General features: G+C 48.4%; 9 protein-coding genes, 1 long non-coding RNA gene and 11 other non-coding genes across 36 annotated transcripts in view; 18 read left to right on the forward strand and 3 right to left on the reverse strand.

The window, feature by feature from the left end:
- Znf205 (zinc finger protein 205) overlaps positions 1-3329 on the forward strand; it is a 10699-nt gene extending 7370 nt beyond the window's left edge. For all 4 annotated transcript variants that reach the window (XM_021632438.2, XM_021632439.2, XM_060364053.1 and 1 more), the window contains one exon: positions 1-3329. This exon is cut by the window's left edge and continues 1628 nt beyond it. The gene's annotated coding sequence lies outside the window, so the exon portion shown is untranslated.
- Positions 3330-12423: 9094 nt separating this feature from the next.
- On the forward strand, positions 12424-19372 carry Znf213 (zinc finger protein 213). Of its 6 annotated transcripts, XM_060364055.1 has the most exons (7): positions 12424-12673; positions 13320-13505; positions 14837-15353; positions 15902-16097; positions 16301-16371; positions 16454-16619; positions 17850-19372. In XM_060364055.1, the coding sequence occupies exons 3-7, from the start codon at positions 14952-14954 to the stop codon at positions 18512-18514; spliced, it is 1500 nt and encodes a 499-aa protein (XP_060220038.1). In that variant the 5' UTR covers positions 12424-12673; positions 13320-13505; positions 14837-14951; the 3' UTR covers positions 18515-19372. The 6 variants fall into 6 exon arrangements, with proteins under 6 accessions (XP_060220038.1, XP_021488116.1, XP_021488118.1 ...); XM_021632441.2 differs by lacking the exon at positions 13320-13505; XM_021632443.2 differs by lacking the exon at positions 13320-13505 and having other exon boundaries at positions 15941-16097.
- A 999-nt stretch (positions 19373-20371) lies between these two features.
- LOC110545929 (caspase-14-like) lies at positions 20372-26103 on the forward strand. Of its 4 annotated transcripts, none has more exons than XM_060364059.1 (11): positions 20372-20522; positions 20607-20747; positions 20827-21025; positions 21140-21228; positions 21992-22102; positions 22235-22402; positions 22664-22886; positions 23158-23274; positions 23640-23708; positions 24168-24271; positions 24809-26103. In XM_060364059.1, the coding sequence occupies exons 1-11, from the start codon at positions 20448-20450 to the stop codon at positions 24920-24922; spliced, it is 1410 nt and encodes a 469-aa protein (XP_060220042.1). In that variant the 5' UTR covers positions 20372-20447; the 3' UTR covers positions 24923-26103. The 4 variants fall into 4 exon arrangements, with proteins under 4 accessions (XP_060220042.1, XP_060220043.1, XP_060220044.1 ...); XM_060364060.1 differs by having other exon boundaries at positions 21143-21228; XM_060364062.1 differs by having other exon boundaries at positions 20373-20522; positions 20677-20747.
- Trnar-ccg (transfer RNA arginine (anticodon CCG)) lies at positions 25325-25397 on the forward strand. Its single transcript has one exon. It is a non-coding gene; the product is annotated as a tRNA-Arg (tRNA).
- Positions 25840-25912, forward strand: Trnar-ccu (transfer RNA arginine (anticodon CCU)). The gene has a single exon. It is a non-coding gene; the product is annotated as a tRNA-Arg (tRNA).
- Positions 26104-27728: 1625 nt separating the features above from the next.
- Positions 27729-27801, reverse strand: Trnak-cuu (transfer RNA lysine (anticodon CUU)). Its single transcript has one exon. It is a non-coding gene; the product is annotated as a tRNA-Lys (tRNA).
- Positions 27802-27924: 123 nt separating this feature from the next.
- On the forward strand, positions 27925-30564 carry LOC132646340 (uncharacterized). The gene is made up of 2 exons (XR_009584518.1): positions 27925-28136; positions 28227-30564. It is a non-coding gene; the product is annotated as an uncharacterized LOC132646340 (long non-coding RNA).
- On the forward strand, positions 28120-28191 carry Trnap-ugg (transfer RNA proline (anticodon UGG)). The gene has a single exon. It is a non-coding gene; the product is annotated as a tRNA-Pro (tRNA).
- Positions 30565-35552: 4988 nt separating the features above from the next.
- On the forward strand, positions 35553-35625 carry Trnak-cuu (transfer RNA lysine (anticodon CUU)). Its single transcript has one exon. It is a non-coding gene; the product is annotated as a tRNA-Lys (tRNA).
- A 104-nt stretch (positions 35626-35729) lies between these two features.
- Positions 35730-35801, reverse strand: Trnap-cgg (transfer RNA proline (anticodon CGG)). Its single transcript has one exon. It is a non-coding gene; the product is annotated as a tRNA-Pro (tRNA).
- A 2023-nt stretch (positions 35802-37824) lies between these two features.
- On the forward strand, positions 37825-37896 carry Trnap-ugg (transfer RNA proline (anticodon UGG)). Its single transcript has one exon. It is a non-coding gene; the product is annotated as a tRNA-Pro (tRNA).
- Positions 37897-38473: 577 nt separating this feature from the next.
- Trnap-agg (transfer RNA proline (anticodon AGG)) lies at positions 38474-38545 on the forward strand. The gene has a single exon. It is a non-coding gene; the product is annotated as a tRNA-Pro (tRNA).
- A 2644-nt stretch (positions 38546-41189) lies between these two features.
- On the forward strand, positions 41190-41262 carry Trnak-cuu (transfer RNA lysine (anticodon CUU)). The gene has a single exon. It is a non-coding gene; the product is annotated as a tRNA-Lys (tRNA).
- Positions 41263-42103: 841 nt separating this feature from the next.
- Trnap-agg (transfer RNA proline (anticodon AGG)) lies at positions 42104-42175 on the forward strand. Its single transcript has one exon. It is a non-coding gene; the product is annotated as a tRNA-Pro (tRNA).
- Positions 42176-43858: 1683 nt separating this feature from the next.
- Positions 43859-43931, forward strand: Trnar-ccu (transfer RNA arginine (anticodon CCU)). Its single transcript has one exon. It is a non-coding gene; the product is annotated as a tRNA-Arg (tRNA).
- A 9132-nt stretch (positions 43932-53063) lies between these two features.
- Positions 53064-54002, forward strand: LOC110545963 (olfactory receptor 1361-like). The gene has a single exon (XM_021632454.1). The coding sequence runs from the start codon at positions 53064-53066 to the stop codon at positions 54000-54002; it is 939 nt and encodes a 312-aa protein (XP_021488129.1).
- An 11092-nt stretch (positions 54003-65094) lies between these two features.
- Positions 65095-66036, forward strand: LOC110545970 (olfactory receptor 1361-like). Its single transcript, XM_021632463.1, has one exon. The coding sequence runs from the start codon at positions 65098-65100 to the stop codon at positions 66034-66036; it is 939 nt and encodes a 312-aa protein (XP_021488138.1). The 5' UTR covers positions 65095-65097.
- Positions 66037-86666: 20630 nt separating this feature from the next.
- On the forward strand, positions 86667-87611 carry LOC110545969 (olfactory receptor 1361-like). Its single transcript, XM_021632461.1, has one exon. The coding sequence runs from the start codon at positions 86670-86672 to the stop codon at positions 87609-87611; it is 942 nt and encodes a 313-aa protein (XP_021488136.1). The 5' UTR covers positions 86667-86669.
- A 9577-nt stretch (positions 87612-97188) lies between these two features.
- On the forward strand, positions 97189-98133 carry LOC110545968 (olfactory receptor 1361-like). The gene has a single exon (XM_021632460.1). It carries the CDS (start codon positions 97192-97194, stop codon positions 98131-98133), a length of 942 nt encoding a protein of 313 aa, XP_021488135.1. The 5' UTR covers positions 97189-97191.
- Positions 98134-111455: 13322 nt separating this feature from the next.
- On the reverse strand, positions 111456-124093 carry Mefv (MEFV innate immunity regulator, pyrin). Of its 4 annotated transcripts, none has more exons than XM_021632430.2 (11): positions 123761-124093; positions 121339-122190; positions 119256-119602; positions 118749-118844; positions 118602-118658; positions 116690-116920; positions 116246-116268; positions 114616-114731; positions 114170-114291; positions 113776-113808; positions 111456-113601 (listed from the first exon to the last, which is right to left on the reverse strand). In XM_021632430.2, the coding sequence occupies exons 1-10, from the start codon at positions 124035-124037 to the stop codon at positions 113797-113799; spliced, it is 2133 nt and encodes a 710-aa protein (XP_021488105.1). In that variant the 5' UTR covers positions 124038-124093; the 3' UTR covers positions 111456-113601; positions 113776-113796. The 4 variants fall into 4 exon arrangements, with proteins under 4 accessions (XP_021488105.1, XP_021488101.1, XP_021488103.1 ...); XM_021632426.2 differs by having other exon boundaries at positions 114170-114441; XM_021632428.2 differs by having other exon boundaries at positions 113767-113808; positions 114170-114441.
- Positions 124094-135004: 10911 nt separating this feature from the next.
- Znf263 (zinc finger protein 263) overlaps positions 135005-137586 on the forward strand; it is a 5804-nt gene continuing 3222 nt past the window's right edge. The window contains exons 1-3 of one of the 2 annotated variants that reach the window (XM_021632435.2): positions 135005-135639; positions 136673-136853; positions 137318-137391. In XM_021632435.2, the coding sequence (XP_021488110.1) occupies positions 135247-135639; positions 136673-136853; positions 137318-137391 (648 nt within the window). In that variant the 5' untranslated portion in view covers positions 135005-135246. The remainder of the gene's footprint in view (positions 135640-136672; positions 136854-137317; positions 137392-137586) is intronic. The other variant, XM_021632434.2, reaches the window with a different exon arrangement.

Here is a 137586-nt window from a genome sequence, read left to right on the forward strand (position 1 = left end):
AGATCATAGGCGTAAACCACCCAGCCCAAACTCGGGGCCAGAAGTCTGTCCACAAAGGCTTCTGACTCAGGTTTCCCAGCCGAAAGACAGCCGGGCAGGGGTCCCTTCAGCTCCGTCATGTCCCACAGGCCCTTGGCACACGCTGAGCCCTGGCCTCTCCTGCCTCCTGCTGTGGGAACCGGGAACAGGGCCTCCTGGGCACTCGCACGCGGGGTGTCTGTCCAAGCACTGCCCAGGCCCCTGCCTCCTGGCTACCTCCTTTCAGCCCCGCCAGGGAAAAATTCCTCATGCCCAGGGGCCGCCGCCTCCTCTCAGGCGTTCTGCAGCTGGCCAGCTCGGTTGCTTCTCAGCCTCCTCCGTATCCGCCGTTTGTAGGTGCTGTATCCTCCTGCTCGGTTTTGAACAAAAGTTCTGGCTTTTAACCTCTATAGCGTTTATTCCCATTTGCTCCTTTTTTGTTTGTTTGTTTTTGGAGGGGGGTTCAAAACATGATTTCTCTCTATAGCTTTGACTACACAGAGACTTGATTTGTAGACCAGGCTGGCCTCAAATTCACAGAGATCTGCCTGCCTCTGCTTCCCAGAGATTGTAGACATGTACATCCTGTCTGGTTCATTTGCTTCCCTCCCGCCTTTTTTTCCTCTAATTTATTTAACTTTTATTTTATGTGCATTAGTGTGAAGGTATCAGATCCCTTAGAATGGGCATTACAGACAGTTGTGAGCTGCCATGTGGGTCCTGAGAATTGAACCCTGGTCCTTTAGGAAGAGCAGACAGTGCTCTTAACCACTGAGCCATCTCTCCAGCCCCCATTTGCTCCTTTATTAAAGGCACTATGGCCAGGTCTCTAACCTGTAAGGCTTCTGTTCCCATGCGTGTCTAAGAAATGTGTTCTGCATTTTATTTTATTTTATTTTATTTTATTTATTTATTTTATTTTTATTTATTTTATTTTTATTTATTTATTTTATTTATTTTATTTTTTTTAAAGATTTTATTTATTATTTTTACAACATTCTACCTGCACACCAGATCTTACTGTAAATGGTTATGAGCCACCATGTGGTCACTGGGAATTGAACTCAGGACCTTTGGAAGAACAGAGAGTGTTCTTAACCTCTGAGCCATCTCTCCAGCCCTTCAGGGCCATTTTAAAAGAGTAAGACACGCTCAGCTTTCTGCAGGGCTTGAAGCCTGGCCATGTGCGCCCCTGGAGGTGGATGTGCTGCCTGGGGCGGAGGCAGGCCTCGGAGGGCTCTGCACGGGCTAGCCGGAAGGACTGGCTGATTGAGATGGTCATTTAGGGCTGGAGAGATGGCTCAGCAGTAAAAGCTGCTCTTCCCCAACCCCCAGGCAGGGGTCTGCCGCTGCCTTCAGGACTCTGCAGGCGCCTGCACACGTAATTACCACACAGCTCACACATAATTAAAAATGTTAAAGCTTCTTTTAAAAAGATGTTCTATTTAGCCAGTGGTGGTAGCACACACCTTTCATCCCAGCACCTGGGAGGCTGAGGCAATGGACCCTTGAGTTCAAGGCCAGCCTGGTCTACAGAGAGTACAGCCAGGGCTACACAGAGAAATCCTGCCTCGGAAGAGGAGCTATTTCGTTTAGACAGGATCTCAGGTAGCTGAAGTTGGCCTGGAACTCAGGGTAGCCAAAGCTGACCCCGAACTACTGCTCATCCTGCCTCTGCCCCACGAACGCATGCGATGTGCTCTACCACACCTGGCTGACTGGTTATTTCTAAGGGGCCAGGAAGCCAGACTGCTACCCCCAGCTTGTCTGAGTGCCGGCTTCAGCCAGCAGAGGCGTTTCTCTGTGTGCTCTCAGGGCTTCTCACTGGAGGCAGGGACTGCTTGCAAAGACTTGTTAAAATTCACGCGAACCCAGCATGCTGACTCGATGGCACAGTGGGTATTGTCTGACTTCCGATCCTCAGGCTGTGAGCTGGGTGCATTTTGGGTGTGTGGCCGGCCACCCACGGGGATGGATTGCACAGGAGTACTTCGCAAGAAAGCGGCACCTTTGCAAAACATTTAACAAGGAAAAAAACGAGACCAAGTGCCTCGAATGTTGGGGTGAAGGTAACTGATGGATGATGGATGGTGGATGATGGAGTTCCGGGAAAGGAGGGGAAGCCTGAGTAGGGTCCTGATGTCCGAGCGCCTGGTTTGCTAGTGTGCTTTTGGGAGCAGAGCGGTCCAGCGGAGGTGGAGGCGTGGACACAGCTCTGCGCTAGGAACAGGAGTCCGACTCTGCTTTCCACACTGGAGGCCCAGCCCCGTCGGTTGCCAGGGAGGTGGGCGCAGAAACACCAGCCGATCACCGCCGGAGCTATTCCCCCTCCCACACTGAGCCGCGCGGTTCAGGCTACGGGCTACTGTTCACAAATGAGGCTTGGTCCGCCCAGGACCCGCGGTCTGTGTTCGCTGGCTCCCTCTAGCCGCCTCGCCTAGCTGGGGCTCTGAGGGCTGTAGCCCTGGCTGGCTTGGACCGCGCAGACCAGGCTGAACTAGAACTTCAGTGATCTCCAGCCCCTGCCTGTCACGCCCTGGGATTCCCGCTGTGTGCCACTAGACCCAGTTAAACATTTTTGATTCATATATATTTTAAATTTTGTCTTCTCACGGCTTGTGCATTTTAATGCAGGATGTGTATATTTATATTAGAGTGTGACATAGTTAAAAACAAACCGGCTGATTATAGAAATATACATTTATTTCCTAGGAAGTGGTAGCACACACCTTTAATCCCAGCACTAGGGAGGCAGAGTCAGGCGGATCTCGGAGTTTGAGGCCAGCCTATCCAACAGAGCAAGTTCTAGGACTGCCAGGGCTATACAGAGAAACCCCGTCTTGGAAAAAAAAATTATATTTTTATAAAATATATAAAATTTATAAAAATATTTATTCCAAGGTGGCTTTTCCCTTCATTTATTTATTTACTTACTTACTTACTTATGTTTTTCGAGAAAAGGTTTCTCTGTGTAGCCTTGATTGTTCTTGAATTCACTCTGTAGAACAGACTGACCTTGGACTCAGAGATCTACCTGCCTCTGCCTTCCAGGTGCTGGGATTAAAGGTATGCACCACTGCCACCACCTGGCTCCTCCTCTTTCTTTTTTCTTTCATTATTATTATTATTATTATTATTATTATTATTGACAGGGTATCTCTACATAGTCCTGACTGTACTGGAACTCACTATGTAAACCAGACTGGCCTTGAACTCACAGAGATCTGCCTGCCTCTGCCTACTAAATGTTGGGATTAAAGGCAGCATTTTCCGTTATTGATTATTAAAGTTTAATATGGATTTCTCTTTTAGTTAATCTGTGGTTATTCCTAATCCAGCTGTATACCCAAATCACCACACAGAGACCTACATTACAATGCTAACCTACATTACAATGCTGGGCATTGATTACTGCATCCTAAGCCTCCAAGCCCACATAGCTTCCTCCCATTCAGACTTTCCAACATTGTACTTGCTTTTAATCATATCTTAGATCCAGTTCATCTCTCCTCATGGTTCTAAGTCCTCCTGCCCATATCTTTTTCCTACTCCTCCACTTGCGTCCTTCTCCCCCCTCCAGGCCAGGGTGTCCCACCAGCACTGGCTGGTGGTTTTGTTGAATATACAGAGAACAAAGGGTGGCCTGTTCACACAGACTTGAGATAGATGGTGCTTACAACGCAATGTCTAGATTGAAACCAGATAGTGGGGTAGAGAAATCAGCATTTGAATGAACAAGGCTAAATTGTATACATTCCACAAGAACATTATACCAACAATTTTCTTTTATATATGTATGAATATTTGTCTCTATGTATGTATGCACCACAGGCATGCCTGGTACTGATGGAGGCCGGAAGAGGGCGCCAGAGCCCTGGAACTGGCATTTCAGACAGTTTTAAACCACTTCGTAGGTGCTGAGAATTGAACCGAGATCCTCAGGAAAAGCAGCTGGTGCTCTTAACAGCTGAGCCGTCTATGTAGCCCTGAAAGCACTTTCTCTGTGCTGTACAGGCATACACAGCAACACAAATTGGAATAGAATGAAGCCTGTGTACCCTTGGCAGAGTCAGCAACAAGGAAGGGAAAATCATGCTAGCTGGTATACTACTCAATGGGTTGCTTCAAAACGAACTCACAGGTGATGCCAAGTAAAATGAGCGTGCACACATTAAAACATAGCTTATGGGAAAAGTAATAAAGTGGCTGGCCATGTTGCACACACTTCCAGCACTCGGGGCTGAAGCAGCTGGATCTCTGTGAGTTCCAGGCCAGCCTGGCTTACATAGTAAGTTCTAGGCCACCCAGGACTCCAAAGGAGTTCCTGTCTAAAAGAGAGAAAAGAACTTTGAAACCTTAAAACAAACAATCACAACAACAAATCCAGAACACCATCACCAGAACCAAACACAGGTTGGCTTGGCCTTGTCCCTCCAGCTGTAGTTTGTGGATCGATGTTTACCTGAGCCAGTGTGATTAAATACATCAGAAAAGCATCCAATGGATGTTCCAATTTCTTCTGATTTCATCTGCATGGTACAAATAAGGGGTTCTTGAAGTGGTTGCTGTTGCATTTTTGCTGTGTGTGTGTGTGTGTGTATGTGGTGTGTCCATGTGTCCATGCTAGAGGTCAGCCTCAGGTGGCACTGTTTTGTCTGTGTTGTGTCCATGCATTTGTGCTGGGGGCCAGCCTCAGTGTCAGTTTTTGGGATGGGGTTTCTCACTGGGACTGAAGCTTGCTCATGTCCAGCCTTCTGGCCTGAGCCGTCTCTACAACGCTGAATTGGGTATTTTAAAAACCTCAGGCATTGGGATCTCTCTGTTAATGTGGCTCACATTCTTGTGAACCACCAAAAGCTCCTTAAGGCAGAGCCAATTTTATCCTTAGTTGCCAAGTTGTGCTTGTTCAGGCGAATGTTTCCAGTGAATAGGTCATTAAAGTGTTGACATGACCTTTCATGGCCCCGGACCCTTATTCATTTGAACAGTATTCACTTAGGTGGACGGTCAATGAAAGGCAAAGTTATGGACCTACAAAATGATCTGAATGCAGAAGAAGCTGGGACCTTGGAAATGAAGGAGTCCAGGAGAGGTGGGTACCAGGGCCCCACCTGCCTCCAGGAGCCTCCTATAGATCTGCTAATCACCCTGACCTGTCCAGGGTTTCAGTTGTTGTTTTGTGCTGTTACCTTAGGGTTTCTCTGTGTAGCCATGGCTGTCTTAGAACTCTCTCTATATATAGACCAGGTTAACTTCAAACTCTCAGAGATCTGCCTGCCTCTGCCTCCAAGAGCTGGGATCAAAAGCGTGCGCCACCACCACCTGCCCGAACATGTTTCTATGGTTTTACCCCGTGTGTCTCTCTGTGTGGTTCTGAGGATGACTTACAGGCATAATCTCTTTCCTTGGATCCCAAGGATGAAACCAAGGCCAGTTGTCTTTACCTGGCGAGCCATCTCACAGGTCCCTTTTGGGAAGTTTTACAGTCCCAGGCCCTCCTTCACGGCAGGCAAGGAAGGACCCGTCTGGCGGCTTTGTACTTTTCTCCACACATCCACATTTGGTGTAGACAGACTTTCCTCATCACAGTGTCTTAGTTTCCCAGCCCTGGCTGTTCCACCACCAGTAGTGCAGGGCTGGGCATGTGCTCCGACAGGTGCTCTGGCTGTGTGAGGAATAAAAAAGAGATTCTGTCTGTGCCTGCCAGTGGGTAAACAGTCGATAAAGGTTATCAAGTTGTGGTTTTGCAACAGACTTTGAAAAGTAGCCAGACGGAGATCCAAGGTCAGTGCCAGCTTCTTCCGGTCCTCCGCCTCTGGGCTAGCTCAGGTCAGGTTCTGTCCAGCTCATTTTTGGGTCTAAGCAAACTTGGATTATTCTGAATTCCGAAAGGGCTGACCTGCCACTGTCAGTGTTTAGCCAGACCACAGCACTGTGTGACTGCGTCTATTTTCTTCTCAGAACTCTGTTTTAAAACAAACAAACAAAAATGTCTTTCAAAATCTAACAGGTCCAACGACACAAGGTCACTCAAGGACTAACCTCACCACCTACTCAGCCAGGTAGTCAGCCCCGGGCTGCGGGACAGCGTGGCGGACACTGCCACCTGGCGGCCGAGACCGGCGGCACCAACCCGACCAGCTCCCTCCAACATGACTTATTGGAGTTGGAGGGACTTCCAGGCGGTGGTGGCCCCTCAGTAGCCGCTTGATTTCAGTGCCTCCTGCTGCCCTACTGCACGCTACCCCACCCCCGCCTTTTACTCAGCTACTTTGGAAGGTGTGGCCTCACCCAGGGGCGGTGTGTGTGTGTGTGTGTGTGTGTTCACTTTCATTAGAATGAGTTCTATTGTTTGCATTTTTTGCTTTTCACTGATGGAAAAGAAAGACAATACTTTTTGAACAGCCAAAGTTTTATGTGTCCTCTACAAAAAGTCCTGAGAGATGGGCCTTGGCTGTTCAAATTGAGACAGGGAAGACGAAAGGTGTGTGGATCCAACAGCTGGCAAGAGGGAGGGAGCTTTGTGCCGGGTTTGGACTTTCATGAACGCTTTGAAGGATGGTGTGGAAGGGACCAGTGGGAGGGTTTGCATGAGACCCAAATCCCTGAAGTCCTGTAACACTGCGTTGCAGAACAACAAATCCTGCTGGGAGCCTGTGGGAGTTCTGGAGTCACGGCAGCAAGAAAGACCTCTGGATGTGGAGGGAGTGGGGGATTCAGAGCTCCCCTCAGCTGCTTGGACAAGGAAGAGCTTCTCCAAGACCATTAGGCTTCTGGCTGCAGTACATGCAGTACTGAGCTGGAACCCAGGACACTTAGGACAAGATGGGTGTTGCACATTTGCTGGACAAGCTAGTTTGAGATGCTGAGTGGTGAGCAAAGCTGGAGGGTCTTTGAACTCTTGAGATGGTTTTGAGGACATGAGTCTGTGGACCTCCTAGACCCCAACTGCCAGGGTTGTGCAGGGACTCCAAAGCCAGCAGCCGCGCTGCAGTTTGTTTCCTGGCATCTTGGGCCTGCCTGGGATTTAAAAGTGGCCCTGTTCTTCCAGGCCTGTGCATCGCCCCTTCCTTCCCGCTAGGATTGTCCACTCCCTGGAATTCTAAGGTTCTGGATTTGGAGGATTCAGTCCTTTCTGGGCTTGGTGCCTTCCTGAAGAGCCCTAGAAGGCCTTGGTCATCAGACTTAGAGGGAATTGGCCCTGGCACATCATCCTGTCTTTGGGGAAGGGATGCATGGCACTCATCAAAGCCACAACGGAGGACCAGAATGACCTGATGACAGTTTGTGCATGGCAAGCCTCATGGAGGAGGCTGAGGAGCTGCTGGCTGTCTCCCTATCCAGTCTTGTAGCCTATGTGTGTGTCAGGCAACACACAAGAGGCTTGGGGGCGGCGCTTGGGCCCCGCTTATGAGTTGGGTATTATTTACTTGGATATCTGCTTTGTGGAATAAACAAATATTCCCTTTTCTCAACTTAGTTTCTGTTGTCATTGAAACTGAGTTCACACAATGAGTGTGAACTGGTGATAGGGGGGTAGGAGTGGGAGCCATCTGGAAGTCCTTCCTGGAATCAGTGAGGAGAAGCGAAGGCAGAGGGTGTGGAAACCTGGGTACCTGTATCTTCTTTCAAGCTGACATTGGGCGGTTCAGATCATAGGAAGCAACTGTAGACTCAACTGCTAATGGAGAGCCAGAGGGCTGCAGCTCCACACAAATGACAGTGACAAGGACCCAGGATCTTGAACCCCCTGAGGACGGTGGCCAAACTTCAAGTCAGACAAGTCATATGGATCTCAAGCATCGCTGTGGCCAGGCTTGGAGGACATGAATGAATAAAGGACTTCTCCACAGCACACACGAGAAGCCCAGGTCCTTCAAACCTTGCCGGGTCTGTTCCCATCCTGATGGACAACAAGGGGCATTTTCAGTTCTAACCTTACTTGACTTTATTTATTTTGGCACGGGTATGCCTGCACTCATATATGTATAACACACGCACACACACACACAAACAGTAATTAAAACAAATCCTAAAAGTCACAGGACAGAGCAAAAAAGGATTCACTTAAACTTTTGTGGTATGTAACATGTCTCTGCAGTGGATGGTGCTGTTTGTTTCTAGAAAGGAGAAGCAGGCAAGGGGAGAGTAAACAGAAGATGTCATTGTAAGCACTTTACATTTGGGAGCTTTACCCACTCAAAGGAAAAAATTCAAGAGATGGGCTGGTGAGGGAGCTTAGCAGGTAAGGACACTTGCTGTCAAGCCGAAGGACCTGAGTTCTATCCCCAGAACCCACATAATGAACACGGAGAACTGACCCCCTCAAAGGATTGTTCTCTGCTCACCATGCACATTTCCCAAATAGACATAAAATATAAAAGACAAACAACAAACAAACAAATACTCCACCAAAAACCCCAAAACTAGCTTTTGAGGCTCCAGCTGGGGCTGAGGAAAGGGCTCATTGGCTGAGAGTCCTTCCAGAGGACCTCTGAGGCTTCAAAAGCTACATCAATCCCGGTTGGCTGCCCCCTCCTCTCTCCGTCTCCTCCTGCTGGACCAGAACGTGAGCTCTCACCTACTGCTCCGACACCATGCCTGCTTGTCTGTTGCCGTGCTCCCTGCCATGATGGCTACGGATTCTAACCCTCTGGAACTGTGAGCCCTCAACTTAAATGCTTTCCTTTATAAGCTGCCATGATGTTTTGTCATAGCAATAGATAAGTGACCAAGACACTTGGTTATGTAACAAATGTTAGGCCAGCCTGGGCTACATGAGACCCTGCCAAAGATTCTCACCAAGCATCCGGGGCTGGAGAATCGGCTAATCAGTTATGAGTTCTTCCAGAGGACCCAAGTTCGGTTCCCAGCATCCATGCTGGGCAGCTGACAATCCCCATAACTCCAGCATCAGGGATTCATTGCTTCCTGGGCATCACATACAATATAGCAGACATACATTGATATCAATAAATCTTTAAACACAAAAACAAAAATTCCAACCAATCTCAAAAAGTATGGTGGTTGTTGGAGGGTTAGGGGAGGCTCATGGAGACTGGTATTTGACCATGGTTAATTCTATGTCAACCTGACACTAACTTGAGTTATTTTGGAAGTGTGAAGCTGAGAAGAGAAAATGTCCCCCACCAGACTGGCCTGTGGGCAAGCCTGTGACACACTTTTTGGACTGATATTTGATATGGAAGGGCACAGCTCACTGTGGATGGCCCCACCCCTGGGCTGGTGGTCATGTGTGTTACCAGAAAGCAGGCTGAGCAAGCCATGTGGAGCACGTCAAGAAGCAGCACCCTCCATGGCCTCTGCATCAGCTCCTGCCTCCAGCTTCCCGCACTGTTACTGTTACAGAGTCCTGCCCTGGCTTCCCTCAGCAATGAAATGTGACCTGAGAATTCTAAGCTGAAATAAACTCTTTCCTCCCAAAATTGTTTATGGTCATAGCGTTCTATCACAGAAAACTTAACCAAGAACCAGGACAGTGTTTAATGAGGATAGTTTAGATTTGCCAAGTTGAAAAAAGTGTTCTGGAGATGGTAGATAAGGTAATAGTCTCACACCAATGCAAAGACTTATTGATTGATTGTTGAGACAGGGTTCACTTTGTAGCCATAGCTGTCCCGGAACTCATTCTGTAGACCAGGCTGGTCTTGAACTCAGGAATCATTCTGCCTCTGCCTCCCAAGTGCTGGGATTAAAGGCACGTGCTACCACATCTTAGGGCTAACACATTTCATTTTAATGAGCTAGTCATTTAAAGACGGTCAAGGTGGAGGAGAGATGGTTCAGCAGTGAAGAGAACTTGCTAGTCTTGTTAGAAGACCCAAGTTTAGTTCCAGGCACCCACATCCGGCAGCTCACAACCACCTGTGACTCCAGTCCAGGGGATCCCACAACCCCCTCTGGCTTCGGAGGATGCCCACACACATGCCTTACATTCACATGTACATTAAGAAAGTCAAGGCAGTAAAATGTATGTGTTTCTCACCACGGTCAAAACCACTAAGACAGAGACAGCAGGTTGGCCTGCCAGCCCCGCTGCATGTTAGCAGGGTACCCAACGGTCTTGGGGTCCCATGCTTTACCTCTCTGCTACGACTTTCTTCAGTATAGACAGCATCATACTATTGTCTACGTGTCTGGCTCTGAGTAAAAACTATACATAAAACAGCTGAAGCGAGGGTAGGCACTGAGAGCATGCTTAGTGTGTGTGGGCTTGTTGTATTTGCTTTTCTCCACCTTAAAAGTGTAGGAAAGAAAAAAACGTGTAGAAAGACCGTGTAACTTGAGGTTCCTTGCTCAAGACTGCATGTATGAGCCATGGAAGCCGTGGATTCTGGGTAACTGGTACTGCCCCATCCATGGGCTCAGGCCACTAGGATGGCTTTTCTGTTTCTGTATCCAATAGATGTAACTGTGGGTTTAGCTGACATCCAGCTGCTTCTGAGTAAGATTATTACAGGAAAGAGTTCTCCTGAGGCACTTCCACAAAACGCTTTGTAAACAGCATTCTTATTTCCATTTTTTTTTTTGAGTCTAAGAGTGAAATTGTCTTTATGTGTCTCTCTGTCCTGAAACCAGGGTGTTCAATGGGTGAACCCTCCTGAATTTATGACATGGCCACTTAATGATACAACCAGTGGCTGCTCTGGCAAGAGATCACATCCAAAGACCTTCTATGTCTGTGTGATTCGGCTGGGTTACAAACAGAACCATGATCTGAATTAAAATTCCTCTACAGGCCATACCAGGCACCCAGTCTTATTTTGTTTGGGGAAAGACTCACTGTGTAGCCAGAACTGGCCTGATAGTCACCACATAACTTAGGCTGAATCTCGATTATCTTCCTGCCTCAGCCTCCTGAGTGCAAGGATCACAGGCTTGTGCCAATGAATCGACTCCAATCTTTCTTAATGTTCTTGCACAGAGTTACAGTTCTTGCCGCTGCATTGCCAGCTCAGCCTTCACTACTCCCAGTGGGCAAGACCACTCAGGAGTTTCACTGGGACTAATAAAACGACACCAGGAGAGGCAACACACCTATTTCCCAGCCTGCTGAGCCGGGTGGATGGGCCTGCTAATCTACCCTGGGGAGGAGTGTTTGGACAATCACAGCCTCGCCATTTAGCAATCAATCTCTGTAGCAAGTGGACACCGCTGCAGAGTGACTAAAACCCAGAGGCTTGTCACCGCAGGAACTGACACCTGTCTCAAAACAGCCCTGGCTGAGGCTGTGCCCTCAGGTGCAGGGACAATGAGCTTCCATCGAGCTGTAGTTTTCTCGAGGTGTCCACTGAGTGTTTAAGAGAGCTAGTGCTGACATGAGGTCAGTCCGGCGGCTGTTTCACTAACAGTCATTTCGCTCGAGGTGACAGGGGCAGCAGGGGAAGGGTCCAACAGTTGCCATATGGAGTCAAATTGCCCCATTTTGGTTTTTGTCTGTTTATAGAAAAATAAGCTTTAAGGATGTTGGCTATTTCACAGGCTTTACTCCTTTTGTAAACCCTCAAGGCAGGCAAATTGCCAGGCCCCGCCCCCAGACCGCCCTAAGAGGAAGAAAGAAAAAGAGAAAGAAAGCGAGAGAGAAAAAGAAAAGAGAGAGGAAGGAAGGAAAGAAGAAAGGAAGGAAGGAAGGAAGGAAGGAAGGAAGGAAGGAAGGAAGGAAGGAAGGAAGGAAGGACGGGAAACCCACCAATCCCCGAGCCCCCTTGAAATCCTATCAATCCTCACCCTGACAAGCTCTGCCCTCCCAAGAAATCCGGTGCCTGCTCAATTCTCTGCTGTTCCTCACTCGAGCAGAGGCGGCCATCCTCCTAGGTTTTTCCCTCCCAATTACTCTCTCATGTGAGGTTTGTAGGGCGGTGTGTCTTTCAAGTATTCCTTGGTTCCTGATTTGCAGGGATACCTTACTTCCCTCTTTTGAGCTGCAACACTTACTAAGGATGTTTACTAAACAGAGTTAATTTACCATTAACACCAACAGTGACTTTAACAGATAGCAACAATGTTTAACAGGCAGAGGTGGGTCTCTGCTCCTTGCCTCCAGGCATCAGGATTCCTGCCCTGAAGCTCCCTACAGGTGGACCTGCCTGCAGGAGAGCAGGAGACAGCGCCCGGGGTGGAGACTCCGCTCTAACAAGATTGCATTTTTCAGGACGCTCCGAGAACTTCCAAGGACCTGCCTCGGGCGAAGAAGGCGAAAATGAGACTTCCCCCAAATCTCTAGCTGGAGGGTTTCCCAGATTGGCCAGCCGCGGGGATTCTCCGTATTTATTGGCCATCCATCCCGGACAGACGGCGTTCCGGAGAGTAAAATGTCCATGCGCTTGCTCCGCGCATGCGCCACCAGTTTTCCCGGCGACCCCCGCGCGAACTTCCGGCGCCGGGAGCTGGCAGGGAGGCTCTGCGCCTGGGCGGCCCTGGGCTGTGTGTGCTGGGGGCGGGACCGGCGCTTCGCGCAGCCGGGCTCCTGCGGACTCGGCGCCCGCGGCGCGGGCCGGAGGGGACACGCTCCTCTGGGCAGGGGCCCGCCGGTGGCTTCTGGCTCTCCGGGTCCGCGGGCAGCGGCGCTGAGCCTGCCGCCCTCGCCGGGCTGCTGGGGACCGTCCCCTTTCCCACGTCCTGCCGAGCGACCCTGGTGAGTCCGGGCCCTCCCTGAGGACACCTCCGCGGTCACTGGAGGATGAGGCAGATGGCTCGTGAAGAGAAGCCTAAATAAAGTGCTTGTGGTAGTGGAGAAGCGTTGGCAACCGTCCGAATGCATCACTCGGGCTGGTTGAGAAACTGGAGCACCCCCATGCCGCGGAAGCTTATAGGTTCACTAATGAAGAAACGTTGCTAGGTGAAAAAAAAAAACCGCAGAATCCAAAGCGTTTGCTTGTAAGATCTCATTTATGTAAAACACACATCAAGCACTTGTCGATTCTGAAGATAACAATTTTCAGTAAAAACACAGGAAAAATTATGACACCTTCATGCATCAGATTATCAGTGAATCAAAAGAAACATTGATATAGTAACATTTCCCTCCTGTTTTAAAGGTTATGTTCATGCTAATTAGACCGTTGAAACAAAAAAGGAGAAAATTTCAAATCCCAGGAGAATATTGTGAGGTAGTAACAACATAAAATACAAATACATGCCATACAGTCAATATAGTTGTGAATAAATGCATAGAATGGTGTCCATAAGGCCTCTAATGCCTGGAGTAAGAGGTTATCTGGAATTTGCAAGCTTTTTTTTGTTGTTGTTTTAACAAAGGTTTTTATTTTGTGTGTTTTGAGTATTTGCCTTCGTGTGTGTAAGTGTATGCAGTGTTCAGGAAGGCAGTAGAAGCCATTGGATACCCTGGAACTGGAATTAGAGATGGCTGTGAGCCTCCGTGGGGATGCTGGAAATTGAATCTGGTGCCTCTGCAAGAGAAATGCATACTCTTAACCACGGAGCCATTTCTCCAGCCCCATAAATTTGTAAGTTTAAATTTGAGAAAAGTGACAGTAGAGGGACTTGAGACAACGTTTTTAATTATACACAATAATTATATATATTTTTGGAGACAGTTCTGCTCCATAGCCCAGACCGATCGACTCTGGGCAGTCCCGCCTTGGTCCCTGCAGATCTGGAGTTACAGACGCACTGCCGTGCCTATACCACTCTACCCTGTGAAAATCTCCAGCATACATACTGGAAAACAGGCCTGAAGAACAGCTGACTAGCCAGGCGTGGTGGCGCACACCTGTAATCCCAGCACTCAGAAGGCAGAGGCAGGCAGGTCTCTGTGAGTTCGAGGCCAGCCTGTCCTACAAAGCAAGTCCAAAAGCAAAGCTATACAGAGAAACCCTGTCTAGAAAACAAGAACAAACAAACAAAAAGAATAGCTGATCATTGGTGGCACATGCCCCCCAGCATTTAGGAGGCAGAGGCAAGAGGATCTCTTGAGTTGGAGGCCAGCCTGGTCTACAGAATGAGTTCCAGCACAGCCAGGGCTACACAAAGCAATCCTGTCTTGGAAAAACAAAGTAAGACAATGGTTTAAAATGTTTTCTCTAGATGCGGTTGTTTTCTTGAATGTGTCTCAGTGTTTCAGCTACACAGAATTCTGTGCATCATCCGCAGAACTGTAGCCTGAGGGAGTCAGAAGATGGGGTTGGGTCCCCTGGAACTAGAGAACTAGAGTTACAGATAGTTGTGAGCCACCATGTGGGTGCAGCAAACCACACCCAGCCTTCAGTGATTCACACACACCCTCCCCACACACACACCAGGGTCTCTTGTATCCTAGGCTGGCTTCAGACTTTCCATGTAGCTGAAGATGACCTCGAATTTCTAATTCTTCTTCCTTCAACCTCTGAGTGCTGGGATTACAAATATGTGCCACCCCCACCCAGTTTAAGCTAGTGCTAGAGGTCACTTAGGCTAGGCCAACAACTGAGCTACACTCACAGCTGCCCAGGGGATCTGTACAGACTGAATAAACATGCTTATTTCTGCTGTTCAGCTTAGAAAGATGCTGTACATGAAGATAAAAATGTGCTCATTTCAGTAGATGCAGTGGTGCTTCCAAATGAGCGAGAGGTTTTGCTGTCAAATGGACCATGAAAAACCCAGCTTCAGGAAGTCAGATGTGGCGATAAAGGATGGTGGGTGTGTATTACTAGTTACACAGTTACACAGAGCACCCATTTCGGTAAAGCCTGAGGAGGCTTTAGAGGCATAGAGTAGGTGCCAGAGCTCCTAGCCTTTCCTCCAGACCAGTGTATTCCACTCTTCCCCAAATACTGTTCTTTTGGTCTTTCCATAGGTGCTTGTGTCCTGATGCCAGCCCAGCTGTCACAGAGGATGCCTCTGGGAATCTGAGGGGTCAGCTCTGGAGCCTCAAGCTAAGGCTGACCAGCCCTGAGCCTTAGGCCAGGGGAATGGCCTCCCCCCAGGAGCTCCACGGCCATGCTCCTGGGGAGGAGGACGAAGGACTTCTGATTGTGAAGGTGGAGGACTGCTCATGGGAACAGGAGCCTGCCCAGCAGGTGGACAGCAGGGACTCAGAAGCCTGCCGCCAGCGCTTCCGTCAGTTCTGCTATAGCGATGTGGGCGGACCACACGAAGCCTTCAGCCAGCTCTGGGAGCTGTGCCACCGCTGGCTGCGGCCCGAGCTGCACAGCAAGGAGCAGATCCTGGAACTGCTGGTGCTGGAGCAGTTCCTGGCCGTGCTGCCCCGGGAGATCCAAGCCCGGGTGCAGACGCAGCACCTCGGGAGCGGCGAGGAAGCCGTCGCTTTGGTGGAGGACATACAGAACCAGTCACTGAAAGCCTGGCCACAGGTGAGGGAGCCGTCCCTTCTCCGGCTAAGAGCCAGAAGAGTAGAGGCCATCTTCATGAAGATGAGTCTCTGGAGGCTCAGCCAGCAGGGGAAATACACAGGATCCCAGTGTACATGAGTCTTAAGTAAATGTAGTCAGTTTTTCATGACTTCATTGGATTTAAAGTGGTTATGGTGCAGAAAGGTTGTATTGTGTTTTTTTTTTGTCTTTTTGTTTTGTTTTGGTTTGGTTTGATTTGGTTTGGTTTTGGTTTCTTAAGACAGAGTTTCTGAATGTAGCCCTGGCTGTCCTGGAACTGGCTCTGTAGACCAGGCTGGCCTTGAACTCACAGAGATCCACCTGCCTCTGCCTCCCTGGCGAGCCCAGAAAGGTTTTACCTCCACACAGCTATTATTGCTGTAGTCAGCGTACAGGGGACAGTAATGAGCGGCAGAGGGGCATGAGAAAGTAGAGCCACCTAAGGGAACCCTGCTCCCGGGAGAACACTTCCTGGTGTCTCATTCTTTTCTGGGCCTCCATTTAATCCCTTCTCCCTATCCAACCCTCAGCCTTCTAAAGGATTAAGCTGTGCCGCCCCACTCTTCCAGCCCGGCCTTTGTGCTGATAGGCATGCTATGGTTCCTGCCCAGGATGAGCCCTCGGAGGTGGGGCCAAAGGCAGCAGTCCAGGGACTCCAAGCCACAGGGCCTCCGCAGAAGGCAGGAGTGCAGCGGCTCCCTTCACCCCCGGAGCAGCCCGGCCACGGTGAGTAGGACTCCAGTCAGCAGTGTGGCTACGGGCTGCAGTTCTTCTCCAGGACTGCCTGAGGGTGACAGGCCCAGGGAGGCCCGTTCTCATGAGCACATGTGTGCATGCATTTGGCATGTATACATGTTGCAAGTGCAGAGGGGGCCGTGCATCCCAGCCCTTGACCCTGGCCTCTGTGAAGCTCTGTTCTTCTCCTTCAGCCCGGCTTCCCACTCTTAAAGAGGGGTGCACAGGAGAGATGCTGGATGTCTGCTCCGCCCCTGCAGTTGATGTGAGTTGGCGGTCCCTTTGTCCTCGAGGAGGGCTTGGTGCGATTGAATGTATACTTTGACCCTTCCTGTCCCCACTCACAGCTGCCTGGGAGACCCGAGCTGGCTCATCTCTCCTCATTCCAAAAACCCGCGGCACTGGGAGACATCCCTTTCTATTTCTCCCGAGAAGAATGGGGCTCCCTGGACCCTGCTCAGCGGGACCTCTTCTGGGACATAAAGAGAGAGAACTCCCGGAATGCTGCCCTCGGTAAGCAGATCTGTTGGCCCCTGTTCTGCTATAATTCTGCTTTTTCTCCCAGGCTTTCCCTGAGTCTCCTCAGCAGCACCTGTGATGTTCAGGTTTCCGGGTCGCTGTGAGTCATGTGACCAACTGACCAGTACGCTCCGTGTGCCAGCTCTGTAGCTCTATGACGAGGGCTTGAAAGGGCATTTTCTCAGTCAGTTCTCAATCTGAAGCTTAGGAGCATCTGCCCCAGACAAAATTCTGAGATTCACTGGGGTTGATGGATCACATCAGCCGCAGAAATGGTCAAAAACAAGAGCCGTAGTTGCACCCTCGTATTTGAAGCCACACCAGGTCAGGCCCTTTCTTGGCATAGATGAGGCCCTGCTCTCATCTTACTTAGCTGACAGCACTCGGTGGGTGGGCTTGGAGTTCCTCCCTGCCCACACCACTGTGTGTTGGCTCTGCAGAGCTGGAGTTTAAGGAATGAGTGACCACAGTAGCTGCACACAGTGGTGCCTTCAGTTCACAGTTAGGCCCACTGTGCTCAGTGGACTGGGAGGGGCCATTGACTTCGGTGGTGGAGAGGGGGCATTGGCACAGGCTAGGGAACAGGTCTTCATGATAGCAAGTGCCTCTGCAGAAAGATGAGCTCGGTTGGTCTCCCTGAGGCCAGCTCAAACTATTGCTCATTTGCTGGCCTTTTATCCTCTTCCCACTTTCTTTTAGAATAAATTTGCATTTTAATATTTTTCTTTTGTGTGCAATGCAGAGAGGGGCATGTGTAGAAGACCAGCTCTCTGGAGTTGTTTTTTTTTTAATAATTTTTAAAAATTTTATTTCTTAATTATGTATACAATGTTCTGGCTGCATGTAGACCTGCACGTTAGAAGAGGACATCAGATCCCATTATAGATGGTTGTGAGCCACTGCGTGGTTGCTGGGAATTGAACTCAGGACCTCTTGAAGAACAGACAGTACCCTTAACCATCTCTCTGGGCCTGGAGTTGGTTTTTCCTTCCACCGTGCATGTTGAGGGGGAGGTGGCAGACGCAGGCTTAGTTATCAGGGTTGGGGGCAAGTGGCTTTACCCACTGACATTGCTCGCCTGTCATCCAGTCACTGTAGATGAGAAGACCTAGACTTGATCTGTCTGAACCTCAAAGCCAAGGAGGTTTCCTTGAGTGCCTTTCTCCAAATCCCCTCCTGGGCCGGAATCAAGGGGGCTAAAGGAGGCTTCTCCCCTTCTTGCAGGTTTGGGACCCAAAAGCCAGGTGGAGAGCGCTCCTGCAGTGGGGACGGTGACAGCGCTGTTGGGACAGGCCGGCTGTGAGAGGACCGTGTCCTGGAAACCCGAGGAAGCCGAGACGGAGGTCTGGGACAGTGAGAACCCGCGGAGGGCGGCGCTGGGCCGGCTGGTGGTGGCTCGGCGGGGGAGGCCGCCCACTCGCAGGCGCCCGTGTCGGGACCTGGCGACGGAGAAGCCGCACAGCTGTGGGCAGTGCGGAAAGCGCTTCCGCTGGGGCTCGGACTTAGCCCGGCACCAGCGCACGCACACGGGCGAGAAGCCACACAAGTGCCCCGAATGTGACAAGAGCTTCCGCAGCTCTTCCGACCTGGCGCGCCACCAGGGCGTGCACACGGGCGAGAAGCCCTTCTCGTGTTCCGAGTGCGGCAAGAGCTTCAGCCGCAGCGCCTACCTGGCCGACCACCAGCGCATCCACACCGGCGAGAAGCCCTTCGGCTGCGGCGAGTGCGGCAAGAGCTTCTCGCTGCGCGCCTACCTGCTGGACCACCGGCGCGTGCACACGGGCGAGCGGCCCTTCGGCTGCGGAGAGTGCGACAAGAGCTTCAAGCAGCGCGCACACCTCATCGCGCACCAGAGCCTGCACGCCAAAATGGCTCAACCCGTGGGGTGAGCCCCCCAGGGGGCCCTGAGCCCCAGGGAAGCGGGTGCTTCCTGTAGCTCTCACGGAACCCCTGCCTTCCCTCCGGGAAGTCTCGGCTCCCCGGGGGCCACTGCCAGCCTGTGGAAGGGACCCAAGCCCCCTCGACTCCGCACTGCCTGCGCCCAGCGTCCTGCCGCCTTGTCTCTCCCCTTCCTGCTCTGGATTTCTCTTCCATTTGATCTCTGGAGCGTCACAGTTTGCTGTTGAGTATCAGGTGGTGTGATGCCTCTGCAGGACCTGGAGTTCCTTCCCAGGACCCTCCAGCCGTGCTCGGCCAGCCCCTCTGTTTCCTACTGCCTCGTGGGTCCATCAGTCCGGCCAAGCCCTCCGCCTTGTCTGCTTGTGCCTTCTAGTGAGAACTGGCCTCCATCCGCAGGCCTGCTGGGTTTCGGCCTTGGGAAGGACCATGGCCTACACCAATGGGGATCTAGGTCCTGGGTTCCATCTCAGCAGCTTCCTGGCCATCACTGCCCCACCCGCTCCAGCCCATGACCACTCTGTCATGCGCTGACCCCAGGGAGCTAGCTGCCTAGTTGTCCTGCTCTGACCCCCAGACACACACTTGCAGGTCTGGAGGTTGGTGGAGGTGGTGGCTGTGGCTGAGGGCTGACGTGGGAGCATGCTCCACGCTCCCTCAGGGGTGTGGCTCTGTACTTAACACTAGCACTCCAGTGGCACTTTGTAGCTGGCCCCTCAAGCACTGTATCTCCATGTTCTTAATCTGTACTGTGTGCAGATTCACATGAACAGGGATGACCATGGACCCTCCAAAAGGGCTCAGCTCAGTGGCTTCAGAGGAGTTTGAATAAACATGGAGTGTTTCCTTTAGGCTGTCATTCGCTAGTGGCTTTTCTAAGGGATGGAAGGTATCTCTGCCTTTTGGCTTGGTCACACTGATGGTTCATGGCGTATGCAGTCACCGGGGGAGGTGCATTCTGGACCTGCAGTCCATAGTCTCACTCTCCTGGGTCAGTCATGCAGCTGTGGTTTGGAAGACGGGGAGCAAGACATGACTTGGAGTCCTTGTCAGGTCCTCCTCCTCTCTCAGTGGTGAAATGAGCAAGAGGCTAAAGTAAGACTGCCTGATGGGATGAGGGGACAGGCCTGCCCGGCGGGGAGCAGATCTCAGCATTGCCCTGTGTGTGCTGTCAGAAAGGCCGGTCAGCCAAAATGAGTCCAGCTGTGATTCCCAGCCAGCCCCCAACATCCCACCTCCCCTGTCCTGGCACAGGCTGGGGCCTGCACCACACTGGCTGTGCTTCTCTAACTCTTGCTGACCCTCTTGGGGCTCGCCTGAGGATGGAGAGAGACAAGATGTCCCTGTCCCTTATTAACTGCTCCATTTGTGCCAGCTTTGTCCCCAGGTGTCTTCCTCGGCTAGGCCCCAGGTTAGCACATCTCTCTTGTGGTCTCAACTATCCCCATTCTCCACAGGAAGCAACCAAGGTCATACTGTTGATCAAGCAGGTCCCAGTCAGCTAGCTATTCCTGCCTTGTGAGCTCTGCACTGTTGTGTCCCAGGCTTTGTGCACAGGCACGTGAAGGAGGAAAGGGTGAAAGGGATGCTGGGGACAGCACGAGGGCTTTTTTAGTGCTGGCAGCTGCCTCCTGAGGGAGACGCTCAGGTGTAACAAGATCAGATGGGAGCATGGGCCAAGGGCTAAGAATAGAATTGAGCTCAGGCCATGGCTCAGGTGGGGATGTACCACTGCCAGCTGTGAAGCAGTCAGCCAGAGCCAGGGAAGGGAGCTGGGCCGGGGAAGCAGAGCCTAGTGTTCTAAGGGCAGAGTCCAGATTGGATCATAAGCAGTTGATAGGAGAGGGCAAGGCTCAGGCCTCAAGGTCCTGGGAACCAGAGCCAGGCAAGAAGCTCTGGGCTTGGAGGAAGCCCCACCTGGTTCTCATGGCCTTCCTTGTGTCTGGGACCCTGTGGGCATCTGCACAGCTGGCGGATGCTTGGGACAGCCTGGGGAGAAAGGTAGCGAGAACTCTACTTGGCCCAGCCCGATCCCAACACTCAGCTGGGTCCCAGCCCAGCCCAGCTCTGATTTTCCTTCCCCAGGGGAAATACAGTGTGCAGGGATCAAGGGTAGCCTTGGTACTCAGCAGCCCTGGGGTGTCTGCCACTGCAGCTGCTGCCCTGGATGGTGTGTCCCAGGCCCTGGGCTTTGAAACCTGTGAGAAGAGGGTGGTCCCGGTACAGGTGAGCGTTTGTAACCAGCCCTCAGCGACAGCAGTCACTTTCAGCCGGGGCCGCACCAGACTTTGCCTCTTTCTCCTAGAGCTTCCTTGAGGAGCTGAGAGTGTTCCGGGAGCAGCTGGATGTCCGGAGGGCTGCTGTGGGCTGTGCCCTCGTGGTCTTGATGGCCCCCAGTGGGCAGCTGAGGCAGCCACAGCTGCTGGTCAAGGAGCTGAGTCACTGTGGGGCCCTGCAGGGCCGCCCCAAAATCTTCCTGTTACTACTCTCTAGTGGCCTCAAGTGTGAGTGGTGGGGCAGTGACCCCGGTTCTGGGAGGAAGAAGTGGGGCGGTGTATGAACAGGGAAGCTGGGAGCTTCTGTCCTACCTACACAGTCCTGTGGCGCTTCCCCACCAGCAGCCCGGGAGCCTGCTGCTTTCCTCGCGGCTCTGGGGGAAATCTGCAGCCAACACCCTCACTGGTCACTGCTGCAGCTGCTGACGGAGGTGGGTGACCCAGAGGAAGGGAAGGCTGGCCCTTTGTCTCCCCGGTTCCCCAGAGCCACTCACACGGAAATGTATTCACGCTCTGTTGCAAACCTGGATAAGCTACACGCATACACGGGCTCTGCAGGTCATGCCGTCTTCCCAGCTTCCTTTCCACACCATGTCTCTGCCCAGAGTGTTCCCTCGGTGTGCCATGCCCTCCCCACTGGCTTGGCCAGTCTCACTGCCAGCAGTGGTACCCTTCCTTGTCTTCCTCGTGCTGCTGGTACCTACAGTGAGACGTCCAGCCTCGCCCTTTGACACTCATGTGGGCAGTGGCTGCTGCCCTGGTTCTACTGAAGAGCCCTGCTGGCTGATAGGCTCAGGTTCCGTCCTGAGGTTTGAGCGTCTTGCCGGTAGTTCAGTGGTGACTGAGTGGCCTCAAAGTGAGAGCCACGGGCCCCAGCTCAGCTCCGTGGCTCTCAGCCTAGCACCTCTCCAGGTAATGCCACCTTGGGAGCCCTTCTCCACAGAGTTACTCCCCTCCAGGGAGGTCCTGCCTCTGTGTGGTTAATCCCTAGGGTGAGATAGTGAACTTGAGGATCAGTCAGAACTAGGTCTTGCTTAAGTCCATCCAGACCTTGCTGTTCTCTTCCTCCCTGGCATGTGAGCTCCAAAGTTTCCCCTGGAGCCAAGATCCTGACCCTCTGCTTGGGTTGCTGTCCCTCCCCCTGACCCCTAACAGGGCCCTTCTCTGAGGGGTCCTTGGGCCCTGCCTTCCTAGCTCTTTTGCAGAGTGGCGGAAGAGGCTGCTGGGAACACCCACTGCCCAGTCTTTAGGACCTCCCTTCGGGGGAGCCTGTGTTTGGGAGCTATGGATCCCTGGAGGCCAGAGGTGAGGGGCAGGGAGGGAGTCCAGTCCTGTGTCTGCAGGCTGGGTGAAGGCGGAGGGAGATACAAACGGAGGAGAGGAAAAACTGGGCCCCCCCCCCCCCCGGCCCACTGTGTGTCCTAACCTCCTGTACAGTCCGACCCCGGACCAAGAGCACAGTATGACCTGTCTGGAACCAGGGCCGCCCTCCTTCTGGCTGTGACTCAAGACCGGCCAGGGGCACAGCATGACGTGGCAGCACTCAGGGACCTGTGCCAGGCCTTGGGCTTCAAGGTCACCCTGAGGACAGACCCTTCAGCTCAGGTTGGAGGAAGCCCCAAGCGAGGTGTTTAGAAGGAAGGGTACCCCGCCCCCAGGAGCCTGGAGCTTCCTGGGTTTCTCTCACATCCCAGGCAGGAAGTACATCTATACGTCTAGCCTCTGACTTCCTGCTGTCACTGGGAAATGAGACAGTCATTTCCCTGCCTTGGGAAGGGTGCTCTCCAAGGCAGAGGCCGGAGAAGTTCCCCCAGCCCCATGGATGGAAGCCAGGGGCTGGTTCAGACCTTGACCTTACCACTCCAGGCCTTCTGGGAGGAGCTGGTTCAGTTCCGGGAAAAGCTAGACACTCACAAGGAGCCTGTGAGCTGTGCCCTGGTGGCCCTGATGGCCCATGGGGGGCCACAGGGGCAGCTGCTGGGGGCTGATGGTCGAGAAGTGCAGCCAGAGCTGTTGGTCGGGGAGCTGAGCTGCTGCCGTGCACTGCGGGGCTGCCCCAAGATCTTCCTGCTGCAGGCCTGCCGTGGGGGTAAGAGGCCCCGCCTCCAGCCTCCACACCCACCCTGGCACTTCTCTGCCAGCCTTGGCCTCCCACCTTTCCCACCCACCTCCTCCAAGAAGCCTGCACACTGGCCTTTCCCCCTGCCCTTCTCCAGCCTCCCCTTGAGTCAACCCCACAAACTTGAGCCCGTATGAATATTGGCAGCCCTGCAAGCCTGCCCCACTGTTTCCATGGAGTCTGGATCACCCAGAGCTATCCTGAGGCTCCCATGAGTAAAAGCATTTGCCTCCTCCTCCAGAGAACAGGGACCCTGGTGTGGGGCCAAGAGCTCTCCCATGGTACTGGCGCTGGCTGAGAGCACCCCCAGTGCTCCCTACCCACGCAGATGTCCTCCAGGTCCATGCTGATTTTTCAGGTGGGTCCGCCTGTCCACTAGAGCCCGGCATGCTAGTGGTGGGGATCATTCAAGGCATACTTCCAGGACTGTGAGCTTGGGTTCTGCTGTCACCTCTGCTCCCTCTTCACTAAGACTCAGGGAGGAAATGTCTCCTTAAGCTGGGAGCGACTCAGAGGCTTCTCTGCTCCTCCCTGAGCCTGGCAATTTGGAGTTAGCAAGGGGAACTAGCTAATTCAGAGGCTCCAGCCTGAATGCTGTAAGGCTTGCGGTTTTCCTGCCTTGAGCTCTTTCCACTGCCCACTGCTGCCTCTGAACCAGAGATGACAAGACCCTCGGGCAGGTGGAGTCGGGATGCTGGTAACGGGAACCAACTCTTTTTGCAGGCAGCTCTAGCTCCACTCCAGGGAGCTCTGGCCAAGCAGACATCCTTACAGTCTATGCAGCTGCGGAGGGTAAGGGGCTTGTGGTTGTTGCCTGCCTAGTTTCCTGCCCTAAGACCTGAGTGACGCACCAGCCCAGCTGTAGTTAGGACACCTTCCTCCTATAGTTTAGTCTTTACAGTCAGAGTAACAACAGGAGGCTCCTGTCAAGTGCTCCCTGTGCCCAGCACTTGCATAAGCTCTTCCAGGACAGGCCTCAGACCCCTGTCCACTGCTTGGTACCTAGCAATTCCACAGAAAATGTCTGTTCTACATTGATTCTTCCCACACATAGCTCTACAAATACCAGCAACTTCTTCCTGATGCAAGGAGCCCCTGACCCTGCTCTGGTCAGAAGCCAGATACCCAGAATGCTCTCTGCTTTTCCTCCTCTCTCCTTCCACCCACATTCCTCCTCCACCCCACCTCCCGGGTTGGGATGCAGAGCACAACAGCTCAAGACTGACCCTCTGGCCCCATCCCCTGACCTAGGCTGTGTGGCCTATCGGGATGAAAAGGGCTCGGACTTTGTCCAGACGCTGGTGGAGGTCATCAGAGCCAACGCTGGAGGAGATCTCCTCGAGCTGCTGACTGAGGTGTGAGGAGTGGGGACAGGGAACCCAGAAAGAAGGGCTGAACTGGTGGTAGGGTGCCTGTTACCTCCCATTTAACCCAGGGAAAGGAGAAGGCTCTCCCTCCGTTCCTCCATCCCTCCCTCCCTCGCCATCCCTCACAATAAACACCTTTATTATGGGGGGGGGGGGGTGAGCCCTTGCCCTCACAGTATGAGGTGATCAAACACACAGCACACTGGTCAGAGGAACTCAGCAGCAGTCATTCCTCGAATACACTAAAGCTCAGAAGAGAGGAACCGGAAGCCCACAGGGGTAGGGGGCGATGTAGGGCGGAGCAGAAAGGCCCAGCAGGGTGAGAAGCAAGGAACACAGGTTAGATCTTTGGGTCCCAAGAGCCAGGCAGTCATGGCGGGGCAGGATCCCACAGTTCGAGGCCAGCCTGGGGACACATAGTGAGGAGACTTTCAGAAAGCAACCAGCTCCCCACAAGGAAACCACCAGCAAAGACGGGTGTGCCAGCCCGAGCCCGGCCGGGCCTAGCCGAGTGTCGCCCCTCAGGTCAACAGGCGGGTGTGCGAGCTGGACGTGCTGGGGCCGGACAGTGAGGAGCTGCGCAAGGCTTGCCTGGAAATCCGCAGCTCGCTCCGGCGCGGGCTGCGTTTGAAGGACTGACCGCGCTCCCGCCTCCCCCACAGCCTCTCCTCAGGCCCTGCGGGAGTCCAGCGCGCGCCATAAACACGCGTTCCCGGTCGCGGCGCCCCGGAAAGGGCTCCTCCTGACATCCGAGACGCCGAGGGGAGCCACGGGGGCTGCAGACCGGACGGGGCGGGACGCGCGCACGGGCTGCCCTGGAGGCTGCGGGGAGGCCGAGCACGCGGAGGGGAGACCGGGAGGCCAGCCGCTAGGTCCGGAGGGCCGCCCACTGCCCAGCAGGCCTACGCTGGCCCACACTCCTGCTGCCTCCCCAGCAGCTCACTCCAGTCAGCTCGGCGGGCAGAACCTCTCCAGCTGAAGCATGCGCAGTGGGCGCTTGAGCTGGCCTTATGGAGAGAGCTAAGCACAAAGCTGGCGTGGGGCCGCGTGGCCTAATGGATAAGGCGTCTGATTCCGGATCAGAAGATTGGGGGTTCGAGTCCCTTCGTGGTCGCTGCACGTGTTTGTTTTTCTGAACCGCGTTTCAAAATTTTCCCGTTTTCGGGTTTACTTTCCTCCCCACCCGCCTTTCCTTTTCCCACTGCCGACTCCCGGACGACAAGAAAGGGAGTCCCTCCACGCTCGTATCGCTGCGTCTAGCTCACGCCAGGCTCGTGTGTACACGAGCCGAGGAAAGGGAAGGAACGGAGACGCCGGAGTGGAGCTCCACTGAGGGGATTCCGCCCAGGGAAACCTCCTTCACCCGCAGCTCCCAGGGGGCCAGCTCTCGGGACGGGCGTGGCGCAGTCGGTGCCCCTTAGTGTGACAGCCGCGCCTTTCCAGACCTCCGGGGCGGGCGCTGGCTGCGGGGCGCGAGGCCGGAACCACGCGCGAGCAGCTCGAGGGCACCCCCGGAAGAGGCAGACGGGCGGGACGTCCGTCTCGTTCCGTCGTCCGCCCCGGTGGCCTAATGGATAAGGCATTGGCCTCCTAAGCCAGGGATTGTGGGTTCGAGTCCCACCCGGGGTAAAAAGCCAGCGTTTTGGGACCCTTTAAATACCTGGAAAGTAGAAGCTAAAATGGAGAAGCAGCTGTTGGGAATGAGAAGGGGTTTTATATAATAGACAATCGTGTCTTGACCTCAAATAAGTTTAAAATTATCATTTCAAGGCAACATTTTGTTTCCAAATAAATAACGTTTTCGTATGATTTCACTTCAACTATTATGTCATTTTACTTTTATTTACTTATTTATTTTGGTTATTAAGACAGGGTTTCTCTGTGTAGCCTTGGCTGTCCTGGAACTCACTCTGCAGACTAGGCTGACCTCTAACTCTGAAATCCGCCTGCCTCTGCCTGAGGCTTAAAGTGGAGAGCTGGGATCAAAGTCAGGTGCCACTACTGCCCGCAACTGTTACGAACCGCCAATTATTAGTTGATACTAAAAACAGTATCTGTTCAGCTCGAGGTGTTCAATTTTATCGCGGTTCCTTTTAAAAAATATATATATATTTATGAGAGTCTTGTTACGTAGACCAGATTGGCCTCCAACTCACCTGCCCTCTGCCTCTTCTTCCTGAACACACTGGGATTACAGATGCACACCTCGTGTGTGTGTGTGTGTGTGTATGTATGTGTGTGTGTATACATACATACATACACATATACACACATACATGTATTCACATGTAACTCAGTTATTTATAGATTAACTTCCAAGACAACAGATTAGTTTTAAATTATAGGTTGGGGCCTGGGGCCGTGGAGAGATGGCTCAGATGCTCTTCCAAAGGTCCTGGGTTCAGTTCCCAGCACCCACATGGTGGCTACGACCATCTAGAGTGAGATCTGGTGCCCTCTTCTGGGGTGCAGGTGTACATGCAGGCAGAACACTGTATACACAATACATAGATCTTTTAAAAATACATAGATGGGGCTGGGGGTACAGCTCAGTGGCAGACACAGAACCACAGAATCTATTTTCCTAGCGTTAGTACATGTTTGGAATAGATAATAATACTGTGCTTTTAAAGTGCATATAATGCATGGCTTCATCTTTGGGTAAATTTTTTTTCCCAAAATACGAGCCTTGATGCAGTGTAAATTTGGAAGCTTCTGATGCGTCGTTCCAGGGAGGAAGGCCGCCCCGGGGCTGGTGGTTCACCTTACACTGTGATTCTACAACATGTAGGGTGCAATTACATTTTCTTCTTTTATCTGTTCTAGCAAGGACAGGCCTGTGGCCGAAAAATGATTGTATGGGGGTCTTTGCGGCCTCGACCCTGTCTTTCTCGAGGTTTAACCTGCAACAAGAAACACCGCTGTTGTTTTGGAACGATTCGTATTTTTTGTTACTTTAAAAAGCTGCAGAGCAAGGGCGATGTCAGCGTCAGGGAGGCCGAGGCAGGTTGGTCTTCCGAGGCCAGCCTGGACCTCGCCTGGAGCTGCAGGACGATCAGGCCTATACAGAGACCCTGCTTTTCAAAAAGGGCGCGCGGGGATCGGGTGGGGCGCTTCATGTTTATTTCCTTCTCTGACCTTCAACACTTTCACAGCGATCTCTGCTCCCTGTCACAGCCTGGTGAGGCGGGGTGGCAGGAAGGCCTGCCCCGGCCCCATCCTTAGGCACGGGAGGAGGCAGAGAAGCAGCCTGCTGGGCTTGGGGAGTCTCAAGGGAGCACCGAGAAGTGAGCTCCCTCTTGAACCGTGGACGGGGAACGGCCTTTGTACCGTACCTGGAGTTTCTGTGTACATTTGATACTTTATAAGGTGTCAGGTTAAAGCTATAAAATATTCTGCCTCTTTAAACCTCGCTGTCGAGCGCATCCCGGCGAACAAAACTGCTCGCCCAACGTGGGGCTCGAACCCACGACCCTGAGATTAAGAGTCTCATGCTCTACCGACTGAGCTAGCCGGGCAGCGGTGACGGCGGCGTTCCCAGCGGTCCTCTTGGTGCTCCGGGCCCCGGCGTGGGCTCCGCCTAACCCGGTCGGGCCGGCGTGCGGCTGCGCGGCTCACGCATGCGCGCTGCCCTCCTCCCCAGAGGCCGTCCGCGCGAGCCGGGCCGCAGCCTCTGTCGCCGGGTTCCCGCGGTGCCGCACCTCCCTCGGCCTCCGGGGCCCAGGAGGAAGGAGCTGGTGCGGTCTTTGCGGCGGGACCACAGGAGAGACTCCATCCGGATTGCGTCGCTCGCACGGAGACGTCCAGAGACCGGCCTCGGGCGCGCTTTCCCCGGCGGCTCGTTGGTCTAGGGGTATGATTCTCGCTTTGGGTGCGAGAGGTCCCGGGTTCAAATCCCGGACGAGCCCGTGCGTTAACTTTGCTGTTCTTTTGTTTTGTGCAGCAATGTCTGGTCTGAGGTAGCTGACTTCTGAATCCCTGAGTTGTGCAGCTGGAGAACAAATGGCCTGCGACCGAGTCTCAGGATCCGAGCAGAGGATGTGGATAAGTCCCCGCCAGCCATCAAGTCCCCGCAGCAGCCGCATGGGCGGCGCGTGCCAGGTCTCACAGGAGCCAGAGAGGGCCCTGGCTCTGAGCTGATAGTGTTCCGTTGTGTGACGTAAGATCTCGAAGTTCCGATTCTGGCCAAGTGGGTGTCCAGGAACTGGAGATGCGATGCTGACCCCTGTGCCTTCCACAACCACGGAGAGAGAGCAGCTGCAGCAGGACTGTGAATCCTCAGCGTTGGGGCCGCCATGATGATGCCGGGCACTGGGCTCTGAGTCTTTCTTTCTTTCTTTCTTTCTTTCTTTCTTTCTTTCTTTCTTTCTTTCTTTCTTTTTTTCTTTCTTTCTTTCTTTCCTTTCTTTTTTCTTCTTTCTCTCCTCCCTCCCTCCCTCCCTCCCTCACTGGAGTTTTACTACATTTTCTTATTTGAGTATTCAGGTAAAGCAAACCGTTAGAGATGGCTGCCAGTGAGGACATGGTTTGTTGCTCATAGGGGAGGGAGCATGACATCCTAAGTGACCATAACTGCGTTTGCCTTCTTAGCAAGACCCTACCTGCATTGTGATTTTCACGGAAGGAAGAGACAAGAAGAGTTAACAGCTGTGTGCTCAGCTAGTCTTAATGATTTCAGGAGACTCCGGGTGGTTGGGGCAGTGAACACTGACCTAGAGTGAGATCTGGAGGAAGAGGTGGCTGTAGGTGTGGGCTCTGCAGGTGTGTTTATGTGTGAAGCCCTCATTCCAGAGACTCTAGAAACTGGCTAACCTGGGAGGGACAGTGCTAGCCAGGCCCAGATATCACAGCATCAGAATGAAGAAAATAGTCCTATTTGAAACTTAGAGTCATACAAGTGCCTCTTCAAGGAAAGCTGCGCTCAGGCTGGGAGCTCCGAGCAGTGGGCCTTGCCTCTAAACTACCCGTATTTCCCTTCTTAACCCAGGGTCCTGCGCTCTGGGGCTCCTTTCCTAGTTCCCAGCTTCCCAACCCTTAAACACAGTTTCCACATTTCAGCTCGACAGTTGCCAGCTGGTGGTGGTGCACGCCTTTGACCCCACGCAGGGAGGCAGAGGCAGGCTGATCTCTGTGTGTTTGAGGCCAGTTCGGACTACAGTGTGAGTCCAGGACAGCCAAGGCTATACAGAGAAACCCTGTCTCAAAACAAACAGACCAAAAAACAAAATGAACTTGATGATTATCAACCCTAGAGTCATTCCTTCTTCCCCCTTTCACTTTAGGGGACAGAATCAAATCTTGCCCTGACAAATGATGGAAGAGGGGGAAATTCATGAAAACGAAAGACAATTGCAGATGGACTGGTTAACACCTAGAGTTTACATGTTACGTGCCTTGTTGGCTTAGGGGTATGGTTGCTGGTTAGGGTGTGAGAGGTCCTGGCTTCCAACCTCTCTTTAAGAGAGACCAGAGGGCTATATCTGGTTTGGAATGGTGACTGAGGCTTGGGAATTGTAGGCCCCTGCCCCCGACCAGAGTTGTCTTTGTGACTGTAGGTAGGCTGTTCTGCTAGCAGCCACTCACTGTGCCACCAAAACCAAAGGCTCAGGATCATGATGGACACGGTGGGTCAGTGGGCTCAGGGTAAGGGGAGCTTTGGTGAGCTGGCTAGAGGCTGCACCGCTCACAGGAGAGGCTGGCCACCCCTCTGCCCTCGGGGTCTGGTTCCCATGTCGGCAGATGGACAGCAAACACCAGCAATCGTTCAGCACAGCATCAGGCCCCAGACAGGCCTCGGCAGTGGCAGTGGGGTTCTCTAGTGCCGTGGCCTCTTTCTAGGGTGCACAGCTCCTGTGTGAAGGAAGTAGGCTTTGCTGGGAGCAGCTTTTGGACAGGTCTAGACATCAGGATTCCTCCGCTCTCAGCTGAAGTGATCCACAGGAGATAGTGATTGACAACCACACTGATTAAGCCAACTAAAAGTTTTAAACTGAGCTCACACCTTTAATCCTGGCACTCAGGAGGCAGAGCAGGCAGATCTCTGTGAGTTCATAGGCCCGCCCTTGTTAGGGATTTTACTCAGGGAAATTGTCGCAACAAAGGAGAGTTTCAGGACAGCCAGAGTTCTACAGAGAAACCCTGTCTCTAAAAACCTCAAACAATAAAAACAAATAAAAGTTTTAAGTCCTTTCTGTTGACTGGTTCTCAACCTTCCTAATGCTGTGACCCTTCCATACAGTTCATGTTGTGGTGACCCCAACAATAAAATCATTTTGTTGCTACTTTGTAACTGTAATTTTGCTCGTTATGACTCATAAAGTAAATATCTGATATGTTCAAGCTTAGGGATACAGAGTTTTTAGAGTCAAACCCCACAAAAACCATAATTTACATCAAAATTAGATAAGGGTCAGAGTAACCTTGAAACCTTCATTCTTGGCAGAGCATAGTAGTTATTTTAGACATAACTTGACAATTATTTTTTACTTGTATATTTTCTGGTTATTTTAGTATAATTATTTTGGCTAATGCATCCAGATCATGATCAATGCCGTGGAAATCTCAAATGTGCTACCCAAGGCAGGTGTGACCATGGAGGGGAGGAGGGTAGAAGGCAGGGATTTAGGCGAGCAGGTAACAGTCAGAACAAGGTGATGCCTTGGCCATTTCATCAACAGTGATGGTGGTGGTTGGGGGAATTCTCGTGTCTTAGCTTGCTGGCTTTGGGGTGACAAAGTAGAGACTGCAGGGCCATGCCATCGAGGGCGCGGGACACCACGCTGATCTAGGGACCAGACTCAACCTCGAGCTGGAACCTTCCCTGTGGGCGAGTCTTCCGATGGGCTGAGCCTGCCAGGCAATGGGGGAGGGCCCCACACACAGGATTAAACAGACCCTTAAACTTAAATGCACCAGATGATACCTCTTGACTTGGGGGTGCCTCGTGCAGCACTTGCTGACCTGGGAAAAGCCTCTTCTCTGCCCACAGTCTGCGTGGCTACCACACTGAAGCAGCGTAGGAGCCGGGGGAAGTCTGGGGAGAGTGCTGTACCCCGAGTGGAGGTCCGCCCAGGAACTACCCAATCTGGGGCTCCAACTCAGACACAGACTTAGGGGCATTCCTAAGAACGGGCGGGGTCTCCTCTGGGTTATTACATATTGTATGAAATATCAATATTCAGGCCATGTCTAGCCTCGAAGAACTCCCTTTCCTAAAGCGACATCTTCGACCTGAGTTAATCCGTTTTGAACATAAATGTTACGAAGAATAACTCTATCATCTTGTTTATACAAGTAAACACTGGCCAAGTGACCAAGGCTCAGAGCAGTTTCTGCTGCCTGCTCTGCTCAGTCTCAAGCTATCTTTCCAAATGGCCGGGCGCCTGCACCTGATGTCTTTCCCCGGACAGCCCTGGACTGCAGTCCACAGTGGCTGTGCAGCTCTGGGTCCAGGGCTCCATCGGGCCTCCCCAAGCCAATGTTCCAGTGTGCTCAAGCTGCACTCGGGAGGAGCTGTGGGTCCTTTCCTGCTGCCAGAGACCCTGGGAGGACAGGAGAGTCCTGGCTCTCTGGGTCTTGGGTCCCCAAGTAGCGTGTTGTAGCTGTCGCTCTGTCTGGTGGCCAATTTGAAGTTCCTGGGTGGTTGTGAGGCTTGGGGGTCAGACAACCTGCATTGCCAGGGAGATGCGGAGGCCTTCCCGGACCCTCCTTCAGGAGCCTGCTTCACCAGCACAGGGGTTGGCAGAAGCCCCAGCTTTTCTGCCCAGGAAACCTGGGTGCCCTCTCCGCATTCTGGAGCAATGCCCCGCTCTCTCTCCCCCAGCGAATTCCAGTCCACGCCGGGGAATGTTGAGAAAGTTGAAGGCTAAAAAAAAAAAAAAAAAGCCTGATAACCGAATTAAGTTCACTGCCCTTGACAGAATCACACGGCAGGGGTCCTTTTGCTCTTTTTAGAATTGTGGGTAGGCGAGGACAGCTATTCAGGTTTCAACTTTTGGTAGCTTTTGCATCCTTCTATCGGCAGCTGAGACCTGTAACAGCATTAGGGAGCAGCCGCCAGCGTTCCAGCCTCCGGTACCGGGACCCCTCCCTCACAGAAACCTCCGCTCTGTGCCATCCACCCTGCCATTCCTCCCTCGCTCCACACTGCAGTCAGCTTCCTTTTTGGAAGGCTGTTACTGTAACTCCCTTACTGCTGTTTTTGCCACTCTTTCTTTGTCCTACCAGCTCAACCTGCTCTACCAAAAACTGCCAAAACCTTGCCTTGCATGAAAGTCTTTCAGGAGTAAGATCTCCACGTACATAGCCAAAGGAAGGGGTCTGATATGCAAATAGAGGTTTGTTCCCACCAATCACGGCTTTCCCTCTATAGCACCAATCAGCATCTCTCATCCAGGCTGTCAGGGTGCAGCTCCTCTGGCCCTGGTGGACATGCTTGCAGGGTCCTGAAGGGTTCACCTAGGCTAGAGCTAGCAGAAAGTCTGATGCAAGCTGCTTGGAACAACTCTGGCTGAGGCAGCTCCTTTCCCCAAAGTGTACATGGAGGGCTCCTGATGATTGTGCTGCCTGAAGTGACAAGCCATTTGACCAAGGCAGCCAGGGCAGTAAGAGAGCTGCTAATCCAGGGCTCACGCTGCCTCCTCTCCAGTGTCTTTGCTTACAGTAAGAACCTGAGGAGCCATCGTCTACATTAATAATGATTTGAGCAGGGGCATGATGACAACACCTTTAATCCCAGCACTCAGAGGCAGGCATGTTTCTGAGGTCAGCCTGGTCTACAGAATCAGTTCCAGAATAGCCAGGGCTACACAGAGAAATCCTGTCTGGAGAAACCAAACCAACCAAACAACCAATCAACCAACCAACAGAACAACAACAACAAAAACCCCAAACATTAATAGACTTTACCAGGGCTCTAAAATTAGGTTAAGGGAACACTCATTCAAACTCCAAAACCTCTCACTGTATGGCACACATATACTGGCTGAGCCAGAAAAAACAGGCGTGGAGCTAGAGTAAGGCCAGAGAAGTGTCTAAATCCTGAGACCCGCAGGAGGAGAACCAGTTCCTCCCTGCTTCCATGCCTGCATGCCCTGGGGCGCATAGCCTGGAGACCCCAACCTGGCAATTCTCAGGGTAGTCCCGGGTAGTCAGGTAGCCTGGCACCTGGAGGCAAACAGAGCAACACCAGCATTCCAGTCCCAACCGCCCTGGCATTGCTTCCCACTCCCCAAGGTTTATATAGTCCTTGTCCACCTCGAATAAACGGGCACAAGCCATTTCACTAAAGATCATCTGAGAGCTGCTGTTTCGCTGGGAGAGCTCTGAGCTAAGAAGGCCGAGACACTGAAATCCTTGGAGAAAGTCTCCTCCCTGAGGTACTCCCAGCTGGGCCGGAATCCTGCAGACCCCACCCATTCTCCACGCCTGGCCTGGTGTCCGGCAGCACCAGACACCCCGAGGAACCAGGGACACAGCGGAACTCAGGACCGCACTGCTGTACACCGATTAGCTTCCTACAGCTGCTCTTCCAAACCGCTGGATGCCGGATGGCTTGAAAGGGTAGAGAGGCCTTCTTGCCCCTCTGCAGCCTTTCCTTGAGGTCTCTGCAAGGCACACGTCCTCTCAAGACTCCAAGGAGGACCCTTGCCTGTCTCTCCCAGACTCTGGAAGCTGCCTACAGTCTGTGCTCTGTCCTGCTAGCGACTCTTCCCACTGTGTTCTCGTCTATCTCAGATTAGCTTGCTCACTTTACTGTGACCCCGTCTCACCTTTACTAATTATGCTTGCGATCGGTCTCTCAGGTGCAACAGACACCTGGACTTTTGCTGTTTGTTTTGAGACAGAGTTTCACTGAGTAGCCCTGGCTGGCCTCTAACTCACAGAGAGCCACCTTCCTCTGCCTCTTCAGTGTTGGGGCTAAATGTGAGCACCCCCATACCTGGCCCATACATGCATTTTGTGCAAACATTATGGAACCTCATCCAGATGTTTTGTTGTTGCTGTTTGATTTTTGTTTTGTTTTGAGACAGTCTCCTGTATTCTGTCCGGGCCTTGAACGGAGGTAACTGAAGAAGAGTTTGCACTTTTTTTAATTTTTTTTGACAGGTTTCACTGTGGCTTAGGCTGGCCTGGAACTCACTGTGTAGCCCACACTGTCCTTGAATTTGTCCTTATCTTTCTGGTTCCTAAGTACCGCGGTTGCTAATGTGAAACAGCATGTCCAGCAGAGCTGGGGATTTTCAAACATCATGAAGATCCATCTCTGCGCAGTTAGCGAACCGCAGGACTGTCTTCTGACGTGGGAGCTAGACCCTTCCTGCCTGAACGGAGGAACAGAATAGATGCAGATGACTCATGCTGTCATGTTCTGGGGACAACGCTCTCAAAGCAGCTGCAGCCTGAGGCCAGGACGATCCTGTCCCGTGGCTTATGAGTGACAGACACCCTGGACGAAGCCTGAGTTCCCGCTCCTGCCTGATCGCTTTGTTGGATGGTAAAACTGAGACAGAAAAATGAGCTGTAATCTTCCCTGGGACAGTGGGCAGCTGTTAGGTACTGTTAAAGCCCTGTTTCAAAAACCACAATTAGTGAATGATGGGTTTTTAAAATTTATTTAATTTTTATTGTTATTTTTTTAATGTGCATTAGGGTAAAGGTATCAGATCTGTTACAGCTGTGCGCTGCCATGTGGGTGCTGGGGTCCTTTAGGAAGAGCGGACAGCGCTCTTAAACACTGAGCCGTCTCTCCAGCCCCGAATGACGGTTTTTTTATGTTTTTATTTTTCTAAGAATAAGCAAAGACACTGGTGGTCGGGCAGTTTGCATTCCTAATGGGCGGCGCTCGGTCCTCCCTTGCGGTCCCAGCTGCCTGGGCAATCGGGCCGTGAGGGTCAGCTCGGCCCCCAGACTGCCCCACGCCTGCCGGGGGTCTGCAGCGCGGGCTTGTTTCAGCCCGCGAGGGCGCAGCGTGGGCCAGGGCCGTGGTCGTCGCCCCGGCCCCCTTCACGCGGGACAGAAAGCGAGCGCGCGGCCTCGTGACTGACTGGGGCGGGTCCAGGCCTCGGGTGTCCGCGCGCCCGGGCGGGCGTTCGCGCAGCTGCGGCCCGGAGCCGCGGCCTGGCGGGGCCAGCAGCGCCGTCAGCGGGCACCGGCGGGCGGAGCAGCGAGCGTCCAGGCAGAGGCGCCCGCGGGACAGGGCGGGGGTCACGGCCGAGATGATCCGCTCCAATGGCCGCTCTACAACCCTCCGTAGACCTTCCGCCAAGCAGCCCGGCTAGCTCAGTCGGTAGAGCATGAGACTCTTAATCTCAGGGTCGTGGGTTCGAGCCCCACGTTGGGCGCGGTTGTTTTTGTCACTGTCTTCTCTGTAAAATCCTCCCGCTTCATTAAGTTCCAGTAAAAAAAAAAAAAAGGAGGAAAACATTGGGAAACTGGACCCCCTCCAGGGCTCGTCCGGGATTTGAACCCGGGACCTCTCGCACCCGAAGCGAGAATCATACCCCTAGACCAACGAGCCACACAGACTGGGTTTTCCAATACTCCCTTATAGGCCTGTGTTCGTCTCCAGACGGGCCGAGCTCTGCAGTAGGCCTGGACTGTGGGATAGGGATAGAAGTTTTAGCAAACCACGACGGAGGCCGCTCGGAAGAAGCCTCGGAGAACAGCTGCGCTTTGGGGAAGGCCTTGCCCGGCGGCTGGACTCCTGGTCTGTGGCGGGAGGGCCGGGAGGAGGCGAGGAATTGCCGTGAAATGAGCCTCGCCCCAAACTGCCCAAACCCAGGGCCAAACAGTCTCCCCTGACGCCCGAGGCTGGGGGCGCCTCCGCAGCTCAGCCGGCGGCGGGTAAGAGTCCGGCCTCGCCCTCCTGGAGCCTGGTTCCCTCTGTCACGGCCTGTCTGCGTCTGGGAGGTCAGCCCCAGGAGGCCTCCGCAGGGGAGGTCAGCCCCAGGAGGCCTCCGCAGGGGAGGTCAGCCCCAGGAGGCCTCCGCAGGGGCAGGATGCTGGGAGCCGCTCAACTTCCGAGCCAGAAAACAGCCGCCCGACCAGCTCCTGTGGCGGCCAAGCCAGCTCCGCGGCTGGACCTGGGCCTGGCCCTCAGTAGACTGCGGTGGCCCGCTCCTGCGGCCCAAGAAGCCGTCTACCTGCGGAGAGAGACCTGATGCCCTGTCCCCGTAAGAGGGAGCGAACGCTGAGAACCCAACTTTCTCCAGCATTTGACCCGTTCGCGTTCTGAGCAAGGCCCGTAGATGGGGCCAAGGAGCTCACGCACACCCTTGTTTCTCGGCTGTTCTGAGCGGCAGCCGGGGTGGGGTGTGGGGGGTGTGGTAGAAGGCTCCTTCCAAAGACAGCCAGCGCAGCCGAGGGAGCAGGACCCCAGGAGCCCAGGCGCCGACCTCCGAATTGCCAGGCTTTTCCCTACACTGAACGGCCTTGTGCGTATTTCACAAGACTCTGCCTGTGTGGTCAGCTGGATGCTCCCAGAACCTTAGTTCAGAGCTCGGAGACCAGCAGCGGTGGCGGGAGATGACCCTCGCTAAGGGCAGACAGTTGGCTGTGGTGCCCCGGAAGAGAACACAGTGTTGCTTAGAGGCGGGCTCTCACCGCAACCCAGACTGACCTCCAGCCTCAGCCCCCCAGTGCTGGGACCCAGATGTGCAGTTCCCAGCCCTCAGGGAAGGTCCTCTTGTCTAACCACCTCAGAGCTGAGTTATTTGCCACCCAATCCGCCTAGGCGCAGTCCAGGACTGCACCCCTGCAGCAGGATGACTTCTTTGGGGCTAGCCTCGGCAACGAGACAAGAACCTGTCCCAGAGACGAAGGAAATAGAGCTGTCGATTTCTAGGATTCCATTTTCCCCGTTACATACAAGACCCAAACCAAAACAAGCAAACGAACAAACAAACAAAACCCCATGTATTTTTGAGGGTCTCACGTAGTCCAGGCTGGCCTCAAACTCAGTGTAGCCAAGATGACCTTGGCCTCCTCATCCACCTCACTCACCTCTCAAGAGGAGTTGAGGCATTCGTCACCACGGCTGGTTGAGGTGTATACTCTTAGGGACTTTAAATCCAGGCGGTCAGGTCTTTGGCCTGTCAGTGTCGTGTTCTGTTTTGCTTGACATCTGTTAAAAAATGGACGGTGCCTGCTCTGTGAGTTTGTGAGGAGCTCTAACGTCCGTGTTCTGTCCGGAACGTCCTCCGCGGTAGCGACGGGCAGGCCTGTCTGTAGTCCACGTTAGCTACGCTTTCCGCGAGGGGAAAATTGGCCGGCATCAGCTCGTTTACGTCGTGGAACCAGCGCTCGCCCTGGCACTCCCGCGGCGGCTGTGAGCCGGGGGACCCTGAGGGTTCCTGTGTGAGGGTGCAGGGCAGCGTAAGAACTGAAAAAACGAGTGAGTGAGTGAATGAGTGAATAAGTAAATAAATGAATGAATGAATGGATGAATAAATGACTAGATAAAGGCATAAATAAGCAAGCAAATAGACAGCAGCAGCTTCACCTCGTTTGGAGAGAGGGGAGGGGGGAAGGCCTGGTGTCCTGGCTCGTTGGTCTAGGGGTATGATTCTCGCTTTGGGTGCGAGAGGTCCCGGGTTCAAATCCCGGACGAGCCCAGAGCGCCTCCGCGCTTCCTTTTCTCGGCGGCAGGAGGCGGAGAGCCGAGAAGCAAGCGCGAGCCGCGGCGGGGCGGGGAGGACGCGGGCAGCGGAGGCGAGGTGACGGGCGAGGCCGCGGGCGTCGGCGTCCCGGGTCGAGGTCTCTTCTCTTTTCTCCTCCTCCTCTTCCTCCCCGCTCCCTCAGGGTAACCCTTCTTCCGCGCGCCTCGCCCTGCGGGCCGGGATGGGCCGGGACGGACCGGGATGGACCGGGATGGACTCGGGGACAGCGCGGGCCGCGCGCCGGGCCTCCCTCCCGCTCTGGGCGCGGGCGGGCGGGCGAGGGCCCGGGGAAGTGACCTTACTGACCGGCGGGCGGTCGGGGCCTCCGTGCAGCTCCCCCGCCCCCTAGGAGCGGCCATGGCGTCTAGACCGCGAGCTGCCGCGTGGGCAGCGGCCGAGCCCAGGGCCAGTGCAGGACGGAGGGACCCCGGGTTATTTGGAATCCTTCGGAGTCCTGACTCTCCTCTCCGCGCCGCAGGGTCGGCCCCTTCCAACCACCACCATAAAGCCGAACTGTTGCCATAATCGACGTGGCTCGTTGGTCTAGGGGTATGATTCTCGCTTAGGGTGCGAGAGGTCCCGGGTTCAAATCCCGGACGAGCCCTGGATGTCTTTTTGCACACACTGAATTTTCATTTCCTCCTCCTTCTTTCCTAGACACTGGTCAAGAGACCCGGACTCAACCCTGAGACATCGGCTCAGGATAGGGAAGCCTGACTTTTGTAGAAGGAAGGGCGCTTTCTGAGCGTCTTGAGTCCAATCTGTGGTCAGAAAGCCCACTAAAACCTGTGCCTGCAGCTCCAGACCCTGCCCTGTCTCAGGTCGGAGAGAACGGAGGAGCAGCCCTTCAGGCAGACAGAGGCACGGGTGGGAAATGAAAACCTCATCTGCAAAACCGGCTTGTTCCGGTGCCCTCATCATGGAAGTGTTGATGTAGGTTTCCCGGCTACTGCGGTCCGTAGAGCAAAGGACGCTTTTGTTTTGCTTTGTTTGTTTCTAGAGAGGCCGGGCAGTCGTGGGGTTCGCTGTGCAGCCCAGTCTGGCGTAGAAGCCACATGGAGGCCCCTGGCTCTGCCTTCCAAGTGGCGATCGCGAGGCCGTCAATGTTTGGGCTCTAGCCCCGTGTTGGGCATGATGTCTTAGCGTGGACAGCAGGTCCTGAGACACTTGGCTGGTCGCCGCTTACCTGTCTTACGGAAATTCCAGCTCTGAGTGCACAACTGGCTACGGGAGAGATGGTTCCGGGCTAAGAGTGCCCGCTGTGAAGCTCCGTCACCCGCGGGAGCCCCAGGGCCACACTCGGAAGGAAAGAACCCCCTCTAGCACAGCCGTCCTCCACCCACACAAGGAAATGCAGTAGGAATAAGAAATAAATCAGTTAATCAGCCGGGTGTAGCCGTGCACGCCACTAACGCCGGCACAGGGGAGGGAGAGGCCGGCGCCTCCCACACATCCCCGACTAGCCTGGTTCACGTGGTGAGTTCCAGGCCAGCCACGGCCAGAGTGAGGCCTCATCTATGAATAGATAAGATGAAATAACTAAGGACCGTATCGTGTCCTTTTCTTCTCTAGATGCTATTCAGCGATCTCTCAGGTCACACAGGAGGACTCAGCTCTGGGCACCAAGGTCGTTTCCGCACCTAGTCCCAGGGATTGAACGAAGGTGCTCTAACTGCCCAGCCACGTCCCGGTTATGGAAAGATGCTGTCTCATAGGGCCGCTGGCTCTCTGCTCGCCTCTGTCGCCTATCACAGCTGAGTCCCAGCCCTGAACTCTTCAGTACTGTCTGTGTTAGTTGGAGACACCTCCTATGTGCCTTAGAGCCCAAATCATCTTTACAGGTTAACTCTGGGCTCCCCCCAACAGCCCCACCCCCAGCCCAGCAGCCCCTGGCTTCCGTGGAGCTCCTATAAAGGGAGGCAGGCGCCTGAGCAGGGGGTGCAAGGCTAATGATGTTTGTAGGTGGTAACCAAAGGCCCCTCTTGCTGGTACCCTCCCCTAAACTCTGCACCTGCACTGCCGTTTCCTCCCTCCCTCCCTCCCTCCCTTCCTTCCTCCCTTTTCCTTCCTTCCTTCCGTGGTTGGCCCGCCTCTGCCTCTCGAGAGCTGGGATTAAAGGTGTGGCCCACCGCCCAGGGGGAAGCTGCCTGGCCTGCCTCTTCCCTTCTCTAATTTCTAATCACTAGGTCAGCACCGGGGGTCAGGCTGGGGTCCCGTCCACTCTGTTCTGCGGACAGGCGAGCGGCAGGCCTAGTCTTCGCTTTTATTTGGGATGTGCGGCTGGCCATGAGTCCTGGGCAGTGTAAATTTGTGTGTATGAGAAAACGAAGCTGGAGCAGATTTAGTTGTAACGACGCTGACTTGTTGCGTCTCTTTCAGCCCTGGCAGAGGCGAACGACCAAGCTTTGGTGGGGCGACGCGCCTTTATGGTGTATTTACAGAGGCACCGGTTGGAGGAAATGCAGGAGCAGGATTTGCTCTGCAGAGCTGGCTCCGCAGTTACGACTGCACGGGGCCCAGTCCCCAGTGCCTGCACGTTGCTGGCAACCGCCCGGGATCCCGGTGCTCAAGGGTTTGGTTCCCTCACCGTGGCGACCCTCGGAGCACAGGAACTCAGCCTCACACACACAGATAAATACAGAGAGATTACAGGTGGGCGCGGAGAGATGGCTCAGCAACTAAGAACACCGGCTGCTCTTCCAGACGCCCTGGGCGCATTCCCAGCGCCCACACGACCACTCACAACCGTCCTAGCTCAGGTTCTTCTCTGACCTCTGTGGGCGCTGTACACCCACGCAAAACACCCTTACACTAAGAATAAAGCGAATCATTCCGGGAGAGAGAGAGAGACATAGAGGGGGCCACACCTGCTTGAGGACCCGAGCTTGATGCCTAGAGCTCACAGGGCTGAAGAAGAAAACTGACTCCTGCACGCTGTCCTCTGACCCACACGTGTGTGTGCCCACGTGCACGCACACACACAAACACACGAATAAATTCAGAGTAACCTTTAACGACATCAAAACCCAGCAAGTCCTGTGAGCAAAGCCGTGCTTTCTGTACTAAAGAAGGACGATGGTGGAAATGTCCGCGAAACAGAACGGCCCTTCCGTCCCAGAGGCGGGAAGAGAAGCAAGCGCTCCTCCGAGGAAGAGCGCCCGGCGGCGAGGCCGAGGTGTGGCCCGGGGGCGGTGGGGACTCGCCCAGCCGGTGTGAACTCAGACCTCGCCTCTGCGATGACCACAGTTGCCCGGCTAGCTCAGTCGGTAGAGCATGAGACTCTTAATCTCAGGGTCGTGGGTTCGAGCCCCACGTTGGGCGGCTCCGTGTTTTAGCTTGGAGAGAGGAAGCTTCACCACGGATGTCTCCGCATGGCCGACACCTTTCCCGGTGGCTTCGAAAGGGAAACTCCTGGGTGCCCTCAGACCCTGACCCTCCGCCCCAGCTGGGGCTCGGACCCTGCAGTTTTGGGTCTCCTTCCCCACCCTGCAGGTGGCTAACCCGCAGTTCGGTTTTGCCTGGTTCAGAAGGCTGGGGACCCGCCACAAGCCAAACGGCCGAAGCCATGCGCCTGGGTGTGTCCGAGGGCCGGCTTGGGCCCTGGCGCGTGGTTCAGGCCTCGGTGGTCGTGGAGCTCTTCCACAGCGGGATCGTCCCGGCTGGCGCGGCCGCGGGAGGGCGAGGCTCTGCGCTTCAGCGCCGCGGGTTCGAGCCGCGGGGTGCTGTTTTCCACCCGCGCCGTGGGGACCCCAGCCCTCGAGAAGACCCGCGACGCGGGGCCCGGCCCTTGCGACCCTTTCTACTCTATGTAGTCAGGCCGTCCTGCTGCGACCGCCCGGCTAGCTCAGTCGGTAGAGCATGAGACTCTTAATCTCAGGGTCGGGAGCCCCACGTTGGGCGGGATGGCATTTTTGGCTCGACGGTAGGATGGGAAACTTTTGGGTAGGCCCCGGGGGGTAGAGCGGGTTTGGAGTGGTGCGAGCGGGGCCTGCTCTGCTTTTGAGGCCCTGGGGGGGGGTGGGGCACCGGGCGGCCCCTGCGCCTCCCGCCCCCAGACGCAGCCCTTTCGGGCGGGCCCCACATCCCGGTCTCCTTTCCCTCCTACAGGCCTACCACAGGCCCCAGCCACCCCTTAAACACAGCCGGCGACCTCAGACCCCACGGCTCGTTGGTCTAGGGGTATGATTCTCGCTTAGGGTGCGAGAGGTCCCGGGTTCAAATCCCGGACGAGCCCTGCCGTTTTGACCCAGCCGTCGAGGCGGGGATTCTCAGAACCAAGGTCACCTTCGCCGCTCGGAAGGAAGGACCGAACAAACCCAAGTCCCCAGGGTCCTGGGGGTGTCTGTTCTGGCGCCCTCTTCCCTGGAGCTCCCACAGGCCACACTCCATGCAGAAGCGCGAGGTAGTTTTTATTCCAGCCGCGACGGGGTCGGCCACGTTGGCCCCTACGTCGACTGGTCAGCAGGAACAGCAGGAAGGTGTTTACGGCTGGCTGTCGGCAGTTCCGGCCGTTTGTGGGCTGGAGAGCTATGAGCCTCTGGCTTCAAGGATGGGAGCGGCCACAGCCGCTTTTCTTTCACGGGTGTTTGCGTTCCCGGGGGCCCCACCGCCCCCACTTCTCGGTGCTGGAAACACAGGCGTCTGCGTCCACCTGGGGCTGGGGCTGGGGCCACAGCTCAGTGTCCATCAGCGGGATCGGCTGGGGTCGTCAGAGCTGATCCGGGGGCAGAAACGATGGAAATCACACACACGCACACGCACACACACGCACACACACACACACACACCCCAACCCAGTGTGGGGCCGCAAGCACACCAGAGAAGGAGTTCTTAGACCTCCGTGGACACAGAAGAGGCGGCCTCGGGCTCCGGCTCTCAGAAGGCGGCCCGGCGGCCGGGGATGCGGGGAGCCGCGGCCGGCGCGCAGACAGGCCGGGCCGCCCACCCCGCTGCGGCCTCCGGAGTCCGTGCCCTGGCAGAGGAGGGGCTGTGCGACGCTGCGACCCCAGGTCTCCGCAGGGCTGGGAGAGCAGGACCTCGTCTCCTGGGCTCGGCGGCCTTCCAGCACGCCGTGGCGGGGCCCTGGCCAGCGTGCCACGCGAAAGGGCGGACAGGCTCAACAAGCGCGTGGGGCGCGAGGCAGGAGGGTCGCAAGTTCAAGGCCGTCCTCGGCTACACGTGAGCCTGAGGCAGCCCGGGCTACGTAACCACTTAGAGAAACCCGGGGTGTGGGTCTCTGTGCGGCCCCTGACTGCTGAGGACACCAGCCGGAAGTCTGCCGGGGTTCCCGCTCCGGAGACCCGCGTCTCCCAGGCCCCGAGGCCTAGACCCCAGCGAGGGCCAGCCCGAGCCCCAGCCCGGGGTCCGAACCCGAGCCTCGGTACGGAGGCGGGGTGAGGAGCAGGGGTAGGATGGGGAGGAGGAGGAGGAGGGGGAGGATGGAGAGGAAGAGGAGAGGGAGGATGGGGAGGAGGAGAGGGGGAGGATGGGGTGGAGGAGGAGGGGGAGGAAGAGGAGAGAGGAGCAGGGGGAGGAGGAGGAGAGGAGGAGGAGGGAGAGGAGGAGCAGGAGGATGCAGTCCCTCGAGGCCCCGGAGCTGTCGGGCGGGACGGGGACCTGTAGGAACAACTGCAGCTCCCGCTGAGTTCTCACACCGGGAGGAGGCTCTGGCGTCTGTCCCAGCAGGGGCTGCCTGCGCCCCTCTCCGCGGCCTGAGCCAGGGCGGACGCACGGAGGACCTGCGAGGAGCCGGGGAGCCCCGGAAGGAGCAGGTCCCCACGGAGCGGTGGGCGGAGGCTGCGGGAGCCCAGCCAGGGCGCAGGGGCCAGAGGGCTGTGGAGGCTCGGTCAAGGCGGCCTGGGGAAACACACCCGTCACGAGTCCTTTTAACCGTCCTCAAGGAGGGGGCACGGCGTCAGCCCCAGTGGCCTAATGGATAAGGCACTGGCCTCCTAAGCCAGGGATTGTGGGTTCGAGTCCCACCTGGGGTAGTGTAAACCTGCTTGGCTAGCAGCCGACATTTTGAGTCATACGATCGCCAGTTTAGACATGTAATATCTGTACTTGCGACGGAAAAAATCAATACTGGAGGGAAGAAAAAAAAAAAAAAAGACATCTTCATTAGAAAATGTGAATTCATGTGAGGTCTTTTCTCCTTCCGCTTTTTTCTATTTCTCTCCATCTTCTCACTCCCCTCCTCTTTCCCTCCCTTGGACTGAAGAGTGCAGAGCGGCTATTGGTCCGAGGTGGCGAGAACTGCCTGCAAAAGAACAGTTGCAGGTGCCTAATTCTATACCTTAAGCTCCGTCTTCAACCCCTTTGCCCAGCTGTGCTCAACAAGCCAGGAGATCATGGGAGGGGGGCTCTGTTTGGCTCGTGGGCGCTCTTCCCTAGACTTGTGTGGGAGCTCGTCTCTTCCGCCATTCAGTGGGGGTGATGACGTGTGCGCGTGTGTTCTCGTGGTGTGTGTGCGCGCGTGTGTGTTCATCAGCTGCCCAGCACCGCAGAAAAACTGGTGGTAATTAGTGAGGAAGTCCTGTTGAGGGGTGTAGTTTGGGACTGAGTAAGCACGTTCACTGTATAGTGGGGAGGAGGGAGCTGCCACCTCACCAGCCTTTTGGGGGAATGCCTCCAACAGCCCAGCTCACCAGATCCCATCTCTCCGAGGCTGGATCCGCGTCTCCCGCGGAGCCTTGCGGGGACCTAAGCTGGGATCCGTGGACTTTCGAGGGACACCTGCGATCTGTGTTAGTGACAGGACACTTGTCAGAAGTAACCTAAGGAAGGGCTTACTGTGGTCCATGGAGACAAGAAATCCTGGCGGCAGGAGCCTGAGGCAGCGGGTCACACAGTTAGGAAGCTGAGGCAAAGGAATGTGTGTGCTCAGCTTACACCTCCTATTCTTCCTCTTTTTCCTTTCCTTTCCTTTCCTTTCCTTTTCTTTCTTTTTCTTTCTTTCTTTCTTTCTTTCTTTCTTTCTTTCTTTTCTTTTCTTTTCTTTTCTTTTTTCCTTCCTTCCTTCCTTCCTTCCTTCCTTCCTTCCTTCCTTTTCTTTCTTTTTTGACACAGGTTTCTCTGTGTAGCCCTGGCTATTTGGTACTTGCTATATAGACCAGGCCGGCCTCAACGTAGCAGAGACCCACTTACTTATGCCTCCCTGAGTGATGGGGTTAAAGGTGTGTGCCGCCATGCCTGCACCTTTCCTCTTTCTACAGTCCAGTCAATGGTAGCACCCACAGTAGGTGAGGCTTCCTTCCTCGGCTACCCTAACCAAGACCCCAATCCTCCACAGTTGTGTTGGAAAAAAAAAAATAATAATCTTAGTGTTCCACAAAGGAGCACACGGACAACTTGAAAGCAGCTCTGCAAGGCAGTTTCTTTTTAAAAAGGGGTGCTCCAGAGCCCAAACTGGGGTACCAAGCGTGCTCCGCTAAGATGGCCTGTCTTCTACCCGTGATGTAGATGATGGTGGCGTCCGTTGGTGCTGCCTGACTGTGAATCTGCTGTAACTGGCTAGTGGGCCCAAGGGGCATGGGGACAGAACAAACAAAAAGCCACCATGGAGGTCCAGTTCCTCTGTGGTCTAATGAAAATGCCCTGAGCTTATCATTCGGCAGCCCAGCCGTGCTGGCGCCTCCTCTGCGCTTGCCATTTCCTTGGTTCCATTAGGCACCAGGCAAGGTGAAAGCCAGGAAGGAGAACAAAGTCGGGAGGAGAGAACCGGGACTCGTGAAATTCTGGAGGTCTGGGAATTCCCCTGGGAGCTCAGCTAGTTTTATGGGTGCCACCGTGTTGGTCCACACCATAGGGTGCATCAACCAAGATGGCAGTGAAGTCACATGGTTATGGGCATCATGATGACATCACTAACCAAGGCGATGACCTGCTTGTCTCCATGCTGATGAGGTGAAGATGGTGAGAACACGATATAGCTCTTTTTGCTAATTGTGAGCTCAGCCCCGGGTTAAAATTAGCCCCACGAGGATACAGATCTCTCCCGGATCCCTGTGTCTCACAGATTAAGTGTGGACAGTTATTCCTTTTCTTCAGAAAGCACAGAATTAGGTCAGCATGGAATTGGAAGATAGTACACATAGCCTAGGAATGCAGATATAGAGGGGAAAAAAAGGCAAAACAAGGAGACAGAGAATAACGTCCATGGTCTCAGCCCCAGAAAAGGGAGTCCACGTGTCTTGCCACAGATTGTAGCTGTGAACTCCAAGCAGGGTCGTGGAGAGCCCTTTGACCTCCCTTTTCTGGGGAGAACCCATGAGAGCCGCAGCGGGAAGAGCCAGGTGTGCCCAGGGCCCATAGGTGGCGCTGCTGTCCCGGAAGCAGAGGGGCTAGCTGGGGAGGAGAAAGCGACCCTAGCACCTTTCTCTCAGCGGACCCGAGAGAAAGCTAGCCATGGCTTGGGCTGGGATCAGACAGATTTGTGAATAGGGAATGGAGCAGGGCAGCCCCCGGGTCAGCCACAAGACTTGGATTTCCTGTCTAGGGGAATTTATTTCTTCAGAAAAAAAAATTTTTTTAAAAAAACCCAAATGTTTCCCATCCAGGGTTTTTGAGAGTTAAGCTACAAGACTTGCCTCCCTCCACAATAGAGGTTCCTTGCACGTTGATAACCAATCAGAATCTAAGCATGCAGCAATGGAGGTTTCTGGTATTCTAATTTTAAGCGCCTCATACATCTCCAACCAATTCCCTCATGGGGCAGTGCTGTGACAGGCACTTTTTCGCTTCCAGAAGTCACCAAGGCCACCTTCGGAATTATGGGTCAGGACTCCACTCCATGTCAGCGATAGGTCTCACTCTCTTATCTAACCGCTAGGGGTGCTTTGCCTTTCTGTGATTCCCTGCCTTCGTCTTTCCTGCAAGAGTTTTCTGGTCTCTAGGGCATTCTTTAGCTGCCTCTGGGATTGCTGATCAACTTTTTTATGGATACAAAGATATGTCGTTCACCTGACACACTCACCTGAGGGCGGGGCACTCTTCCCCTAAAGGAGGGAACCTAAACACTGGGTCAGATGGATCTGAAACCCTGGATGAGTTCCACAGCAAAGCCGTTTTTTTTTTTTTTTTTTTTGTAAAAAGCCCCAAATAGGGCCATTGAGCTTACTCCCCAGGTTGCCCTTGTCTCTCACCCCTGATGTGGTGATCATCCCCTTGGCTGGAGCGTAACTCTACAATCTAATGCAGTTGGCTAATTGGGACAAAGCGGAAGGGGGGTGTTATCTATTCACCCTCCCCCAAGCTTTCCCTGCCTTGGACTCTCTTTGTAAACTTTGCATACTTGATTAACTTTGTAAACCCTCAAGGCAGGATAGTAGCCAGTCACCCCAACTGGAAGGAGCTCCAGCAGACAGACCTCTCCCACCCCTCAGACTTCCCTAACGGCTGTAACTGTCATTTCCTGCCTGGAGAAGGGAGAGGGCACGGACCCCTACAAGAAAAATTCCACCAATCTCTGAGCTCTGCCAAGCTCAGGACTTGAAATCCCGCCAATCCCCACGATGGACATCTTCATCCTGGACATCCTCACCCTGGACATCTTCACCCTGGACATTGTTCTGCCCAGTTCACGAACCCCAAAAGACCAGGAATAAACAGACTCCGCTGTAAATACATGAGGTTCTTTTTATTGTAAATTACAAGCTGCAGCTTGGGCCCACACACACCCACCGCCAAAGCAGTGGGAGCCGAGCGCGCTGCACCCAGGTTAGTTGGGTGATATATAGATTCTGGTCCCTCCCAGCATGCCAAAGGCAGGGCTGATTTCTGCCTGGCAAGCATCTATTGGTCAAAATGTTACATTTTGAATCGATTGGCTATAGGAAGGTCCCCAGACCGTTAGTGAGCTGGTGTCCCTCCCTAGGGGGATGGTCCAGTTTCCTAGCAACTGTATCTCTAGTGGGTGGGGAAAGAATGCAGTGAGGTGGTCCTTCCCCTCAGGGCACTACTGGACTTCTCCACCCACATAGTTCAGGCCTTAATAATAGCTGCTAATTTATCTTTTGGTCTCTCAACATCTTCACCGCGGACCACTCTGCCCAAGAAATCCTATGTAAGTCCTGCCCGCTGTTCGGTTTCCTGCTGTCTTCTCCCAGGGGCAGAGGCATCCAGCCCTGGATTCATTCCTTCCAATAAATCTCTTTTATGAGATTTTCTTTCTGGTGTGACTCATTGGAAGAAGCAAAAAAAAAAAAAAAAAAAAAAAAAAAAAGCAATAAACCGAAGAAGTGGAGCGGGATTGAGGCTCCTGAGCTCAGCTGGGGTGCCTGGGGGCTACAGTACTTCTGCTGAGGAGGCTTCCTCTCAGAGCTGTGTGGCTCCGGGGCTCCTGAACCCCAGGATACCTTTCTATCTGAGCAGAAACCCTAACAGGGAGGTTCAGGAAACATGGACTTTTGTTGGATTAAATACCTTTGATAGAAAAAAAAAAATCATTCTCTCAGGCATGTCCAAGAGGCTTGTCTCCCAAGTGATCTCATCAGGTTGATGCTGAGATGGAGAGCCATAAGATCAAGACTGCAGTAGGACACATTTGGTCCATGACCCAAGATGGCCAGAGTGTGTTATACTGTCATCCAGAATGGTTGGTTCATGTTTGCCCATGCGCCCCAGGAAGGGCGGATGTCAGCCTTACCTTGGCTGACAAATCATCATGGCGGAGAGAAGCGAGGCTGTCTGTGTGTCATCACTATTAGCGTGTGTTTGGGGGGGGGGGAGTTATCCATAGCTATGCTATATGGCAAGAGAAAGTCTATAGAATGAGGTTGAATAGAGGCTGCTGTAACGAAGCTGATTCTTCTGCGCCTGACAAGAATTTTGGCCGTCTTACTTAGGACAGATTGCCAAGGAGACCTACAGAAGACTTTGGCCCTGCAGTCATGGCAACCAAACAGCAAAACTGCAGTGATAGGCAGGTATATCACAACGAGAATGGGGCTGTCAACACCCCCCCCCCCCCGTGGAAAAATGATATCTGGCTCTTGTCTGAGCTTTTATCACCTTGTCCTGTCCTAACCGCCACCGTCCCGACACATACGTTACAGGAAGTAGGAAGTTGCGCGTGAGTAGGGAATGTTACCATGCTGGGGGGGGACTTGTCAGCGATGGAGCTGCTGTAGAGTCGTCCAGGCTCCTGCAAGTCCTCACTGGTGCCCCTGTGAGTGACCTCGCACCCAGGTTCCCGTGAACCGCCCTCAGCAGCCATCCTATGAAATGACCCGGTGAGGTCACTGGCTCACCAAGGTGCCTCGGATGGAATGCTTCCTTTGCCGATGCCCTGTCTGTGTTGAGTAGACATTTCCGTACTTCTCCCCAGAAGTCGCATGACAGAAACAAGGCGGAGAGGAAGTTCGGGGTGGTGATGACATCATCCAGGGTCCCGGATTTAGGCGTATCTGGAAGCACAAACTGTCTAAAAAGATAGTTTAAACTTTGCAGTTATGTCCGTCAGAAGATTCTGTTTCTCTTCAGGCTGATTAAAGTTCATTTTCTACCACTTTCAAGTATCAGCTCTACTAATTCATGACTGTTTCCTTCTGGATTTTGCTTTGTAATTAACTTTGTGGGTTATTTGTTTTCTTTTCATTTGGGGGGACTGTTTTTGGAGATAGGACAGGAAGAACTTCTCTGCCAGTGAGTGTCTGCTGAGGATGGAAGAACTCATTATGACCCTGGGATTTCAGTTTTATCTGTAGCAGATGAATGTTATTGAGTAAGGTGCCATGAATGAAAAAATTTGGTCTATAAAATCTGAAGGCAAATTAGTTAGAGAAGCACATGTATTTTTCATTAGTTACTTTTGTGTTCCTAGAATGGGGCTGTCTAACAGAAAAACTTAAATTAGGGAGGGTTTATTCTTGGCTCATAGTTTCAGAGAGGCAGGCTGGTGGCTGCCTGGCCCCGTGTGCTTGGGTGGAGCATGTTGGTGGAAGTATGGGTGAAGAATGCCTTTTTACCTCATGACAGACAGGCCACAGAGCAAGGAGCAGACGGGATCCTCAGTCAAGGCACAGCCCCTAAGAGCACAGCAATGTGCCAGACCTAAAGTGTCCAGAGACAAAGCTTCAAAAAAACATACATTTCTTGGGGACAGCTGTATTCTAACTTTGTGTTTCCAAAAGACATAATTTCAAGGATGCAGGTGTCACTTCTGACTCAAAGTGTGTGGTTTTTAATTTTTTTTTAATGGACAGTTAATATTAATGCAGGAAAGGGAACTTCACAGTATGTAAGATCAAATGCTTTATGACTAGCTTACAATGAGACCTTTCCTTTAAAACATCTATAGGTTAAAAAAGTGTGTGTGTATGTGTGTGTGTGAGAGAGAGAGAGAGAGAAAGGGGGGAGCCTCATGTGGCTAAGCCTGGCCCCACTATGCAGCTGAGGCTGGCTTTGAACTCCTGATTCTCCTGCCTCTATCTCCCAAGTGTTGAGCTTACAGGAATGTGCCACCATGTCTGAAAAAAAAAATCTTTTATTAAATTAAAAAACGTATGTGTGGTGTAGCGCCTACGTGCACATCCATACACCGCTTAGTGATTGCAGAAGCCGAAGAGGGCGTTGGCGCCCTTGGAACTAGAGTTATGGGTGGGTGTGGGGTACTGTGTGGGGGCTGGGAGTTGGACCCAGGCCTCTGTAAGAGCAGAAAGTGTACTTTTTGTTTGTTTGTTTTTGTTTTTTTATTTTTTCCGAGACAGGGTTTCTCTGTGGAGCCTTGGCTGTCCTGGACTTGCTTTGTAGACCAGGCTGGCCTTGAACTCACAGAGATCTGTCTGCCTCTGCCTCCTGAGTGCTAGGATTAAAGGCATGTGCCACCATTGCCTGGCTTAGTCTCTTAATTCTTAGATGGCATCATATTTCTCAACAGTACTTGGACCAGGTAGGTAGGGGAGAAAACACTGAATTCTGATTTTTTTCTGTTCCAGAGGGTTTTGTGTGTATTTACCCCCAGTATTCCACCATCTCCAGTGTCGTTAAGTCCTGAGAAGACGCTGCCTAACTCAGGTGGCACATCTTTATTATCAGTCCTGGACCCCACAGAGCGCAAGGAGGAGAGAGGACAAACTGCTGTCTGCTCTCTAACGAGGCTCTCAGGGACTGTGGCCCTCGTGGCCACAGCAGCTCCTCTGAAGAGCTTGCCCCGTGACTCTCCCAGATGTCCTTCTGGTTCTGAGGGCTGAGCTCGCTCTCCAGAGCCTCCCCACAGACGGCAAGAACAATAACAAGTCTCACCCCTCAACCAACAACGTCTGGCCACGGAGAAAAAGTGAAGCAAATCCAACGCTTCTGGTGACTCGAGGACTGCCATTGGCTCTTAAACTCAGGTCAGTAGGAATTCATCAGGAACTGCATATTGGAAGTGAAGCCTTCAAGGGACACCCCATAGTCTTAAGTGGAGCCGTGGAAATGGTCCTGAGGTCACTGGCCATTGTTTATAATCACGCATTATAACCGGCGTTGGCCTTGTCAGGTTCTGGAATCCTGACGATGGGTAGTCCAGCTTTCTGCCCATACTTCCCCATTCATCCTTTCTGCTTTAATTCTGTAAGGTCAGCTCAGTGCACACAGCTGAAGTCCCGGCTCAAAACTCAGAGGTGAGCGCTGTAGACATGAGTCTAGAGAGCAGCGCAATGTGATTATCGCTCTGGGAGTGGTTTTGGATGAGGCTGATGATTAGGACCTGAGAGGAAAAAGGTCAGGAATGTGTGATTTTTTTTCAGAATAGACAGGATGGAGAGCCCATGTTTCCTCCCGATCAACATCATGATGACATCAGCAACACTGGGTGTAAATGCTTGCTACCTGTCAGCCCCTGTGGCAGCTCCTCTGTGTGTGTATTTGTTGTAGTTTTATATTTTATTGTTAATATAGATTACTTGTACAAAATAATAATGTCATTATGCCATTTTTACACATGTATAAAATGTACTTTGATCACCAGCAAATCATTTCATCTTTTACTATCTTTTGCATCCCCTCTGGTCTCCCTGTCCCTTGAGGTAGGTCCCCTTCTCCTTTAATGTTTTTTATTATTATGCATTATTAAAAGTAATATTAATTAATTAAGTACAGAAGATAGGATCTTTCTATATAACTCTAGCTATACTGAGACTCGCTATGTGGACCAGGCTGGCCTTGAACTCACAGAGATCTGCCTGCTTCTGGAGTACTGGGATTAAAGGTGTGTGCCACCATGTCCCTGGCCCTGCTTTTGTTTTTCCATTTGAAAAGAAATGTAGCTGGGCAGTGGTGGCGCACACTTTTAATCCCAGCACCTGGGAGTCAGCGGCAGGCGGGTTTCTGTGAGTTCAAGCCTGGTCTACAGAGCGAGTTCCAGGACAGCCAGGACTCCACGGAGAAACCCTGTCTCCAACAAACGAAATGTAGTTTTCTTCTGAGTCTAGCATATTTCACCTAACATGTTAATATTGTTCCATCCTTTCTCCTTCAGTTGCTCCAATTTTGTTCGTAGTTTTAAATAAAACACCACAGTGTGTATATACACACAACACAATTTCTTTGTTCATCGATCCCTTGGTAGACCTTTATATGAAATTGCATGTAACTTAGGCATCCCCAGATTGGCTAGGAGGCTGACGACTTTAAACCTTTGATTCTCCTGCCCCTGCCTTCTGCACACTGGGATTCCAGGCCACTACCTCCTCCCTCCTAACTCCGCTAGATCTTTTTACATCTGTAATTTGTAAAAATTACACTTCTAAAGAGAAAAACATTCTATGGTCAGGTACCTGTGGTCATGTCACCCATGAACTCTGGGAGGCAGAGTCAGGAGGATTCGAGGCCACCCTGGACAATACAGGGGGCCCTGTCTCAAAGAACAGAAGTAGTAGAAAGCTCAAGCAGCATGCTGTGTGATCAGGAACCCACTGACAGGAACCGCCATAAGCTGTCCAGTGTGCCTCCTGGGATGTCACGCACCCCATAAACAAGCTGTCTCACTGTGCTAATGAGGACGCAAAGCCGCTGCAGGGAGCAGAGGGCTCACGCTCTCACTAGCTTCTCTGACCTATTTCTCTGTAATTTTAGTTGTCCAGTCTTCACCAGTGTCCCCAGGCCTTAGGACTTAATCATCTTTGCATGCTCATAGTCCAATGAGAGGCACCAATCAGTCCAGCGTCTCCGAGTTCCTCCTCCTGGGCCTCTCCACGCAGCCCCAGCAGCAGCAGCTCCTGTTCCTGCTCTTCCTCATCATGTACCTGGCCACCGTCCTGGGAAACCTGCTCATCATCCTGGCCATCGGCACAGACTCCCGCCTGCACACCCCCATGTACTTCTTCCTCAGCAACCTGTCCTTCGTGGATGTCTGCTTCTCCTCCACCACTGTCCCCAAGGTCCTGGCCAACCATATCCTCAGGAGTCAGGCCATTTCCTTCTCTGGCTGTCTCACGCAAATGTATTTCCTTTTCATGTTTGTGGACATGGACAATTTCTTGCTGGCTGTGATGGCCTATGACCGCTATGTGGCCATTTGCCACCCCTTACACTACACAGCAAGGATGACCCTTCAGCTCTGTGTCCTGATGGTGGCTGCATCGTGGCTCATCGCTAATCTGAATGTCCTGTTACACACGCTGCTCATGGCTCGACTCTCATTCTGTGCAGACAACATCATCCCCCACTTCTTCTGTGACGTGACTCCCCTGCTGAAGCTCTCCTGCTCTGACACACGCCTCAACGAGCTGATGATTCTTACGGAGGGGGCTGTGATCATGGTCACCCCATTTGTCTGCATCCTGATCTCCTACATCCACATCGCCTGCGCCGTCCTGAGGGTCTCGTCCCCGAGGGGAAGGTGGAAAGCCTTCTCCACCTGTGGCTCCCACCTGGCTGTGGTCTGCCTCTTCTATGGCACCATCATCGCCGTGTACTTCAACCCCTCGTCGGCCCATTCGTCTGAGAGGGACACGGCAGCCACTGTGCTGTACACCGTGGTGACCCCCATGCTGAACCCTTTCATCTACAGCCTGAGGAACAGGGACCTGAAAGAGGCGCTGTGCAAAGTGGTCCACAGGACCTTTTCTGTTTCATGAGAAGATTGGGACCGATTCTTGTTGCATGTCACCTTTCAGCTTAGCAACTGGACTGTGCTAAGGTCAGTCAAAAACAAAAACAAAAACAAGTTGTTTCTCGTTTGTTAGGACACCCTCATTCACACACAGGTGCAGGAGTGAACTGACCAAGTGACGGGGCCTTGGCGCTTTGTTTGGGGTTCTAGGGATGGAACTCAGGGCAGTGCACATTCTGGGTAAGAGCTCAACCACTGACCTACATGCAGTCTGCAGTCATGCATACTCACTTTAAAATAATTTTATCTGCAAAGTCAAGTCACTCCTTTTTGTATGTCCATCTGTCTGTTTCTCCTGCTGCATGTTCCTATGTTCAGCATATGTTTGTGAATGTGTGAACAGAGGTCAGTCCGGGGTGTCATTTCTCAGGAGCCATACACCCTATTTTGAAGGCAGTGCCTCTCGGGGGACCTTCGGCTCATTAGTTAGGCGAGGCCGGCCAGTGTACCCCTGGAATCCGCTTGTTTTCATGCCCTTAGCACTGGGAACAAACGCCCTCCACTGTGTCCTGCCCTTTACAGTGGTTCTGAGTATCAAGTCAGTCCCTCATGTCAGGAAGGCGAACATCTCACAGACCGTCTCCGGTTTGCAATAAGACTTATTCTTGAGCTAAGCATGGTGCCACACGTAGAGGCAGGTGGAACTCCGTGAGTTCAAGGGGAGCCTGGTCTACATAGAGAGTTCCGGGCCAGCCAAGGCTACCTAGTGAGCCCTGTCTCAAATACAGACAAACAAAAATATCTAATTGTGTGTGTGTGTATGCATGCATGACATGGCATGTAAGGCAGAGGTCAGAGGACAACTTACAGGAGCCAGTTATCTCTTTTCAGCTTTGTGGGTCCCAGAAATCCAACTCACACCGTCGAGCCTTGTGGCAAGTGCTTTTATCCACTGAGCCGCCTCACCTGCCCCTAAGAGCTGTTCCGTTAAGCAGCCGTGTGTTACGGGTGCAGTTGAACGCTGAGCTCACCCGAGTGTCTCTCATGGTGTCTCCACACTGATAGGTGACCCAGGAGCCCTGAAGAGTGGGCAACGGTGTCGAGCGGTGGATGGTGGAGGATTTACCTCGGCCTCCTTCGCGTGTCCTTCGTTACGGTCTTCACAGAGGTCGGGCCACAAAAGCACTTTGTGAAATGCGAGGACCACCTTAAGTAACAGCATGTCAGCGGGACATGACTTCAGGCCCCCAAAGAGGAGCTAAGGTCGTGTGCGGGGTGTGAGGACAGCAGCATTCGATGTTCCCTCTGCTCAGACTCGCCACCAGGTCTCTCCAGACCATGGATGCTCTGGTGAACCAAGCCCAGGGAAAGCCCTTCCCCACCGAGCCGCCGAGCCTCACGCACACTGCTCCCGCCAAGTCCTTAAGCGAAGGCAACAGTCAGCTTCCGTTAAAAGAAGAGCAACAAAGGCAGCAGTGCCAAACGGATGCAAAAGCGTGACTGGAGCTTCTGTTTGCTTTCAAGCTGGGACAGCACGGGGTGGGGAGGGGGGACGCTGCCTCCCAGAGCCATCTCCTGCCCTCTTCACAGCTCCTCAGAGTGTCTACTGGAAGACAGTTTTTTGCCTTTTTTTTTTTTTTAAGAAAATGAAGATACTTATAAAGAGGAAAGAAGAAACATTTCTAAAGTCCCACAGACACATTGCTCAGCCCCTGTGTCTTCTCATCGACCTCGCTTTCCTTTGCAGTTGCTTGTGTCTGTCTAAACATCTGTGACGTAAGATTTTGCCGATGTGATTTAAACTCCGTCTAAACCCTTGTTTCTTCGAGGGTGCTGCTACCGGTGTAAAACATGTCCCTTATGAAATATATACGATCTGGGGACATTTGAAGGAGAAGCAAAAGCAAGGGGCATCACTTTGCAAGCCCACCACCCAGATCTGAGCTCTGTCTACTTTCCTAAAATAATTCTGCATGTGAAATATCTTTTGTATCTACTTTCATTTCCATCTAACCTTCTTGCTATGTGTTTATTTTTAATAAAGTTTTGGGGATTTATATATAAGTTTATTTGTACAATTGTTTTGTCTGATGGATGGACGTGCACCATGGCCCTGTGCCCAGGGACACCTGGAACTGGAGTTACAGGCAGTTGTGAGCCACAGCGTGGGTGCTGGGGATTGAGCTTAGGACCTTTGCAAGGGCTCTAACCACCGAGCAACCCCTCCAGCCCACATCTGACATTTTAACTGTAATGAGATTTGACAAGAGCAGGAACAGCTAAGCCTGGCTGAGGACTGAAACCCTGCTGTTGCTCAGCCTCTAAGTTGCTTTGTCTATTATATTAGTGTTTTTTCCAGCACTTGGGTGTGTGAAGCACTCTACCGCTGACTTAGATTCCAGCCCACTTTTATAATTACCCTTTGAAAACCTTACTTTCTCTCTCCATCTGTCTCTCAGATGGATTTTGCTGTGCCCTTAAATTACCATTTCTCAGGCATGTGCCAGGTCGTGAGACTTTGTTGTTTTGCCTTAAGAAAGTGTGTGGTGGCTCATACCTGTAATTCCAGCACACAGAAGGTAAACACAGAAGGATCAAGATTCTATGTCAGCCTCAGCTACATCAAAAGTTTGAGACTACTTCTGCTCCAGGAAGTCCTGTTTCAAAACATTGGCTAAATGTAATTAATGCAATCCAGGTCTGTAATTTCTCAGAAGCACGGCTGTTGTTAGTTTCTGTAATAAACTTAGAAACAGGCCTCTGTCCTTCACTCCCCTGTAAAAACAAGGTTTCCACCTCTGCTGTGGCCTCTGGCAGACAGTTGCCCCTCCTGACCCTTGCCCTCGGCCACATGAGTTACAAAGGAAAGATGTGACGCTCTCCTGTAGAGTCTATGCCCCCAGCAGACCCTGCATGCTGTGGCCCAGGAAGAGCACAAGGAGAGTGGGCATGAGAAGCAGCAGCTGGTGCCAAGTCCTGGTGCCCACAGTGGACACACGGGCCAACAAACAGAAGAAGATAGAAGTTGCTGCTTCTTAAAGCCACTTAGTCGGAGGTGCGGCTAGAAGCCTCAATGATTGTTACTACAGAGAATCAACAGGGTTCATTCTACTTGGTGTTGAGACTAGGTCTTTCCCCTGAGCTGTGTGTGTGTGTGTGTGTGTGTGTGTGTGTGTGTGTCTGTGTGTTTATATATCAGAATATGTACTTTCATCTGTTGGTTCTGTTTCTCTAGAGAACCCAGCCTCGGAAGATCATCGATTTTGTTGAATAATGGCAGCTGGGCGCTGCCCTTTGCTTTTCTGAGGCAAATGTCACATCGTTTGCTGGCTCTGGTCCCAATGCTCCCAACCTCAGGAATGCTTAGTACAATTTGTTTATCAGACATTCACCCACTGGTGGATCAAGATTCGTGTTTTAAAAACTCTTTCCCGTCCCGTCAGGATTTTGCAGAAGGCTCAGTGTATAAGCGCTTGTGCAACGATGAGGAGTGAGTCCAGACTCCTAACCCATGGAGAGCCAGGCTGGGGGTGGCTACCTGTAATCCAGCCTAGGGAGGCAGGGGAGGGAGAGCCCCAGGGCAAGTTGGCTAGGTAGACTAGCCAGAATCGGTTCCCGCCGAGTTCAGCAATCTCAGGCGGAGAACAACTGAGGAAGCTACGTGATTCGGTGGTCTGTGTGAGACAGGCCCCCACAGTCTCCTGTACTTTAATGTCTAGTCCTTAGTTGGTGGACGGTTTAGGGGAGGATTAGGAGGTGTGGCCTTGTTGTGGGAGGTGTGCTATGGGGATGGGCACTGAGGTTTCAGAAATCTCCACTAGTACCCCCCCCTCCCTGTGTCTGTGTGTCTGTCTGTCTGTGAATCAGGATGTAAAGCTCTCAGCCACTGATCCAGAGCCCTGCCTGTCTGCTTTCCAATATGATGATCATGGACTAACCTTCTAAAACTTAATGCAAGGCCCCAACTAACTGTTTTCCTTTGTAAGAGTTACCTGGCCATAATGTCTCTTCACAACACCAGAACAGTAACTTGGACATCTGACACCAACTTTGGGTCTCCAATATGCATACGAAATCCCATATATACACATACACACCCACCCCAACACAAAGACATACCCCCTGTACATACAGACACACACACACTCCCAAATGCACACAATACAAACAGACCCACCCACATATACACATACACACATGTGCACACATACACAAACATACGCGTACATATAAACACATATACACAAACACACATGCACATACAAACACACACACATACACACATACACATAACCACCCATCCGACACACAAACAGGAATTCTTTTTGTTAGAAAGTAGGCACAATTTTTGTGTGTGTGTGATGTAAAACTATGAATCTTGAGCAAAACATGACTGAAAATAGAAAGTCATCAGAAAATGACTCAAATCTGTCCCATCCAGCGGGAGTTCAACGAGTTCCTAAGGAGGGGGCGAAAAGAATGAAGCAGAGACAAGGAGACACAAAGAATGAGAGCAAGTCTATAGTCTGATCTCGCTCTCGTTTATTTGAAAACTTTCACACAACTTTATAGGGAGAAGGCAGGAAGGGAAAATGTGTCAGCAATATAGTTTACAAGACATAACAGGGTGATTGATGATGATGCAGAACACCGCAAGAATGTTTACTAAAAGAGATGCTACAAGAATGTCAGCTAAGATATCTCAAAATGTCTAGCCTGACGCACAGATGTCTCATAGGTTCCGGAAACGTAAATCTCTCACCTATGACCTTGTTGCAGCTGTCTGTAACTTTCCACTAGCTGGCCTTGGCTCCCAGCATCTCCTCCCTTTCTCAAATAATTTAAGAGGCTAGCAGGTAGGTTCTGAACATGAGGTCTTTTGAAGACAGTGGGCATTAACCAGAAGGGGGAAGTAGAGATCTGATCCTCCCAGGGCGTTTTGCAGCCTTTTTGGGTGTCTTTTTGGGGAGGAAAGGAAGACCCCATCAACACCTGAGGGTATCCCCAGCAGGTTGTGGTTAGGGGTAATCAGACACCAACCTCTATGCAATCAGGTTTGCTTCTCGGGGAACTCAGAAGCGGACAATTGGGTCCTTCCCCTGCGGTACCTTGTCCTACACCCCTATGGTGCCCATGCCACATCAGGCAAGCATTTATCTGAGTTTTATGCTGTTTTCATGAGAGCCAAACACAATGAAGACCCATGTGATGGACTGTTACCAGTTTTCCTCGGGCTAGGGTTAGCCTCTGTCAGCCAAATCAAGTCTGTGATAATGAACTTGTATGGGTTTAGATGCCAGGGAGTCAATTTCCTGTTTTACAAAGCTAGTAAGCCTTTGGATGGCCCATGGGCCGAAAGATATGAGAAGGAAGCCCACCATGGGTCCCAAGATTGAAGGTAGGAGAGTAGTGAGCCAGGGAGAGGTTGAAAACCAATTATGAAACCAACTTTCCTCTTGTTCTCTCTGTCTTTTTCTCCTCTCTAAGCCCTCTCTAACTTTAGCCATGCTGTCTTTCACAACCCCAGAACAGTCCATGTAAAAGCAACATTCTTCCTTGAGGACAGCCCATAGCAGTCATCTTGACTGGCGGGGTCTTCTTCGACATCTTTATCATTCTCAGGAGAAAACTCCTCATCCACTTGTCATACCAGGTGTTCCAGTAGCCATCAAGCTGCATCACTTTCCTTCGGAAAAATACACAGACAGCTCCTCGTCCCCATATGAGTACAGGGTTGGGTCCATGCCATTGATTTGTTAAAGGATTCCTCCATTTTACTTTAGCAAAAGTTTTTGTTTGTTTGTTTGTTTGTTTTTCTGCATGCTAAAATTCATCTGCTGTAGGTTTACCATGCTTATCCAATTTTTAAAAATTCATATCTATTTTTTTTTTAATTTAGGTGTCCAGGGGAGTGGCTCCCCCTTTTTTGTTTTTTGCAAGTAAATCTTAATTGTTTAGTGGGCACATTCTAGCATGCCTAGTCCTTGAGGATTGTAAGGTATTCCAGTTATATGAGAAACTTGAAACTGTTGACAAAATCTTTTAAAAGATTTGTTATTATATCTTGCTTCATTGTCAGTTTTTAAATTGCTTAGGAACTCTTAGAACATTAAAAGCCTGTAGACAATGAGCAATAACATTTTTTGCAGCTTCTCCTGGTTGAGGAGTGGCAAAAATAAATCCAGAATAAGTATCTATACAAACATGTACATATTTTAATTTTTAAATTTAGGAATATGAGTAATACCCATTTGCCAAATCTGATTTGGAATCAGTCCTTTTAGGATTGACTCCCAAACGAGGAAGAGGCTGAAACAGAGGACAAGAACTGCAAGCCTTGATTATAGTACGTGCCTGTTTCTTAGTCAACCCATACTTAAGTCTCAAGGTTTGACTATTAAGATGATGCATGTTATGGACATCCTGGGCTCTTTTTAACTGTGAACAATAAGCTTTGGTGGCTTTATCTGCCAATGAAAAAAAATTTTTTTAAATAGGGGTCCTGGCAAATTAGAATGAGCCCTTAAATGTCCTATGAAAAGGGAAAGTTTCTTTCTTGTATCAAGTTTTGAATTTGTAAAAATAAAATTCCAGCAAGAGAAAATATCTGAATTTGACCTGAAGTCTCTATCTAGGCAAAGACTGAGCTACATATGCACTATCTGAAAAATGTTTAAAGACTGCTTATTAAAAACATGAAACATGGCCAATACTGCAGATAACTCTGCTATTTGCGCAGATGTGCTAGACACTTGAAAAGACATTGTTTTTCTTTTCATAAGTACAGGCAGCAACACCAGATAATGAATCATCAGTAAATACCGTTAAAGTATCAACAATTGGAATAACTTTTGTTTAAAATGGAAAGACTATAGGTTGCATCTATAAAAACTGAATTAATTTATTTTCTTGTGGCGCAACAGGTTGGACTCTGTCATAATAAACTTACATATGTTAAAATGCCATATTTTTCAGATCTTTGACAAGTCTGAGAGCCAGCATATTTGAGTTACTCTTTTTCTACCTTTATCATCTGCTCTAAACTGCATCCTATAAAACAGGATGTTATAATCTTTAATTTTGGCATATATTTTAAATGTATGTTTTAGAACCAAATATTAGGTAGATCTGTATAGGCAAACTTTATGGTTACCCATTTTAATATTAACCTTAAAAAAACCAACCTAAACAAAGAGATTAGGTAAAATTTAATTTGTACTCAACTATAATCTTTAGCATAACTTTAAATCTGCTCTTTTTAAACTAAAATCAAAGCAAAAATTTTTAATTAAACATAATTTATAAAGGGGCTAGCAAATCTTATTAATCCTATCATATTGTATTAAAACTTAACAGCAAAAAAATTAAAGGACAAAAGTTTTATTTAGTATTAAACAGAGAGCTATATTTAGCCTGCAGCCTTCAGCGAAAATAGACTATTCTGGCCATACCAAATCCATTGGCCAGAAAGAAACAGCATTAAATCATCTATTTTAGGTACTGGCAGCCAGGCATATATTTTATATAATTGTTAACAATGATCTGAATATAACCATGCATAACCCTGTGTTCCTTTTGTCCTGTAAAAGAACCTAAGCAAACATTTTGCATTGAAGAATCTCCAGCCTTTTTAATTGAAGAACAACATATTTTATAGGGTTTTTTTTTACATGACATATTGTAATAACTGCAGTTTTTGTTTAATTGGCTTAAACAGCATGACTTGGTTTTATTTTGTAAAATTAATAAAATAAATAGCAAGGTCTTTTGATCTCCCCCAGAGGGTTGAGAAACTGTATTTAACTTTTTTGTTAGACTGTCCAAAGATTATTATTTTAAAATACCTGATAAATTTTTAAATGTTTTAGAGTTTAACTCTGATGGTCCAGGACCAAATTCAGGGGTGTTGATTTAAACTGTCTCATGTCCAAAAATATGAATATCGTCAGTCAGATTTTAAAATATCATCATTTTAAGTCCACATATAAACACATACATACATAGATTCCAGAAGGAGCAGAGCCCCCATGTCCCCTTCCCCGGGACCTGGGGCGTCCCCCAGACTCCCTTGATCAGATTGGAAACTGTCCAAGTTTTTTAGACCTCGAGAGCAAACTGAAACCAAAAATAAAAACAGACAGCCAGCAGACAAAAACAAAACACAGAGACAAAGACAAAAAACAACTGCAAGTGCCTGCTTTTTAAACATTTTTAATATTTTTTAAAACCTGTTTTTGTAATATTAAAACAAACCATTTTCTATAGGAGTGAATTTATAGAGCATAACCATGATTTTAAAAGTCAGAACTAAATTTAAAACTCAGAATTTATCAGTGCACACAATTTAATCTTTAAAACTAGAAGTGGCTTCATCCCTTTGGCCCACTCGGACTGAAGCCCGTGGGAGGAGGGATGAGCAGAGGAAGGGGGCAGGGTGATGCCGCTGAGCTCAGCAGCCGATTCTGAGGGTGTGAGTGTTCCCATCCACCCTAGTTCTGTACAAGCCATGAAGCCATCCAAGCCTAGCCCGCTGTAGGGGAGGGGGAAAAAGAAGTGCAGTGTCCCCATTCCTCTGCTCACTGAGCTACGAGCTATGGGCCCCCACTCTAAGCTTTCTACCCGGCACGCCTGGAGGTCTTTTTGTTGTTGTTGTTGTTGTTTGGGTTAGAGGGAGACAGGCACAGGAGGCCAGTCTGAATTATGAGACTTGGCAGTTTCTTCCTCTGACTGTTTTATACTCATTATCGAGAGCTTGTCTCCTAAACTATTTTTTGCTTTTAAATTATACAAATCTGTTTGAGCTCCTTTATGAACATTTGAAATAACCTTAGAAATACTTTTTTTTTTCCCTGCCTGTTTGGCTGCTCTAATGTTTCAAGCAACTCTTTAGCTTGTGATTTTCTTTTTTATTTACCCCTACTCCTCGTGTCTTGAAGGACTCCTTGAGACCCTGAAAGAAGAAGTCATGCTTATCCAACTCTTGTCCCATAATCCATCGTTCTGACTTACCTCTCGGATCAGACTCACAGGGGGGTGGCTCTGTGGAGATCTCTTAGGCAGGATCTTCACTCACTTCCCCTGTAGAAGCGGTGATCCTATGAAACTGTGTGGGCCCACGAAGAACGACATTCAATTCAATCCCCGTGCCTCCGGTTCACGTTGGGCACCAATTATGTCCCGTCCAGCTGGAGTTCAACGAGTTCCTAAGGAGGGGCGAAAAGAATGAAGCAGAGACAAGGAGACACAAAGAATGAGAGCAAGTCTATAGTCTGATCTCACTCTCATTTATTTGAAAAATTTCACACAACTTTATACGGAGAAGGCAGGAAGGGAAAATGTGTCAGCAATATAGTTTACAAAACATAACAGGGTGATTGATGATGATGCAGAACACCGCAAGAATGTTTACCAAAAGAGATGCTACAAGAATGTCAGCTAAGATATCCCAAAATGTCTAGCCTGACGCACAGATGTCTCATAGGTTCCGGAAACGTAAATCTCTCACCTACGACCTTGTTGCAGCTGTCTGTAACTTTTCACTAGCTGGCCTTGGCTCCCGGCACATACGCATACATACAAACACAAATACACAAACACACATGTGCACATACAAACACACACACACATATACACATACACATAACCACCCACCCTACACACAAACAGGAATTCTTTCTGTTAGAAAGTAGGCACAGTTTTTGTGTGTGTGTGATGTAAAACTATGAATCTTGAGCAAAACATGACTGAAAATAGAAAGTGAACTTTAGTTCTGTTATTCTAATTGCTCAGAACCTGCAGCATATTTTGTAAACACACTTCCTCACCTTCTCGTTGGCTTAATAAAGAGCTGAATGACCTATAGCAAAGGCAGGAAAAGAAGGTGGAACTTCTGGGCAGAGATAGAAACTCTGGGAAGGAGTCTGAGGCAGGAAGTTTCATCAGCCAGATGCAGAGAAAGTTGGACATACAGTACTGAAGAGAGGTAAGGAGCCAAGTGGCAGCACAGAGCTTAATGTAAATGGGTTAATTTACCTTATAAGAGCTAGTTGGGAACAAGCCAAAGCTAAGGCCAAGCTTTCGTATTTATAAAAAGTTCCCATGTCACTATTTGGGCAGCTGGCAGGTGGGGACAGTCTCGCTATAATTGGCCCCAAACATTATACTTAATTTTCCTGCCTCAAACTGAAGATGATACAGCATCGCTGATCACTGCTAAACATGACCAGACACAAGGGAGCAAAGGTTATATTGAACACACAGGAATACAAAAATTTCATCTCCGCATCGGTAGACACAGGCTCAGATCACAAAGGTGATAAGAGGCGCTGTTGTGAAAAGTGCCACCTGGGGTCTGGGTCTCCCAGTGTGGACTCATTTCTGAATCCTGTACATTTTGAACCACCATTTTGCATGTAAACTCTGACGGTCTCCGTCATCGTTGTTGGGTCCGAAGGGGCCAAAGGTGGAGGCGGAATTTCTCTCTCCTCATCTCTAATGAGGCTCTGAGGGATTCTGGTCCCAGTGGCCAAAGAGACTCCTGTAAATGACTGTTCTGTGATTATTCTGAACATTTTTCCCATTCGGAAGATCAAGAACTCAAACATCTGCTCTTCCCTTGCTTAGGACTTGCCAGTGTTTCGAAGACACCACAAAGCTGGTCACTGGGTCATGGAGAACAGCCCTGGACAGCACCAACCTCTCCCCAGGTAAGGTTACAGCAGTGGAGACACAAACATTCCATTAGTCAGAGATGAATTATTTTAGAAACCTCCTTGTAACTTCTCCCAGAGGCCGGAAGCCAATGCAGAGGCCCCAAACCCACTGCTTATCAGCTGCGATAAACACAGAACTAACAACCCATTTCTCTGGTGTTGTTCTGAGGTGTGTGTGTCGGGGGAGGATGAGGGTTGTAAACACATGCTGGTCTTAGAGACTGTGTGGCCTCAGCGATGCTCAGGGATGCCGATGGCAGGGCTGAGAGTTGGGGAGCAGATGTGTGGTCAGGCACATCACTCTATGAGCTGAGGGCAAACGTGACCACGAGTGGCACCCCATCACGTCGTGACCATGCCCATCTAGGTGTTGACTTTATGGTCTCCGATTCACCTGGGCTCACACTCATGAGAGGCACCAACCAATCCAGCGTCTCCGAGTTCCTCCTCCTGGGCCTCTCCACGCAGCCCCAGCAGCAGCAGCTCCTGTTCCTGCTCTTCCTCATCATGTACCTGGCCACCATCCTGGGAAACCTGCTAATCATCCTGGCCATCGGTACAGACTCCCGCCTGCACACCCCCATGTACTTCTTCCTCAGCAACCTGTCCTTCGTGGATGTCTGCTTCTCCTCCACCACTGTCCCCAAGGTCCTGGCCAACCACATCCTCGGGAGTCAGGCCATTTCCTTCTCTGGCTGTCTCACGCAGATGTATTTTCTCTTTGAACTTACAGACATGGACAATTTCTTGCTGGCTGTGATGGCCTATGACCGCTATGTGGCCATTTGCCACCCCTTACACTACACAGCAAGGATGACCCTTCAGCTCTGTGTCCTGATGGTGGCTGCATCATGGGCGACTGCCAGTTTGAATGCCCTGTTACACACGCTGCTCATGGCTCGACTTTCATTCTGTGCAGACAACATCATCCCCCACTTCTTCTGTGACGTGACTCCCCTGATGAAGCTCTCCTGCTCTGACACACGCCTCAACGAGCTGATGATTCTTACAGAGGGGGCTGTGATCATGGTCACCCCATTTGTCTGCATCCTGATCTCCTACATCCACATCGCCTGCGCCGTCCTGAGGGTCTCGTCCCCGAGGGGAAGGTGGAAAGCCTTCTCCACCTGCGGCTCCCACCTGGCTGTGGTCTGCCTCTTCTATGGCACCATCATCGCCGTGTACTTCAACCCCTCGTCGGCCCATTCGTCTGAGAGGGACACGGCAGCCACTGTGCTGTACACCGTGGTGACCCCCATGCTGAACCCTTTCATCTACAGCCTGAGGAACAGGGACCTGAAAGAGGCGCTGTGCAAAGTGGTCCGCAGGAAGATACTCTCTTTCTGACTAATGTATCCTGAGTCTATGCACCACTCTCAGGCAAGTAAATCCACCTCCTGGGCAAGGCGCAATCTATTTTTAAGAAACAGAAGTAGAATAAATGTGTTTGGTAGACGCTTGCCCACAAGTGTTGACACAGTTTAAACCTCACTCCTCTTACTGTGTGAAACACTATTCTATGATAAGGGTGTTTAGCGGACAACGAAACTTCCTTTCTAGCCGGGCTGCAGCTTAGCAGAATCAGGCTCACCCAGCACATAGAGCGCCATGTTTCTTCCTCAGCACCGCAGAGCAAAAGGAGAAGAATGAGTGTTCCCTTTCCTGGCAAAAATATCAGGACCACTTTGGAAGCCTCTATTTCACAAAATCTTTGCATTTCCCTTTTGAAAAATGTTCTCGGGATGCAAAGCACTCATTTCCTCAGCCTGGCAGCACGCTACTCTCACGAGGAAGCCTTGAAAATGCAATTATCAGTCCCTGGCCTGACTTCGGCCAGTTAAAACTGAATGTCCGACTGGGACCTGGGTTTCTAATGTGTTTTCTGGGTTGGCAGATAATAAAACTGAATGGGCCTTACAACTGGGCCAGACACCCTCAGGGAAATCTGTAGGGGCAGGAGCAGAGTGCTCACTGGCAGCTCTCTGTGGCCTAACATCTGCTCGCCGGGCCTGCTGGCCCCGCGCTTCACAGTCGATCTTCATTACACCGGATGTGTTTTAGTCTCTTGTCATTTGGTTAGACAGCTCTCCCTTACTGCGGAGGCAGCGTGAGGTGTGCCTTTGAGTTTGAGTTCCACAGGTGCTGTCCACATACCCAGAACGGCTGCCTCCTTCTTCTTGGGCAGCTGCCCCCACACTCAAATTCTCCTGTTCTTTAGAGCCTCTTCGGAGACTTTTAGGTTAAGACAGCATCCGTTTCCTTCCCCCATCCCCAGGAAAGCCATAGAGTCACTGTGCATGGGGGACCATCTAGCTGCTCTAGGTGAGATGAGAGGGTGTACCTTGGGTGCCCTGAGCAAAGCCTGGATCCCGACGCAAGCTGAATAAGAGATCTAGCTTTGATGAGGAAGTGAACAAACGGGCACACGCTTCAAATCTGTATTAAGTGGGTTAGGGACTTCACAAACTCTATTTTGAGCATAATTGCTATTGCGTCCAAAATAATTATAACATGTTCTAGAGCAGAAAATAAACAATGCTGGATATTAGGTGTTAATCCAGTTTTGGAAAATACAAACTTTTTTGAGGGTGGGTTAGGGAGAAGGTAGTCAATGAAGTATCTGCCACGCAAGCATGAGGAAAAGCCAGGGACAGTGGCACGTGTCTCCCACCAAATGCTGTGGAGACAGCCAAGTGTCTTTAAAACTAAGAGAGCGATTGAGGGAGACACAGGAAGTCGATCTCTGAATGGCACTCACACGCACGTGTCTCCCTCCATCACGGGAGTGCTCACCCACATCCACACCCACACACCCATACCTCACACACAAAAACCACAAAGAAAATAGAAGCATTTTTATTGCTCATTATGATTGTTAAAACTTATAGAAACACACCAGAAAATAAATAACACAGAACTACCTTGTATTCTTCAAACGACTGTCTAAAGACACCGAACGTTGGCGAGGATATGGAGAAATCGGTACAGTGGAATAGTGTTGAAGACAATGCGACAACAGAGCAGTGACACATCAGGGAGCCACCGTGAAAAAGCCACCACTATAGCTGATTTTCAGGTAGAAGTATTGCCTGATCCAACCACTAACTTAAAGGTTTAATCACGTCTGAAATCACAGTCTCAAATGAATATTCACGTGTGTTCTTAGCATTAATAATAATCATTAATATAATAATAATTATAAATTTTACTATCAAGCTGGGCTTTAGAGATGGCTCTGTGGATAAAGCATTTGCCACATAGTCTGAGGACCTGGGTTTGGATGCCTACTTACCACGCAAAGCTGGACGCAGTACCCTGAGTCTAATCACAGTCTCTGCAGTGAGGTGGGAGGTAGAGACAGGAGCATCCCCAGTTGGTTCTGGGCCAGCGACTCTGGGATACACAGTGTCAAACAATAGGAGACTGTCTCAAACAAGACAGAAAGAAATGCTGCATGCCTGGGGTTATTATCTGACCTCTACATGAGTGCCTTGGTATTGGCACACACACACACACACACACACACACACACACACACATACACACACACACATCCTGTTCACAATGCCCACTAATGGATAAACAGTAAAACAATTGTGGTTCATGCATACAGTGTAATATTTTTCAGCCCTGAAGAGAAAATTTTGATGTGCTACAAATGGTAATTGCCGGGGACTGGGAAGAGGGAAATAAAGAATTGTTACTTGTAGGGTTGGAGAAAACCCTGAGCGAGTCGGTCCTAAGTAAACGCGTGTTTCGACATGGGCATTGCCTGTGGAGGATTCCAAGGCCAATCGACCCGCGGACGGTTGGCAAAGCTGTTTGCCACGTGGTTCCACACTCAAGAGGGATGTCAGACCTTGGGGGTCTCAGTGGTGCCGAGACTGGCAGCTGCTGCTTCCTTCCTCTGGGATGTTTTCAGCCTGAGACTGCTGGCTGCACAGACCTCCTGCCCAGACCAGCTGACCCCTCCCTCGGTGCTGCGCCTGATGAAGACATTCCAGGTTGGGGTGCTGGTGGTAGAGGTTAGAGAATCCCAGCTGAGCCCATGGCTCTATGTGTGTCTGTATGTCTTTCTTTCTTTGCTCCCTTGACACCCCTAGCTAAGGTTCCCAAATGCAGTGCTACTTAATTGGAATAAAATTTCAATAATGCAAAATGAAAAGACTCTTGAAGAATAAATACTCAAAAATGTGAATGGGTTCAACGGTGCTGAGCTAACTGAAAAAAATGGGCAATGTTTGCTGCTTATTTTACTATAAGCGATATAAACTCTGCTTTGAAATGGTAACATATTTTAGAATCACAATGTAATATACAACGTAAATGAGGAAGAAAATGAAAGTCACTTGTAAAAACACATGATAATATCAGTGAAAGTAATTTTTACACAAAGTGGACCTCAGGCGGCATTGAATGAGGCGTGTCCCCCACAGACTCGGGAACACTTGGTCTCCAGTCAGAAGTTTAGGGGGTCCAGCCTTGCTGCAGGAAGCCTGTCTCTGGCATGCAGGCTCAGAGCAGCAGGGCCTCTCCCCTGCTTCTAGTTCACACTCTCTGCTTCATGTTTGAGTTGAAAGATGTGAGCTCCCAGAGACTCGCTCTTGCTGCCCTGCCTGCTGCTTCCTGCCATGCCCCGAGAGGATGAACTCTCATCCCTCTAGAACCGTAGGCCCAAATTAACTCTTTCTTCCAGAAGTTGCCTTGGTCATGGGATTTTATCCAGGAGCAGAAAAGTCATGAATACAAGTTGTCACGGCAATATTTTCATGCGCCCTTTACACAGAGTCTCATATCTGTGAGAATCGAGTGTGTACCCATGGTTGTCCTTGATCTTTTTTTTCCCTTCTTTTTCTTTCTTTCTTTCTTTCTTTCTTTCTTTCTTTCTTTCTTTCTTTCTTTCTTTCTTTCTTTCTTTGTTTTGTTTTTCAAGAGAAGGCTATTCTAGACTTGCTTTGTAGACCAGGCTGGCCTCACACTCACAGAGATCCATCTGCCTCTGCCTCCCAGAGTGCAGCCACCTTGATCTTAAACTTCTGATCCAAAGGGCTGGAGTTACAGGCTTGAACGGTCTCACCTGGTTTCCGTGAGACAGCCGAGTGTCTCGGAAACTGGACCCAGATCCTAGCGCATGAGAAGCAAGCGTTTTACCACCTGACATCTCTCCGTCTGGCTTCTCGCTTCTACTTTTTGTGTTCCAATGTCATTAGCCATCTTAGTGTGGCTTTTATCATTGCCTAGTACCTCATGATGTCCACTGTAATTTCTTGGACTCATTCCCGACCTTGAGCAAATTCTGTTGCCCCTACAAGCAGGAATGACACTGCAGTAAAACCTCGGGCTCACAGAATTGTGCGCACATCAACACTGCCCTAGACAGCTGGTACAAGCCACTCAACACCAGCGGCAGGAGCGGAGTCACAGGCCTCAAGCCAGCTATCTCCACCAAGTCACGCTAGCTTTGCTGTTGGGGTCTCATGCTAGCCTGGTGGACAGAGGGCCCCCAGCCTCGTTTGTCAATAGAAGCATGTTTGAATTTTGGAAAAGTCCCATATTCACTTGTGGGTCATCTGTGTAGCATGGCCGTTCTTTTTACATGACTTAGACAAGTTCTGATTGCTCAGGAACAGTGTGCCTTGCCGGCCTTCCTGCGTGCTGGGCTCGGCAGGCCTGTTCCTGCTCCTTCTCACTGTCTGAGCCGTGACTTTGGGAAGCTGGGATCTTCAGTGTCAGGGACTTCTTTATGGTGTCTTTCCTGACGTAACATCTTTTGTTAAAGGGGAAAGAGCTAGAGTCTAGAGTATCTTCTTGGAAAAAAAGACCCTGCCTCCAACCAGGAGATAACACCCAACTCACCTTACCCTCCTCTGCCCAACGGCAGGTTGGTAACCTGGCATGGAGTGAGAGAGTGGGGCTCTGAACGGCAGGTGGCGGCTTTGGTTCTTTTACCATGAGAGACAGTCTAGGGTTGGGGACCACCAAACCTGGACAGTCAGCAGGTCCCATGAGCTATCCCCAGTCCACAAGCTGTGCATCCTTTGGGTTCTCCCCTGCCAGCCCTCCCTTCCCATTAGGATGGCTCACAGGCTCTTTGGGATTCCAGTCTCCTACCTCTGTGGATTGGGACAGAGTGTGAGTTTGGTTTCCAATCTGGATATCCTCAAAACTCGAGGTTGCCTAGGACCTGCAGTGTGTGAGCAGGTGTGGCTGTGCCGAGCCCTTGGCTGGGGGCCCACACCATGTGAACAGGGATGGGTGTGCCAAGCCCTTTGCTCTAGCACTGAACAGGCGTGGGTATGGCTGGCCCTTCGCTGGGGCGTAACAGCAGGTATGGTGCACCAAGCCCTTTGCCTCTCCCTCTAAGCTGAAGACCTTGGCTGAAGAATTTGGGTGCCGTCCACCAAATGTTCCTGAGCAGGATAGTTGTCCCCAGCAGAGCAGAACTGAGAATTGCGGCATCTTTAACAGGAACCTGGTTGTTGCTGTAGATCAGAGGATTACACACTTGCACAGGATTGGAGGATTAGGACTAGGATTAGTACTTGTGAGAGAGATGTATTAGAAAAGACTTAATTTTTACTTATGTCTCTCTCTCTCTCTCTCTCTCTCTCTCTCTCTCTCTCTCTCTGTGTGTGTGTGTGTGTGTGTACCTATAGAGTCTAAAGGAAGGTGTCAAGTCCCCTGGATCTGAAGTTATAGGTGGCAAAGTCCCTAGACCTTAGCACAACTGACTCCATGATGTAAGTACCATTTAGGCCATAAAACTCATCCTATAGAAAGTACCAGTTGCCAAAATAAAAACAAAGATCTAATTCATCAGTGTCCATAGTTCTGGAAAAGTCTTTAAATATACTAACCTTATTTCTTAGATTCTGCAGTTCCATTTCTGGCCAACTGTTCTTATTAACTGAAATATGTCAACCTGGAACATGTTGTTTTTTTGTTTTGTTTTGTTTTGTTTTTAATTTTTGTGCTCACCCTGAGAAAGGCTCGGTGCTACAGGGATCCCGATCACTCAGTGTAGTCACTATCTGGCTAGTGAGACTTTCTGCTGGAGAGATGGTGTGGAGGTTAAGAGCACTGTCTGCTCTTTTTAAGGTCCTGAGTTCAATTCCCAGTAATCACTTGGTGGCTCACAACCATCTATAATGAGATCTGGTGCCCTTTCCTTGGAGTAGAGGCACACACGCAGTCAGAATACTAAACAAACAAATAAATCTTTTTAAAAAAGACTTTATGTTGGCTTAAATATGTGTTTGAGCTGTCTTCTCTGGCGCATGCCCCACAGCACTAGAGGGCTTTATGGGTGCCGGGAACCAAACAGGTCCCAGCAATGAGCCATCTCTCCCCGGCTTTGTTTCCTGAGACAGAGGCTTCTGTAACCCGGTGACCCTGAACTCCTGTCCCTTCTGTCTCCATTTCCGGAGCCCTGACACTCCAGGTGTGTACCGCACCGTGCCACAGAGCAGTTTGTTGTGAAAGAGTGGGCCTGGCTCATCCCCGTTTCTTGCTTCCTCTTTGGCCCTCTGAACTCTTCTGCCGCTGTTCAGGGAAGCTGTGAGGTGAGTGAACCACAACCTAACTGAGCCTTCTTGAGAACCCTGGTCCAGACCGATTCAGCTACACCATGACCGGAGGCCTGACCCGCAGGACCTATGTGAGGCGAGCGCTGACCGCCTGAGGTCCTCAGGAGGAGAAAATGATTGGATACTGGACAGCAAGGGGTAAGGCTGGTTGTCTGTGGGAGTCATTGTGTTTGCTGTGTGCCAGAAGCTGCCGCCTTAATGGAACAGTGAAGCAGCTCCCTGTCAATGTGTGTGTGTGTGTTGGGGGGGGGTACCGCACATGAGGCACATGTATATGCACATGGACGCCAGAAGTCAACTTGGAATGACTTCCTCACTTGCTTTCCAGCTCGCTCCTTCCTTCCTTCCTTCCTTCCTTCCTTCCTTCCTTCCTTCCTTCCTTCCTTCCTTCCTTCCTTCCTTTCCTGGCTGGCTTGGACTTACTTTGTAGCCTAGGCTGGCTTTGAACTCACAGAGCTCTGCCTGCCTCTGGCTTCTGAGGGCTGGGATTACAGCTGTGTCCCACCACACCCACTGGGTCATCTTTTAACAGTGCAGTCTTGGCGCCATTAAAGGCTAGATTGTGGTTTTACAGCGCTGTGTTGTTGGTATTATATGCGGAACTGTCTTCCACCAGAGGGTTACCGGGCAAAGAAACAAGGAGTACAGGGGGTCACACTTTTGCCTCTGCTCCAGTCAAGCTGGATTCTGCCAAGGTTTCTTATCGCCTAATTTGGGCTTTATTTGTTAATGAATAAACTACATCAGAAGGGGTTTCTATTATTCTAGTATTGTGCTACTTTAAAAATTGAATGCATGTATGTATGTATGTATGTATGTACTGTGTGTGTGCATGCACGCACACCATATGTTTATAGATGCCTTGGAGAATAGAAGAAAGCATTGGATCCCCGAGAGCCGAGTATATAGGTCATTCATTGTGAGCTGCTCAGTACAGTCGCTGGGAACAGAACTTGGGTCCTCTGCAAAGGCAGCACAAACTCTCAACCACTGCACCATTTTCCTGTCCCGTGTCTTGTGACTTTGAGTGTCAAAAAATAATAATAATAATTTTTCCTCTACACAATGATAGCAGAGAGGATAATGGCAAGATCTCCTTGAGAGGACTCTGGGGTTGCTATACTGGAGAAGGGTTCCCCTTGCTCCACATCCTTGCCAGCATGAGCTGTCATTTGTGGTTTTGGTTTTAGCATTCTGGCAGGTCTGAGATGGAGTCTCAGAGTGATTTTGATTTGCATTTCCCTGATGGCGAAGGAATTTGAACATTTCTGTGTTCTCATTTGGGATTCCTTTGTTGAGAATTTTCTATTTAGCTCTGTATCCCACTTTTAAAAATTGGATTATTTGGTTTTTTGATATCTAGTTTCTTGAGTTCTTTATACATTTTGGAAATTAGCCCTCTGTCAAATGTGGGGGTTGGTGAAGTTCTTTTCCCATTCTGTAGGTCCTATTGATGGTGTCCTTTGTCTTACAGAAACTTTTTAGTTTCATGAGGTATGATTCATTAATTGTTGGTCTTAGTGTCTGCATTATTGATGTTCTGTTCAGGAAGTTGTGTCTTGTGCCTATGCCTTCAAAGCTATTCCCCACTTTTTCTTCTATCATGTTTAATGTATCTGGTTTTGTGTTGAGGTCCTTGGTCCACTTGGACTTGAGTCTTGTGCAGGACGACAGATATGGATCTTTTACATGATAGATATGCATTCTTCTACAGGCATACATCCTGTCTGACCAGCACCGTTTGTTGAAGATGGTTCCTTTTTTTCCATTGTATAATTTTGTGTTCTTTGTTTAAAAAAAAAAATCAAGTATCTATAGGTGTGTGGATTTATATCTGGGTCTTCAATTCAATTCCATTGACCCACTGTCTGGTTTTAAGCCAAAAACCACGTGGCTTTTTATTACCATAGCTCTGTAGTAGAGCTTGAAACCAGGAACGATGATTCCTTCAGAAGTTTTGTTGTTGTTGTTGTTGTTGTACAGGATATCTTTAGCTAGCCTGGGTTTTTTGTTTTTTTAAATAAAGTTGAGTATTATGTTACTGTGTACTGTGTAAAGATCCAAATGCTGGTTTCTTGTGCTCCCCATATATGGTTGCTCCGAGACTCTCCTCTCTCAATGTTGTGTAAACATTGTTTCCCAACTGTTCCCTGATACTTCAATAAAGAAGCTTAACAGCAAGTGACTGAGCAGAGGAGAGAATCCGGCTGGACTTTCTGCCAGCCAGGGGAGGAGGAGAGAGAAAATGGAAGCCGGATTCAGCCATGAGGAAAGGTCCAGGAGATATTATGAGAGAGCAGCTGGAGAAGAGAAAGCCATTAAAATGCAAGCATCTCTGGGATTTTAGCTAGAAGCTAGCCAGATTATCTTGGAGGGTTAAAACAGGTTAATACTGCTTAGTGGTTGTGTCTTAAACTTGTTAAATAAATATAATAGCCCAGTCTCAATTATTTGGTGTTAGCTGGGTTAAAAGAAAAGCTGCAATACAATTTTAAAATAACCATTAACAATTGTTCTTTCAAGGTCTGTAAAGAATTGTGTTGGAATTTTGATAAGGATTGCATTGAATATGTAGATTGTTCTTGGTAAGATAGCCATTTTCACTATGTTAATCCTACTGATCCAAGAGCATGGGAGATCTTTTCATCTTCTTCCATTTCTTTCTTCAAAGACTTGACATTCTTGTCATACAGGTCTTTCACTTGCTTGGTTAGAGTTACACCAGGGTAGTTTATGTTATTTGTGGCTATTGTGAAGGGTGTTTTCCTGCTTTCTTTCTTAGCCTGTTTATCATTTGTATATAAGAGGACTGCCGATTTTTTTTTTTCTTTTTAGTTAATCCAGCCACTTCACTGAAGGTGTTTATCAGCTGTAGGACTTCTCAGTAAAACTTTTGGGGTCACTTATGTAGGTTACTCATCCTCTGCAAATATCAGTACTTTGGCGTCCTCCTTCCCAATTTATATCTCCTTGATCTCTTACTGCCCTAGCTAGAACTTCAAGTACTGTAATGATTAGGTATTGAGAGAGTGGACAACCTTCTCTTGTTCCTGATTTTAGTGGAATCGCTTTGACTTTTTCTCCATTGAAGTTGATGTTGGCTATAAGACTGATGTAAATAACTTTATTATGCTTAGGTATGGCCTTTGTGTTCCTGATATCTCTAAGACTTTTATCCTAAAGGGGTACTCAATTTTGTCAAAGGCTTTTCAACATCTAATGAGAAGATCTAGTGTTTTTTTCTTTAAGTTTGGCTATGTGGTGGGTTACATTGGCAGATTTTCATATGTTGACCCATCCCTGTGTCTCTGGAATGAAGCCTGCTTGATCATGGTGGATGATCTTTTTGAATGTCCTTGGATTCAATTTGTGGGTATTTTATTTAATATTTCTGTGTCAATATTCATGAGGAAAACTGGTCTCTAATTCTCTTCTTTTGTTGAATCTTTGTGTGGTTTGGGTATCAGGATACTGTGGCCTCATAAAATGAGTTTGGCAATGTTCCCTATATTTCTATTTTGTGTAATAGTTTGTAGAGTATTCATATTAGGTCTTTTTTAAAAGCCTAGTAGAATTCTGTTCTAAAACTGTCTGGCCCTGAGATTTTTCTTTTTGGGTTGGGATAATTTTAATGATTATTTCTATTTCCTTAGGGATTATAGGTTTACTTAAATTGTTCAGGTTATCTTGATTTGACTATGGTAAGTGGTATCTATCAAGAAATTTCTTTTAGATTTCCCAATTTTGTGGAGTAAAATTTTTGAAGTTTGACCTAATACTTCTTTGGATTTCCTCTATGTCTGTTTTTATGCCCCACCCTTTGTTTCTGATTTTGTTAATTTGGATATTCTCTCTCTTACTTTTAGTTAGTTTGGATAAGGGTTTGCCTATCTTGTTGATCTTCTCAAAGAACCAACTCTTTCTTTCATTAATTTTTTTTTGTATTTTTCTCTTTGTTTTTATTTTATTGATTTCAGCCCTGAGTTTAATTATTTATTGCTGTCTATTGTTTGTGTGTGTGTGTGATTACTTCTTTTTGTTCCAGAGTTTTCAAGTGTGCTGTTATTGCTAATATGAAACCTCTCCAGATATTTTTTTCAGTGTAGACAGTGCTATGAACTTGCCTCTCAGCGCAGCTCTCATTGTGTCCCATAAGTTTGTGTATGTTGTATATTCATTTTCATTGAATTCTAGAAAGTCTATAATTTCTTTATTTCTGCCTTGACTCAGCGGTTATTTAGCAGAGAGTTGTTCAGTTTCTGTAAGTTTCTGACTTTCTGTTGTTTTTGTTGCTGAAATCTATGGTGGTCTGATAATATACAGGGGGTTATTTCAATTTTCTTGTATATGTTGAGACTTGCTTCCTGACTGATAATGTGGTCAGTTTTGGAGGAGGTTCCGTGAGGTGCTGAGAAGAAGGTGTTTGTGTTTCGGTGAAATTGTTCTATAGATATCTGTTAGGTCCATTTGAGTCATAATATCTGTTAGTTGCATTATTTCTATGCTTAGTTTCTGTCTGAATAACCAGTCCACTGGTGAGATTTAAGTATTGAACCCTCCCAATTATTAATGAATGTATGGGGCTCAATGTATAATTTAAGCTTTAGTCAAGCTTCTTTTATAAGAAACATTTGTGGGTGCCCTTGAGTCTGGGTTATGGCTATTCAGAGTTGAGATGTCATCTTGGTGGATTTTTCCTTTGAGTATGAAGTGTCCGTTCCCATCTCTTTTCATTAATTTGGTTGGAAGTCTATTTTGTTAGATATTAGATTTATTAGATATTATATTTTGTTAGATATTATATTTGTTTCGTGTTTTGATTATTATGTGATGGTGTGCGGGACTTTCTTTTCTGGACCAATCTATTTGGTATTCTGTATGCTTCTTATACCTTTATAGACATCTTCTTTAGGTTAGGACAATGTTTTCTATGATTTTGTTGAAAATATTTTCTGGGCCTTTGATCTAGGAATCTTCTCCTTCTATTCTTAGTTTTTTTTTTTTCAAGGTACTCCTCATTTTCTGGATGTTTTGTGTCACGAACTTTTAGATTTAACATTTTCTTTGACCAATGTATCAATTCCTTCTACTGTATCTTCTATACCTAGATTTTCTTTTCTGTTCTGTTGGTGATGCTTGTGTCTGTAGTTCCTGTTCAGTTACCTAGATTTTCCATCCCATAGATTCCCTCAGTTTTGTTTTATTTTTTTTTTTTAAACTTCTATTTCCATTTTCAGACCTTGAATAGTTTTATTCATTCACCTGGATTTCCTTAAGAAATTTGTTCGTTTCCTCTCTAAGGGGCTCCATCATCTTCATAGGCTTGGATTTAAGGTCATTTTCTTGTGTTTCAGTTGTGTTGGAATACCCAGGGCTTGCTGTGGTGGGGTAGCTGGGCTCTGGTGGTGCCACATTGCCCTGGCTGTTGTTGACTGTGATCTTTCACTGGCTTTTAGCCATCTAGGTTTGTGGTTATCATAGTACTAGGTGTCATTTTCTGAATTTATATTTGTTGGAGAGTTTCTTGGATGTTCCCCCCCCCCCCCCGATTTCTGTGTTCTTTTGGTCTGAGTAGCCCGTGGCTCTAGTGACAAGCAAGTCTTCAGATCCATTAGTGTGTGTCCATTGAGCTTTTGGCGGCCTGTGTGACCACTGGGAGTTTGGCTGCTCACGTTGCCTCTGTGGCTCTAGTATTTTGGGAACTGGTCTGACCTCTGGTATTCTGGATACTAGTGTGGCCTGTGGAGTTCCACATGCCAGTGTGGCCTCTGGTAAAACAGGGGTCTTTTTCTAGAGCTGTGGACCAGGATATGGAAAATAGATATTTTTTAAAAGCAACCATGTGCCTTGTTGATGACCTCATCGGGGCAGAAGCAAACATGTGACTGGCAACCATCTTAACTAAGGTTTAAAAAATGCATGTGGGGGAGATGGCAGCGCAAAGAGGACACTGTGTCTGACGAGCAGGACAGCAGTGACTGCACAGTGACCAACAGACTGAACTCTGGGTTCTAAAACACCAGCGATTGTGTTTCCCAGGAGAGAGGAAACCCCATGGTGTGGGGAGCAATCGGGTCCATTCTCAGGTCATCTAGCTAAAACCTGGAAGAGTTCCTGGGTCCCAGTAGGTGCTCTATTGCCAGCCCAGAGCCACACACCTGTGTGCTCTGATCACCATCCCAGACTGAACTGTGGGCCCCACAACACCAGAGACTGGGGTTTCCAGTTGAGAGAACACCCCCCCCCCCCCGCCCATGGTGAAGGAAGCAATCGGGACCAACCTCAGGTCACCCAGACAATCCCTGGAAAAGGTCCCAGGGTCCAGTGGCGGCTCAGTTGACAGCCCAGAAACCTGCCTGCACACCTGACTCACCTTCCCAGATAGACGGTCAAACAGAGTATGGTCATCTGTAAAGAAGTACAGGAAGATGCAGCCAAACGGTTTGTGGCCTTCAGAGAGGAAATAATTAAGCCGCTGAAAGAAATAAAAGAAACAGAGGAATGTTCAAACAAACAGGTGAAGGAATTAAAGCAAAACCAGGAAAATACACTAAGACAGGTGAAGGAAATCAACAAAAAAGTTCAAGATCTGAAGATAGAATTGGAAAAATTAAAGAAAACGCAAATGGAGGATATCATGGAGAGGAAGAACTTAGGGAAGAAAACAGGAACTACAGAGGTAAGCATAGCCAACAGACTACAAGAGATGGATTAAAGAATCTCAGAAATGAAAGATACAATGGGAGAAATTGATGTGTCCATCAAAGAAAATGTTAAATCTAAAAAATTCCTAACACAAACTGTCCAAGAAATCCAAGACAACATGAAAAGACAAAACCTAAGAATAATAGAAATAGAGGAAAAAGAAGATTCCCTTCTCCAGGGCCCAGAAAATATTTTCAACAAAATCATGAATAAAATTTCCCCAACTTAAAGGAGAGGCCTATAAGAATACAAGAGGCCTACAAAACACCTAAAATTATTAGACTAGAAAAAGAAATCCTCTTACCACATAATAATCAAAATAGTAAGTATACAGAACAAAGAAAAACTACGAAAAGCTGCAAGGGGAAAAGGCCAAGTAACATATAATGGCAAATCCATCAGAAACACACCTCACTTCTCAACAGAGACTATGAAAGCCAGAAGGGGACTAGACAAATATCATGCAGACCCTAAGAGAACACAGATGTCAGCCCAGGCTACTATACCCAGCAAAACTCTCAGTCAGCATAGATGGAGAAAACAAGATATTCAATGACAAAAACAAATTTAAACAATACCTTCCCACAAATCCAGTGTTACAGAAGATACTAAAAGGAAAAATACAACCCAGGAAAACTAACTATAGTCAGGTAAACACAGAAAATAAATAACCTCACTACAGCAAAACTAAAAGTAGCCAAGCACACAAACACACTACCACAACCAACATAAAAATCAAAGGATCTAACAGCTACTGCTTGTTAATCTCTCACAACATCAATGGACTCAACTCTCCAATAAAAAGACACAGACTAGTAGAATGGATGTATAAGCAAGACCCAACAATATGCTGCATGCAAGAAACACACCTAAGTCACAAAGATAGATTTTACCTGAGAGTAAAGGGCTGGAAGAAGGTTTTCCAAGAAAATGGACCCAAGAAGCAAGCAAGAGTAGCCATTCTAATATCTAATAAAATAGATTTTCAACCAAAATTAACCAAAAGAGATGGGGAAGGTCACTTCATACTCATCAAAGGAAACTCCCACCAAGAAGACACCACAATTCTGAACATCTATGCCCCAAATACAAGGGCACCCACATTTGTAAAAGAAACATTAATAAAATTGAAACCGCACATAGATCCTCACACATTAATAGTGGGAGACTTCAACATCCCACTCTCAACAAAGAACAGGTCAACAAAACAGAAATTAAACAAAGAAACAATGACCCTAACAGAGGTCATGAATCAAATGGACCTAACAGATATCTATAGAACCTTTCACCCAAACACAAAAGAATTTACCTTCTTCTCAGCACCACATGGAACCTCCTCCAAAATAGACCATATAGTTGGTCACAAAGCAAGACTCAACAGATACAAGAAAATTGAAATAATCCCTTATATCCTATCTGACCAGCATGGACTAAAGCTGGACCTCAACAACAGAAATAGCAAAAAGCCTACGCTCACATGGAAACTGAATAACTCTCTACTCAATGACAGGTGGGTCAAAGGAGAAATGAAGAAATTAAAGACTTCCTAGAATTCAATGAAAATGAAGGCACAACATTATGGGACACATTGAAAGCAGTGCTAAGAGGAAAGTTCATAGCACTAAGTGCATTCAGGAAGAAATTTGAAACGTGTTATACAAGTAACTTAACAGCTCATCTGAAAGCCCTAGGAAAAGAAGCAGACACACCCAAGAGAAGTAGACGGCTGGAAATAGTCAAACTCAGGGCTGAAATCAATAAGTTAGAAACAAATAAAACAATTCAAAGAATCATAAAACCAAGAGCTGGTTCTTTGAGAAAATCAACAAGATAGACAAACTAACTAAAAGGCAGAGAGACACTATCCAAATCAACAAAATCAGAAATAAAAAGGGTTAGATAACAACAGACACTGAGGAAATCTAAACAATCATTAGGTCTCACTTCAAAAGCCTATATGCCACAAAATTTGAAAATCTAAATGAAATGGACAATTTTCTGGATCAATTCCACTTACCAAAGCTGAATCAAGACCAGGTAAATAAATTAAATAGCCCTCTATCCCCTAAGGAAATAGAAGCTGTCATCAAAAGTCTCCCATCCAAAAAATCCCAGGGCCAGATGGTTTCAGCGCAGAATTCTATCAGACCTTCAAAGAAGAGCTAACACCAATACTCTTCAAACTATTCCACAAAATAGAAACAGAAGGAACATTCCCAAACTCATTTTATGAAGCCACAGTCACCTCGGTACCTAAACCTCACAAACACCCAACAAAGAAAGAAAATTTTAGGCCAATCTCCCTTATGAGCATTGATGCAAAAATACTCAACAAAATACTCACAAACCAAATCCAAAAACACATCAAATATATCATCTTACTATGACCAAGTAGGCTTCATCCCAGGTATGCAGGGGTGGTTCAATATATGGAATCCATCATATAAACAAACTGAAAGAAAAAAAAACACATGATAATCTCCTTAGATGCTGAAAAAGCATTTGACAAAATGCAACACCCATTCATGTTTAAAGTCCTGGAGAGATCAGGGATACAAGGCACATATCTAAACATAGTAAAGGCAATATACAGCAAGCCTATAGCCAACATCAAACTAAATGGAAAGAAACTTAAATCAGTCCCACTGAAATCAGGGGATTTCAGGCAAGGCTGCCTACTCTCTCCATATCTCTTCAACATAGTTCTTGAAGTCCTTGTTAGAGCAATAAGACAAATAAAGTAGATCAAGGGGATTAAGTTTGGAAAGGAAGAAGTCAAAGTATCATTATTTACAGATGATATGATAGTATATACGAGTGACCCCAAAAATTCTACCAGGGAACTCCTACAGCTGATAAACACCTTTGTCTGGATACAAAATTAACTCAAAAAAAAATCAGTAGCCCTCTTGTATATAGAAGACAAATGGGTTGAGAAAAAAATTAGGGAAACAACACCCTTCACAACAACCACAAAGGCCATAAAGTACCTTGGTTAGTAACTCTAACCAAGCAAGTCAAAGACTTGTATGAAAAAAAACTTCCAGTCTCTGAAGAAAGAAATAGAAGAAGATACCAGAAGATGGAAAGATCTCCCATGCTTATGGCTTGGTAGGATTAACATAGTAAAAATGGCCATCTTACCAAAAGCAATCTACAGATTCAATGCCATTCCCATCAAATTACCAACACAATTTTTACAGACTTTGAAAGAAAAATTCTCAACTTCATACAGAATTACAAAAAACCCAGAATTGCTAAAACAATCCTCTACAAGAAAAGATCTTCTGGAGGTATCTCCATCCCTAATCTCAAGCTGTACTATAGGGCAATAGTAATAAAAACTGCATGGTACTGGCATAGAAACAGGCTGGTGGATCAATGGAATCGAATAGAAGACCCAGAAATAAACCCACACACTTATGAACACCTGATTTTTTACAAAGATGCCAAAACTATACAATGGAAAAAAGATAGCATCTTCAACAAATGGTGCTCGTCTAATTGGATATCTACATGTAGAAAAATGCAAATAGATCCGTACTTAGCACCCTGCACAAAACTAAAGTCCAAGTGGATCAAAGACCTCAATATAAAACAAGACATACTAAGCCTGTTAAAAGAAAAATTGGGGAAGAGCCTTGAGCTCATTAGCACATTAGACAACTTCCTGAACAGAACAACAATAGCACAGGCTCTAAGATCAACAGTCAATAAATGGGACCTCATGAAGTGGAAAAGTTTCTATAAAGCAGAGGACACTGTAAAGCAAAGGCTGTTGTCAGAACAAAACAACAGCCTATGGATTGAGAAAGGATCTTCACTAACTCTATATCTGACAGAGGGCTAAGATCCAGAATATATAAAGAAATCAAGAAGTTAGCAACAAATCAAGTAATCCAATTAAAAAATGAGGTACAGCGTTAAACAAAGAATTCTCAATAGAGGAATATCGAATGGCAGAGAAACACTTAAAGAAATGCTCAACATCCTTAGTCATCAGGGAGATGCAAATCAAAAGGACCCTGAGATTTCACCTTACACCCATCAGAATGGCTAAGATCAAGAACTCAAGTGACAACACATGCTGGAGAGGATGTGGAGAAAGGGGAACCCTCATCCATTGCTGGTGGGAATGTTAACTTGTACAACCACTTTAGAAATCAATCTGGTGCTTTCTCAGACAACTAGGAATAGTGCTACCTCAAGATCCAGCTATACCACTCTTAGGCATATATCCAAAAGATGCTCAAGTACACAACAAGGACATTTGCTCAACCATGTTCGTAGCAGCTTTTATTTGTAATAGCCAGAATCTGGAAACAACGCACATATCCCTCAACTGAGGAATGGATACAGAAATTGTGGTACATTTACACAATGGAATACTATTCAGCAATTAAAAACAAGGAAATAATGAAATTTGCAGGCAAATGGTAGAAACTAGAAAAGATCATCCTGAGTGAAGTATCCCAGGAGCAGAAAGACACACATGGTGTATATTCACTTGTAAGTGGATATTAGACATATACTATAGGATAATCATACTAAAATCTGCGCACCTAAAGAAGCTAAACAAGAAGGAGGGCCCTGGGTAAGATGCTCAATCTTCATTCAGAAAGGCAAACAGGATAGACATTGAAAGAAGGTGAAAACAAGGAACAAGTCAGGAGCTTACCACAGCGGTCCTCTGAAAGACTCTACCCAGCAGGGTATCAAAGCAGATGCTGAGACTCACAGTCAAACTTTGGGCAGAGAATCTTATGAAAGAAGGGGGAGCTAAAAAGATCTGGAAGAGTCTGGACTTGCACAAGGAGAACAACAGAACAACAACAACAACAAAAAAAATCTGGGCCTTGGGGTCTTTTCTGAGACTGATACTCCAACCAAGGACCATTCATGGACATAACCTAGAACCCCTGCACAGATGTAGCCCGTGGCAGCTCAGTCTCCAAATGGGTTCCCTAGTGGAGGAACAGGGGCTGTCTCTGACATGAACTCAGTGGCTGGCTCTTTGATCACCTCCCCCTGAGGAGGGGAGCAGCCTTACCAGTTCACAGAGGAAGACTATGAAAGACAGTCCTGATGAGACCTGATAGTCTAGGGTCAGATGGAAGGGGAGGAGGACCTTTACTCTCAGTGGACTGGGGAAAGGGTATGGGAGGAGATGAGGGAGGGAGGGAAGGTGGGGTTGGGAGGGGATGAGGGTGAGGCTACAGCCGGGATACAAAGTGAATAAGTTGTAATAAATAAAAAATTATATAAAAAATGCATGCAGTGTAACTGCAGCACCATCTTGAATAAGATGACCATGTGGCAGAAACCAACTAAGGCAACACTCATAAAACTTCTTAGTCCTGCTGAGCCCCAGTTTATCATTGCACCTCCTTTTCAGAGGAAGGAGACAACACAGGTCTCAGAAATATCTTAGAGCATTATGAATATTAATATGATAAATTCCTAAGGTTACAAAGGTCTTCTCAGAATATCAAAAGCTGATTTAGCGATTTACGTCCAAGTCTTTGCCAAGCCTCTGCCGGGCTTCTAGAAAATCAGGTCACAAAATCTGATACAAAATCGAGTGTGCTTGCTCACGTCTGGAATCACCCATTCGGGACCCTGAGGCAGACAATCAGAAGTCTGGGGTCATGCTGAGTTATGGTGAGCCTCCAGGCCAGCCTTGGCTACCGTGTGATGTCTCAGAAGACAAAAACAGGCTCTGTGTGGTGGTGATGCCTTTAAACACAGCGTTCAGGAGGTTTCCGCGTGCAGTCAGGAATCTTCCTGGTAGGGACGGCAGAGCACGGGGGTGGAGAGGGCTGGTGGAGACACTCAGGTGAGTGTGTAGATTTGCGGAAGTGGGTGAGCGACTGTGAGCTGGGGGAAAGCCCAAAGGAAGTCTGCTCCTGGTGCACGGGATTTTTCAGTCATGGCTGGCCACCCACTCGTCCGTCTTTCCCCTTCTTCACTGTATTTTACAGTACGTTCTTTAGGAATCAGCCTTAATTCTAATTCCACCTATTCCAGTCCTGCCTCCCGTCGTCCCATATGGAAGTGTGCTGTGAGTCCTATGCAGTCAACAGATAGAAACGGAAGAGGGACAGTCACCAAACGGTGCTGTAGTGCCTCTGGTGTCTGTGCTGTAAGAGTCTGGCTTAGGTCACTGAGATGATAATGCTCTTGGGGAATTTCCTCCGGGACTTGTCTCCACCCAGACTGCTTTTTCCCCACATTCCCACCCAGGAGTTCGATGTTTGGCTTCTCCCTAATTGTTGGTCCACAGAGAGCAGGATCTAGGCAGGACCATTGCTGTCTGCCTGTCTTTAATGAGGTGCTCAGGGAGTCCAGCCCAGTGGGAAGGACGCTGCAGTAAATACCTTCCTGAGTCCCCAAACCTCCTCGCAGTACGCAGGACTAGGATGGAGATCGCCCACTTCTTCACCTGCTAAGAGCCCTCCTAGGATTCTGACCCTTCCCAACTGTAGACCAAAGACACCATTGCCCTCCAAGGCACCAAGCAACGCTGAGAACATGGGCCAGTTACAGCACTGACATTTATCAGGTATTGTGATCACGGATGCTAATTTCTTTACCAAAAAACTTATGCTCACTTCTTCATGTTAAAGAACCAATAGCAACATTTTGGTAAGCCCATGAGGCTGAATTTGAGTTGAACACAACAGTAATTAGCTATTTCTCATTAAATGGTTTGAAAGTTCATGTGTGTGTGTGTGTGTGTGTGTGTGTGTGTGTGTGTGTACAGCAAATGTGGAGGTCAGAGGAAAACTTTCAGGGGATTCTTTTTCTCCTTCTACCGGGTGGAATCCTGAGGGCTTGGACTCAGGTCATCAGGCTTGGAACAAAAAGGTTTTACATGCTGAGCCATCTCTTTGGCCCCTACTGTGTTTCCTTTTTCTTCTATGAGCTGCTAAATAACTGGAGGAAAGGCAGGGACAGTTAACAGGGATGTATGGGATTCCAGGGAAGGGCCACCCGTGCCTGCGTTAAGACAACGTATGTATTATTGTGTGTGGTACGCATGCTATAATGTGTACACGTGAAGACAAGGGTTCTGTAGAGCTGCTTTTCTCGTTCCGGTGTTCTGGGGTCAAACACAAGTTGTCAGGTTTGCTCAGTAAACCCCTTTACCCACTGAAGCATCCTGCAGCTCCTGCATGCATATTTTATGTTGTATTCAGCAAGGCACAAAGGGGAATCTGATGGGACCAGAACCATCTAGGACCTAGAGTAGGAAGTTGAGAGTGTGAGCACTGAGGGTAGATCCAGACCCAGCAAACCTAATCCAGGCGTTCTTAAAAAAAAGAAAATACACACGCGTGCGCACACACACACACACACACACACACACACACAATTTATTTTTATCTTATATCTGTGGGTGCTTTACCTGAATGTATGTAGACCAAATGGTGCAGTGCCCACAGAGACCAGAAGAGGGCAACAGATCACCGGGACGGGTGTTACACACTGTTGCTAGCCACCCTATGGGTGCTGGGAATTGAACCTAGTTCCTCTGGAAAATGAGCTAGGCATTTTATTGTTGAAACATCTCCCCAGCCCTATTGCAGGTTTCTTGTTTTTTGTTTAATATGGCAATGTCTGTAGTACGATTTGTTGAATTCAAAGCAAACATTTCTGGTTCTCTTCTTTGTAGCTGGGCTCACACTCATGAGAGGCACCAACCAGTCCAGCGTCTCCGAGTTCCTCCTCCTGGGCCTCTCCACTCAGCCCCAGCAGCAGCAGCTCCTGTTCCTGCTCTTCCTCATCATGTACCTGGCCACCGTCCTGGGAAACCTGCTCATCATCCTGGCCATCGGCACAGACTCCCGCCTGCACACCCCCATGTACTTCTTCCTCAGCAACCTGTCCTTCGTGGACATCTGCTTCTCCTCCACCACTGTCCCCAAGGTCCTGGCCAACCACATCCTCGGGAGTCAGGCCATTTCCTTCTCTGGCTGTCTCACGCAGCTGTATTTTCTCTGTGTGTTTGCTGACATGGACAATTTCTTGCTGGCTGTGATGGCCTATGATCGCTTTGTGGCCATTTGTCACCCCTTACACTACACAGCAAGGATGACCCTTCAGCTCTGCGTCCTCCTTGTTCTTGGGTCCTGGGTGGTAGCCACCCTGAATGCCCTGTTACACACGCTGCTCATGGCTCGACTCTCGTTCTGTGCAGACAACATCATCCCCCACTTCTTCTGTGAAGTGACTCCCCTGCTGAAACTCTCCTGCTCTGACACACGCCTCAACGAGCTGATGATTCTTTATGTCGCAGGGCTGATAATGATAGCCCCATTTGTCTGCATCCTCGTCTCTTATGTCCTTATTGCTGGTGCTATCCTGAAGGTCTCATCCCCGAGAGGAAGATGGAAAGCCTTCTCCACCTGCAGCTCCCACCTGGCTGTGGTCTGCCTCTTCTATGGCACCATCATATCCCTGTATTTCAACCCCTCATCCTCTCACTCATCTGTGAAGGACATGGCATCTGCTGTGATGTACACAGTGGTGACCCCCATGCTGAACCCTTTAATCTACAGCCTGAGGAACAGGGACATGAAAGGAGCTTTAAGGAAAGTGCTTTCCATGAAATTTCCATCTACTCAATAATGTTGAAAGTGACAAACATCACAGAGGGAACTAGTCTAAGAATTTGTCACGTTTCTGTCAATTATCTGAAACTTAGCACTTGTCTTTCTTAAGAAAAGCATCTACTATCTGCATTGGATGCAAAACCCAGGATACAAACCCTTTAGGTAAAAGAAGGAAAAAATATCTTTAACAAGCATCTTTATTCATATTGTCATGTCGACGCCTTGGCAAAATCTACCATATACACGTGTGTGCAGCTTTGGAGAACGGCAAGGAATCTCAATGGGACAACACTAGAGAGGACTGATGATAAGCCCAAAGCTCTGTCAGGTGCTGTTGGAATGGGGAATTGATTCCTGATCCGGAAGGAATGTGGCTTCTGAGCTGGGATAATTCTGAGCGGCTAGCCTCGAGCAGTTCACTAGAAGACTGGGCTGTGGCTGGCCGAGCAGCAGCCGTAAGGTCAGCCATTTCAGGGCAGTGGATGGGCCTGCTGTTCTCGTCAGCAGCGGCTGACCCTTTGCGTTTGTGTTCAGAGGTGGTTACAGCAGGGTCTTTTGATCTTGCGCTACCTCTGGATCAGAGACCTATTTGCTAGTGATGTGCTTTGTAGCTCTCTTGTCCCTTGGCAGAGTGCCAGCATCCAGCTGGGAGTGTGAGGCCACCTCTGGGATACCACAGCTGTTCGTTCTTCCTCTAACAGAGAACTTGGCCTGATGGCATCTCGGGGGAAGACCAGACTTGGAGGGCTGAGAAGGAAGGGTCTGGAGCTCCAGGAAACCCTAGGTCTGCAGCCCATTTGGAGTTAGTGTGTTGTTCTTGTTATCTGGGAGTTATGCAGCATATAACATTAAGCAGGTCAAGAACTGCCTTCTACAACCCCAGTGTCTGGGCATGTCAGGTAGCTCCACCCTCTTTTCCTTCCCTTGTTCCACTGGTCAGCATTTGCTGGTGTTTTCACTTAGCTACTATTTTTGTTTGTTTGCTTGTTTGTTTTGAGACAGAGTCTCTCTCTGTAGGCCTGGCTGTCTTGGAACTTTCACTGAGTTAAATACTTACATATTGGCTTTCAAATTTTACTGCATAGCAAAACTTTTCATGTTAGTGTTTATAGTTTGGTTTTGCTTTTATTTCTAAGATTTACATCTTTTCTTTTTAGTTCTCTGGATAATGTGTTCTGAGCCACCTCCTCCCAGGTACTCCCAGACTCCCATGCCCCTCTCAACTCACCCAGTTTTTTGTACCCCCCCTTCATTTTTAACTCCCACCAAGTTTCGCTCGTGCCGCCCATATGTGGGGCCTTCTACAGAGTGTGGTCTAGTTAAAGAGGCTGCACTGTTAAAGAAAACCGGTTCCTCCTTTTCTAGGGGCAATGCTTGCCGGCTGCTCTACAGCTAGAGGCCAGGGGTGAGATTTCGCGCTCATTTCCTCTAAACTTTTGTCTAGCATCAGCTTACAGGAGTCTCGCTGGTTTCCACAGCCGCCGTGAGCCCAAGCACGGCCATGCCTGGACGGCACTGCTTCCCTGTAGCCATCTCCCACCTCTAGTTCTTACACTCTGTCTTCACGGTTAAAGCTGACAGGACTTCTGAGATGCACAGATTATTGTTTTCAAGCAAATTTGAGAGCTCTTCAGTCATTCTTTCTAAAAAGCAATTCCCCACTCCTTCCTCTCCTTTCCCTTTAGAGTCCGGTCCTGTATGTGATAGCACCTCCTGCCTTTGCTCTCTGTCCATCGCTCTTTGTTCTTTCTTCCACTCTCTGTTCAGCTTGCACTGTCTCTATCACTCTTTCTTCTTCCAGATCAAATCTGCTGAGGCCCTTTGATGAGCTGTTTATTTCAATTAGTGTCCTCCCACTTCCAGGATTTCTGCCTCACCCCTTGTTCTTTTCTCACATTTCCCACTTGCCTGCTCTCTGTTTGATGTGGCATTGTTGTCAAACTTTCATTTCGTTCTGTTTTACACTTGTTTGTTTGTTGTTTGTTTGCTGTGCGTGTGTTCTGGGGAGGGAGCAGTTTGCTAACGATTGCCAATGTGGTCAGAGGACAGACAACTTGTTATTTTTCTCCTTCCATGTTTTAAGCCCAGAGGACGACAAGCAGGTTCTCTCCTACAGTGTCGGCTCTAACCGCCACGGTCTGACCCAGAAACACTGAACAGGTTCCGTTGGTATGTGAAGGGCATAGGCCTCATTGAGTTGGACTAAGCGACCATGAGTGGATTATTCAAGACTGTCTACCCAGTGAAATGGGTCATGATAGTCTTTGTACATAAAGATTAAAAAATGAAGACCTTCAAAACAACTAGCACAAAAAGATTAGTCTACTGGGACCACACCTTAAGGACTAGGAGATAGAAGAATTCTAGTTCAGCAGTTTCTTTAACATGACTGTAGCATGTCATGGCTGTAACTATCTCTGTCAGTTCAAGGCCAGCGTGGTCTACATAGTGTGTTACAGGACAACCAGGTTTATGTAGAAGTCCTGGTTCAGAGACACTCACACACACACACACAGACAGAGAGACCTTGTTATCAATATATCCAGTGGGAGATCACAGTATTGATGGGGTAAGTAGGGAAAATTCATTTGAAGCTACAGAAACATAATTCTGTAACATTTTTATCTTCTCATGAACTTGTATGACATACAACCTTAAGGCAGGAAAATGGTTGATTAGAAGGAAAATATCCTCTATTATCCCAGTATCCGGAGATGTCAGGCGATTGCCTTCTTCTCCCATTCTGTCCTATTTATTTAGATGGTCTCAGATAATTTTATTAGTCTACATCAAACCCTTCAACTGTTATTTTATAAGAGGTTTTCTAAATTACTGCATGTCTCTACAATTTTATTTTTATTGATTTTATATATGTCCACTCTCTGGTAATTTTATTTCTCCTTTAAAGCTTAAAAAACTTACCATATGTTTTGAAATTTATTTTGAAAGTGTCTAATAAGACTGGCATGGGATCACAGGCCTGCAGTGGCAGCGCCAGGAGGCTGAAGAGGAGGATCACAAGTTCATGACCAGCCTATGCTCTGTTATGGGTTTCAGGTCATCACAAAGTACACTGTGAAATCTTGTCTCAATAAAAGAAAATTTATTGAAACATATGAAATGTTTTCTCCTCATCTTTTGCTCTCAGCGCTTTTAATACGGCACCTGACTCCGGCTTGTGCTCCTGCTAGTCGTGGTCAATTGTGCTTCCTGTATAGACAGATCATCTTTAACATTTTTGAATTTTTACCCATTATTTCTTCAAATACCTTTTCCCTTTCCCTAAGAGTCTTTATTGTATGTATATATTTGGTGTACTAACATTGCCTACATTTGACCCAGCATTCATTTTTTCCTCATTCTTTTTCCTTCTACTTGTCAACTTCCACAATCTGTATATGACCATTTACAGGTTTGCTAATTATTTCTTTATTTGGTACAATTTTGTAGAGCCCATTTAGTGAGCTGTTTATACCATTTGTTCATTTCCCAAACTCCAGAATTTCCGTTTGGCATTCCCAGTACTTTTTGTTTCCTTGTTCCCTATTTGATTTGACATTGTTTTCTGCAGTGGAAGTTTCCGGTTTGTTTGGAAACTCAGTTGTATCATATAACTATGTTTTTTTGTTTGGGTCCCAAGAGTGGGATGTGGGAATGTTTTTCCTCTGCAGAAAAGAGCCCTCGTGGAAAACAGCACTCATGAAAACTCCCTCATGTGAGAGCCGTAGTTTTTGCGAGCTGCAAAACATCCCCCAGTGGACTCTGAGAAGGGATCCTAGAAGCACAGGGATAGCGAGCAATGCTTTCTGCATCTCTATGTTGTAATCAGCTTCAACTTTGTACATAACTGTAAAGCCCCTTCTTGAGTCATACTTTCGTTCTTAGCATTGCTATAGCTCCTCTGTTAACAGCTGCTGTTGCTTTTAGCATATCAGAAGCTTAGCATACCAGAAGCCATTTTCCCACCTGGTCCCCATCTTGAGTATGAGGTAAAATTAACGGATACAATTCAATAGTTCAGTGCTTGCTGCTTAAAATAAGAAATGCATGTTCTGTTTGAATTAAAAATAAATGTATGTTCTGTTAGAGGTTAGACTGCAACACTGCAACTTTCCTTACTCTCGGTTAATCAGTTAAAGTGCTTTGTCTAGCTACCCAGGTAAGGAAAAAAAATCTTTTCAGTTGGAGGAACACACTGTACCTGGGGAAAAATTATTTTTACGCTTTTTCCTGCTTGTTTGTGTGTGTTTTTTTCCTTTAAAAACCCACTTTGTAAATGGCTCAGGGTCACAGTCTGGCTCTCAAGATCAGATTGTGTCGCTGATGGGCCAGTATTTTGTTTCTTCTGATCTGAGTCTGGCGTCTGAGTGGTCAGGGTAGAATTCCTGAACCCGGACATTTATGCTTTTGCGTCGTGACTCTTTGCAGGGGTTTACATCCTTTGCTGGTGCGGGAAGAGAGAAGTGCGTCAGGGAACTGCTCCTGCTGCTTCGTCAGCATTTTTCCTCTCTGCGGACCCGCGCTGCTTGGGCGGAGTCCAGCTGCTTCTCTGCCGCTGCTGAGGGTCGCAGCTGCTGCTTTGCTCTCTGATTAGACGGCTGCTGTCCTGACTGAGTTCTGTGATCCCCTAAAGAGGTCCACAGCCCCATTCCTTAGTAATCTCCTAATGCTGAGGAGGGTGGGGGTGGAATGGAGGTAAAGGTGTCTAAGAACCTTCAATAAAGTAGGTGTTTGAAAAATCTAAGCCTACTGTCTTCAGACTTTTGCTTACTTCTTCAGTCATTCTCTCGTTTCCACCTGCCAGCATTTTACAATGCCTGCTTTGGAAATGTCAGAGACGGGCCCTGCTCTTCTCACAGGAGTACCCATTGCTTGTTACTCTGGTGTGAGGGTCAGACTTTCCTGTTTCTTCGCACATAAAGAGGTTGTTGCACATGGAGGTTCTGGCTCCTCTCCCTTTCCTGTTTGCTCTTGCTGTTGCTCCCTTGCTTATTGTCGGCTGAGTTACTCGGTGCAGCCCGCCTCTCCTGATACTGTGTTACCTCTAATGAGGTCCCTCCGTAAAAAGCGACTTATAGTCAGCCTGCCATCATGCTGGGATGGCTCTGAGGTTGGTGAAACTCTCTTTCAATTCCTTGACCATCTGACTTGATAAGCTCTAGTACTTCACAGCAGACGGACTTACTGTACCGATCGAGATAAATCCCACCAAAGCGTCTACCCTCGCCGGGTGGCACAGAGGTAGAGGGTGACTGCTTTCCAGAGGACCAGGGTTTGGCTCTCAGGACCGGCACTGCGACTCACGGCCATCAGTAACTCCATTTCTGGGAGATCTGATACCCTCTTCTGGCCTCTGTGGGCACCAGCCATGCATGTGATGCACATAGGTGCCAGCGAAACTCTCACGAAGGTGTCTTTGTGATCGCCAGGGCCAGCGGAGTAACGATTCAGGAGAGATAAGGCAGTTCAGTTCAGCTTAACAGGACTCAGGAGCACAGCAAATTTGAAAAAAAAAGGTTTCCTGGGGATAACTAACTCAATCTCATGTGCACAACAAAACTTAAGACATGACTGCCCCGAAACTTGTAGAGTACAAAGACGTCCTAAGGACAGGTTCTGTAGATTAACTGAGGAGACGGGCTCAAGATAAACATGCTTGAGATAAGGGCTTGGGGGAGCACAGTGAAAAAGATGGAGACAAATAAGTTCAAGCTAAGAGTCTGGGTGAGCCAGCATGGCCTGGCCACACAGACAACTAAGAGGCTGTTTTTAGCCACTTCCTCTCCGCTTTCTGAGAGGAAAACGGGGGTTATACAGCTCTCGTTCTGAAGAGACAACCGTGTGTGCTAACGTTCCTGGTTCCTTAGTGCTTACCTGTGAGCGAAAGGACCTCCTACACACTCACACGCATAAAATTTAAAAAATTTAAAAACCAAGTAAGATTGTACAGCATCTTTACAAATAATAGCTCTGAGGTCATGGTGGGTGTGTGTTCTGACCCTGTGGAGACCTCTCCAGGTAGTTTTGTTTTTTTTGTATGTAGCCCAGGCTGACCTTGACCTCTGGATCATCCTCAGTCTCCCTGAGGACACTTGCACGCGTACAGACAGGCACTGTAATGCTTCAGTCAAGTTATTTTTGAGCAGGTCGTGAGGCTGTCTTTCCCTGCCTCCTCAGAAGACTGGATAGTATTTCTCTTTAAGCTCTAATATCACAGAATAAAACCGTACCGCTGTGTGGGCGTGTGTCTGTGGGTGACGTACACTCATCTACGCATGCTTGTTCCTGTGTGTGCATGTGTGTACACAAGCATGTGGAAGTCAGAGATTGATGCTAGGTATGTTCTTCCATCCCTCTCCACAGTCTACACTGAGGCAGGCTCTCACTGACTCTCCACAGTCTACACTGGGGCAGGCCCTCACTGACTCCACAGTCTACACTGGGGCAGGCCCTCACTGACTCCACAGTCTACACTGAGACAGGCTCTCACTGACTCCACAGTCTACACTGGGGCAGCCTCTCACTGACTCTCCACAGTCTACACTGGGGCAGCCTCTCACTGACTCCACAGTCTACACTGGGGCAGGCTCTCACTGACTCCACAGTCTACACTGGGGTAGACTCTCACTGACTCTCCACAGTCTACACTGAGGCAGGCTCTCGCTGACTCTCCACAGTCTACACTGGGGCAGCCTCTCACTGACTCCACAGTCTACACTGGGGCAGGCTCTCACTGACTCCACAGTCTACACTGGGGTAGACTCTCACTGACTCTCCACAGTCTACACTGAGGCAGGCTCTCGCTGACTCTCCACAGTCTACACTGGGGCAAGCGCTCGCTGACTCCACAGTCTACACTGGGGCAGGCACTCACTGACTCCACAGTCTACACTGAGGCAAGCGCTCGCTGAGGCCAGAGCTTGCAGACTCAGCCGGTTTACTTAGCCAGCTTTCCCCAGGGATCTCCTCTCTGCCTCTTGCACTAAGATTACAGGCTGCTGACACATTCATGTGGTATATAAGTGGATGCTGGGAATCTGAACTGTGTTTCTTAAGTTTGTACGGCAAGCACTTTACTGTTAACCCCCTTCCAAGTTTGCAAAAGTAAATTCTTCATTTTTTTTTTTTTTTTGAGACATAGTCTCACTGAATAGCCCAGACTGGTTTCGAACTCACAAGGACCCACTTGCTTCTGTTTTTCAAGTGCTGGGATTAAAGGCATGTGCCACCATGGCCAGCAAAAGAACTGATTTTTAACTAAAACTTTATTGTAGATAATTTCAAACATACATTGAGAGCAGACAGCGTAGATGGTCAAAGCACAGAGATGCAAAAATTAACTAAGAACCAACACTGCTTCGTCCATACCCATAAGCTTTGCTCTTTTATTTTATTATTTTATTTCTTCTGGGGTATGGCATTCGAGATAGGGTTTCTCTGTGTATCCTTGGCTGTCCTGGAACTCACTTTGTAGACCAGGTTGGCCCTGAACTCAAAGAGATCCACCTGCCTCTGCCTCCTGAGTGCTGGGATTAAAGGTGTGAGCTGCCATGTCCTGCTAGCTCTTCTATTTTATTATTATTATTATTATTATTGTTGTTGTTATTATTATTATTATTATTATTATTATTATTATTATTATTATTATAGCATTGGTTTTGTGTGTGTGTGTGTGAGGTGCCCAGACTGCACAGCCATTAACATTTTTTTCTTTTTTATAAGACTTATTTTGCATGTGCTCTGCGTACATGCATGTACACCATGTACATGCCTGAGGCGACCAACAGGGGGCACCTGACCCGAGATTACCTGAAACTGGTGTTAAACTTAAGAAATACCACGTGGGTGCCGGGACTGGAACCTGGGCCCTCTGCAAGAGCGACACCTGTTGCTGGGTCATCTCTCCAGCTTCTAATGTCTCTTTTTTGTTGTTCTGTTTTTGTTTTTTACTAGACAGTGTCTTGGTATGATAGACAAGGCTAGCCTGGAACATGACAGCAGTCTTCTTGCCTGGGACGTCAGTGTGTCTGGAGAGGAAGGGTAAAGCCACCCACCGTATGCTGCCATTTTTGTGTCTTCCAGGTTGAGCTAGGAAAGACTGGGCTTTTACTGTGTGCCACTGAATGGAAATGAAGGCTCATCTGTCTGGTCACTGGAAGCACCCTGAATCATGCCTCAAATAGCCAGCAGGACTTTCTCCCGCTTCCTGCCATTCCTCTCTGCGTGGCCACATTTTTTTTTTTCTGTCATCTCTTAGACTTTTGCTTGTTCATTTGTGAATCACACAGGAAAATGTTGTAAGCTCCTGGATGTTCAGGGACAGGACGAGTCCCACTGAGGACAGCCTGCCAGCCCTCTGTCTCCATGCTGGGATTCCAAGTCCTGTCGTGAGTCCTCTCTGGGGATAATAAACGAAGCTACTGAAGCGGCACTCCAGAGTCTCCACATTTTCAGAAATGGATGAGTCACTGTGAGCTGGGAAGGCATCCCAGAGAAATCTGTTATCTGAGCATGGATCGCCTTCCATCACGGCGGACTGTGCACTCTTCCGGCTTGCTCTTCCCCCGCTGTACTTTACACCAAATGTTTTACAGAACCAAGCCTGACCCTGCAATGCCAGTTACCCCCTGGGCTGCCTCTAAGCAGACGTGTCACAAACCCCACGTGCTAAGTGACCAAATGCAAAGACGAGAACACCCACCCAGGTAGGGCAGTGTCTCCAGTGTCTCTGCTAAGAGGGAGAATAATCTGGGCCGATTCTTCAAATCCACAGGCTCAGATCGCTGTATTGATAAAGCTCTCGGGGAATTTTTTCTGGGACTTGTCCCCGCACTGATTGCTTCATCCCCCAAGTTCTGATTGAGCGCTTAAATTATATGCTCCATCATTGTTGGTCAACAGGGACCAGGGGCTAGGTGCCATAGAAAGTGTTCTGCTGTTCTTTAACGAGATGCTTGGGGAGTCTACACCCAGTGGGATTGGATGCTGCAATAAACACCCCCAACTTTCCCAACCTCCTCCCAACACAGAGGCCTAGGTCAGTTATCAGCCACTCTTCACTGTCTCAGAACCTTCTTGTATTCCCGAGACTCTCCAGTCCTTGGAATAAAGAACACTATTACTCAGCATCTCCAAGGTGAAAATAAGAGAACTGTCCTGTCCAGCTGTTTTCAGAGTAGTAGAGATGACAATGTTTCTTTCACATCAAGGGCTGCTCACTCTCTCACAAAGAGTGAGCAGCAGCAGGAGTCACAAGTCCATCTACAGTTGGAGCTTGAGGCTGGCAAAATAGCTGGCTGCTTCTCTTTTTCTTTGAGCTTCTAAGGAGTGGGAGAAAGACTGGAAATGTGACCAGAAGCACGTGTGACTGCAGAGAGGAGTGGTGTGTATGTGCATGGATGCTTTTATGTTGTATTGAATAAAACCAAAAGGGTGAACCTGGGGAGCCAGAACCATGTAAAACGGGGATTTGTCAATTGAGTGGATCCTAATTCAGAAACTCTAATGCAGGCTTAATGTGAACCCTGTCGTAGCATCCAAACCCGGAGACTGCATTCTGACCTCTGTCTCTCTTCTTTGTAGCTGGGCTCACACTCATGAGAGGCACCAACCAGTCCAGCGTCTCCGAGTTCCTCCTCCTGGGCCTCTCCACGCAGCCCCAGCAGCAGCAGCTCTTGTTCCTGCTCTTCCTCATCATGTACATGGCCACCGTCCTGGGAAACCTGCTCATCATCCTGGCCATCGGCACAGACTCCCGCCTGCACACCCCCATGTACTTCTTCCTCAGCAACCTGTCCTTCGTGGACATCTGCTTCTCCTCCACCACTGTCCCCAAGGTCCTGGCCAACCACATCCTTGGGAGTCAGGCCATTTCCTTCTCTGGCTGTCTCACGCAGATGTATTTCCTTTTCATGTTTGTGGACATGGACAATTTCTTGCTGGCTGTGATGGCCTATGACCGCTATGTGGCCATTTGTCACCCCTTACACTACACAGCAAGGATGACCCTTCAGCTCTGCATCCTGATGGTGGCTGCATCGTGGCTCATCGCTAATCTGAATGTCCTGTTACACACGCTGCTCATGGCTCGACTCTCATTCTGTGCAGACAACATCATCCCTCACTTCTTCTGTGACGTGACTCCCCTGCTGAAACTCTCCTGCTCTGACACACGCCTCAACGAGCTGATGATTCTTTATGTCGCAGGGCTGATAATGATAGCCCCATTTGTCTGCATCCTCGTTTCTTATGTCCTTATTGCTGGTGCTATCCTGAAGGTCTCGTCCCCGAGGGGAAGATGGAAAGCCTTCTCCACCTGCGGCTCCCACCTAGCTGTGGTCTGCCTCTTCTATGGCACCATCATATCCTTGTATTTCAACCCCTCATCCTCTCACTCATCTGCGAAGGACGTGGCATCTGCTGTGATGTACACAGTGGTGACCCCCATGCTGAACCCTTTAATCTACAGCCTGAGGAACAGGGACATGAAAGGAGCTTTAAGGAAAGTGCTTACCATGAAATTTTTGTCTACTAAATAAGGATAAGAAAATCATATTTTTATTCTACTGTGTGAGACTTAGCATTTTGATTTTGTTAGGAAAGTATATACTGTTTCTCTTGAGAGAATAAAATCTACATTACAGACTAAAAAGGTGAAAGGTGGAAAGAGGCTCAGGGTGCAGCTCAGCAGTAGGGTGCTTGCCTAGCATGTACAAGGCCCAGGCTTGATCCCTAGCCATGTCAAAATAAATATAAAGATTCTTTTTTAAAAGATTTAAAATGTGTGTGTGTGTGTGTGTGTGTGTGTGTGTGTGCACTCTACATGTGTGTGGGTGTCCAGAGAGACCAGAAGAGGATTCTCTAGAGCTGGCATTACAGGTGTCTTCGAATCATCCGATGGGAGTCCTGGAAACCAAGTTTGGGTCCTCTGGAAGTACAGCAAGTGGCTGCCGAGCTATCTCTCCTGCGCAATAAAAGCGCTTCAGTCAAGCCTCTCTGTTCCCCTGTGAGTGCCCTCCTGCCAAAAGACGCCTCAGACACACCTACACGTCAGTTCTGATCACAGGAGGGGAGAATGCACACGGGTGGGGCCAGTGAGGCGTCTCAGTTGGAAGCTGCTGCAAAGGAAGTTAGGATAAGCTGAGTTTTCTTTGGGGGATGTTGGAAAGGGACTGGGGACTGAGTGTTGCTTCAGATGAGATGCTCTTATTCAGGATGCTGTGATTGGCTCATCGAGAAGAAAGGAAGAAAGCTTGAGCTCTAACTGGCCAAGATGCATTACCTTGTCATGTCAATTGTCAGCTTGGAGCACAGGGTGTGTGTGTGTGTCATTTTGCGGTCAGGACAATATTGTTTATGTTCCCAGAGGTCATTCTATAATAGTCTTTTGTCTTGTGATGTCACAATCTGAGAGACTTTTCTGGCTGAGGCTGTTCTATGAAATTCTCTGTGTTCATCGGAAAATTCTGAACTGTGCCCGCCCGGCTCCTGTGCTAAGCTTCCTTTGTCACCACAGAGTCTTTGATACGAGCATGTCTGATGACAAGACCCAACCTGGCAAGGTGATCCCATCTATTCAGACCATTTCTTCCTCGGTAAGAATATAGATTATGTCTGTAAAAGAACTAGTCTGTATCACCTAGGTTTTCCAATTTGTGAGCAGATTTGTTCATAGCACTCCTTTATCATTCTTTAAAAACGTCTCTGGGGGTTCTGCCTGTATGCATGTGCAGTTCCTGAGGAGACCAGATGAGAGCACTGTGTCCTCTGGAACTGGAGTTAACCCCCCCGGGTGGGAGCTGGGAACCAAATTGTGTCCTCTGGAATAACAGCCCGTCTTTTAACCACCAAACCATCTCTCCAGCTCCCTTTCATCATTCTCTTAAGGTCAATGGGATTACTGGTAATGCTTACTCAGTGATTTCTGATACACGGGTTTCAGGTTCATGTGTTACACAGGTTGCTATGTGGAAGTGGTGGGACCTTGGGGGGTCGAGGCTTAATGCAAAGATGTCAGATCATAAGCAGATCTTTAAGGAGATTTTGGGCTCCCAACCCCTCCTCTGTGTCCTTTGCTTTCCGGATCCCATGAGGTAAACAGACCCCTACACCACACATGCCTGCCTTAATATATGGAGCTTCCATAGGTCCAAAGCAACAAGGTCAAGCAAATGTGAACTGAGCTCTTGAACCCTGAGTCAAAACAAACCATTCCTCTTTAAATTTTCTCAGGTATTTTGTTGTAGACATGGAGAGCTAAAGCATTATTTTCAGAGCTCTCTGCTCAGATGTGCTTTGGAGGGCACAGATCCCCCGTCACCACTGGATAGCTTGCAAATTTTAGTAAGTTAAATTTTATTTTCATTTTTTGCAATGTTTTAACATTTTGTTCACATGACATTCTTCCTTTGGACCATTTATTTGGAAGTGTTCTTTAATCTCAAAACATTAGGGATTCATAATTCCTTATAAAACTTTTCAGGCAAAGGCAGAACCTTTCCCGACCTCATTTTTGCTCCTGGGTTTTATAAGCTGAGTGACTTCTCAAGACCAAATCTCCCACTTTATTTTTTTCTTCAACTGTATGGTCTCTTAGTCTCGTGGACTCTGCAGATGCAGGACTATTTATTCATTTTGGAGTAAGGTTTTCCCACATTCTGGACACTTAAATGTTTCCTTCATGGTGACTGATGGAAGCTTTTCCCACGCTGAGCACTGGAATAGGGTTTCCCCCTGTATGCACTCACTTGTGCTTATTAAGGAGTGTTTTATGATCAAAGCCTTTCCACAGCGGCTACAGTCCCAGGGCTTCCCGCCGGTGAGTGTCATCTGGTGGGAAATAAGGTCAGATTCCTGATTTTTTTTTTTTTTATCTCAATCATTTGTTTCTATCAATGAAGACTCAGGAGCCAGACACTGGGGTGAAAACCTGCTAGCTCAGAGAGATAGAGAAAAGTACCCAGCTGACCTTCCTCTGTAGCTGACATCCCAAAAAGGAATTCTTCTCCATGCTGTCTCAAAAACCCCTCCTGAATGTACCTCCCTTCTCCTTCTCTCTCTGTCTGTCCTCCTGACTTCCTCTTACTGTTTTTTTGTCAATGTTCACTCCCTGCCAACCGGTTGCTTGTTCTGCCTCTTGACCTATGGTTGACTTTATGTAATACTGCTTATAATATTCAAGCAGAAAGCTTTTGCATAAAGGTCTGTGCTAGAGTTGATCACACCACAACTAGAAACAGGTTTTTCCAGCAAATAAAATTTGTTCACAGTGTGATCAAATATCTTGCAGCAAAAGGCTTTCATGAAGCTGCTTCTGACATGGAACACATGAATGACCTCTTCTCGCCTCAGAAAAGTGTGGGAGTGTTAATGTTCGCATATTTTGAGGGATTTTCTAGTGCAGCATTATTTTCAGTTGTAACCAGCAGGCTTCTCAATTTCTTCGGCTGTGGAATGGGTGTATTTATTCTTTCTTCTTGGCAAGCTGGAGGTTGCTCAGAAATCCAGGAACAGCCTGTTTCTGAAGATCTTCATCCCTGAGATTACTCTTATTGACTGCAGAAACACCATAGGCCAGGAAAAGTCAGTTTTTTTTTTTTTTTTAATGAAACAATAACCTTGATGAGCTATGATGAAGGACACCTGTAATCCCAGCATTTTGGAGACACAGGCAAGAGGAATGCTGTTCATTTCAAGTCCAGCCTGGTCTACATAGTGAATCCCACCCAGCCAGGGCCAGATAGCAAGACTTTGTCTTGAAAAACAAACCAAACCAAACAAACAACAAAAAGTGGCTGGGTATGGAGACACAAGCCTTTAACCTCAGCACTTAGAACTGAGACAGGCAGACGTATGAATCCGAGGCCAGTCCGCTCTACACCGCAAGCTCCGGGCCAGCAAGGGCTACGTAATAACGAGAGCCTGCAAAAAGAAAGAGCAATAAACTAAACAAGCGTGATTTTAAAGTCTGAAATCTCAGAAACTCTTCTTCCATTCTTATTGAACACGGAAAAATGCTAATAGGTCTTCCTACCCCTCTTCTGAAAAAAAAAAAAGAGGACTGACAGCTTTCATGTTATTCTATAATAGGCACAAGTTACAAACAATTTCTTAGGGACTTTCTATGCAGAGCACGACCTGAGTGTGAGGAGTTGCAGGGCAGCACTGCTAACCATCGGGGTCTAGTAAGGAGGCAATCGGAAGATGAAGTGCTTGCAGACTTGCGCTGCACTCTGCTCGGCTAAAACACTGAGTAACACTGCAATATTCTACGCAAGGCAAAGCTAGAAACAGTTCAAACGACCGACATTCAAGAAGGCATAGCACATCCACGCATGTATTTGGCTAACTAAAGAGATTTCCGTCACAGATACAATAAAATCATTGCATTAAAATTCAAGTGCTTTTCTTCAACAAGAGGTGTGATGACCAGAATGTGACACTAGATAATTCCAGAGGTGCTCAGCACAGGAATCTTGAATGGTAGTTAAAAATGTACGTTTTGTGAAAACTTTAGCTTTTATAATATGTAGGCGTTCCTGTATTTAGCTTATACTTCACAATGGAGATGGCTTAGTGAGTACAGTGTTTGCTAGGTAAGCATGAGGACCTGAGTTTAAATTTCAGAACTTATGTAAAGCCAAGCATGGTGCTACACGCCTGTAAACCACAGAGGTAGGGTGCAGACAGAGTGCTCACTGGCCAGCCAGTCAAACAAGAACAGCAAGCACCACGTCTAGTGAGAGACCCTGCCTCAAAAAATAAGGTGGAGCTGAGCATGGTGTCTCATATTTGAATCCTAGCACTTGAAGGCAAAGGCAAGTGGATCCCTGAGTTTGTGGCCATCCTGGTCTGTATAGCTAGTTCCAAGCCATCCAGGGCTACACAGTAAGAGCTTGTCTCTAAACAAACACAAACCTACCACCACCACCCAAAACCCCCCAAAATGTACCTATTTAGTTTTTCAAAGCATAAATGATACTTTTGTTTTCCTTCTTTTCTAATATTTACTCCTCTTAATTACATTTTCTTCTGACGTCTGTATAAAACTTATTTAATAGGTTTAATAAATGTCAGATTTCTGTTCTGTTTTCAACCAGAACTGATGGTGGTAAGTTACCATCTGTTTTTGTTTTCTGCCACCAGTTCTTGAGCATTAAGGGGACTGAGGATACCAGCTGTTGATAGAGTGCTTGTTGGCAGTCATCAGCTGCCTTGGCTGTCTCAGCCTAGCATGGTGGGGCATGTCTATAATCCCAGCACTTAAGAGATGTAGGAAAGAAATCAACCTAGGGAGAAATAGCCTTCTGATAATCTTGTCTTCATATTTAAAAAATATTTTTTAATTTAGTCAGAACAATTTTTTTTATCCTTTCAAATTTTCCACATACTAAAAGTTTATTCCTAGGCATTTAATAAACTAGCGAGATTTGGTTTAATGTTACTATTTTAGTGGAGTTTTTATTGTCCCTTTTGATGGGCAAATCTGTTTGCATATATGAAAGCTACTTTCTGCTTATCAGTTTTACATCCCATTACCTTACTCAAAGCTCTCCGTGTTCAGACATGCTGTAAACTTTTCCAGCTATACGATTACATCGTACATAAAAATGGAGTTTTTCTCTTAAATGCTAATGCATCTGATTTCTTACTCATTTACCTGCACTGGCTAAATTCTGAGACAAAATGCTAAATAGTAGTGCTAGTGGGAGTTCTCACTGTGATCTCAACTTAGTGGGGATGTCTTCCATTAAAGGGGTATTAAGGGCTGATGATAAAGGTTAGTTGGTAGAATGACTGCCTAGCATGGACAAAGGCCTGGGTTTAAGCTCCAGCACGTCAGAAACTGGGGTTAGTGGCTGACACACTACCTGAAATTCCAGCACTCAGGACAGAGGCAGGAGGGTTGTAAGTTCCAGGCCAGCCTGGGATACATGACTTTTCCTTTAAGGGATTTTTTTTTTTTTAATCAGTAGCTGTAGTTCAGTGATAAAGTAATTGTTGACCACATACTGGGTCTGATCCCCAACAGAGAAAAAACAAACAAACAAACAAACAAACAAACCACTTTAACATTGGTTGAGGGGATTAAAAACATTACTTATTGAATATTCTTATGAAGAAGGGATTTGAATTTTCTTCTTTCAGTAACTATGAAAATAATTATAAGATATTTCTTTTTATCATATTAGGTTTTTAAAAATATATTTTGTGTGTGGTGGTTTGAGTAACAATTGCCCTCAGAGGCTCATATATTTGAATGCTTAGTCAGCAGGGAGTGGCACTATTTGAAAGGATTATAAGAACTAGGAGGTGTGGTCTTGTTGGAGTATATGTTGTCTTGTTTAAGGAAGTGTACTGGGGAGGTGGGATTTGATTCCAAAAGCCTACACCAGGCCTAGACTTTCTCTGCTGACAGATTTGGATATAGCTCTCAGCTACCGCTCCATCTCCTGCCTGCCGCCATGGTCCCCAACATGATGATAATGGACTAAACTTCTGAAAATGTAAGGAAGTTTCTAATTAAATGCCTTCTTTTATAAGAATTGCCTTGGTCATGGTGTCTCTTCCCATCAATAGAACAGTAACTAAGACAGAAGTTGGTACCAGGGAGTGCAGTATCGCTGTGAAAGGCCTGACTATGCTGTTTGTTAGAGGGATAGGAAGGACTTTGGACCAGAAAAGAGTTTGAATGCTTTAAGTGGGGCCTAAACAGACCTCCTAGTAGGAGCATAAAAACAGTGCTGAGGGCAATTTGGACTGTGGGGTCCAGCTCAAGAAGTTTCAGAGGGGAAGAATATTTAGAGACCACTTTTGAGATATTTTGACAAAGGATATGGCTGCTTCTTGCCCCTGTCTTAAAAAATCTGCCTGAAGCTAAATTGAAGCGTTTTGGATTAGTTGTGTTGGCAGAGGAGATTTCAAGACAGACTAGATTTCAACACCTGGACTGTGTCATGTAGTTATTAGTAAGCACTCTTACGAAGATCTATAATGAAAAGAAACAAGCTAGACTCCTGTAAATAAAATGGTGTTGGGCTAAATAATGTTAGTATTTGCCGTATAATTATTATGGCAGTATTATTTAATCCACTGTCACAATTAATAAGACACAGACACTTGTTAGATTTTATAATCGCCTTTTTTACGTTGGGCTGGGAAGATATTTCAATACACTGTCTCAATAGCCTTCCAGCCCAAATCCCATGCCATCTGCCTTAACCATTCCATGGGATACCTTCCGTCCATAATCTTATAAATACTTGGTTATATTTTCATCTTGGTGTTTTCTCCACCCCCGTCATCCTCAGAATCCTTCTCCAGCCCACAGGGTTTCTTCTCCATGCTGACCCATTGTGGTGTCCTCCTACTTCCTCTCTTCCTGCCTTTCTGTCTCCCATGATTCTCTTGAACCCTAAACCCAGGAACCTTAGCCATGCCCACCCCATTCTGCCCTGCCCAGGTTTTAGGCCTTTTAATCAACCAATCAGGAATAATGTCTTAGGCATTATTAGGATGAGTTTATCCAGGCGATAACCAGATCTTAAGGGCCAGTAATTAGCATCAAAATACAAGCATCAGACCAACCTCCAACAACTTTTCTTTTCTGTCTAAATAAAAAGGCCATTTTTAATACAGTAAGAACAATTATGAAACAATTATAAAAACTAATAGGTAAGACTATATATATTACGTCTGATCTAAATGTATTTGGCAATCTTGAAGAAAATATCTCTCTTATCTCTGAGGACCTAAGGTTTTGAACCTAAGTTATTTTTATTATAGTTTGCATATATCAACATACAAAACATAAAAAATATTAGTCTAGACCTAAAATATCTTTTCTTTAATTCCCAAGCAACTAAGCTAATTGTAAAACTATGACTATCTGGTCTTTAAGCCTATCAGAAACTTGAGAAGGAATAAAATTAATTACTTGAGTAAATAGGAAATGCATGTTAGCAGCCTCCCCCAAAATAAAAAATGACAGAAACAATTTACTGCCTGAACAGCCATCCAAAACTCTCTATAACACTGGAGCATCATCTTTAGCCTTCTGGCCCAGTACCTTTGACAGATATATATGTGAAGCAGGAACTATTTAGGATTTGCTTAGCCTGTCTCAACAGAGTTTGGCAGTCGACTTGGCCTGCATTTAAGCTTGTCCATTTTAGGCAGAACCCTGTCTGTGGTAAAGCAAGGGCATTTTCTTTGTCCAGATGGCTTGTTTGCCACATTTGAGCCAAGTCCATATGGAGGTTCCTTGATGCTCATCATCATCTTTGAGGTGGGCTGGGTGCTGCCAGGAGATGATGTCTCATTGTCACAGAATTCTTAAAATAATAAAAACATTTTAAATGCCATGTTCTGTAGGTCTCTGAGGTTTTTGAAGACTTATCTTTATATAATCTATCTACAGAATCATATCTATCTGTTAAACCTAGGATGTATATTTTTGTGGTAAATTAGTGTCTGACATGACCATGAGTTGATTAACAATTAACTTGCATTTACCTAATATCCTAAACAGTTTGCAATAACAGTTTTAAAAGCATTGGAAGTAAACCTTAAATTTGTATCAATATACCAAAGTTTATAGCAATGTATCAAAAATTTTGCACCAGTACACAAAATCCTATCCCAGTGAGTTAAAAACAACCTTATTTGAGAATAAAATAAAGCCTTAAGTTGAGGAGTAGATTTAATAATCTACCTTTTGTCTCATCATTCCTATAAGATATTCCTATACTGGACAAAGAGAAATAAAACAAAACACACAGTTTACGAAGGGGAGGAGCACCAGAAAGTGTAATGGAGCTAAGACTAGTGCTCAAGGAGATAAAACATTTAAAGAAAAGTTACATGCTAAATGGGGCAAAGAGTAGTAACCTCAGGACAAGTCCCACCTAGTTAAGCTTCTTAGCTTGTGAAAAGGAATTAGAAGAAAGCTTAAGCAGTAAAGGGAACCATCAACAAACGAAAGCTGGTATAACTGCGAGGACAGGCAAGTCCCAGCTTCAGCAAGCAGCACAAGTTGGAAGCTTTGACCGCATAGTTCTGGCTTTAGACTCAACGATCTCCCTCCATGGCTAAGGAGTATGTCTGGGTTGCCCTGTGTGAAGCTATGAGGGGAAAGCCTGAATTGTGTTGGAGGCCCCAAGATGCTGGAGATGCCAGAGTCATGGGATACCTGCTGAGAACAACTGCAGACCAGGTGTGGAATCAGCCCAAGAGAGAGAAGTGTGTTACAGTCAGGAAAGCTCAAAGGAGTTGAAGATCTGAAGAGTATTTTGACATTGGACATGGAGCTGTGGAATTTGGAGTTTGTCCTGCTGGTACTGCTTTGGTCCAGTATTTTCTCATTATGCTCCATTTCCTCCCTTTTGGAATGGTAATTTATAGTCCAACATACTTCCACTGTATGTTGGAAGTATGTGATCTGCTTTTTAATTTTGACTTTATGGGGGTTACAGTTAAGAGCTTTCCGTGAGTCTCGGTGTTGAAGCTGACAGACAGGAGAATTCTGAAGTTGGACTGAATGCGTTTTTGCATCATGATATGGCTACAAGCCTATGGGGACCAGGGGGAAGTGGAAGACGGTGGTTTGGAAAAGAACCGTTTCTACAGGCTGGAGATGACAGTTACATAGGTCTCAGGGGTGAGCTGAACTAGGCTGCTGGAGCTTCCTCAGGCGGAGGTCTGGTCACTTTTCTGCCTTGAGGGGTTATAAAGTATACAAAGTGTTAAAAATGTACAGAGTCCCCTGTGAAGGCGGTAGGCTGAAGCAGGAAGGGTTTTCGGTATCATGGACAGCTCCCACATATTTGAGGGGTGCAGTGACCGTTTGGATTCCCTGCTGCTTTGAGGGTGGAGCGGAAGCATACGGTCATCACAGCTTTGCCGCATCAGGATGGCTTGGTGGGCTGCCCCATGCCTTGGGGTGGATTGCGATGGCCACGGCTTGGGATTGCCTCAGCTTGGGGCATCCGTTGCAGTGGGCTTGGGACAGCAGGTTGCTTCGGGTGTGTGCCACTGGCCTTACAGTCAGGACAGCCAGAGTTACATGGAGAAACCCTGTCTCAAACAAACAAACAAACAAACAAACAAATCCATCCACTCAGAGTGCAGGGTAAAGTTAGATAATACAAAAAATTACACTGAACACTCTGAGGCATTGCACATTTTTTATTTTTTGTTTTTTTTGAGACAGGGTTTCTCTGTGTAGCCTTGGCTTGCCACACCCACGCCATTGTCATCATAGTAGCATAAGCTACAGGGTGGGGGATATGATTTCCCCGGAAATACGCCCCCTGGAAGGTCCCTGGCAAACTCATCCCACTTGGAAAAGAGACATGTTCTGAGATTTCTACGCTTCTTCAGTTGTGGCTCTGGGGCTGGAATAATGAATTCTTTGATCTTTCTCAGTGATACCTGAAACAGCACAACTAACTTTATAAAGAAATTTATCATTAGTAGATTGTTAAAGGCTTTAATAAAAATAAGTTTAAGGAAAGTAATGAATTAGATTTAGTATTAATAGGCATTAAGAATAGTGAAATAATAATAGGCTCCTTCTTAAGAAATAATAGCCTGAGAGGTGCAGCTGGCGGGAGTTTCCCCCTCCCTTCAGTATCTTGTTCCTAAGGAAGATCATAAATCTTGGGCAGGACATATGGGAGGAGGGTTAACAAAGGTGTAGTTAGATTTTGATATAGAGAGGGACTTTGGCAGGCATCTGACTTAGCTCCTGACTTTCCTCTTCATTGGTTAGCAATAATGAAACTATATTTGAGGTTTCTTTTCCTTTGTTTTCTCTGATCAAAAAGTTTTTAGGCCAAGATTATTCGTGGGTACTGCTTTATGTTTGACTGCATTTTGAGTTAAAATGTAAACTTTGTATTCTTGGTAAAAGTCTGAATGTTCTGGGAAATATGCCAATTTTAAGGTATCGTTTGTATAAAAATACTAGCTTGATTTTAGTAAAGTTGCAGCAGAGTCAAAACCATCAAGGTGTCTCAGTCTGTCAATTCTTCGCCGAAACCGTGTCTTCCTGTCTAAAGCCTTGTTCTCCCGAGGACGACGGAAGCCCGACTGGGCCGGTCTGTGGCATTGGCTGTCCTGGACTCATTCTGTAGACCAGGCTGGCCTTGAACCCAGGGATCTGCCTGCCTCTGCCTCCCAGAGTGCTGGGATTTCAGGCGTATGCCAGCACGACCTGCTGACATTACACATTTCTGATCCTCTACCTTCACCTCTCAAGCAGTGCTAGGGAATCAAGCCCAGAGCTCTGTGCATGGCAGGCAAGCAATGGAAGCTACATCCCTAGCCCAGGACTCCTCCTTCAATAACCACTTGAAATCACGGCTAAGGTGGGGTCTCCCTTACTCACCAGAACTAGCCTCCTTTCTTGTGAAACAAGCACATGCATCTCATCAGTGTTCTGAAGGCTTGAACTCATATCCTAACAATGACTAAGGGCTCCAAGACTTTCTAACATGGTTGAACGAACAGCTTGGTCAAGATGTGGACGGTCTTGGGCTTACTAGTGCCACCTCAGGCTCAGCTTGGAGTCTGGAGGAACTCTCAGTACAAAGGACTGCTTTGCCTTGGTGGGTAATGGAACCACTTTTGTAATGTAACCAATCATAATTGTTAACAACAACAAAACATCACACCCCTTTATGGCAGCTTCGGGAGCCACCTCTTTTACTCAAGGAAATCCATCAGATAGCCAGGATGCAGACTGAGAACCTAAGAATTACCTACAAGCAGGGCAGGGTCTGACTATACTCCAATACACACGTTAGGTGTGGTGGACATTTTAGGTCTGAACCAGTAAGGTAAGACAGCTAGCTAGAGCGGGAAGTCATAATTGAAAGATATCCAGGATACTCTGAAAGAGATGCCCTGGGTCAAACAGAAGAGAACAAGATGGCTTGGAGGTGGTTAACAGCCACCTTCTTTGAAAAAATTAAGTGGCACACTCCTTTAATCTCAGCACTTGGGAGGCAGAGGCAGGCGGATCTCTGTGAGCTTAAGGCCTGCCTACAGAGAGACCTTGTCTTAGAAAAAAACAAACAAAAAATACTAAGTGCAAACCCAGTAAAGAAGTCGTAATTTAATTCAAGACCTCATAAAGAGAAATGGGCTGAAAGACAGGAAACCCAGGGTCAGCGTTGTGTTCCCACTCAGGAAAGGCCCCCAACGGTGTCCTCGCGTACACGGTAGACTGTTCACGCTGTGGGGGGCAGCAGACATCTGACTAGGGTCAGACTCACACGCATCTGCCTAGGGTCAACCGTCGCACTTTGGGGGCGCATGTGGTACCCTAACTGCTCTAGCATCTCAGTAACGAATGATGCTCATCCGCCATCAGCCGCCCCAGCCTGGCTGTTCGTCCTCACCGCCCTCAGCCTTCGGCACTCTCAGCGTCTGGCGTTAAGACTAGGTTCTGGAAAAGACCCAGAAAGCCAGGCCCGAGAGGCCGATTTCTCGTCTCGTCCTGCTGGGTGCCCTCAAAGTCTGTTGGCCACCATCTGGAACTTGATGGCCTTCAGGCTGAGAGAACATAGAAACCCAGTACTTTCTGGGAGGCCGGATGTCTGTGCCTCTGTAAGGCCACATCCCGGGAGCCACTTCCAGTGTGGAAGCCTGCTCTCACTCAGAGCAAGCGCTCAGGTGAGTAAAAGGAGAGGTTGAAGGCTGGCTGATGGAGCTCTTAGGGACCACGGGAGCCGGAAGCTCCTCTCTGTGGCTCACTTGGGAGGCGAGAAGCAGGAAGCTAGTTCTGGACCTCCCTGGCCTGCGCGCATACCGCTGTGATCGGCCATTCTAGTGTCCAGTACTCACCGGGAAACGTAGTTCCCTCCAGACTGTTACTGGGAGACCACCAGGAGGCAGGAATTGGGAGGATGGGGACCAGCGGAGGTGCTGCGGGAAGTCGGCCGTATGTGGTCCACCTCAGTTTCCTTTGCAGCATCCCCCAGGTCCCGGACCTCCTGGTTCTGCGCCCTGGGAGTGTTCAGGTATAGTGTGGCTTGCCCTGAGGTTTCAACGGTACCTGTGTGCTGGGCCGTGCTTAGGTTCCAGGTTACTAACCTCTGGATTATCTTTTTTTTTTTTTTTTTAAAGAGAGTTTCCAATTCTCCATTTTTGCCCTCTCACAAACTTGAGATCCTTTTTGACCTGGAACTAATGGCCTTCTGCCTCCTGAGTGCAGGGAAAACTTAACTCTTTCTGTGCTCAGTTTATTCCTGGCAAATTACTGATGAGGGTTAGGATAATCTGTGTGCACAGATTCCCTTATTCCTCAGTTGTGTCGTTTAAATCCACAAGGAGAAAACAAGACTCAGGCTCATTTCAAATTTAGATTAAACTAACTTATTGTTAAGGCCAGCAGAAGGACCCGTAGAGCCCAGCATGTCCTGAGAAGAGTTTTAAGGTGGTTATTACAGTGATCCATGGACTCCACAGCTGGGCATGAAAATTGTTTTATTTCCCTCCGCTGTTTCTTCCTTCTTGCTACATGATAATAAAAGACCATTTCATCCCTTTTCCATAGCAATAGGCAGGGTTTTACAGACGCAAAGGGAGCTAGCTGTTCATTCTATTCTTATGTCACCTGCAGACCCACTAGATCTTCCGCGCATTACAGAGCAAAGGTCCTTAAGGAGTGTCTGTCTCCATATTGAGTCTCTTTAGCCATCATTGTGGGCCTGTGGACATTATCATCAGGTCTGAGCACTCTAACAATTGGGATAGAGCAGGCAAAAATACAGCACCACTCTGTGAGGGCTAGGCCACATCCCCGCTACCGCCACGAATGAAATGCCAGCCTCTGGCCATAAAAAATACGACAGCGTAGAGGTTAGGCAAGTTTTTTTTATTATTATTATTATTTTTAAGCATGTCAACACTAATAATAGTCAACTCATTTAAAATAGAGTATGAAAACTGTGGCTGCAAAATTTTTTGGAAGGTATCTGCTTACACATAAAAGTTAGCATACAAAAATGAGTGGGCAGGAGAAAATGTGAGTGTGTGTGTGTGCGTGCACGCATGCGTGTGTGAAAGCCAGGCATAATCCCAGAGCTGGGGAGGTACAGATAGGAGGACTCCCTGGAGCTCGCAGGCCAGCCTTCCTAGTCTCCTTAGCCAGTCTCAGGCCAGTGAAGGACCCTGTGCAAAAAACCAAAACAAACAAACAAAGACAGCATATGAGGAATTCCCTGAGGCTGATCTCTGCTCTCCACATGTAACACACACATACATGTACAACTGTATACACAGAAAGCCACACACACAAATGTAATAGTTACCCAGTAAAATACATATACACGCAGCCTGTCTTCATAGCTATGGTTGAATCATTATATGTTAATATGGTAATATACAACACAAGCAATAAATAGAATAAATTAAAAAGCGATTTACAAAACAGTATTTTTAATGATAAGAATGGCAGGGTCTGCCTGAAAGGAAGCTGATACATGATTCTCTTCAGGTGTCAGATTTATTAGCATATAAGGGTCTCAAGGCCACAATTGGGCCTCCAAACAAGAGGGAGAGCAGTGGAGATACAATACATGATATGGAGAGCTAAGTGTGGTGGTGCCTTTCAAACCAGAGCGGTGCTTCATTAAGAGCGAGGACAAAAGAGATGGGGAGAGAGTGCCCCTCTTGGAACCTGCTTCTATTTATTTTCTGTAGGTTTTATGTGTCCTCAAGACCAGGGCAGACAGAATGATGGACATTTTCGTGGCCTGGGAAGGGAAAATGAAGTGGCGGCTTCCGTCTCAGGAACATCTGAGAGTTCTGATTCATGCAGATTACGCAATAGCCATGCACTTCCTCTTCTGATGGCATTGCCAGACTTCCAGTACCTCTGTTGGGATTCGGATGCTTCGCGGGGACTGTGATGGCTAATGTTGCCAACTGGGCAAGATTCAGAGTCACCCGTGGGACAGGCCCCTGGGCGTGTCTGTGAGAGTGTCTTGAGTAGGTTAGCCAAGGCCGGAAGAGCCACCTGGTAAGTGTAGGTGGCAGCATTCCCTGGGTTCGAGTCCTGAACTGCATAACAGAGGAAAGATGGGCTTTGGAAGTTCCTCCCTCTCTGCCTCTTGATGGTTGATGCACACATGACCGTCTGCCATTGTGGCTGCTTTGCCACGATGCAGACCCTTGAACTACAAGTCAGAATGAATGCATCCTCCCCAAGTTGCTTTTATTACAGCAATCAGAGTTGTAACTAAGACAGGTGCTAGTATTACTTTGTTTGTTTGTGTGGAGGCTGGACCACAGTCAGAGTGACTGAAGTCCACCAGGCTAGACACAAACCGTGGTCCTCACAGGTGGCACCCTGCCTCAGCCTCCCAGGCATACACCACCACAGCCTGATGTTATTTTATTAGTCAGTCATTACATCCCCTATGTCAGCTGACCCCCTGTTAATGGCTTCTGAGCGCATGAATGCACGATACAAGACCAGGGGCCAGAATGGAGGTCCAGTGCTGAGCAGCCAATGGGTCTCTGGTCACTGACTGGACTGATGGTCAGAGAGCCTTGTTCTTCCCTTCATCACGTGCCCCAAGGTTAAAGACAGGTTGAAGGGACCTGGGGGAAGAGAAGCTGGCGAACACGCAGCTGTGGGATCCAGCTGAAGGGAATGCTGCTGGCTGTGTAGTCCGGGAAGACGCCCACCAGCTCGAGGGTTCCCTCCCTCACAGGTTGGAGAAGTGGATCCCCGTTGCTTGGCCATCACTACCACCCAGTAGCCGTTCTCTGCAGGGTTCCACTCCCTTGCGGCTTGCCAGCGCTTTGCATGTTCCTGGTGAACTGTCTTGTTCCCACACTCCGCCTCCCAGCTGTGGCAGCGGAGTCAAAGCTGGGAGCATCCAGCACGGTGATGTGACTTGAGGATCTTTGGACACTGTCGGGCAGCAGGCACAACTTGTTTCCAAGTCTCACCCTCTCCAGATGATCGGAGGAGGTGATGTTGGCGTGAGCAGCTGCCGGGTCAGAAGCACAGTAAGTGCAGGAAGAGTGGGAATACCTAGCCGGGGGTGGGGGTCTGTGAGCTCTCCCCAAGACTCCCCACCTGAGGAAGAGGAATTTACTGAGGTGGTGGTAGGGGACAGGAACATACCGGGGACCCAATAAATTAAGCCTGTTACCTGCCTTACCTCCATGTTCCTAAGCACCAATCAGTTCTGGGACTACACAGGGGAAGGAAAAAGAATAATGTTGTAAGCGTACCCGTTCAGGGGGTCTGAACTGCATGATCCCCACAACCAAAGACAAGGATTCTCCTGCTCGGTTATAACCCAAGGCCTCCCAGGCACCCTAAATGCTATAGACCTTACTTCAGTCAACAAGGCGGATACAGAGAGATCAAGCAGAGTTGGGGGCCTTTTATGAATGGTGTAATGCTTCCATTCTAGGTGTAAGCCCCCTATTCTGAATCCTTTTCCCCAAAGCAACAGACAAAGGGTAATTATAAAAAACTCTTGGTTAGCTGCGATTACTACAAATAAAGCTTTCAAGTTCAGTAAATACTTACAAATAAATAATACTTACAAATAAAGCTTTCAAGTTCAGTAAAGATTTCCGTTTTCTTTTTTTATGAGAAAGGGTCTCAGGTGTGCCTTGAGCGGGCTCAAGCTGAAGGTGATCCTGAGGCTCTGGTCCTCCAGCTTCCACTTGTGAATAAAGAACTATATTGTATTTCTGTGTGTCTCCAGCATTGCATTTTAGGATCAGGCCCTGGGCCTCTGTTGTGCTAGAGCAGTGTTCTCCCCACTGTGCTGCCTCTGCAATACTGAGTGCTTCCATTTCACAGCGCAGTGTTTCTAAAATGCAGGAAAGGCAGCAGGGAAACTGAGCTTAGTGAGTCAGATGAGACAGAAGGTGGCAGCAGGGCCACAAAGGCTGTGGTAGATGGGGAAGTCAGCGGACAGGCTCTGGGCTACCTGAACCCCAGGCAGGAAAGTGAGCAAAGGCTTCCTGGCTTCGCCCAAACTCACCTGAGAAACGCTGCATGTTCTTCTCCACAGACTTTGATTTCTGGTAGAGCAGGTGGATCTGTTGTTTAACATCTGCAGGGGTAGCCAGCAGCTCAGAGACAGTTATCCTCTCAGCCCTAGAGACAAGATTGTTGGCCAGAGGAGTGAGGAGCAAGAGACAGTGAGACCATCCCCACGGAACACACCCTTGCCGAGTTGAGTGATCCAAAGAAGTCTTCCCTACACTGAAAGCTCTGACACCAGTCCTCAACTTTTCACTACACATCAGCATCTCTGAGCCACTGTTGTAAAAACCACAATGAGCTTAAATAACAGCCTTAACACTGGGTTAGTCCTGCCAGCAGAATTCTCTACGTCAAATTAATTCTACTTCTCTATTATTCCTATTGAAAGAGAAGACAAAAAAAGGAACAATGAAATGCTACTTCACTCCTATTAGAATGGCCATTATAACAGCAATAAAAAATTGTAACGGAAAATTACATGTTGATGACAAAGATGTGGAGAAATGAGCACTGTGGGTGGGAATGTGAAATGATGCCTCTACAGTAGGAAGTAACATGCAAGTTCCTTAAAATTTTTAGAGTGGACGTAGAGTGTCTGCTTCTAAGTGTAAAGCCTGGGAAATTGAAAGCAGAGTCTCAAATAGCACTTGAATACCCGTGTTTGTGACACCACCATTCCCAATAGCCCAACGGTAGTAACAGTCCAAACGTCTGTCAGTACAGGAACTAGTAAGGAAGGTGCGGTATCAATGACATGAAATCTGCATACAAAGGAGTGTCACGTGGCAATTAAAAGAAGTAGAATTCTGAAACATGCTCCAACATGAATGAACTGTGAAAACATTGTGCTGAGGGAAAGTAGGCTGAAGGCTAAAGAATAACTATTGTATGATTCTGCCTATGTGAGGTATTGAGAACAGCCAGGCCAATAGACAGGAAAAGCGGAACGGTGGTTGCCAGGTGATAGGGGAGGGAGGGCATGGAGTTAGTGTTAATGGTACAGAGCTCCTGTGTGGAAGATGAAAATCCAGAGGTGAATGGCAGTGGCAGGTGCACACCAACGCCGATGGATTCATACCAGGGTGCTGCAGACACGAAATAGCTGCAGTTCTAGGTTATGCATATTTTACTGAAGAAAATAATTTCAAAAACCCCTGCTAATGCCTAAGTCCCAACCCCCAAACTGAGATTTAGTTGGTGTGGCTGTGCCTTGGGCACCAGGATTGTGTAAAGTTTCTAAGTAAGTCTGAGATGTACCTTTTCTACCTCCCCTCTTTCTTCCCCCTTTCTCCTGGGCTTAACCCACCTTTAAATTTATCCCAAGGATCTTCCCCAAAGGACCACTATCATGGCATAAAGGACATCCATTCGAGAGGTTTCTTGGGAAACCACCATTTGGGTTCATCAGGACTGGGATCAAACCCTCCTCCTCTCATTCCATTCATGCCCTCCCCACTCCCACCTGCTCAGACTCCTGTTCTTCCCACATGAATCCAGGAAGGATGGTCTCAGGGAGCTTCAGGAAACAGAAGTCCTGAGTTACAGACCCAGGCCCTTTCTAGGACTGTCTCATCCAAACACTTTCTGCAAGACACCCGAGGGGACGCCATGGGACTTCTCTGTACCTGTGCAAGGTGACTCCAATGTCCTAGGAGAGAAAAGAGAGAAGCTCTCCATTACCAGTCTCCAAAGGCTGTGACTCCCTGCTGCAAGCTGCTCTCTGGCCTTTCAAGGACTCCAGGGCTAGGGTACTGAGAAATAGGAGCATCCCCCTTGTTGTAATTCTAACCACATGGGTGGAAGCCTTGCCAGAGCCCACAGGGCAACTGCACTCAAGTTCTTCTGGTCCTTTTTTAGGTGACGCCAGGGGTGTCCTAGATGCTGAGATGTTCTGGGCTCCCAAGAAACCTCATCAAAGAGGCATGATCCCAAGAAACATCATGAGTCATTGAGACCAAGTCCCATTCCAGGGCTCAATGGCCTTGCTTCCTGAATTGGACAGTAACAAGAGCCTGAGTCATCCTACTGGGCACAGCAGGCAGGGAAAGGCCAGGCACACTCACACCCACCTGCAGGAGTTTCCATTCTGGCTGGTCTTGCTTGGCCTCCAGTTCTCCAATCAGCTCATCCAGGAGGGCAATGTCCTGGGAAACCCGGGTGTCACAGGTCTCTCGGACCTTGCTGATGGTCTGGCCTAGCTCTTGTAGCCAGGTCACAAAGAGTTGCTCTTGCTGCTCCAGGAACTGGTACAGCTTCTCAAGCTGACACGAAGCCCTCTGCGTCTGGGTTTCTGTTTGTTTCTGGGGGACATAGAATTGGGAGATGTGGGAGTATGTGCTGTGGGCTGGAAGTATGTATCTAGGGATGCCCTCAAAGCCCTCCTCGTAGAGATGGGTGAGAGACAGGCTTCCTCAGTGCGACATCTGAATGAGAATGGCCCCCGTAGGCTCATATATTTGAATGTTTGGCCTACGGTTGGTGGAACTGTTTGAGAAGGATTAGGAGGTGTGGCCTTGGGAAGAAGTGTGCCATTGAGATTGAGCTTTGAGATTTCAAAAGCCCACACCATTTCCAATCCTTTCTCTCTCTTCCTCATCTCACCCTAATGCTTGTAGGTTTCCCGTAAGCTCTCAGCTACTGCTTCAGCACCAAGTCGGCTTTCCTGCTGCCATGCTTCCTGCCATAATGGTCATGGACTCTAACCCTTTGGAGCCATGAGTCCCCAATTAAATGATTTCTTTTATAAGTTGCCTTAGTCATGGTGTCTCCTCACAGCAATTTAAGGTTTAACTATTGTAAAATTTGTTCTTACTTTTATGCAAACAAATGTTTTGCCTAAATGCATGTGTGTGTGGCACATGTGTACCTAGTGCCCTCAGAAGTCAGAGGAGAGAGCTCCAGATCCCCTGGGACGGAAGTTACTGATGGCTGTGGGCCACCAAGTAAGTGCTGGGAATTGAACTCATGTCCTCTGCAAGAGCAACAAGTGCTGTCAACTGCTGATCATCTCTCCAATTCCTATCTTCACAGCAACTTAAATGTAACTAAGACTCTCATCTTTTTACAGATGTGGCTCCAGAATAAGGAGAAATCTGTATGGAACTTTCCAGAACAGACAGCATAAGAGGAGCTAGCTGTTGAATATAGAGCCAGATTCAATAGTTTTCCCTCCAAAATTTTCATGTTGAAGTCTCCAGTACCTTAGAGTCTGAGCCTACCTGGAGACAGGGTACTTGCAGGTGCACTTGGTTAAGATGTGGTCATTCTAGAGTAGGTTGATATCTAGGCCATCCAGAAACAGATAGCAAGCTCTAATCTCAAAAAGCCAAAAGGGGGGGGGGGGGCTTGGGGACTTAAGGATAAAAGCCTTTCTTAGCCAGTACAAAGTTCTGGGTTTTGATCCTAGAACTGGGGGGAATGCCCCCCAAAGTCAATATATTTTCTAAAATTCATGAATAAAATTATTTCGTTACTATTATCATTCTAAGACAGGATCTCACTGTGTAGCTCTGGCTGGCCTGAAGCGTGTTGTATAAACCAGGCTGCCCTCAACCTGTGGCGTCTCCCTGCTTCTGCCTCCTGAGTGCTAGGATTACATGTGTGTGCCAACATTCCCAGATTTTTGGTGTGTATGCGTCTAATAGAGCCTGGGCTGGGTTTGGACTTGCTCTGTAGCTAATGGTGAACATGAATGTATCCTCCCGCCTCTACCTCCCCTGCTGAGATTACAGGCATGCGCTACCATAGCTAGTTCTCTGCCACACTGGGGGTGGAACTTGGGGCCTCACTGACCCCAGGTTTCTGCTCTGCCAACTGAGCGATCTCCCTGGCTCCAACAATAATTATAGAAACAATACAGAGAATGTTTGAAGTGACAGCTACTGCTTCTAGCTTCTCCAAACTGTTTCGTTGTGAGAAGGAGGAAGTGAGCAGGTCCTGAGAGAGAACCCTTTCCCCTGACAGCTTCAAGAGCGAGCTCACCTTAGACCTCCCTACCGTCAGCACCGGGATGCAACAACACGTGGCCACCCCTCTGCCCTGTGGATGAGAGCAGAATGCCAGGGGCCTTTCCTTTCGCCTTGTCCCCCCCGCTCTGTCCTGAGGGGGTAAATGACCCTGGGGTCTCACCAGGGCGTTCTCTGTCTTCTTGTCTCCCTGTCGTCTGTGTTCCTCCACACTTCCCCTCAGCTCCCTCAGACGCTCCAGCTGCTGCTGAATTTGCTCCTGGAGAAGAGCACTGGTTAAAATGTTTATATTTGACTCCTGACGCCCCCACCCCAATTCCTGAGGGAAGACTCAGCTCCTGGAAGCAGAGCCGGGGTGCTGCAGGTGCGTGTGGGCTGGTCTAGGAAAGAAGGGGTGTGGAATCATCTCCAAGGGAAGCAGAGACAGGCAGAGCACCACCAAATCCCAAGAGGGGACCCAGGATCCATACTTAAAACCAAAACCCTTGGACTTCTGAACAACATACATTACCACTTCCCTTTTTGCTGGCCCTGCTTTGTCTTGTGTTTTTACCATCCAGAGCCCAGGAATCCTGACTAATGCACCTTCATCCCAGAGGGGTTGGATAAAGAACAAGGCCCAGGTGTCCAGTTTTGTGGGAGAGAGGGGTCCAGGCAATAGACACCTTACCTTGTACTCCAGTGCAGCTTCCTCGATGGGACGCACTCGATGGCCTTGATGCTCCTGACTCAGCCGGCAGATGAGGCAGATGGGCTCCCTGTGGTCCTCACAGAAGAGCAGCTGCACCTGCTTCATGTGACGCGGGCACTGTGGCAGGAGCTGGGGGCTCTGGGCTCCACAGCTCTTGCTGGCGAGTGGATGCTGGCACTGGGGGCACACGGGGGAGCATCTGCCCGAGGCCTTGGGATCCCCAGGAGCGATGGAGCAGCTACAGAAACTTTGCACCAAGGTACTGCCACGCAGGTCTCCTTCCTGGGTGTGGCAAAGTGGACATGCAGCCTTGTCCTGTGACCTTCCTGGAGACACAGCAGTGGAAAATCTGCTCAGTGGCAAACCCAAGGTGTAAGAGAGCAGTTGTTCTCATACACACATTCTCAGATGTGGCTACTTCCCAGTATGCTCTTCTCTGATCGCCATCCAAATGAGGTGGTGAACGGACCACCTGGGCTGAGAGCTGAGTGCAAAGCTTTCTGCTTTTCTGAGCCGCAGCAGCGGCCTTGGGCATTTACTCCGTGAGAGACCAATGGCCCTTTGCTACAAACCCTATGCTTTCCCCTTGCACAGACACAGATCTAGTGGCTCATATAAAAGAAAGCGAAACATGCAGGCAGCATTTACTTTCCTATTTCAAACTACCGCAGTTTTCCCACAACTCAAGCAAGAGCTCCTGGGCATGGCCACTGTGTGCCTCATTCAATGACAGATCCTCACTCCCAGCAGAAAACCTGGCCAGGAAGCATGGTAAGCATTTGGAAGACATGTGCCGGGTAAATTCTCTGCTCCCATTCAAGAACCATAAAGAAAGAAAGGGACTTTATAAGCTGAAAAATTACTTTCACAGTGAGAACATAACAGTTGTAAAAGTTCTGCCCCAAGGCTATAGGCCGTGTCTCTATACATTAGAAACATCAGGAGACACACGAAGAAATAGAAATGCACAATCCATTAGCTCTTCCTCCTTCCTCCCTCCCTGGCCCAGGAATTTGTCTCACAATCATAAATCTTATTGTCCTATAAGGAACCATTCTCTTGACAGAATCAATTGTTTGCCTCTATGGCTGCTCTTCCACCTCACTCTACACCCAGACTCTCAGCTTCCCATGCAGCTAGCAGAAGCCAATTGATCAAATTCTAGCCAAAGGGAAGTGAGAACAAACAGCCTCTAGAAACTTAAAAAAGAAAAAAAAAAAAAGACCCATCTCTACATCACAATGTGCCCTTTGTCCCTCCATATTCATGAGTAGAACCAAGGGTATCACCTGTGTGGTTATGAATGTAAGAGAAAGGAAGGAAGGAAGGAAGGAAGAAAGGAGGAAGAAAAGAAGAAAGGAAGGAAGGAAAAAGAAAGAAGGAAGGAAGGAAAAAGAAGGAAGGAAGAAAGGAAGGAAGGAAGGAAGGAAGGAAGGAAAAAGAAGGAAAGAAAGAGAGAAAAGAGAAAGAAGAAACAGAAAGAAGCAGAAAAACAGCTCAGCAGAAGTCTTAGCTGTGGTTACACAAATGACATGTGAAAGAGGAACAAGCTTCTGTGTTGTCCTGATGAGTAATTTCCCTGTGTTGTCCCTTTTGGTCAACATCTTTCCCTTCCCTGAGAAGGGTGAAGGCTCTGTCCCAAGACTTACCCTGTGGAGTCACTGTGGGAAGAGGTTCCATTCTAGCTTTTTTTTTTTTTAAGATTTATTTTATGTATGTGAGTGCTCTGTCTGCATGTGCACCTGCTTGCCAGAAGAGGGCGTCAGATCACAATACGCATAGTTGTGAGCTTCCATGTGGTTTCTGGGAACTGAACTCAGGACCTCTGGAAGAGCAGTCAGTGCGTTTAACCTCTGAGCCATCATCTCTCTAGCCCCTTTCTAGATTATTAACCTAGCCTGTGGCTAGAACTGCTGAGAGCTCAGGCACAAACTGAGATTTGGTGCAACCTGCTGTGCAAGGTGTGCAATTGTGCACATTCTCAAAGGGACCCCTGGAGGCATCCCAGCAGTATAAATATAGTCAGAATAAAAGGAAATTCTGGAGAGCTGGGGGAGGGTACCTCTACACGCTGTTGGTCCTAAGGGTGCTGGGCCTTCTGGAGTTTGGGCTGGTTTTTCACAGTGTGACAAACACACTTCTGGGTTGCAGGAGTCATGGGGTGTGCTGCCAGCCATCTCCCCCACAGTCCGTGGACTCCCGGTTCCATCTTCCTTCCAGCATGCAGTGCATTGCTCCTCTCCAATCACTGATATTTTGAAAGGCATGTTCCTGAATGTTTCTTCACCAGGGATCGTGGAATGTTCTGGATTCCCTGCGCCCTTTTCTAGGGCCCCAGGAGCACTTCCACTCAGGGCGGCTGTGCTCGTGGGAATGACAGCTGAGTGTGGTCTCCCATTACTTGTTTCCTCCTGAGTCAGCACGGCTTCTGAATTTGGGGGTTCTCCTTCTCTTGAATAAGTGGCAATTTCAAGACTTTTGGGTCGCTTCCTTCCTGAAGGCAAATACACTTCAGCTTTCTTGCTCTCTCTCCTCCCTGAGCTGTTGCTGCCGAGTCCCTGCAGCCTTCCCGCCGAGCTGGCATTCCTGCGGAGCTGGGCGCTTGCACTGCTCTCCTTGTCCCCTGGGGTCTGGGTGGTGGAGCTTTTCCTGTGGAGTGGTGCTGAGCTCCTAAACCCTGGCTTGGTCTGTGAGCCCAGGCTCTCAGAGCCCCTCTGTTCCCTCCTTTTCACCACAGACTTCTTCTGGGGTCCCTTCCCCACTTCAGACTGGCTGGGCGGCAGGCTGTCCTTTCCATCACCACTCTGCCTTGTTCCATCACCTTCCAGGACATCTGGTCCTTTCACACTCTTGGGCTTATTCTCTCCAGAAAACTGGACAAAACCATCAATTCTATTTTCTTCACTCAAATGTTCTAGAAAGACAATCAGAGACAGTCACAAAGCTGTCCTACATTCAAGGAGGAGGCTGGAGGAAGGGACAGAGAATCTCCTCAGAAGTTACAAAAAGCAAAGGAAAGGACATTCTAGGCAACACCAGTCAACTCTACAGACCCACAGAATATAAACTACATAAAAGCTGGCTTATTGTTATGGATGTCTGCATGACTATAGTTGTGAAAATTGATTTATAAAACAAAGCAATTTAAAAAAAAAAGACTTAAAACAGACCAGCTCAGTGAGTAAAGGCACTTGCCAACAGGCTTGATGACCTGAGTTTGACCTCCAGAACCCAAAAGGGGAGAGAATCAATTTTTTCAGGTTACCTTCTGATCTTTTTATGTGTTCCACAGCACAGTAACACTCACTTATAAATGCAGACAGACACAAAACACAAATAAAATTAAATTACAATAGAGGCCTGGAGGGTGCAAGGCGCCTCAGCAGTTCAGAGCCCCCCGGGGACTCCTCCGGAGCACCCCCATTGGTTCCTGGCATCCACACCGTGGCTCACAGCCATCTGTAACTCCGATCCAGGGAATCTGATGCCCTCTTCTGGCTTTTATGGACATCAGGTATACAAGTGGCACACATACATACACATTAGACAAAACACCCACACACACACACAAATAATTAAAATAGGGACTTAGAAATGACTCTATTTTTTGTTCATTGCACAAACTGAAGAAAATCTCAGCTCACGAAGGTAAATGTGGATGCTACTTGAAAACAAGTTTGCATGGCTGTGGTGGCATACACCTTCCAATCTCAGCACCCTGGACACAGAGGCAGGGGGATCTCTGTGAGTCTGAGCCTGGGCCAGATAGTGAGGCCCTGTCTTAAAACCAACCCCCCCCCCAAAAAAAAAAATTAACAAAAACAACAAGCAAACTTGCCTGCAATTTTAGGACATTGCTACTTAAGATGACAAATAAGGTTTAATTCCAACTCCTACATAATGAAGATAATCTGTAATTACCAACCTATGCTTTGATTTGATTTACTTTTCATTAAAAGTAAAGAATGTTTAATTATGCTTAACATATGCTAAAGAAGAACTCCAAGCTGAAATTAGGCAGTTAATAAGATTTTCAGCCATGTTAGTATAGTTGGATTTCCAGCCTTTTCTGCTAATCTAATGTTTGTCTGGGCACATTAGTTGAAAAATGGAGTGAAGAATTCTCTAGGATTCACTCCATTCAAGCTCTGCCTGGCCTGATTCTCACCCACAGTTGGAATACCAGTTTTTATTTTTAACATCTTTGGGAGCCTGGATACTTCACTACCCAGGCTACAAAAGTCAGAGAAAAGGCGGAGGCATGCTGGATTTACCATGCTCAGGTTGTGGGGAACAGGGGCTTCCTACCCTTAAGGTAGGGAGCTTGGGTCTGAGCATTCCTTCCTTCCTCCACCAGCAGCCAGCAGCCAGGAGCCAGGAGCCAGCAGCCAGGAGCCAGGAGCCAGCAGCCAGCAGCCAGCAGCCAGCAGCCAGCAGCCAGCAGCCAGCAGCCAGCAGCCACCCCCGCTGGCTTGGTCTCTTACCTGGGCCTGTGGCCTTGCGAAGCTCCTCTGCTAGAAGGCGCTGATTGGTGGCCCGCAGGACCTGCACGGTCAGCCTTACAGCGTACTCTTCCCCATAATAGCTGAGTAGAAGGTTGGCCAGCTTTACCGGCCTGGCCATCTTCACTTGGCCCCGAGGGATCCTGGAAAGACCCTTGTCCAGGCTGGTGTTTTGCAGGCTGAACTTAAACTTCTCAAAGTCATAGGGCACGAGCTCCTCCAGGGTGTTCAGCAAATGATCACTAAGGGTCTTAGCCATGGTGCTGGCCAGGAGGAACTGCAGCCAGCTATGTGGCTTCTGGCAGAAGATAAAGACTTCTCTCTTGGAACTTCAGAACAAGCAAGAAATAGCTTGTGAAATAATGGGCAACGCACAGGAAACAACAAAGGCTTTGGTAGGAAGTGAGACTGATGATGAGGGCGTGTCCAGGGTGCAGCCTGCTGCATCCCTTCTTTCTTCGAGGATTCAGAGTGTTTTCATAGAAAGGGCTCTGCTTTGCCAGCTTATGTTCTGGTTGAATAAGATGCAGGCCAGACAGTAAGGGCGGTTCTGGGAAGGAGATCCAGACCTTCCGGCGGCTCTCTTGCTCTTTCTTGCTCTCAGGACCCTAGGCTGGTGGAAGAGAAGGAAAGAGATGGTCTTGCTTGGAGTTGGCCCTCTCTGGCCAACTGCTGTCTTTGGACTCTTGGGGTTCATAGACCTCCACAGCCAATGGCAGGTGGAGGAACAGTCAGCAAATAATCGCTATAGGCTTTGCTCAAGAAAGGTTCTGCTCAAGAAAGCAGACTCCAGAAGGGCACTGCAGTTCCAGTCTGTCTGATCATGTCTAGTCCATCCTGCAGCATAAAGCCTTCAAACAGAGGCTCTGAGGAGCACCGCTGTCACCGCCATTCACACGCATTTATTCTCACAGCTGACCTGGCCCTTGCAAGCCCCTGGGAGTCAGGCTGCTCTTCTTCCCTGCGCCCTTTGAAATACATTCTCTAGGTCCTCACTGGGATGCTTGAAATGCAAGGTTGGAGAGATGCAGGCATCCTTTGGCACTTACAGGTGAGGCAGGGTGAGCTTCAGAGTGGTCCCAAAGCCAGTGGAGGACACCGCTGCTCACTTTCCTGTTTCTGCTTTTATGCAATTCCTGGTTTTTAGCCTCAATCTTTTATTTTGAAAAATTTCTAGCTACTCGAAAATGGAGAGCTTGTACAAGGAACACTTTCATACCATTTACACAGGCCGACTGCTTCTATGTTGTTTTCTGCCGCATCCTTCACTTTCTTCTTAACCAGGTGATAATAAATGGAAAGCACTATTATCTATCTTTCTAAACACTTGCTATCAGTGATGGTTGTTACCCTGACATGCTTGGGAAAAGAGAACCTTAACTGAAAAGCTGCTTTCTTCAGACTGGTCTACTGTAGGCACGTCTGTGGGGAGTTTTCTTGATTACTGGCCAATGAAGGAGCACCTGCCCACTGTGGGTGATACCACTCCTGAGCAGATAGATGGGTTTGGCATGGACAAGAAATGTAGCTGAAGCTGGGTGGTGATGGCAGTGGGCAGCGGCGCACACCTTTAATCCCAGCTTTCAGGAGGCAAAGGCAGGTAGATCTCTGAGTTCCAGGCCAGCCTGGTCTACAGAGTGAGTTCCAGGACAGCCAGGACTACACAGAGAAACCTTGTCTTGAAAAACAAAAAAGAAAGAAAGAAGAACGAAAGAAGGAAGAAAAGAAAAAAAGAGAGAGAGAAAGAGAGAGAAAGACAGGAAGGAAGGAAGGAAGGAAGGAAGGAAGGAAGGAAGGAAGGAAAAAAGAAAGGAAGGAAGGAAGGAAGGAAGGAAGGAGAGAAAGAAAAAGAAAGAAAAAAGGAAGAAAGAGAAAGAAAAAGAAAGGAAGGAAGGAGAAAAAGAAAGAGAAGGAAGGAAGAAAGGAAGGAAGGGAAAAAAGAAAGAAAAAGGAAGGAAGGAAAGAAGGAGAGAAAGAAAAAGAAAGGAAGAAAGAAAGAAAGAAAAAAGGAAGGAAGGAAGGAAAGAAAGAAAGAAGAAAGAAAGGTGGCTGAATGTGAGCCTAGGAGCGATCCGATAAGCAGTGTCCCTCCACCATCTCTACTTCAAGCTCTTGCCTTCATTTTGTGCCTTGGCTTCATTTGGTCACGCACTGTAACCTGGAAGATGAACTAGACCCTTCCCTTCTCAAATCGCTTTTGGTCATGGTATTTATCCCAGCAACAGAAACTAAACTAGAACAATTACCCTAAATACTTCTAATAATATATGACTTTACTGTGTCTGTGGGGTCTGTGTGTGTGTGTGTGCGCGTGTGCACACGTGTGTTTAGGTACCCGTGTGCATTTATAGAAGGCAAGGATTGACACTGGGTATTTTTGTTTATTGAAGATCTAAACTCAGGCCTTTATAAGCTTGTGTGATAAGCATCAAACCCACTGAGCCATCCCCCAACTTAGCTCATTTTAAGTATCCACAATTTTTATACTCAAGAAAGGTACTGAACAACAAAACAACCAGTCTGTGAAATGCAGTGTCTCCATTTGTCCCAACAGTATCTCACACTTCCTTTCCTTTTTTTTTTTTTCAATTTGAGATATTTATTTTTTTCATTTTAATTTGATTTTGGTGTTTTATTCAAACAAACATTTTAAAACTAACTGATTTGCATTAATATATAATCACGTGCATAGTGCTAATTCCATAAAGATCATTTCATACAACTATATAATATACTTTGAGCAAATTCCTCCCATACCTCCTGCCCCTAGCCTGCCTTGGCCCCTTTTGTTCCCAAAGACAGTGTTTTTTTTCCTACTTTCATGTCACCCATACATACATGATTTTAAGTAACTAATATAAAATCTAGGAACCATAAGTGAAAGAGGATATGTGGATATGTTATCTTAACTTAATTCATTTAATATTTTCATCTCTGCTTCTATTTTCTAAAAATGATATATAATTTTGTTTTTCTTTATTACTGAAAACATTTCAAATATGTATTATATGTATTACATTTTCTATGCCCATTTCTCACTTTTAAATAATCATTTTCTAAATACAATGTCAACCTAATCTTTTCCATTCAGGTCAATATTGAATGCTTTATAGTACTTATAACGTAATATAATATTTATAAATATTTCAATCTGATTTTCATTTCCCAGAGTAAAGCTGTATTTTTTAAAAATCTCAGCCTGTGTAACAACAATGAGATCTGGAAACATTTTATGAATAAAACATTTTGTTGGGTGAGTTTGTAGCCAGTAAGAGGAGAGAGTGTGGGAATGAATCTCCTCTATACAAGCCTTGCATGGAGGCTGCAGTCACATGGATGGAGGGGATGGAGGGAAGGGAGGGAGGGGAGGGAAGGGATGGAGAGAGAGGATGGAGGGGATGGAGGGGATGGAGGGTTCCCTTGACTAAAGATGGATGCTCTCCTTGCTCCTGTGGAGTTCAAGTCCTAATCAATCATGGAAGATGGGCAGTATCAAAGGAAAGAATCCAGTCACTTCTGAATTATTTATTGTGAGGAAAGTCATATATGATGGCAGAGAGGGGCACAGATGTCAGGTGGGCGATGCCCACTGTGGCTTCTGGACTGTGCAGGTTCTCATTTAGGACGGGTGAGCCAGGAACTTGTAGGAGGATTCCTTGAACTCCTGAGCCTCCTGCCTCCCCCTTTCAAGTGCTAAGATTAGCACTTGAATGTCACACCAGGCTTTTTGAGGTTTTGGTTTGAGATAAACTTTTTCATCTAGCCCAGGCTCCAGGAACTTGCTATGTGCCTGAGGATAGCCTTGAACTGCTGAGCCTTCTATGCCTCCTAAATGCTGGTGTTTGCAGGTAGCTAAATCAGGCCTTTTGATTATTGTTGAAGGAATGGTTTCTTTATTTTGAAACAGGTTCTCAAAGACTGGGGGGTGGGGGGTGGGAGGTGGAGTAATCCAGCGTCTTGAAATACTGGAAAATTACTCTTTACAAGAAACTTTTCTGTAGGTTTACATTTTCAGAGAAAGTCGTTTTTCTTGCAAAATAAACTAAGCCAAACCAATCAGAACTTTCCCACATCCTTGTTGAAAAATATTGAGTTTAGTCAAGACGTCAAACAGGACAAAAAAACATGTCCAATACCTTCTCTTGCGTAGGGTTCAACACCATGACCTATTTTGGGGGGAAATAAGGGTTTATTTGACTTATACGTCCACATCACAATCTACTCAAGGAACTTGAGGCAGGGACTGAGGAAGCCACAGGGAATGGCGTCTTTCTGTCTTATCCTCTCAGTCTGCTTAGCTATCCACCCCGGACCACCTGCCCAGGGCTGGCACTGGCATTGGGACCTTCCACACCGATTATTAATCAAGAAAACGTCCCCCGACATGCGCACAGGCAATCGGGTAGAGGCTTTTTTTTTTTTTTTTTTTAATTTGAGGTTCCTCTTTCCAACTGACTTTAGCCTGTGTCAAGCTGGCATAGAACTAACTAATGAACCACACCCTCCCAACAGTCCTGTAATGGTTTTCACGCTATCTGCAAGCCCCACTTTTAAAGCACCCCTCAAGACTACTTTCAAGCACAGTGCTTTCAATTTAGACTTATATAACTGGTTCTTTGTAGTTAGGCAGCAGGTAACATTCAAGAGTCCTCAAGATCTCTCCTTTCCTTTGTAGTTACCAGTTGACCCCAGACTGGGCCAATGCCATCCACCCAGTGGTTCTAAGAATCCATTGATGAATCTTTTCTAAATAAATTACTTCAACTGACTGACAAACAGTGACATTTCCATTTCTTTGTTTGTATTCTTTGCATATGTCGGATTAGATCTGATTTGTTGTTCCCATCAAAATTTTGGCTTGAAGTTGTTTTGTGGATAATACAGTTAATCCTTCAACAAACAGCACTTTTTTTCTTTTTCTTTTCTGTTTTGTTTTGCCTTGTTTTGGTTTTGGTTTTGGTTTTTCAAGACAGGGTCTCTCTGTGTAGCCCTGGCTGTCCTGGAACTCACTCTGTAGACTAGGCTGTCCCTGAACTCAGAGATCTGCCTCCCTCTGCCTCCCAAGTGCTGAGATTAAAGGCGTGAGCCACCACCACCAGGAACAGCACTTATTCTATTCCAAGCATACTGTTTGCTCTATTTTCCTTTCCCTCCTTCCCTCCCATCTTTGATTCATCTTCCTGTGTATGTTCATGTTTGCATGTGGGAATGGCACATGCCAGGGCACACATGGAGAGGAGGTCTGAGGTCAGCCTCAGGTGTTGGTCCTTGCCTTCCACATTGTCCTGAGACCAGATCTCAGCACCACTGTATGTACCAGGCTAGCTGGTCCTCCAGCTCCTGTGGATCCTCCTATCTCTGTCTTTCATCCCCTACAGGGACACAGGGATTACAAACACAGTGACTGTAGCCAGCTGACGGCAGATACACAGAAATTCTCAGGTTGGGCCAGAAGGATATTGACCGAGGTCTCCCCAGGACGAGGACCAATCCCAGACTTTAGGAAGCTGCTGCCCAATCTCTGCATGCCAGGCAGCTGCCTTCTTCTGTGGGAGAAGTGGTGAGGTTTGTGGCGTGCAGGGTGTTGTAGGTCCCTGGGATCTGTGACTCCCTGACTCATCATGAAACTCCTTGGAGCACCTACCACAGAATGAGGCTGAGAATGGGGATTTCCAGCCCCATAGTTTGCAACTGTAACTGCTTGTTTTGTAACAGGGGCAAGTCTGAGTCAGAGACTTCCGGAAGGCAGTGTTTTGATGCCACTAGGGTCTTCCTAGGTCAAGAGAAACCCCAAAAGGTTTCACTTTTAGGGGCTTCAGGTGAAATGTAAAAAGAGGATTAAAGCCGCGGTGACTTGGTAACACTTATTTTAAGTGTTTGTTCGAAAAATGAAAGTAGAATAGTAATGAGGTTTTTGTTTTCAATAATATTTTTATTATTCCTTGGTAATTTTATACAGGTGTACAAAGTATCTTGATCATAACTTCCCCTTCCTACCTACTCAAGATATTTTCCTGACCCATCACCCTCCCATCTTCAGATCTTTAAAAAAAAAGACTTGCTGAGTCCAGTTAGTGCTGCCTTTGGAATGTCAGCTAAGCTCGCTGGCTTCACCTTCCTGGGGCTTGTGCAGGTGGCCAGAGCTTCAGTGAGTTTAGGAATGAGCATGTCATGCCCAGGGGACGGCATTTCACAGCATGCCTCCCGACCCTTCAGCTCTTTCCTTTCGTCCTCCTCTCTTTCAGGGTGTAATTTCAGCTGTGTTGGGGTTGGTGTAGATGTCCTGTTTAGGGCTGAGCAACAAGCCTTTCTCTCTCCATCTTTTGAAACCAGATATGTAATTTTACTTGGCATCAATAATAAATCTAAACTCAATTCAGATGCTTACTGGTTCTGCCCTTGGCTCTCATTCCCCAGTAATGCATAGCTCAGGCGCCCTGGTCCTCGATCCACTCACTCCATCCCTGTTCACCAGATGTTTCACAGTTTGCAATGCAGAGTCTCAAACCCAGGGCCTTATGCAGGAAGGACTCTCTCACTGAGACAGAGCTCCAGCCCATTTTTGAATTTTAAAACATAAAAATACAATCTTGTATTGCTTTTACATAGAAAAAGATAATTTTTTTATAATATTTTATTTAAATGTTGTTTGTGTGTGTATGTTTGTATACATGCATGTTCTGGGTGTTGGGGTGTGCAAAAAGAAGCCAGATGAAGCTGTAAGATCCCCTGGAGCTAGAGTTACAGGTGGCTGTGAATTGCTCGATGTAGGTTCTGGGAATCAAACTTGGTTCCTCTGGAAGAACAGCAACTGTTCTTTTTTTTTTTTTTTTTCCAGAGCTGAGGACCGAACCCAGGGCCTTGCGCTTGCTAGGCAAGCGCTCTACCACTGAGCTAAATCCCCAACCCCCAGCAACTGTTCTTAACTGCTGGTTCTTCTCTCCAGCTCCAAAAGGTAGTCTAAGTCATTTGTAATTAGCTTACTCTAAAAAAAAATGTAGCCCCCATTTTTTGTCTATCATGTTTTGAAATGTTCTCCAAAATATCTAGATGAAGGATGGTATATAAAGATATCTGCCATTGAGTCAGCAGAAGAAATGCCTGGGAAGGCCAGGGAAGATTTTTTTATGTTGGTCTGATGTTGAAAATACGAGCGAAACTTACACTCTCCCCACTCCCTCTATCTATCTATCTATCCATCTATCTAATCAATCTATCTATCTATCTATCTATCTATCTATCTATCTATCTATCTTCAAATCAGGGTTCCAAGTAGTCCAGGTCAGCCTTCATCTAAGTAGCCAATAAAAACTTAACCTTGTGATCTCCCTAACTATTCCTCCCTTGTGTGAGGACTATAGGGATGTGCTGTCATGCCTTCTTGCCTCCAGTATATTTAATTTTAAAGGACAAATCTGAGACATTGAGCAGGCAATCATTCAGGTTTGAAGCGAGAGTCCAGGGTTGCTCAGCAGCCCTTTCCAGTGTAAGGAATCTGGTAAATGTTTTATGGTCATTAATCATGTGTTCACTAGCTGGATCCCAAACCCCAACACAGTCCTCAACACTAACACACTCTATTCTGATCATGTTTTCCCCTGCCCAAATTCCTCCCAGATTCTCTCCACCTCCCCTCCACCTCTCCCTCTCTTTAAAATACTAAAATAAAATAAAAATCACCAACAAACTCCAAGAAATGTATACAGCAAACACAAACCCCCACAAAAACATAAAAATGGAAACCAAAGAGGGGGACTTTTTTTGTTGTTTTGTTTTTTGAGACAGGGTTTCTCTGTGTAGCCTTGGCTGTCCTGAACTCGCTTTGTAAACCAGGCTGTCCTCAAACTCACAGAGATCTGCCTGCCTCTGCCTCCCTGAGTGCTGAGCGCAACACCACGCACATTTTAAAACTCAAACCTTGGCAGCATGCATTTACTTTATACAAAAGCTAACATTTAAAAGACAGAGAGAGAAAGGAGGTCAGTTTGTAAATGTTGGGATTATTGACAAGCTATCAAGAAATAAACATTTCTGCCTCATGCCATGTCTTAGGGGATTTATTGCTGTGAAGAGACACCATGGCCACAGCAACTCTTCTAAAGGAAGACATTTCACTAGGGCTGTCTTACAGTTCAGAGGTTTAGTCCATTACCATCACAGCAGGAAGCCTAGTGGCGGCCAGCGGACACGGCGTTGGAGAGGTCGCTGAGAGTACTGCCTCTGGACTGGAAGGCAGCAGGGAGAGGGAGGCCTGAGCTTTTGAAACGTCAAAGCCCACCCCCAGTGAAACACTTCCTCTAGCGATGCCACACCTACACCAACAAGGCACACGTCCTTATAGTGCCAATCTCTAGGAGCCCATGGGGGCCATTTGCATTCAAACCACCACAGGCCTGTACAAAGATAAATGAACAGATAAATTCAGGATGAGGAAGAATAAGACAAAGTTATCAACAGATGGGAGTTATTACCCAGTTCAGGTTTACACACACGCACAGGAACACACACACAGAGGCACATTCACCTCGGGGGAGGGGTGGAGTGGAGAAGGAGAGAGGGAGATAAATAGATCCCCATAAGACTGCTGAGTCCTGTCTGGCTCCAGGGATCGACTTGACTTGGTCGGTGAGGGAGTGAGGACAAGGACAGACACAGAAAAGTCAAGATCAGGCAGCCTGAGCTCTTGGATGGAGACGTTCTGCCTAGCTATTACATACATTGGAACAGGGAGGTGGAGTTATCGCATCCCACCAAATAAGGAAGCTGGGAGGTGGGGTTATTGAATTCGGCCAAACAAAGACTGCTGGTTATTACAAGTAAACAAGGAGGTAGGGTCATTACATCCAGCAAGAACACAGATTTGGCTAATCTTAGCAGGAGCAGTCTCTGTAGAGGAGCCGTCTCTAGGCTGTAAACGTCTACAGTGTGGGGCACGGGGCGAAGGGCACCATGGTGGACATTTTCTGCACTCACTGTCCACACTCACGCTGGGCTGAGGAAGGCCATACCACGCCATGAGTCTGAGGCATTGGGATCCTTAGCATGGATCCATGTCAAACTGTATGTGTCATGGAAGTTTTGGTTTCTCTGTAAACTCAGTTATGCTATCTTTTAATCCCAAGTGTGGGATTTTAGTGGGGGCTATAGTTTCTCCACACCTGTTAATTGTCTCGTGCGGGGCGGGCGGGGCTTCTGCCAGCTGGTACGAGCCTTCTACGTGGGGCATGGAGAGGGCGTGGTCTACGGCTTGGAGGATATAAATTGGGGTCCCAGACAGGGAAGGTGTGACATACGGCATTGGCATGCAGTGCCTGGCAGTTTGGAGAGAGTAGAGAGGCGGACAGTGTGGTGCTGTGGAGCAGACAGATAGGAACGATTCAGAGCATAGGCACTTGGAAGAGCCCTCTGGCCCTAAAAGGCGGCCTTGACCCTGAACGGGCTAGTTTCGAACCCTCAGGGATCTGCTTGTCTCTGCTCTGAGGGCTGGGATTAAAGGCGCAGGCCACCTCACCAGTTTTCTGTTATTGTTGGACCAGAATTGATTGAGGGGGCGCAGAAATAAAGGAGACAGAGGCAGAATTGCCCTTTCGTCAAAACAGTTTGAAGGCCGGTCGTCTCAGGAGAGGAGACTGGGCTCCAGGGCACCGGGGGTTTGGGGCCTTTACGGGGCAGAAGGAACTTCATCTGCACATCTGTTTTTGCCTGCAGTCTGAAAGTGGTAAACACCGGAGATTCCAGTCGATCATCTAAGAAGCTTCCAGGGTCCTCACAGCCCACAGGTGACTGAGCCAAGTCAGCTTTCCTGTCCCGAGTGATTCGGCCCGCCTGAAGGTCACTAACCTTTTCAGTTTGGACTGCAACTGCTCATTTACACCTGGCATGCACGGGACCCCTTCGAGGGCAGTAGAGGGTGCTAGATCCCCCGGAACTGAAGCCATGGAACTGGAGCAACGCGTGGTTGCTGGGAACAGAACCCAGGTCCCCTGGAAGGGCAGCTAGTGCTCCTAACAACGGAGTCATCTCTCCAGCCCAACGTCACAGGCCTGACAAGGTTTTTCTGAACGTGCTGCCTAGCGCCTGGACAGGCATTCGCCATGGCAGCCTGTGAGCCTTTGTGCCTGTGAGGAAGCGAGGAAACACTCGATTCTACAGTCACCCAAAACATAGCATTTTTATTCCCACGGCTTAAGCTTTAACAAGTCAGCGGTGTGACCCGAGGCAAGCGACTTCCCTGACACTCGGTGCCACCATCACAGGGCTTATGCCACACTGTGAAGCTTCTATTTCATGTAAGTATGTACTCGGTAAGTGATTACTGGGTTTCACAACACACTCCTAGAAATTGCGGACTCCACGAGCTGTCACTGACACGCTCCAGCCTCAGGCCCGGGCACTTTCTTCAAGAGAGTCCGCCTAGGTGTTTCTTCCCTCAGGATCGCCGTCAGGGCCTACGACCACGCTCTCGCAGAGCGAGGCCATAGAGAGGTCTAGGAGAACGGTGAGCAAAGGACACCCAGCGCGTTCCTCTGGGTCGGCCAGACTAAAGCTGGAGGACTGGGGACCACGGCTCAACTCGGTTCGCAGCGGTGGCCGGTACCGTGTCCTCGGAGGGCCGCTAGATCCACCGCGCAGGCGCAGTGAGAGGGCGTGCCGGGGACTACATTTCCCGGCAGGCCCCACGCAGCTCCAGCCCTGCGGTCGCTCTGGTCTCCGCTTCAGGCTGGAGGTCTCCCGTGTGTGGGATCGGCTCTCTGAAAGGTTTTCTTTGTGGGGCTTGTTAACGACGGGCACTTCTGGGCCCCAACGTGACACGCCAGCGCCGCTGTGCTCTGGTTCAAGCGTGGCTCAGCAACTCACCTTTTTTTTGTCGTGTTTCGGTTTCGTTTTCTTTCGAGACCGGGTTTCTCTGTGTGGCCCTGCGCTCACTTTGCAGACCAGTCTGGCCTCGAACTCACTGAGAGCCGCCTGACAGGAACTTAACTTTCCTGAGGAAACCTGCCCTGGTTGTGCCCGGGGCACCTAGCCCCCCCAAGTCCCCATCCTCGGCGCGTTCCACCTGGCGGCCCCGCCTCTCACGCAAAGTGGACACGTCCTCCTCCCCTTTTATGCAAATTGTCTTACTTTTGTTGGCCGTGGGTGCGTGGCGCGACCCGGCCCAATGGGATCCCGCGTAAGCAAACGGGAGTCGGAAGTCCGTCCTGACTGGCAGCCGTTGGCCTATGACGCCTAACTCGCGCGCGGAAACTTCCGCCGCGGGCGCCGAGAGCTAAGTTCTGTGAGGGCCTGAGAAGCTGGTCAGGAGGCGACGCTGCAGGCCTATTATTGCCAAGATCTGGACCAGGCTTCTTCCGGCGGGGTTGGGAGCCCAGAGCCTCCCGGGTGCAGCGGTCGCGGTCTACTGTTATTCACAACCAAGGGCATCTTTCAAGCGGACAGAACTGGTTTCGGGACCTAGGCACTCGGGGGGCATGGCTATGGCTGCGGGTCCGAGCTCCCGGGAGCCAGAAGGGCTGCTGATAGTGAAACTGGAGGAGGACTGCCCCTGGAGCCAGGAGGTACCCACGCCTGGCCCACAGCCCAGCCCAGAGGTCTCCCACCTGCGTTTTCGACGGTTCCGCTTTCAGGAAGCCTCCGGTCCCCGCGAGGCCCTTAGCCAGCTTCAGGAGCTTTGCCATGGGTGGCTGCAGCCGGAGATGCGCACCAAGGAGCAGATCCTGGAGCTTTTGGTGTTGGAGCAGTTCTTGACCATCCTTCCCCAAGAGATTCAGAGCAGGGTGAAGGAGCTGCGCCCAGAGAGCGGCGAAGAGGCAGTGACCCTCGTGGAGCGTATGCAGAGAGAACTTGGGAAACTGAGGCAACAGGTGACAGCTGTTTTATCCGTGGTTTGGCCCGGAAGACTGGCCTGGTTTTGTAGTCTAATATATTTGATTGCCCTGAGTAGAATTTGCGTGAGGGAGAGGCGTTTTCGCGCTTCATCTGGAACACGTTCCTTCCATATTTTCCCCGTATGATGACAGTGGGCAGGGACTGTGCTTCAGCATGTAGGCGTTGGTCCTTCAGTAGTGTTGTAGTTAGACTCCGGGCAGGCTAAGCTGTTGGTCCTGTTTTCTCTTGGTAAGATGAAGATGCTGAAGTACTATCTGGGGATAATTTCGAGGTTTAAGAGGAAAATACGTCGTTTGGCACTGCTGCCATTGCTTCAAGGGCTTTATTTTGTGGCAGGGTCTTAGGTGGCCGTAGCTGACCGTGACTCACTGTGTAGCTCAACTTGGCTCCAGCTTTCCATTTCCCCACATTCTGAGTTCTAGGGTTACAGGCGTGTGTCGTTGCGTTTGGTTCTGCACTTTCTTTTTTAAAAGGCAGATTCTAGTTGTGTAGCTCAAGGTTAAACGCGAGGTGACCTTCCTGCTTCAACCTCCCTTCTACTGAGATTACCACAGGCCTGTGCCGCCACCCCAAGTGTATACTTAGTGGTTAACACCTGGTATATCTTTGTCAGCAGTCTATAATGCAGAGTTGGATTTCTGTTAACTGAATTTTGAAAAACAGCTTAAGCACTGAGGTGCTGTGGTCACTGCCTGCTAAGTTTACCTTCGGTAGTAGTGAGAAGTGGGAGCACCTAGACAAGGTGAGAGCGAGCGCCAGCAGAAGTGAAGTGTGTCAGGAGTGTGTTGAGAAGGTGTGCACTGGAGTCTCACTTTCCCTTGCTTCCATTCCTCCCTCTGTTTTCTGTTACACACAATCTAAAACACCTTTAGCATAAACCATTCTCTTGGCCAAGACCAAAGGGATGGTCCTGTGGTTCTCTGTTGAAGGCTCGTTCTAAGAATCCTGTACTCATGTCCGTTTCTGTCAGCCCCGTTGTGATGATGAGTGATGTGGGTTGGTTCCCAGGTCACAAACCAAGGGCGGGGAGCAGAAGTGCTTTTGGAGGAGCCTTTGCCACTGGAAACGGCAGGAGAGTCACCGAGCTTCAAGCTGGAGCCAATGGAGACTGAGCGAAGCCCTGGCCCCAGGCTGCAGGAGCTGCTAGACCCCAGCCCCAAAAGAGACCCCCAGGCTGTAAAGGAGAGGGGTGAGGGACAGTTACCTGGGCAGGTGGGAGGGAGGAGGGGCTCTGGGGTAACCTCGACCTAGCAGAGTGTAGTATAGGTGCCAAGGAGAAAGAATTCCTGAAGTTGAGGTTCTCAGATGTGGTCTGAAAAACCTGAATGTGTGGGGTGGATTCTGCGAGGGGTGGGTGGGAGGAAAAAGGGAATCCCCTAGGAAAGCCGTTTTGTGCACGGAACTATAGTTTATAGTTAATGGTTGGTGTGGGTGTGGTTAGAATACCGTTGTCCAGCATGAAAAACCGCTCGCGTACCTTTTCTATGACCCTGCTACTTTAGATCACCTTACTATACCTTTTGCTACTCTTTCTTTAATGTTAGTCCTAAAAGCTGAGACTGGGTGCTGGGGAATGCATATTGTCTTGTAATAATCTGTGGGTTGCTAAGATTTTAGTGTCACTGTTCTCATTACGATTTCTGTCATCTTTAGCATTATCTGCTCCCTGGCTCTCTGTCTTTCCTCATGAAGGGAATGTGGAAGATAAGGATATGACGGGGTCCCAGGTGATGTGGGACTTCTCATTGCCTCTCCCCAGAACCCTCCTTTTTTCCTTTCCCTTTGGGGTGGGAGGTGCCCTCTGCTCCTAGGTGAATGTTTTCTCTCTGATCAGATACCTCCTTCCTTTGTCTTTTTTAACCCATCGCTTACAGGCTTCCCCCATTGGCACTCGTAGGTTTTTCCCCTTTAGCTGTGACTCT

Source organism: Meriones unguiculatus, chromosome 11, assembly GCF_030254825.1.
Source record: "Meriones unguiculatus strain TT.TT164.6M chromosome 11, Bangor_MerUng_6.1, whole genome shotgun sequence".
Classification (NCBI taxonomy): domain Eukaryota; kingdom Metazoa; phylum Chordata; class Mammalia; order Rodentia; family Muridae; genus Meriones; species Meriones unguiculatus.

What these genes read in the sequence shown, in the direction of transcription:
- LOC110545929 (XM_060364059.1), top strand. Translation starts at nt 20,448, where the DNA reads ATGGCCTTCCTTGTGTCTGGGACCCTGTGGGCATCTGCACAGCTGGCG. An exon ending in GGGACAGCCTGGGGAGAAAG is followed by an intron (nt 20,523 to 20,606) that starts GTAGCGAGAACT and finishes TTCCTTCCCCAG; the next exon opens with GGGAAATACAGTGTGCAGGG. An exon ending in GGTCCATGCTGATTTTTCAG is followed by an intron (nt 23,275 to 23,639) that starts GTGGGTCCGCCT and finishes CTCTTTTTGCAG; the next exon opens with GCAGCTCTAGCTCCACTCCA.
- LOC110545963 (XM_021632454.1), top strand. Translation starts at nt 53,064, where the DNA reads ATGAGAGGCACCAATCAGTCCAGCGTCTCCGAGTTCCTCCTCCTGGGC.
- Znf213 (XM_060364055.1), top strand. Translation starts at nt 14,952, where the DNA reads ATGGCCTCCCCCCAGGAGCTCCACGGCCATGCTCCTGGGGAGGAGGAC. An exon ending in CACTGAAAGCCTGGCCACAG is followed by an intron (nt 15,354 to 15,901) that starts GTGAGGGAGCCG and finishes TCCAACCCTCAG; the next exon opens with CCTTCTAAAGGATTAAGCTG. An exon ending in GCTCCGCCCCTGCAGTTGAT is followed by an intron (nt 16,372 to 16,453) that starts GTGAGTTGGCGG and finishes CCCCACTCACAG; the next exon opens with CTGCCTGGGAGACCCGAGCT.
- Mefv (XM_021632426.2), bottom strand. Translation starts at nt 124,037, where the DNA reads ATGGCTAAGACCCTTAGTGATCATTTGCTGAACACCCTGGAGGAGCTC. An exon ending in TCGCAAGGCCACAGGCCCAG is followed by an intron (nt 122,191 to 123,760) that starts GTAAGAGACCAA and finishes TTGTCTTTCTAG; the next exon opens with AACATTTGAGTGAAGAAAAT. An exon ending in AGGACCAACAGCGTGTAGAG is followed by an intron (nt 119,603 to 121,338) that starts GTACCCTCCCCC and finishes CTGTGTCTCCAG; the next exon opens with GAAGGTCACAGGACAAGGCT.
- LOC110545968 (XM_021632460.1), top strand. Translation starts at nt 97,192, where the DNA reads ATGAGAGGCACCAACCAGTCCAGCGTCTCCGAGTTCCTCCTCCTGGGC.
- LOC110545969 (XM_021632461.1), top strand. Translation starts at nt 86,670, where the DNA reads ATGAGAGGCACCAACCAGTCCAGCGTCTCCGAGTTCCTCCTCCTGGGC.
- LOC110545970 (XM_021632463.1), top strand. Translation starts at nt 65,098, where the DNA reads ATGAGAGGCACCAACCAATCCAGCGTCTCCGAGTTCCTCCTCCTGGGC.